Source organism: Chiloscyllium plagiosum, unplaced genomic scaffold, assembly GCF_037043375.1.
Source record: "Chiloscyllium plagiosum isolate Xiang-an unplaced genomic scaffold, Cpla_swu_hap1 HiC_scaffold_9, whole genome shotgun sequence".
Lineage (NCBI taxonomy): Eukaryota > Metazoa > Chordata > Chondrichthyes > Orectolobiformes > Hemiscylliidae > Chiloscyllium > Chiloscyllium plagiosum.
Window position 1 is genome coordinate 70,289,000 of NW_028270147.1, and position 121,896 is coordinate 70,410,895.

At 41.8% G+C, this 121,896-nt stretch overlaps 1 protein-coding gene across 3 annotated transcripts; it reads left to right on the top strand.

Annotated features, from left to right (window-relative positions):
- Window positions 1–38,716: 38,716 nt before the first annotated feature.
- Window positions 38,717–121,525, top strand: LOC122554489 (KN motif and ankyrin repeat domain-containing protein 4-like). Of its 3 annotated transcripts, none has more exons than XM_043699598.2 (10): window positions 38,717–38,837; window positions 90,953–91,043; window positions 94,037–96,256; window positions 100,711–100,822; window positions 100,938–101,144; window positions 103,725–103,812; window positions 106,418–106,637; window positions 109,834–109,976; window positions 111,487–111,687; window positions 117,967–121,525. In XM_043699598.2, the coding sequence occupies exons 2-10, from the start codon at window positions 91,010–91,012 to the stop codon at window positions 118,057–118,059; spliced, it is 3,318 nt and encodes a 1,105-aa protein (XP_043555533.2). In that variant the 5' UTR covers window positions 38,717–38,837; window positions 90,953–91,009; the 3' UTR covers window positions 118,060–121,525. The 3 variants fall into 3 exon arrangements, with proteins under 3 accessions (XP_043555533.2, XP_043555530.2, XP_043555531.2); XM_043699595.2 differs by lacking the exon at window positions 38,717–38,837 and adding an exon at window positions 39,616–39,778; XM_043699596.2 differs by lacking the exon at window positions 38,717–38,837 and adding an exon at window positions 87,424–87,574.
- The last annotated feature ends 371 nt before the right edge of the window (window positions 121,526–121,896 follow it).

Sequence of the window (121,896 nt, forward strand, 5' to 3'; positions counted from 1 at the left end):
AGCTCAAGGGAGCAGCAAGTACAGGCAGCTCGAGGGGTGGCAAGTACAGGCAGCTCAAGGCGGAGGTGAGAATAGGCAGCTCGAGGGGCAGCAAGTACAGGCAGCTTGAGGGGGCATTGAGAACAGGCAGCTCGAGGGAGCAGCAAGTACAGGCAGCTCAAAGGGTCGGTGAGAACAGGCAGTTCAAGGGGCAGCAAACACAGGCAGCTCAAGGAGGACAGTGAGTACAGGCAGCTCAAGGGAGCAGCAAGTACAGGCAGCTCAAGGGGGAGGTGAGTACTGGCAGCTCAAGGGAGCGGCAAGTACAGGTAGCTCAAGGGGACAGTGAGTACAGACAGCTCAAGGGAGCAGCAAGTACAGGTAGCTCGAGGGGATGATGAAAACAGGCAGCTCAAGGGAGTAGCAAGTACAGGCAGCTCAAGGGGATGGTGAGTACAGGCAACTCAAGGGAGCAGCAAGTACAGGCAGCTCGAGGGAGCAGCAAGTACAGGCCTCTCGAGGAGTGGCAAGTACAGGCAGCTCCAGGGGACGGTGAGAACGGACAGCTCAAGGGAAGCAAGTATAGGCAGTTCGAAGGGCAGTAAGCGCAGGCAGCTCAAGGGGATGGTGAGTACAGGCAGATCAAGGAAGCAGCAAGTACAGGCAGCATAAGGGGGTGGTGAGAACAGGCAGCTCGAGGGAGCAGCAAGTACAGGCAATTCGAGGGGCAGTAAGTACAGGCAGCTCGAGGGGACAGTGAGAACAGGAAGCTCAAGAGAGCAACATGTACAGGGAGCTCAAGAGGGCGGTGAGTACAGGCAGCTCAAGGAAGCAGCAAGTACAGCCGGTTCGGGGGGGGGGGGGGGAGTACAGGCAGCTCAAGGGGACGGTGGGTACAGGCAGCTCAAGGGAGCAGCAAGTACAGGGAGCAGAAAGTACAGGCAGCTCGAGGGGCGGCAAGTACAGGCAACTCAAGGGGACGGTGAGTACAGGCAGCTCAAGGGAGCAGCAAGTACAGGCAGCTCAAGAGAGCAGCAAGTACAGGCAGTTCGAGGGGGCTGTGAGTACAGGCAGCTTGAGGGAGGAGCAAGTACAGGCAGCTCGAGGGGGAGGCAAGAACAGGCAGCTCCAGGGATGGTCAGAACAGGCAGCTCGAGGAGGCAGCAAGTACAGGCAGCTCAAGGGGATGGTGAGAACAGACAGCTCGAGGGGGCAGCAAGTACAGGCAGCTCAAGTGGGCGGTGAGTATAGGAAGCTCATGGGGTTGGTAAGAACAGGCAGTTCAAGGGTCAGAAAGCACAGACAGCTCGAGGGGGCGGTGAGAACAGGCAGCTTAAGAGAGCAGCAAGTACAGGCAGCTCAATGGGACGGTGAATGTAGGCAGCTCGAGGGGCGGCAAGTACAGGCAGCTTGAGGGGGCGGTGAGAACAGGCAGCTCGAGGGAGCAGCAAGTACAGGCAGCTCAGGGGGGGGGGCGATGTGTACAGGTAGCTCGAGGGAGTGGCAAGTACAGGCAGCTCAAGAGAGTGGTGAGAACAGGCAGCCTGAGGTCTCCCAGCATCTCTGGCGATGCCAAGTAGGGGGGAGATTGAGCGCATTGCAGTAGAGGAGCCCAGCACAGAGGAGATCAAACCCTTGTGGGGATTGCAAGGCCAGCTTGGCTAAGCACTTAAGCAGGACTGTAATGATTAGATTAGATTCCCTACAGTGTGGAAACAGGCCCTTCAACCCAACAAGTCCATACCAACCCTCCAAAGAGTAACCCACCCAGTCCCATTTCCCTCTGACTAATGCAGCTAACACTACGGGCAATTTAGCATGGCCAATTCACCTGACCTGCACATCTTTGGATTGTGGGAGGAAACTGGAGCACCCAGAGGAAACCCACACAGACAGTTGCCCGAGGTTGGAATCAAACCTGGGACCCTGGTGCTGTGAGGCAGCAGTGCTAACCACTGAGCCATCGTGCCATCCAATTTCTTTTTTTCTACTTTGTACCCAATATTTTGTACCTATGTACCATTGTACCTAAGATGGCGCCAGGAACGGATTCTTTGTACACTTTTCACTGTGCTCCTGTATCCCTGTACTTGAGTTAAGGTGAGAATAAACCTAATTCCAATTCTACTTCTAATTCGAGAACTGGTACAATGGATGTTCCATCCATTGCACAAAAAGATAAGATTAGCTCGAATCCACATAGGTTCCCTTAAGTCTTTTCCATAAGCAAGTGAGTGGAATCGGAAAAGACATTTCTCAATGTGAGGACAGGTTGAGCCTGGCAGAGGAGGGAAGTGATCACTGGGATCTGTCTGGGCCTCCATTCAAAGAAGAGGAGGAGAATCCTCAGAGTGCCCCCTGATTGTTGGAGGTGTTGAAAGGTTGAACATTAATAATGAAAAGAAGATTGGTAAGGCCAGGGAACTCTTAAGGTGTTGAATGAGATTACAGACATGGATAAAAAGCAGGAGAAAAAGCTAGATAGAATGAAATAATTTCCTTGCAGATAATATTAATTACTATAGTTCAATGAACAGAGTTCTACCTTTCAGAGACTAAATGCCAATGCTCAGATACCTCCTCCTACCTGCAATGACCCACGACTGAATAATCAACCATTGTTTCCAAAGCTGATATCATCTCCCTTAGAGGTCTTCCCTCCATAGTCTTCATCTTACCGTCATAACCCCAACTTTTCTTGCAGTTCTAAGATTCACAAACCATGTTGCACCGATGAATCAAACATTTCAGTCACTGAACTGATTGTTCTGCTAATGCCATGAGTCAGTTTGTTGTATTTTAGACAACCTGTTCCTTAATACGGTTGTGTTTTCAAAGAACACTATTGCCATTATACAGAATAGTTAATATTACAGAAGGTTCTATGGCAAAACATATTGCACTCAGTAAAGACTAGTTCAATTGACGTTCATACAAAGTTCAAAAGTCCTGTTAGGACCTTATGCAAAAATATTGCTGAAGGACAAAATAAATCTATAGACTTCCCCTGTGTCTATCAGTCCTTCCATTATCTCCTTGAATATTGTGCTCTTCAGTCTGATCCCATTCCCACTGAGATTCACTTGCACAACATTATAACTCCCTTTATTCAGTTCCATTGCCGTTTCTCCTTCTACACCTTACCTGATGATCCCATGGTCTTTCTCACCATTAATATTCAAATGCAACCCTTTCTTGTCCTTATGACTGTTTCTCTCTTCTCTGCATCCCAGTTGCTCCCACCATCAAATGCCCCCCACAGACACACCCTTTACGTTGCATTCCTTCACTTTCCAACCAGCCCACTATTTTGTCCACTCTTTCTGTTAGTTCCCTTTTATGTTAAGGCACTGTTGCCTGCCCTGGTTAGGTTTGCTGGAGACAGCCAGTGTGGCTGCAGTCTGCCTTTGGCCCTGACAGTACTAATATTTAACAACATGAAGACAGATTGCAAATCATTGAGATTTTTCATGAGCTGGTTGACGAGGACCTTCACCCCTCGTACTGTGTTTGTGCAAATGTGAAAGTCATAGTCTTACCAGACCATTGATTTCTCTCTCACTAGACAGCGATGACTTTTGGTGCTTTAACTTGAGGGGCATCGCACTAGATGTGAGGAGAGAAGTTGAGAAGGAGACTCCTTCATGGTAATGTCAGCCAGTGTGGGAATTGAACTCACCAGCTATCTAGCTAACTGAACTAACCAACCCCAGCACCAAAATAGCTCAGTTTTGAAACAGCCAAGTACCCAAAGAAGTTTGATCTCGCTGGAGCTTGGAGGAAGAAGTCTATCCCAGGTACACAACTTGTGTATGTAGTTGGGTTTGTTTTTCACATTTTTCCCATTTTTGGCTAAAATAATTGTGCCCGTGAACATGAACTGGGGTGTTAATAAATATTCATAACTTGCAAAACAGGCCTCCTGCCCAAACTTTTAGAAGTTCCATATGAATGCAAAAAATTCCATTTCACGCCTTTACCAATTTTAGAACACAGTTTTCATAAACAAACCTGTTGAAGTTGGAATCCATGCAAAGCATGTAATGATGCAAAATACTTCATCCTTTGGCAGATAAGGCCATAAGATATAGCAGCAGAATAAGGCCATTTGGCCCATTGAGACAACTCTGCCATTCGATCGTGACCAATATGTTTCTCAATCCCATTCTCCTGCCTTCTCCCTGTAACCTTTGATCCTCTTACTTAACAAAAAACCCAACTATCTCTGTCTTAAAGATACTCAATAATTTGGCTTGCCCAGCCTTCTGCAAGGTTTTCAGACTACATTTTTGAACTAATTCAGTTGTAGCCTGGTTATGGGTCTTATTTGTTCCCCATTTGTATCTCTTTCTTCAATTGTCACTTTATGAGAATATGGTTAGCTATTTTTACATCCGATACTTCCTGAGCTTTGAAGTTTGGTGTGGACGTGTACTATTGAACCACACCTGTCTAGTACTGATCCATATCTGCTTCTCTGTGGACGTGATATCTGAAAAGGCTTCCTTTCATCAATGAGCAAGCCTGATATTCTGAAATCAACAGATAATTACAGTGTGTGTAAGTTCTGCTGGTGGTTTAGTCACAATTTCTCACCTAAATCTGTTTACCACACCAAAGGGTCAACTGAACTTAAGACAGGAGCCCTGCAGGTGCAATCACTCCAGATCTTAGCAATGGGTCTTTTTACATTCCAGGCCTCATTCTCACCAGCCCCAGCCCTCAGCCCTCAGCTTCCTTCCATGACCCTGGCAGGTAGTAGCAACCAGCCAGTGAACAGGGCAGTGGAAGTTCCCATCATGGACCAGAAGAAATGGTCTTCAACACCTGACCAAACACGTAGGATGGGGATTTGAGATGACTTCACAGTCAAGGGAGGGAGATAAACTCTGAAAGAAGGAGACCCAAGCAAAAAAGTGTTCAGCCTCTTGACATTTCTGTATCTTATTGAAACTGAACTAGCTGTGACTTTGGACCCAGATCAGATTTTGTCATGTAACCCAGAAACCCAATCAGAAACACATGCTGCACCACTGGCTGATCACTCTGCCTTGAAAGAACCAGGCCAGAAGTTACCTTGGCCTGTAACATTGAAATTCACTTCCACTTGGAAGAGTATTGGCACTCCTGATAGTGACGCTGGCTTCAGGAGCCCATCAGCACATTGTAACTGTTGCCATGGATCAGAGTCAGCCGTGGCTGGAAGAGTTTTAGATTAAAGATCTACTCCAAAGACTTGAGTACATTCAGCTGACAGTGCAGTATTAAATGAATAAGGCACACTGTTGCCTGCTGTCTTTTGGGTGCCATACCCTGTTTGCTGTCTTTTGTAGCCTTAAAACATCCAGATTCAGAATTTCCCAGAAATTCAGACAGTACACCTTGGAATCTTACATTTTTCTGATGGGATTTATACGGAGGAGGGGATGAGAGGGAAGGAGAGGAATCGAGAAGAAGTGGGAGGTGAGAGGAGATGTGTTTAAAACTGGAACACGCTTCATCACCAGAGGAGAAAGACACCCATCTACTGGTAGCTTGCTGCAAGTATTATCTAATACCAGTGTTGACTCAGTTAAAAATCACACAACACCAGGTTATAGTCCAACAGGTTTAAATGGAAGCACACTGGCTTTTGGAGCGATGCTCCTTCATCACAACCACCTGATGAAGGCGCGTCGCTCCGAAAGCTAGTATGCTTCCAATTAAACCTGTTGGACTATAATCTGGTGTTGTGTGAATTTTAACTTTGTACACCCCAGTCCAACACCGGCACAAATCATCTGTGTTAACTCAGTTGGCAAAGCTCTCACCTCTCATATACAGAGGAATCTCAATTATCTGAATATCAATTATCCGAAGAAGATCTCAACGACCCACAAAAACGTTACATCAAAGAGGTAAGTGCATTCAATTTACCTGTACTGAAGAACAGCTGGCAAAAACAAACAAACACAAGCAGCTCAAGCATCAGCGACTGGATATTTTTTAGGTTAGGGTTAGTTACACAGCCCTTTGCAAAAGTAAGTGTTTTATTGTACAGGGTATTCCCGTCATTTTACCGGGCCATTCCGTGAAATAAAACAGCCAAGGAAGTAAACGCATGCACGAGGCAGTGCTATCATGACACTGAGTTCCCAGAAACTGACAAATGCTCTTGCAATCGTAGAAGCTGCGCTGGACCTTGTTTAAGGGCCTCCCTTGTTTAAGGTAAAAGCAATTATCCAAATAATCAATTATCCAAATGAAATAGTACTCGCCCACCTCATTCAGATAATCGAGGTTCCTCTGCACTGTAGAAGGTTGTAGGTTTGAATCCTACTCCATGCACACTATCAAGGCTGGTGCTCCTGTGTAGTACTGACAGAGATGCTGGCTTTCAGATAAAATCTCAAACCAAGGGCCTGTATACTCACTCTTCAAAAATTGCTTTCCCAAATAATATTTATCTATTATTTTTTAAAAATTAATTTGCGGATGTGCATGATGTTGACTGGGCCAGCATTTATTGCCCATCTCTAATTGCCCAGAGGGTAATTAAGAGTCAACCACTTTGCTGTGGGTCTGGGGTCACATGAAGGCTTAGCCAAGTTTGGTCTGATGGCTTATTTCTTTCCCGAAAGGACATCAGTGAACTGGATGGGTTTTATATGGTTACCATTAACCTGGCTTTTTGTCCCAGATTTTTATTGAATTCAACTTTCACTCTTGGTCTTAATGGACGTGAACCCAAATTTCTGGTATATTGGCCTGGAATTCTGGATTACTAATCCAGTGATATTACACAATGCCCCTGTATAGCATGAGGAAAAACAATGTATGCTCATTATCATAATGCTGTTGTTGGAAGCTTGCTATGTAAAAAATTGACTCCTGTGGTGAGGTGAAAAAGGCACTATAAAAATGTACATTTACTTCCATGAGATATGAATGAGGTTGTAGCACTTTACCATTGGAACCACTGAAGAACTGCGACTTGGTGTGTAACCAGCTCCACCACTTTGACTGCAGTCTTGATATCCATTGATATGCCTCTGGTTCAATTCTCCATGAGTTCTCCCCAGGCTGATACAGGGGGCTAGGCCAACACAAGTCCATTTACAACAGTATGGGTTTATTTCATGTCGATCAGTCTCTGCAATAATCCCACTATGCAAAGAATTATGCTGATGCCCATTTTAGGATTGTAGTCAGAGTCGCAGTGTAAAACTGCATCGAATGGAAACCGTGTACATTAATACACAGACTGAAAAAAAATGTATAAGCACTTCACTTGTTTCAACTCCACAAAATAGATGACAGCCAATTCCTGGTTGGTTTCTGGAACAATAGCAGACCAATCAGAGGAATCCTGCCTGGTTTAAAATTGTCAATCATCATCTTGGCAACACCTCTACCAATCAGAATCCACTTTTCAACCAACCAGCTCTCTCCTTTTGTGTAGCATAAATAGTGCTTACCCCTTGAATTGATATTTTTTGTGAATTGCCCTGTTGAAAATGCCTGAGATGAAAAGCTTTGATAGAATGTGTCTGTTTTCAGCAAGAGTCAAGTTCATCAGATTTTCTGAGCTTTACTTTCACTTCAGCCATTAGGTATCTGTATGGGTACTGGTTAGGACAGCTACCTGTTGTTATTATAACTCATGACACCTGAGAAAATAGCCATAGAATGAGAAAATTGTTCATTCGTTTGTGTGACAGACTGGTAAAAGTGCATGGTGTGGGATGATCATTTACCAATGCCCTTAACTATTTAAAGTAAGATATTACTATTTGTAAGGAATAAGAACCCTGGAGCAATCTAGTAATGATGTCACGGAGTTACACATCAGTGGGCCTATATACCACAGTGTGGGTGGAGTTCGAACACTATGGAAGAATCAGACTAGAAGAGATACTGCAATGTGAGACTCTGAATGAAGAATCAAGACTTGAACACTTGAAGAAGGGAAATTAATTATTATCTAATATAAGTCAGTGACTGGTATAGGTTTACTATGTGTGATAGTAATTGCTCTGGAAGTATAATAAATAATGTTACTTTTAAGTTTAAGCTGAAGACAGTTTTTGACTTTGCCCTCTCCTAGACCCATCTATGAAGGATCCATACTCATAGTGTGGCATAAGATGTACAGTAATGGGTGGGATCCAAGGTGGAGTGCACAACCTATAAAAGATGGTGGCTGCTTCTGATTTGTTGCCTTGAACATCGTAGGCATACTGAAAATCAATAAACAAACCTGAGGTGGCCAAACAGGTAGATGAGAGTAAACCGGTTGATGTGGTGTATATGGATTTCAACAAGGCATTCGATAAAGTTCCCCACAGTAGGCTATTGTACAAAATACAGAGGAATGGGATTGTAGGAGGTATAGCAGTTTGGATCAGTAATTGGCTTGCTGAAAGAAGACAGAGGGTGGTGGTTGATGGGAAATGTTCATCCTGGAGTCCATTTACTAGTGGTGTACCGCAAGGGTCAGTGTTGGGTCCATTGCTGTTCGTCATTTTCATAAACGACCTGGATGAGGTTGTAGAAGGGTGGGTTAGTAAATTTGCAGATGACACTAAGGGTCGGTGGAGTTGTGGATAGTGACGAAGGATGTTGTAGGTTACAGAGAGACATAGATAAGCTGCAGAGCTGGGCTGAGAGGTGGCAAACAGAGTTTAATGCGGACAAGTGTGAGGTGATTCACTTTGGTCGGAGTAACTGGAATGCAAAGTACTGGGCTAATGGTAAGATCCTTGATAATGTAGAGATTAATAGAGGGATCGAGTTCCGGAACCATGAGGTTATGCTACAGCTGTACAAGACTCTGGTTCGACCGCACTTGGAGTATTGTGTACAGTCTGGTCACCACATTATAAGAAGGATGTGGAAGCTTTAGAAAGGGTGCAGAGGAGATTTACTTGGATGTTGCCTGGTATGGAGGGAAGGTCTTACGTGGAAAGGCTGAGGGACTTGAGGCTGTTTTCGTTGGAGAGAAGAAGGTTGAGAGGTGACTTAATAGAGACATATAAGATAATCAGAGGGTTAGATAGGGTGGACAGGGAGAGCCTTTTTCCAAGAATGGTGACGGCGAGCACGAGGGGACATAGCTTTAAATTGAGGGGTGATAGATGTAGGACAGATGTCAGAGGTAGTTTCTTTACTCAGAGAGTAGTAAGGGTATGGAATGCTTTGCCTGCAATGGTAGTAGATTCGCCAACTTTAAGTACATTTAAGTCGTTATTGGACAAGCATATGGACGTACATGGAATAGTGTAGGTTAGATGGGCTTCAGATTGGTATGACAGGTCGGCGCAACATCGAGGGCCGAAGGGCCTGTACTGCACTATAATGTTCTATGTTCTATGTTCTATAGATGATCTGGAGAATAGAGGAATTCAGAAACCAGATTATCAACACATCATTGCTACAGCTCTAAGAAAATGGCAGCAACTGAAAAAGACACGAGATGCTGCTCAACAGCTTCAGTGAAGAAAAACAGCTGAAAATAAAATCTTTGAACAAGAATCTCCAGTAGAAGAAACCGTCAGAAATAACTACGTCTCAGTGAAAGTAATAGGGGAGTTGAGTCTAAAAAAAACCAGTAAAAAATAAAAGCCCAGTAGCAGCTAAGAGCACAAATCGACATTGAGTCCCCAAGAAAGCAGATTGTTGTCTGGATACCCAAAGTGGATTCATTGCCTCAGAACGAAGAGACAGAAAAAAACTTAGTTTTACTTACAAGAGCAGGGCAAGGAAGCAAGAGTAATATTTCTAGTGGTGATTTTAGCAGCTACTAAACAAGTTTTTCTACAAGTATCTAAAGGAAAATCAAGAATGATCTTCATGAATTAAAGTCCTCCCTCCCCTTCCTCGACCTTTCTATTTCTATCTCAGGCGACCGAATCAACACGGACATCTACTACAAACCGACCGACTCCCATGGCTACCTGGACTACACCTCCTCCCACCCTGCCCCCTGTAAAAACGCCATCCCATTCTCCCAATTCCTTCGTCTCCGCCGCATCTGCTCCCAGGAGGACCAGTTCCAAAAAAGTACAACCCAGATGGCCTCCTTCTTCAAGGACCGCAATTTCCCCCCCGACGTGGTCGACGATGCCCTCCATCGCATCTCCTCCACTTCCCGCTCCTCCGCCCTTGAGCCCCGCTCCTCCAACCGCCACCAGGACAGAACCCCACTGGTCCTCACCTACCACCCCACCAATCTCCATGTACAGCGTATCATCCGCTGTCATTTCCGCCACCTCCAAACGGACCCCACCACCAAGGATATATTTCCCTCCCCTCCCCTATCAGCGTTCCGTAAAGACCACTCCCTTCGTGACTCCCTCGTCAGATCCACACCCCCCACCAACCCAACCTCCACTCCTGGCACCTTCCCCTGCAACCGCAGGAGGTGCAAGACTTGCGCCCACACCTCCCCCCTCACCTCCCTCCAAGGCCCCAAAGGAAACTTCCATATCCGCCACAAGTTCACCTGCACCTCCACACTTATCATCTATTGCATCCGCTGCACCCGATGTGGCCTCCTCTATATTGGGGAGACAGGCTGCCTACTTGCGGAGCATTTCAGGGAACACCTCTGGGACACCCAGACCAACCAACCCAACCACCCTGTGGCTCAACACTTCAACTCCCCCTCCCACCCCACCAAGGATATGCAGGTCTTTGGGCTCCTCCATCGCCAGACCACAACAACACGACGGTTGGAGGAAGAGCGCCTCATCTTCCGCCGAGGAACCCTCCAACCACAGGGGATGAACTCGAATTTCACCAGTTTCCTCATTTCCCCTCCCCCCACCTTGTCTCAGTCAAATCCATCGAACTCAGCACCGCCTTCCTAACCTGCAATCTTCTTCCTGACCTCTCCGCCCCCCACCCCAGTCTGACCTATCACCCTCACCTTGACCTCTTTCCACCTATCGCATTTCCAACGCCCCTCCCCCAAGTCCCTCCTCCCTACCTTTTATCTTAGCCTCCTGGACACACTTTCCTCATTCCTGAAGAAGGGCTTTTGCCCGAAACGTCGATTCTCCTGCTCCTTGGATGCTGCCTGACCTGCTGCGCTTTTCCAGCAACACATTTTCAGCTCTGATCTCCAGCATCTGCAGACCTCACTTTCTCCTATAAAATGTGAATGACAAGAATCAATTATTATAACTCAGAAGTATCAGTTTGATCAATAAGAAAAAGCTGGTTCAGTTAATATTGAAGTTTTACTTCTTTGAATTAGAATTAAATACCTTAGAAGTAAAGAACGTTATTTCAGAGGTATTTTTGTCCAGGCAAAAGAATAATAGCCATCTTTGATCCAGGAATTGAATCATGGAATCTTATTGAGTTTGGCAATTTTGAGAAAGCTGTTACCCACAGTCCTTTGGAAATTCTTCAGCCTCCAAGGAAAGGGAAAATTTTCAGCTTTGTTCACCTTTATGAAGAGACATTATTCCAAAGGAAAACTGAACTTGACGTTGATAAAACGCATTTAGACTGGCAAAGACTCTAAGTGCTTTCCATTTTAGTACTATAACAACAGTCTTTACAACAATAAAAATTCAACAACTTTTGCCAACACAGTACAGCTAGACAACAAAATAAGTGCCGTGCAAGCACATCACATTCCTAATAATGATCTTACAAATCAAGAAGAGGATCAATTACTTCAAATGTATAACAATAATCAAATAATGCATCAAAATTTATCCAAAGCAATCTTTCAACCAGGAAAATATAACTTTTCAGATCTATTTAACAATTTGGCAAAATGACATGGAAACACAATTCCTAAGATTTCAAATAGCTTCAGCATTGGACACTAAATTAAATGCAGAACAGGTTAGCCCAATTCTCTGCTACCTGGAACAACAGCAGATCATGTGTAACCCAGCAACAGATCAACAGGAAGCAAATTACATTGAGAACCTGTTAGCTTTTGAGCAATATTTTACTTCAAGAACAAAAAAGACACCAGTGAGATCATGCTTCAGTAGTAGATACTCATTCTCAGGAAAATCTGTAGCTAGCTTCACTGATATTCTGTCTTGTCTAAACTACGAACCTATGGAAGCTTGCAACAAAAGTTCATTTTCAACACAATTATTATTTGTAATGTAGATAAACCAGTTGCTGATCTCCTTTAATCAAAAGAAGATCTAGAATTTCTGCAAATGCAAGTTATGCTTTTCTACTTGAGACTATTAAGCAATTAACGTTGTGCAACATATACTGAGTGAATTACATCATTGTGTTTTTCCTACAAATGTGTTCTGTGATGTTTCTATTGACAACCAGTAGATGGCATGTTAGGACCAATAAGTCATTTTAAATACTAGATTTCTGAAGCACGTTTCCACTTCGGGCTCAGTCACACAACAGACTGAGTGTGTTTTTGCCCCCTGCACCTGTGAAATATGCAAAAATGTCGGAGGATGATTGAAGGAATGAAATTGCAGCTCTCAGTCTCCATACTGCTGCCCTTACATTTCCTGAAGTGTAAAAATAACTGCCCTGTGCCCGTAACAGCTTTTGTGAAAAGGGAGGAGGGGGAATTCCCAGCCTATAACATTGGACCACTGCAGACACCTCAATTTTCAGCACACAGTGAAACCTGATATTATAGGCTACACCCATTTCCCTGCCAACTGGAAGGTCAGCCATGTTCCTTGGCAGAAGAGAGTGGGGCTTCTTGATTTTCAGATGTCAGGAGCGAGTAGCTGCACTCACTTCTGCTCACATTGTGCAAACACAATACTCGGCTAAGGCTGCAAGGCTGAAATATCCAGGGAGGGGAAAGGCATGCTGCTCCAGCACTGACTGGGCCTCCAGGGAGGAAATCCAGTTATTACTGACTTCTGTTGGCATTTGGTTCCACTGCCCTAGATCACATTCCATTTTCTCTGCTGTGACCTGTTCACATATAATCTGGACAGTGGATATTTGACTGAAAAAAAAATCAAGATCATAACATGGTTATGGATGAGAGAGGTCATGTCCCCTCGATTTTCAACATCCAAGCAGCTTAGACAGATTACATTGCAGTATCTAATCTTACTTTTAAAAAAATCACCGCAACTGCTCCATCTGTGTTGTGCAAAGGACATTCTCACATAAGTTTTTAAAATGACCTTTTTGCTAACTTAAGTATGTGTTCCCTGGCCCTATCCTATTATTCAGTTTATTATATATTTCTGGTTTGCAATGTAAGCCAAACATGGAGTCTGCAGATTATACTTATAATCCTGTCCTTTCCTAGAATTATCTTTCAGCCTGTTGCTGAAGGGACCATGGCTGAGGAACCAAAGTTAGATCATATCTGATTTCCTCCCCAGGGGGACAGGCCTCAGTTGTTGACTCAAAGCTCCTCCATGTAACTACACATGATCAAGGTAACTGATGACCTCACTGCAGACCAGAGTGATTGTAACAGGGTCAGCCACATGGGCCTCATAGAACATGAATTCCCTGATTGATGCTGTTAACTTGGTTCAATCAGGGAGCCCTGGCTGACAGATATCAACAGGAGTGCCCAACATCCTGTTCACTCTGAGAGCTGCCTCTGAGGGAGCTGCACCAGTGTCATATGATGCACATGTAAATAAAGGGTGACTTTGTGGACCCTGTGGACTTACTTCAGTGGCAATGAGAGAAAAACAATACACTTCTGAAGATATTCACTCTCAGGAGTCGTCTTTGAGTTAGGGCAAGCATTTCTGGCACCATGCCATTATTTAGGAAGCTTGACTTGTTTGATCCTGCCATCAAAGACTGAGCCCGGCAATTTTTTTTCCCGGCAAATGATATTGGGGCAACAAATGCAACAAATAATTCTTCCGATAGCTTGTGCACCCGCAGCTTTTTCAGTTATTAGGAGCCTAATATTTCCTGAGGCACCAGATACAATAACCTTTCAAGAGTTAATAGATTTAGTGAAGGAAAATTATGACCCCAACCCTCCTTTAATTCTGAGATGCTATCAGTTTTACTCGGCAATTTGAGACCTCGGGGAATCCACCTCAAGATTTTTTACAAGGCTAAGATGACTCTCAGAGGCATGTGACTTTGCTTTAACTCTCAATAAGATGCTGAGAGACCATTTGGTATGTGTGATTAATGATGTAACCATGGAAACGTGCCTACTAGCTGAAGCCCAACTGGACTTCAAAACAGGCACTCCAACTGGCTTTACCATTGGGAAATGCAGCAGGTGGAGCATATAGGTTACGAAGTATGCCAATGGAAGTGCCAGTCCAACTGAGCTTAGAGGACACCACTTGAGTGAAGGCAACTGCATAGCCTCCCTTAAATACTATCTTGAACAAAGGTGTCTCGGTCAGCCCACAGCAAAACCCCAAATCAAAGCCAAGCCTTGGCCAAATGGTTAACATTTTCTTCAGAATCTGGACCAGCAAGCCAGCATGCAGACTTGAGACAGCAAAAGAGTCCCACTAGACTTAAATTGTGTCAGAGAACTCCTAGCCCAGTATTCAGGAGAGTGTACACCTTGAAACTCCACCTACGGCTGGCTTGGGACAGTTAAATTGCTGAGCAACATCCAAATCAAAACCAATCAAAACAAATGTTTGGTCAAATGGCCACCCAGTTCTAATATAGGTTGATACAAGCATGGTTGTATCAGTGATTGCAGGACAAGTCTTTGACAAAAATTACCTCCAGCAGCTCTTTTTTATTTCAAAATATACTTTATTCATAAAAAATATATGTACAAACAAAATTACTAAAGCGGTTCAGTTCTATGCCGTAGCATACGAAGAAAACAAACATTTGAGTTTGATTCTATATTGGAATGAGTATTACGTAGATTTACAAGGATGATAGCTGAACTTAAGGGGTTAAATTATGAGGAGAGTTTATACACATAAGGCCTGTCTTCTCTGGAGTTTAGATGTTTATGGGGTGATCTGAATGAAATCTTCACGTTAGTAACAGGAAAAGACAAACTGGACATAGATAAACTATTCTTGGAGATTCTAATAATAGGGAGCATAGTTTAAGAATTAGGACTAGACTGTTCAGGAGAGATGTCTATACACAAAGGGTAGTAGATGTTTGGAACTCTCTTCCAGAAATGGCAGTTGAGGCTTCATCAGTTGCTGTTTTAAATCTGAGATAAATAAGTTTTTGTTAAACAAAGATATTGAGGGATATTGGCCAAAGGCAGGTATAGATATTTTTTGGTCAACCAGCTCAGACATTTTGTGATACACCTCTGGAGCAGCTGGGACTTGAACCTGGACCTTTTAGCTCAGGTAGGGAGCACATGACCTTATGGAGGTTAGGTTACAGATCGGCAATGGCCTCTTTAAATGATGGAACAGGCTTGAGGGGCTGAATGGCCAAATCCTGTTCCTATGTTCCACCAGTTGGTCTAAAACTGAATATCATCCAGATCTTGTTGCATTTGAACATGGGCTGCTTCAGGATTTGCAAATGGTGCTGAACATTGTACAATCATCAGTGAACATCTCCACTTCTGACCTTATGATGGAGGGAAGGTCATTGGTTAGGCAGTTGAAATAGTTAGGCCTAGGACATTACCCTGAGGAACTCCTACAGAGATGTCTTGGAGCTGAGATGACTGACCTCCAATAACCACTCAGTCAAATGTGACCTTGATGTAAAGGGCTGTCCCTCTCACCTCACCTCAGGAATTCTGTTCTTTTGTCCATGTTTGAACCAAGGCTGTAATGTGGTCAGAAGCTGAGTGGTCCTGGAGGAACCCAAACTGGGCATCACTGAGCAGGTTATTGCTGAGCAGGTGTGCTAGATAGTATTGTTGATGACACTGTTGATCAATAATAGATTGGGCAACCATTCACATTACTGGATAGATGCCCGAGTTGTAGCTGTACTGAAACAGCTTGGCAAGGAATGCCATAAGTTCTGCAGTGTTAATGCCGGAATGTATTCAGGACCCATATCCTTTGCAGTATCCAGTGCCTCCAACATTTCTGGATATCACGTGGAGTGAATTGAATGACTCAAGACTGGAATCTGTGATGCAAGAGACCTCAGCTGGAGGCCATGATGGATCGCCACTGGGCACTTCCAGCTGAAGATTGCTGCGAATGTTTCAGCCTTTAATTTGGAAATTATGCTATGCTCTCCCATCATTGAGGATGGGAATATTTGTGCAGCCTCCTCCTCCATTGAGTTGTTTAGTTATCCATCACCATTCACTACTGCATGTGACAGAACTGTATAGAGCTTAGATCTGATCTGTCGGTTGTGAAATTGTTTAGTTCTGTGTATCACTTGCTGCTGATGCCACACCAATTGACACACCAGTAGTCCTTTTTTGTCACTTCATCAGTTTGACTCTTCATTTTCAGGTAAGTCATTTTGAATAAAGCAATTTTAGTTCCACTCCTGTGTTGTAATAGTGAAGCTGTAATATTTCAAAACTGAAAAGTTCTCAGCAGTTAGATTTAGTTCACCAGCACAATTTTCATCTTTGTGCATGATCTTCTTGGAGAAATCCCTCAAGGGAGCAATATAACTTCCAACATAATTGACAAAAACCCTGTTGTGTATATTGCAATTGTCCATTTTTTTGTAGTGTTCCTAATACTATCTTTAATTATCTTCGGCTTTCATATAATTGTCACCTTAATATAAAAAGGTATAATTATCAAAATAGTGATTCATTTCTCTATGGACACCTCTATTTAGCTATTTAGGTTTCTCTTTGCCCTGAATTCCTTTTTCCAAGGGATATCACAAGGATTCCTTGTCCTTCAGCTATGATTGAAAAATAATCAATTCCCCATCTATTTCATGCCACTCATCTCCCAACTTACCCTAATCATTCCTCATTAATGAAAATGTAACACATTGCAATTAGGTATTATTATTATTTTATCAACAGTATTAGGTTGCCTGAACAACTGAAATCCAACCCACTATGTTCCCAGCTAAGACTGCCAATTTAACCCATTCCAAGAACTGCCTCTAGGTTTCCTGTTTGAATGTAACTCAATAAGATTATTCATTACTTTTCCGTTGCTGGATGGGAACCTAACCTTCTTAACTTCATTTGCAGTACCATTGGAAGCAGAACATCAATGGAATTTCACAATGTTATTACAGAAGAATTATTACAACTGTCAAAAAAGTTAAAGCTGACCTGCATTGTCTTCCTATATTAAACCTTTTTTAACCAGTGCTGTTTGAAATATGTTTTTAAAATTTCATCACGCTCATCGTCAGCAATCACCTGCTAATGAGAATGCATGTCCACTGAGGAAATTCCATGTCACTGGCTGTGGGTTCTGTGAGTCATTGTGTAGCTGATGAGCTTGATCCGAGAGCCATATTTCCCACTACATATTTGACAGGTGTTTCCAGTAGGTGGGAGTGGTCCTTGGCCTCAAGATCGTTGGAATTCCTTTCTCCGGTTTCTTTTCTGTGTTCCTCTTGCTAATGGGTGTTCTCAAAGAACTATGCCCCTCCATATAGGAATTTCTTCCAAGACAGTTTCTTCTGAGTAAGGCTGTCCCATGCATTGACAGCTGTGTTGCATTTCTTGAAGGATGCCTTCATTGGGTCTTTGAAACACTTCCTTTGTCCTCCTTTTGTTCAAGTGCTTTCCTTGAGCTGGGCAAAGGTGATTTGCTTTGGCTCAGGCATCCTAAGGATGTGGCCAGGCCAGTGGAGTTGCTTTCGGATGACCATAGCCTCAATGCTGGTGCTGGTAGCTGCTTCAAGGACGCTGATGTTAGCCCACCTGTCCTCCCAGCTGATGCAGAGACTCCATCTCAAACAAAGTTGATGGTACTTCTCAAGAGTCTTGAGGTGGTGTCCATACGTAGTCCAAATATTGGAGTCATATAGAAGAACTGGAAGGATGAAGGCCTTCTACAGAAGGATCCTGTTATCAGCAAGAGAGTTGGTCGGTTCATTTGGTTGGACAGTTCTTTTATGAAGCAGAATGACACTGACAGCATCGGTTCAATTCCCACGCCAGCAGAGGTTACCGTGAATGACTCTCCTTCTTAACCACTCCCCTGCCTGAGGCCTTGTGACCCTCAGGTTACACCACCACCATCTCTCCAATATTTTCCCCAATATTTTGATCGTTCTAAACTGTGCCTTAGATGAGGTCAACTGTACTGACAGAGGTTTATCCCTCTCTTTTTCTTTAAACAGGAGGTTTAAAGAAAGGTTTGCAATTCTGTGGTTGTCTGGCACCAGCTCTGTATCTCGGGGTGAATTTGTGCAAGCTCATAGTGCTTGGCACTGCATATGGAAATAAATGTGCTGCTTGTCTATTTAGACATAAATGGATCTGTTGAGGGAGTGTTAATAAGTGCTTTGGGCTGTTGAACACACCTCATAAAATTGTGCAATCAAGTACATTTGCAGAAGGAGTATAATGAAGAATGAAGCTATTCTTCCTCACCTACACAATATACAGTGCAGGAAATATATGGCTGACCGGTTTGTGTCTAGACTACACACAAACAATTTTACACATTTGGAATGGTGGCCTTCTTTTCCCTCTCAAGTATGATTCTTGCCATTGGTACAGACACAGTCATCTGGTATCTCAACCAAAGTGACTCCTCTATATGAATGTTCCAAACTAGTGAGGATCACTAGGTTAACTATCAGCAATGGGCGCAATTATTGCTGAGTCACCCAAAGTCTCACAGGAACCCAGCAAGGGTTCAATTACATCCGGAAATACGAACTCTTAGTCCAGACACAATGAGGCCACTGAGCCTTGAAACTGTGGAAAGAATTTGTTTTGTTTTTGAAAAGTCATCAGTATTTTCAGAGAATTGGCTAACTGGCAGAAGGCATAGAATAAGGATAAAGGGGTCTTTTTCAGGATGACGGCCAGTGACTAGTGATGTTCTGCAGGGATTAGAGTTGGGACTCCAAACTTTCGTGTTATACATTAACAATCTGGATAGAGGGACTGAGGGCATTGCTGCTAAGTTTGCAGATGACACAAAGATAGGTGGAGGGACAGGTAGTGTTGAGGAACCAGAAAGGCTGCAGAAGGACTTGAATAAGCTAGGAGAGTGGGTTAAAAAGTGGCAGATGGAAGACAATGTGAGAAAGTGTGAGGTTATACATTTTGATAGGAAGAATAGATTATTTTCTAAATGGGGAAAAGCTTTGGAAATCTGAAATACAGAGGGACTTGTGAATCCTAGTTTAGGAATCTCTTAAGGTTAACATGCAGGTTCAGTTGGTAGTTAGGAAGACAGATGCAATGTTTGCATTCATTTTGAAAGGGCTAGAATATAAGTGCAGGGATGTATTGATGAGGCTGTACAAAGCTCGAGTCAGACAGCATTTAGAATATTCTGAGCAATTTTGGGGCCCATAACTGAGGAAGGATATGCTGGAGTTGGAGGGAGACCAGAGGAGGTTTTCAAGAATGGTACTGTGGGTGAAAGGCTTTTCATACTGTCATAGAGTTCTTCAGCACAGAGACAGGCCCATTGGCCCAAACTGGTCCATGCTGATCAAAATGTCCGTCCATGTTAACCCCATTTTCCTGCACTTGTCCCATATCATTCTAATCCTTTCCTATCCATGTATTTGTCCAAATGCCTTTTAAATGTTGTTGATGTACCAGTCTCAACCACTTCCTCTAGCATCTCATTCCATATGCGTAGCAACCTCTGTGTAAAAAAGTTGCTCTTCAGGTTCCCTTTTACTCTTTCCCTTGAACCTAAACTGATGTTCTCTAATCCTTGATTCCCCCTACTGTGGGAAAAAGACTGAATGCATTCATCTCTATCCATGCCTCTCATGATCTTATACACCTCTATACATTCTCCCCTCAGTCTCCTACACTCTAAAGAAAAAAGTCCTAGCTTGTCCAACCTCTCCCTATATCTCAGACTGTTGGGTCCAGATGACACCCTTGTAAATTTTTTCTGCACTCTTTCCAGATTAGTAACATCTTTCCTATAGCAAGGTGACCAAAATTGAACTCAATAGTCCAAAAGTGGCCTCACCAACATTCTGTACAACTGTAACATAACTTTCCAACTTCTATACTCAATCACCTGACTGATGAAGGCCTGTGTGCCAAAAGCCTTCTTCATTGCCCTGTCTACCTGTGACTCCACTTTCAGAGAACTGTGAACCTGAACTCCAAGATCCCTCTGTTTCTTAAGACCCTACCATTCACCATGAAATTCATACCTTGATTCAACTTTCCATTTATCTATATTAAACTCCATTTGCTATTTCTCAGCCCATTTCCCCAGCTGATTAAAGTCCTGCTGCAATTTCTGATAACCTTCCTCACTGTCCACGATATTAGTGGAAAGGATTAGAATGATATGGGACAAGTGCAGGAAAATGGGGTTAGCATGGATGGACATTTTAGTGTCATCAGCAAGTTTACCAATTATGCCTTGTACATTCTCATCCAAATCATTAATATAAATAACAAACAGCAATGGGCCGAGCACCAACACCTTAGGCACTCCACTATTCACAGGCCTCCAGTCCAACAAGCACCCTTCCTCTATTACCCTCTGTTTCCTACCGTCAAGTCAATTGTGTATCCCCAGGACTCCATGTGATCTAAACTTCCAGAGCAGCCTACCATGTGGAACCTTATTGAAGGCCTTACTGAAATCCATATAGCCTATACCTACTGCCCTGCCCTCATCAACCTTCCTGGTCACTTCATCAAAGAACTCTAACACACTTGTGAGGCATGATCTCCCACACACAAAGCCATGCTGACTACTTCTAAAAACCATGTCTTTCCAATTGCATGTGTATCTCATCCCTCAGAATCTTCTCAAGTAACTTACCTCCCATGGATGTTAGGTTACTGGTCTATAGTTCCCAGGCTTTTCTTTGCAGCCCTTCTTGAATAGGGGCACAACATTCGCTATCCTCCAGTCTTCTGGGACCTCACCCATGGCTATCGACGATGCAAAAATATCAGCCAGGGTCCCCACAATTTCTTCTCTAGCCTCTAGCAGTGTTCATGGATATATCTTGTCAGGACCAGGAGATTTATCCACCTTCATACATTTTAATACATCCAACACCTTGTCCATAGTGATATGCATTGATATTACCACTAACTTTCCCAAGTTCCCAAGTTTTCATTGAGGAGAAATATCCATGGAGGACCTCACCCATCTCCTGAGGTTCTACACATATGTATCCACTTTGGTCCTTGAAGGGCCCTATTCTCTCTCTCTAGTTATTCTTTTTCCTTTAAAATACACTTTCCCTTCATACACTCATATGAGCTACTTTATGAGGTACTGTCATATGAAGAACAGTTGAGGACTCTGGGTCTATGCTTGATGGAATCTAGTTGGATGAGGGGGGACCTCATTGAAACTTACAGAATACTGAGAGGCCTGAACAGAGTAGATATGGAGAATATGTTTCTCTAGTAGGAGAGACTAGATTTACATTCAGATTTTTTACATTTAGATTTTATTGTCATGTGTACTCAAGTACTAAAGTGCAGGAGTACAGTGTGTAATGTCTCCACATAAGGAACCAATTTAGATACAAGGATCTAGGTACAGAACCTTAAGAACAAGGTAGAAAGAAAGAATAAGGTTAAAAGTAAACGTTACAGTAATGCTTAGTATTAACTAGAAAAATAAAGAAATAAAGCTAAAAGTCAAACATTATAGTCTTTCGAAAGTGCTTAGCCACACTGGGTCCACACTTCCCAGAGCAGTTCAATCTCCTCCTCTTTGCTATGTTTTCCCTACACAGTCCATTCCAGGAGTGCCCATCCCAGGCCTACCATGCTGCGAACAAAGCAACTATCGCTCCTGGCTGCCCAGCATTTACTGCTTGTCCCTAGTTGCCCTTGAGAAGGTGGTGGTGAGCTGCCCTTGTCCTTCTAGATGGAAGTGTTCGTGAGTTTAGAAGGTGCCATCTAAGGATCTTTGGTGAATTTCTGCAGTGCATCTTGTAGATAGTATACACTGCTGTTACTGAGTGTCAATGGTGGAGGGAGTGGATTTTTGTGGTTACAGTGCCATTCAGGTGGTCTGCTTTGTCCTGGATGGTGTCAAATTTCTTAAATGTTATTGGGGCTGCATATGTTCAGGCAAGTGAGGAATATTCCATCACACTCCTGACTTGTGCCTGTAGATGATGGGACAGTCTGAAGGTGACTGACCCGCTTTTATAGGCACTGTGTTTATGTGATAAGTCCAATTGAGTTTCTGGTCAATGGTAACCCCCAAAGATGTTGATAGTGGGACATTCAGCACCATTGAACATCAAGGGGCAAAGGTTAGATTGTCTCTTATTGGTGATGGTCATAGCCTGGCATTTGTGTGATGTGAATATTACTTGCCACTTGTCAGCCCAAGCCTGGATTTTGTCCAAGTTTTGTTGCATTTGAACATTGACTGTTTCAGTATCTGAGGAGTCATGGGGGATACAACCATCGACAAACATCCCCACTTCTGACCTTATGATGGAGGGAAAGTCATTGATGAAGCAGCTGAAGATGGTTGGGTCTAGGATACTACCCTGAGGAATTCCTGCAGAGATATTCTAGAGCTGAGATGACTGACTGCCAACAACCACAATCATCTTCCTATGTGCTAGATTGCAACTAGTGGAGAGATTGCCCCCAGTACTCACTGATTCCATTTTTGCTAGGGCTTCTTGGTGTCACACTCTGTCAAATGCAGCCTTGATTTCAAGCACTGTCACTCTCACCTCACCTCACCTCTGGAATTCGGCTCTTTTGTCCATGTTTGAACGAAGGCTGTAATGAGGTCAGGAGCTGAGTGGCCCTGGCAGAACTCAAACTGGGCATCACTGAGCAGGATGTTGCTGAACAGGTGCTGTTGGATAGCACTGTTGATGATTCCTTCCATCATTTTACTGATGATCAAGAGTAGACTGATGGGGCGGTAATTGGCTGGGTTGGATTTGTCCTGCTTTTTGTGTACAGGACATACCCGGGCAATTTTCCACATTGTCGGGTAGATGCCAGTGTTGTAACTGTACTGGAAGAGCTTGGCTTGGGGAGCAGTATGTTCTGGAGCACAAGTCTCCAGTACTATCCCTAGAATGTAGTCATGCCCCATATCCCTTGCAGTATCTAGAATCTTCAACCATTTTTTAATATCAGATGGGGTGAATTGAATTTTCTGAAGACTGCTATCTGTGATTGCTGCGAATGCTTCAGCTTTATCTTTTGCACTGATGTGTTGTGGTCTTCTATCACTGAGGATGGAAATGTTTGTCAAGTGGCCTCAGTGATATTACAACGAGGCAATCACTTCCCCAGAACTGAGATAAGGCAGAATGTCTTCAGCCAGAGGGTGATGAATCTGTGGAACTCATTATCACATATGGCTATGGAAGCCAAGTCATTGAATGTTTGAAGACCAATTATAGACAGGTACTTATTAGTAAGGGGATGAGGTTATGGACCAAAGGCAGGAGAATGGGGTTGAAAAACATACCATCATGATCGAATAGCACAGCATACTTGATGGCCCAAATGGCCTTATTCTGCTCCTACATCTTATGGCCGGATGGTGCATTGCTGCTATGCATTTTGTAATGGTACATACCATTGTCCGGTGTGTCAATGGTGGAAAGGGTGAATGCAGTAAGTAGTGGATATGGTGCCAATCAAATGGGCTGCTTTTGCCCAGATGGTGTTAAGTTTCTTGAGTGTTGTTGGAGCTGAACCCGTCAAGGTAAGTGGAGAGTATTCCATAACACTCTTGACTTATGAATAGTGGACACACTTTGGAATCAGGAGGTAAGTTACTTGTTGCAGAATTTCTAGCCTCTGACCAACTCTTTTAGACACAAGATTTATACAGCTAGTCCAGTTCAGTTCCTGGTCAATAGTAACCTCCCAGGATGTTGATAGTGAGTGATTCAGTGAAAGTAATGCCATTGAATATCAAGGGGTCATGGTTAGATTCTCTCTGATTTGATATAGTTGTTGACTGACACTTGTGTGACTTGAATGTTACTTATCACTAGTCAGCCAATCCCAGACATTGGTGAAGTCTGCTCCATTCAGCTCATCAAGTGCAGCCCGCCATTCAATGAGAAGGTGGCTGATCTATCATCTCCAACTCCACTTTCCTGCCTGTTCCCCATAGCCCTTGATTCCCTTATTGATTAAAAATCTGCCGATCTCAACCTTGAATATATTTAATGACCCAGCCTCTACAGACTTCTGCAGTAAAGAATTCCACAGATTCACTCCATATGTGTGAGATAGCAATGAGGTGGCAATATCTTGAGAGTTGAGATCCAAAATAGCTGAGTTGGCATTCAATCAGCGTTGCACTGCATTATTCCAGTGACCTCTCATTGCACATGTTTGCCTTCATCAATATGGCAAGCAATGTATTCGTTCCAAATAATGCGCACATATATGTTGCTTACCCGATTTCAGACTCTGGTCAGCACTTACTATGTGCTTCCTTTGAATGGATTAAAAGGCACAATATTCTCCCAGTTCTTCATCCTGCTCTAAATATACCTTTCAGAAAATCTTTCAAAAGAAAACCCTCTGTCATTTGGAATATGCACATACATCCGTTTTAACATGAGAGTTGGTTCGAAAACCAGTTTTAATCTCCTTAAGACATTCAAATCTATCATCACAGTTAGCAATTTTAATTACCCTAGTTTTGTTTAAAAAGGAATTAGATTTTTCATCACTGAGGTTATATCATGATATATTCCACAATTCATTCTTAGAAGGGATTGAGCAATGATTCAAGTTCTTGTAAATTGAACTGCAGGACTTCACTCTAACCTATAATCCCTGAACAAAGAAATTCAAAAGATATAATTTGGCTATTTAAGTAAGATCCCAATGGTAAAAGATACAGGTACAACATTAACAAACTCCAAACCAGTCTAAAGGTTAGAACAATTAATTATTATTCCCATACAGAATAGTAGGTGCAATCATTTGCCAACAAACAGGCAGTTTTTTAAAATGAGTTGAATAAATATCTTGTTTTAAACCAGATTATTAAGATTAAAAGGATAAACCCAATAATTAATTCCTGCACAATCAGATATGGAATAATCAGTTCTGTCTTATTGAAACAGAATGTAATCTATGGAAAGCCAGATTTATATGCTCCAGTTTCTAATGTTAGCTTGATATCTTGGTGTAATTCCCTTGAATCTCTTTAGACATTAGAAGACATTTATCTCCTGTAATTTTTACCTGTTGTTGAATTAATCTGTCAGATACATTGTAATCCATGTTATATGACCCATAAATGGAGCAAGCAAACGTTTTCTGTTTTATATAGAAGTGCCTATATCAAACCATCTGAAAACCCAGATAGAGTTCAGTGTAACAGGATTCTGGTTGCAAAAATCCTATGTGAATTTAGTCTACCTGTGAATGCTGGGATACGGCCTCTGCAGACCCCTGCCCCTGACCCCACTGGTGTTTTGAGGGCTCACGGTAAGAATTCTAGATGAAATTACTGTGTCAGGAAACCACTTTAAATACCTTTCTTTCTAGGAAGAGAAATTACTACTCCAACACATTTCAGGTATGAGGCCATGACTCTGGTCTTAAGTCATGCAACTGGGCTCCAGGTGTATCTTTTGGTCAGAAACAGCTAATGACAGCTAACATCTCTAGAGCAATGCAGCACCAGCTCCTAATGAAGGCCTGGCAGTTACAACTCCCAATTTAGGGAGATCTGATTTTTTTGTTACACTTCACTACACTAGGTAGATGCACCATGCCTACAATTCAATCCCTGAAATGTTGCCTTTTGACAAGGAATTAGCCATGCTCTATGACTTTTCCTGATGAATTTATGGTTAGATTTTGCTGGTATAGCTGACGACCTTAAGGCCAATGAGTTTAGAATGTGTTTTTGAAGCTTTCACATTATGCTCCCTGATAACAATGAAATTCACACAACTGCACTCTCCATGTGATACAAGTAAAACAAGAAAATAATTTTAATCTTGAATTCCCTCTGAGTGGTTTTTGAAGCAGAGAATAAGGATGAGATTTTAAATCAAACAAAATTGACCCATTGCCACAGTTAAATTACAACCATTAGGATTTCCTGTTGCCAGTTCTTTATCCTTACTTACATACCAAAGCTGTGTATTTTAACACGTTGATCAGAATGTTTAATATCCATATGAAGACGTGTCAGAAAGTATTGCAAAGTTTAGTAGCTATATAAACCAAGTGTCAGACTAACCCAAAAAGTCCTGTTATGTCTGCTGCCAGGGTGACAATTTTATTAAAGAAACAAGTTCTGACAGAAACCTAACTTGCCCTCATTATTTCAGAGTGGCTGCTGTGTTAAGCCACAGGATCCTCAAGGGTAAGGTTGCCCCAGTAACTGGACTTAGGAACTGAAAAGAGTGTCAGACAAAAGCAAGAATGCTATTAACATCCTGTGATAAATACATTCCTTAATGACAGGAAAATCAAACACCATCCTGTCCCAGTGCTTATCCAACAGTATTGTTAAAAATCTGCTTTCTGATAAATTGAGCTCTGATCCTCGGTTTGTGTTAGCTTTCTGTAGCTAGGTATTGGAATAATAACAGTGTCTCTTCGTGAGCTAGTGCAATGAGCCAAATGCAACTGTGGTCTATTAAAAATTTAAGGCATTACAAATGGATTGGTTTCCTCCAATTAGTGGTAAACATGTTCTGAGTCAGCCATGGGTTTTCTCACATTGAGCCCTACAGGCAAAAATGTTAACGGTATAGGGTTTAGCTGTGTGGGCTGAATATGGGGGCTGCCCATTTCTATTCCACTTATATGTTCAGCCTTCTGTTTTTTTTATCTAAAAGAAGATGTTACCTTTAGAATCTTATTTTCATTACATTTTTCTCTGTTGATTGAAAGGGCTGACTCCTGCTAGCTGCAGTCCCACAGGTACTGGCAACCTGATCTTTCACAGGCGTGGCTAGTGTTTCGGGATATCACACAGCCTTCAATTCCGCCCTCACACAACGTTCAGACAGTTGATTTTCCCAGATAGGTGACACTGGATAGCGATTAGGAACTCAAAACTGCCAGACTGGGAATCTGTGTCAAATTGCTTTGACTTTCCGTACCTACATTCTGAGTGGGTTGAAATCCTAATTACATGCATATGCTTGGTTTTCAGAAATCTTCTCTGTTTATGGTAAAGTGACAGACATTCAGTGGTTAGGGATCTGTGTATGGTGATCAATAAAATATCATGGACTGATACAGAAAATAATCAAGAATGCAAATGGAATGCTGATCTTTATAAAGGAAGGGTTAGACTAAAAGGAGGTAGACATCATTCTGCATCTGTAAGGAGGCCTTGTTGGACCACTCCTGGAGAACTGTGAGCAGGTTGTGTATCATACCTTAACAAGGATGTGTGGGCCTTGGAAAGAGTACAGTATAGATTTACTTGGGGTAAGGATTTCCCTTTGGAGATGGGAAATCAGAGACAGGTCTGTTTTGTGTCAGAAACCCATCTCTGATGGGAAGCTGTCTGTTTAGATTTTCCTGAGCTGAGCTCTTAATTGAGGTGGGGAATGATTGTTGTTCCATTAAAGTTGGGGAGGGGGGTCAAGAATGGTTACAAAGACTGTCACTGGTTGCATCACTGAGGCTGCTGTTTGTTCCAAGGGGGAGAGTTTGTGCCATAACCTGCCACAGGGATTCCTGACAGCACAGAGGAAAATGAGGCCTGCAACCCATTGAGTCAGGTCCTTTTCCCAAAAGGTGGCAGAAGAAGGTAATTTCATCATGCAGTAGTCACACCTCTCTACTTACTGTTAATTCCTTCTGTCTCAGGATATTGCAGGGACCAGCTGGTCACTCCAGAAACTACATCCTGTGCCTTTTGAGTCTGTGATGCCCCATCAACTGCAATCCTGATGTTCAGCATCTATAAATAGAATATCAGTCATTTGGACAATGCACCAACGCACAGGTTCCTGTGAAATGCAACAAAGGTGTGCATTTGCTGAGGACATAACTGTCTATGACCTTCTGCTTAGAGATTTGCAGTCTCCTTCAGCACTGGTTCTCACCGGGACTTTATCCCATGCTCAGGATAGCATCTTGTCCTTTGTGTCTCTCAGCCACCTTCTTAGCTTTGCTCTGCAGGCTGCTGCTCCAACTCTCCAGCGACATCCAGGGGTTTCTGAGGGTACACCACTCACTTCCAACTGCATCCTTCCTAGTGCTCAAAATAACTAAACAATGCCAGGAGGGTGATGATCCTCTGACAAATTTCTTATTCCTCCCCTTACCTGTAAAGGAACTTTAGCTACAAATCAGGTAAGATCTTTAAACTTTAAACTTAAAACTCTGTCTTGCCTCCCCAACACGAACCTCACCTCCGCGCAGCCACCATAACAGACAGACAGCTGCCATTCTCCAGCTCCCTCTCTAAAAATTGAAAAGCTTCCTGGAAATAGACTTTGAATGAGTAATCGGAATGGGTGGGTTCCAGTGCATACTCCCTTTACCCTCTCATCCTGCCTGAGAAAAATGGGGTGGGCAGTAACAAGGGTGGAACTTTAGCCTACATTGCGGACATTTATCTAACTGGCCCTTTTCTCGTATGGTCAGGTCTGAGGAAGTCCGGTCCCTTTATTCCATGTATTAAATTACAAGGAGTTATTGGACAAACCAGAATTGTATCGTCTGAAATGTAGTAAGTTAGAGGGTGGTGTGATCAAGGGAAAGTGACAGGCTTTCCAGCTCAGCTGGTTGGCAAGTCTTGGGTTATGGAGCATAGTCTAAGGTTTAGATTCCACATTTCAGGAATGACATTAGGAAACAGTTCACAGGGTCGAAGTTTGGAACACTGTTCTGCACACTGCAATTGATGTCAGGTTACTTGTTAATTTTAACTCTTAAGAATAACAACAATCTATCAAAGATGATAAGGGATATGGAACAGAAGCAGGTTTATGGAAATGTCGCAGGTCGGACATGTTTTAATTGACTGAATGTGGAACTGGGTGAAAGGACTAAGTGGCCTACTCCTGTTTCTGTAAATAACTGGGCACACACTGATTTGACTTTTGAAAAGCAGGTGAAAGAGTCAATATTGCAACAGGTTAATGAAGCTAACAGGAACTGGATTGAGGAAGCCATTGCCTTCATTGCACTGCCTGTGGGCCAGCGAGAGTGAGTAATAGAGTCACAGAGATGTACACCATGGAAACAGACCCTTCGGTCCAACCCGTCCAGGCCGACCAGACATCCCAACCCAATCTAGTCCCATCTGCCAGCACCTGACCCATAGCCCTCCAAACCTTTCCTATTCATATAACCATCCAGATGCATTTTAAATTTTGCAATTGTACCAGCCTGAGTTGTATTTGCCAAGCCCAACAAATAATTGAAACCACAGAGTCAGGTGACCATTGCTTGTTTCCTTTGCACCCTCCACACCCAGCTGTATCTAGATTCTTCCTATGATGATCATTTCTCTTCCCCATCCATTGCAATTTGTGAGACTGACTTGACATCCATGCAGTTTTTCTGTTACTTTTAAATCTGCTGCAACATTTTCAAAGAACTCTATTGTTCTCAACCCCTATTGTCTTTCTGAGTACAATATGAAGCCTTACGTTCATTGGATATTTGGAAAATGTGCAATGGATGTCTAGCTTCTCATCATAAAATTAAACATGACAAGACCAAATGTTACATGGGACAAATTTACATGAGAAAGGTGTGCAACCTATATTTCTCTGGTAAGTACTTGGAGAAAATAATCATTCAGGATATATGTCCTTTGTGTTCAGCCTCAACTTTTCATCCATCTTTAATCTCTAGCCATGTACAGTCTATTGCAACACTGAAGGAATCTTTTGTTGTTATGTTTAGGCACAGCAGTTATGCCTAAACCCAGATCTTCAATTCCTCTTTTGATTGCACTTTTAACATGTTAATGTATTTTCTTATAATAACTGCAGTGAGTCCCTTCTTGCTTCCTAAATGCTTACACAGACATTTTTCCTAATCTATTTTATATCATGTTTATGTTCAAAACTTTATTTCAGTGGTATTTTCTTCCATTCGCCTCATCCTACATTTAAAGGTGTTTCAATTGTTTTCCGCTGAGATGTTGTTGAACAATCCTTCATAATTTTTTGACATTAACTCTCTTCTTGTTTGGTAAGATTTAGGCAACATCTAAACTCGGGTGGTCTGCACTGAGTTAAAAATTGTACTCCCGCTTATCCAGCCATCCTTTGAACTATCTGAATTTTGGCCTGATGCCAAACGAAGGAATGTTTCAGAGAGTCGTTGTTTAGACCCAGCGAGCAGATTAACGGAGTGAAGAGAATCTTGGATTTCAAATGATAACATTTTCACATTTAAACCTAAAACCAGAAGTTTCCAACAATGACAAATGTCTTTCGTTCTTTTAATCCTAAGGGGAGATTCAAACGTTTGCTGATAGTTTTCCAGCTCTTCTCTGTGTTTGGACAAAGGTCTAGTTTTATTATTTTTCTGCATCTGCTGTCAACAGCTTTCCCCCAGAGGCCTGTAAAGTCTGCTTGACAATTTTGTTTTTTTGTCAGTCTCTCTAATGTGGATTTATGGCAGCATAAAGCATAGGTGGCTATGGGAGATTATGATCTATACAATAACTTTGAAAAGCATTCTAGCATCATCTCATTTTCGGTGGCACCTTGTTAATCAGGTGTTGTTGCTATCAACCCTTGTTCAGTTTAGAAATGATTTTCAGATCTAATCATCCAAGTATGGTGGAATACATTTAGAAAAGTTATTTAGCTTGATAAGCGCATTTTTCTGTTACATGGGGAATCAAAAACTTTGATCTAACTACTCAGCTCCTTGTTGCCTCCTGAACAGATGTTAAAAAAAAGAACAAACTTGTATTTTCTAGTCTTCTGGAAAAAAAAGGATTTTGTTTCTTTATTCTCCCTTTCCCAATTCTCACAGTACACCCTTGCTATGTATTATGAGCATCTATTTTGACGACCCACATGTTGCAGCAGTGTAACCTTCAGTTTGGGAAGTGGAATTTTTATATGTAACATAACTGAAAACACCTGGTTTGAGAAGATGACAAACAGACATCAAGCAAATCCAACTCAGTGGGTGGCCAACCTGTTTTTTTTTATATGATTCCAGAACCACAGAAATGTGGTCGAATCTCAACTGCCCTCTGGGCATTAAGGAATGGGCAATGAATGTTGACCCAGTCAGCAACACCCTCATCCTGTGACTGAACTTAAAAAAAGGTCAAAGTGGGAAGGAAGAAAATCTCACACAATGAGTTTGCTGTTTGCTGCTGTTCTTCTGTTTGCTGAGCTTCTAAGTGAAGGTAAGAAGCCTCCAAAGGGTCAATAAGAGGTTTAACTGATTCATTTAGTTTCCCTGGAACCAAAGGAAGGTTTGGGGATTGGAAGTAATTAAAACTCTATCTAGAACAACCCAGAGGTGACACTTTACAATGGAGATAGATTGAAGCATGCTTTAATTTTAGTTTGGGTTGGCCCCAATGTGATTTCTCACAAGGCCAGGCAGTTGAGGGTCTGGGTCCAGTGCAGCATTGAGACAGGCAGAAAGAAAATCTGCTTGGAGTTTTCAGCCAGAAGAAGATTATCAGAAACCAGGGATATTTTCTGTTTGATGTTATTGAGGAAGACTGCAGTGAGATCCATGCTCAAACTCCAGAGTCCACGATCTGGAGGGAGGCATTGAAGGAGAGTTGAAAAGTTTGTCAAGTTGGATGCTTGTAGATGAACCTCAACGAAATCTCACAGTTCAGGGAATAGCATAATTACAGAGGCAAAAATTACACTGAACTCCTGTGGGCTGTGGCACACCTTATCCCAGGAGAGATGAAGGGATATTCAAGGTCCTTTATGTTTAGAGGAACTCTTGTTGGAAATGAAAATAGACTGGGAACAGATAAAGTTTTTGGCTTTAAAGAATAAATGGATTCAAAACAACAGTGTTAAGAATACAGCCCAGTTCATCACACAAATCAGTCTTCCATCCATTGACTCCATCTATACTTCCTGCTCCCTTGGGAAAGCAGCCAACATAATTGAAGGCCCTTCCCACCCTGTATATCGTTTCTTCCATCCTCTTCCATCGGGCAGAAGATACAAAAGTTTGAAAACAAGTACCAATAGATTTAATTACAGCTTCTTCCCCGTTGTCATCAGACTCTCATCTATTCGAGTTGATCCTTCTCTGCAGCTGTAACCCTATATTCTGCTTTCTGTTCTATTTCCCTGATGCACATATGTAAGGTCTGATTTGCCTTTTTAGCACGCAGAGCAATACCTGTCACTGTATCTCAGTAAATGTGACAACAATAAATAAAATCAAACATTTAAAAACACTTGCTTTATTTAATTCTTACACAGTGAAAGATTTTCTTTATCATGTTAAATCTTGCAGTCCAGTTAACAATTGGGAGTTTTAATTTCTGTTTAAAAGTTGCAGTTTCCATCAAGATCTTAATACATTCAACATCACAAGACAAGAAGACATACAATTGTACAGCAGGTCATTTGGAAATGCATGAAATGGTTCTTAATCCCTCTCAAATCTTTTACTGTGTCTGTACTTCACCAGTTTTTGCACCATCACGTGGCAATGAATAGAGATTAGTAGGCACAGTATTGTACCCAGCATGGATGCTGTGCCATATCCTGGGGACCCTATACTCTGAAGCAAAGGTCTTTGCCGACTCATTCTGTCCTTGAAGTAAGCTAAAACATCATAATCTTCAGATTTAGTATACAGTTCCCAGTACCTTAAAATACTAAATACCAAGCAACCACACAGGTCAACTTTGGCAACTTCTGCAATTTTCTTTGAAAAGAGAATTGTGATGGTCTTCAGCCAGCATGCTTCACATTTCAAACTATTTTCAACATCCTACTAACCCATTTTTTGAATAACCTTTCACAATAGCTGGTTTGTTGTGAAGAAATCTTGAAATGTTGAGGTCCATTTTGCAAATAAAGAGTAGTTGTTACAACGTTTGCAGAATGGTGCATTATGAATAAGTCTTCCATTTAATCAACCATAGAACAAGGAAAATGTGACATAATTTTATGCAAATCTAAATATTTACAAGACCAATGCTAGGTTAAATAGGTGCATTTATGTGACTTACTTATTTGCTAATGGTATCTCCCACATGAAGAAATGTTAAACACAGTCTCCACCTCCTGTGGGAAACTTAGCTGTTGGATGGAAACACACTTGGTTTAAGAGAAAGTTACTTTTGTAAATATCCGCCTATTAGACAATATATTTTTTTTATTTTGAGCATTCTTAACACTGCTTTTATTTGATATTACTTTTTCCTTGCCCCTTCAGGCTTATTTTTGTCTTGTAAATTCTAAAGATGTGAATCTTGTAGAATCACACTGTAAAATTAATGATAAATTGTAAAAAAATCACATTGTCCACTATTCATATTCTTGTGAAACTAATTTTCCATTTACATAACATTTCAACCAGATATCTGTTGAAGTACTTTAAATCCCAAGACATGGGTGTTTTTTTTAAACTAAAAATGTTTTTTTTTAAACAACATCAGCAGGCTTCAAATTCACAGAATATACAATTGGGATTGCAGCATCTGCGTTTGTTTTAGTGGTAACAATAGGACTTGTTTACATATTGTAAATGTGATTTTCTCCAAAATAAATTTGGTGCAACTGCAGGAATATTATTCAGGCAACCTCCTGCCTGAGCCCAAAAAGAGCAGGCTGATGTTATTGCAGTTGTTGTGATGCCAAATCTTATCATAGTTTAAACAGTGGATCCCTTGACCCTGGAGAAAGTGAGGACTGCAGATGCTGGAGATCAGAGCTTAAAAATGTGTTACTGGAAAAGCGCAGCAGGTCAGGCAGCATCCAAGGAGCAGGAGAATCAACGTTTCGGGCATAAGGCTTATGCCCAAAACATCGATTCTCCTGCTCCTTGGATGCTGCCTGACCTGCTGCGCTTTTCCAGCAACACATTTTTAATCCCTTGAGCCTGCTCCACAATTCAACAAGATCACAAATGATGTGATTACTCCGTATTCCCGCTTCCCCTGAATAATTCCTCACACCCTTGATTATCAAGCATCGAGCTCTACCATAAAAATATTCAAAGACTGCTTCTACTATCTTTTGAAGCAGAGAGTTCCAAAGAGTCATGAGTTACTGTGAGAAAACAAGATCTCTTCATAACCATCTTAAATATTTTGGAATAGACGTCAGACTTTCCTATCCTGATTATGCTATTCTGATCAGGACCACAACATCAGCAGGCTTCAAACTCACAGAATATGCAATGGGGATTGCAGCCTCTGCACGTGTGTTGAGGAGGTGAACCACATTGCATTGCAGAGCATTTCAATAGTATTTGGTATCCAATTCGACTTGATTCTGGAACTCTCACAGGACATGGTTTTGAGGTGGAATGGATAGATTGTGATACACAATACTGCAGTTGCATGGGAAGGTTTGGCTGGGCCAGGGTGACTTTTTCTGACTGTTACTGTTAGATCACAAATGATGATCTAACATCAGCTCACATCAGAAGTTATCATCTCTTTATGAGATCTCTAAGTATATGTGTCAAAAATGAGAAAATCAGAGAATGGTAATTTCTATTACATTGGGTCATTCTGCACTGACCTCTGCCTCATCTACCCCGATCCCCTCTCCAGACAGATACCAAGTTGTTCCGCTATTGGACCACCAACATAATGTGTAATTATCATCATTGTTTTCCTAGTCTGGACTTGGTTTGCTCCTACCTCATCAGTGCTTGTTTCAAGAATCAGATTGCAAAATTATCACAGGATTACTGCTGAAAACTGTAAAATCTTCCATTGAAGGTAGACTGTTCTAAGTTTCACCAGATCATACCATGGTTTCATAAGTCCCATTACTAGATGAAATATATAAAACATCGACAATTGGTCAATTGTCTGATCAGTTCTGTGATTAAAAAGTACATTTACCAATTTTCTTTATCGGTTGAGAGTTGAACTTTTTCAAAACTTTACAAACATCCTTGGAGAAATCAGAATCATTCAAATGCAGCAAAATGAGTTCTTGCGTGTTTTCCAGAAATCTCTGCTGATATGTAAATCTGATCTACAACACAGACCAGGTTGGCTTATCAGTAATGTTTATCAATACATCTCAAATTAGATAAACGTGTGTATCATTTTGTAAATGTTGTATGAGGTAGTGGTTTTAAAAGAGCAAAAATGTTGAATTTGCATTAAACCCCACCTAATCTGATGGTGTCACACAGTCTTTGGTGGACAATCTGGCACAAAGTCCTGATGGGTGCATGTCTGGCTCCTGACAGGCTTGAGTAATTGTGCCTAACTAGTCATTTTAACGTGTACCTATTGCTATCATACAGTAAACTTGTTATGTAAGAGGAGCACATTTTCCCATTAAGAATGCATAGTCAAAATAAATAATATTCTCTACCACTGCTGATTACACTGGCCATTATATTCATCAGGGAAAGGAGATTTGTTATTAGCAGTCTAGCCCTAATGCAAGCTGCCTGTATGGTGACCCAGAGCCCAATATCACATGGTATTCAGTGGTTTTCACAGGTGCTAAAAGACCTTAAGGCCACAACAATGGAGAGAATCCATTCCACACAGGAGAAAAATATTATTGAAGACAAGGAAGTTTATCACTTTAAATATATTGCAGATTTAAGAAGGTACAAACAGTCAGTCAGCAGCTGAAATGTGTAAACTGACCAGCAGTTAACAGCATTATTGGGAACAGCAACAGGGCCAGAACAGCACTCCAAAAAAAACCCTTTACCTTCGACCTGGTAAGAGCTACAGGAAAAAAAAAACAGCATGGGCTGGAAAGAGCATGAAATCTAGCTACACCGGGTAGTGGTCAGAGGATGAGATTTTGGGAGTGAGCAGTGACCCTAGGAGTGAATTTAGAAATCCTTGTCATAACGGAAGATTAATTTTGCGAAACAGTGCAAAAGAGCAGGCTGAAAGGAAAAAAGGGAAAGCGAGTAATTACACTTCAAAATGAACATCATTACCATTGTCGGTATTCTCTGTGAGGTTTATGATGAGGTTTGAGGAACCTGATAGAACAAGGATCTTCCCAGCCTGTGAACACTGTGGTCATTAGCGAGAAAGTTGGGAGAGTCACATGAGCTGGCCAGTGAGGAGCTTCCTGCCATCAAGAACAAAGAATCCATTTTCTAACCAACTGTCGAACAGTGAGGCGAGACTCTCATTAATGAGTGGCCAAAGGGCTGCACACAATGGCTCAGTGTTTAGCTCTGCTCCTCACAGCCTGAGGGACCTGGGTTCAATTCCAGCCAGGGTGACTGTGTGGAGTTTACATGTTCTCACCTTGTCTGTGTGGGTTTCCTCTGGGTGCTCTGGTTTCTTCCCAAAGTCCAAAGGTGTGCAGGTTAATAGCCCTGTTAAATTACCCTGTGGTGCCGAGGGATGTGCAGGCTAAGTGGATTGGCCATGGGAAATGTGGGGATACAAGGATAGGGTGGAGTCTGGACGGGATGCACTTTGAAGTGTCAGTATTAACATGATGGGCCAAATGGCCTCTAGCTGCCAATTTGAATGTATTAGCATTTTCATTCTTACCTCATCTCACATTATGGATATGCAGTTTTCCTTTTTACAGCCTCTGGATAGAAACTGGTCACAATTCCTAAACACAAGTAAAACTGTAGCCCACAGCTTGCTCACCGACATCTCAGGACTACAACTGCATACAGCCCCCATTCAGCAGGACCTCCATGATGCATTGGCAAAGCAAGCTGTCAGTTACCCTCACCAATCATAATGAAGCCTCATGCTATACCTTGACACTGTGTGTCATGAAGGCATCACAAGGATATCAATGTCAAGCCTCAGTAGGGAGCTCTGAGTATGGAACTATTGCAAATGTACTTAGCACAACAGTTGCCTTCATATTATGGAGATATTGACCTCAACTAGGAGTTCAATTCTGATAGTTCCCCTACCTCCCCGAAATGGCATTCTTGCATTTCACTAATTATGTCCTTGCATATTTGCAGTTCAATTTGTGAATGTGACAGCTTTGTAATGTTGGCTACATTGATAGTGATGGAACTTGTTTCAGAAATGTCAAGCTCAGGTAGTGTTTAAGTCACCACTGATGACGTTTGGTTAGCTGACATGGTGGCAATTAGTGCAAACAAGACAATGGCCAGGATTGTTTGAGATTATAATTTATCATGTATATTCTTGGGCAATGAATGAGCTGCCAGTGAAGAGCAATTTGATCCCAGATGGATGACATTACTGAATCAATAGATGCGTGATTAACACAATTATTCCCAGCATGGACTCAGATTCAAACAATACTATCCACCCCCAAAACAAAGAAGTAACTTAGTCCACCCACACTGCTTAAATGACAGCTATTTTGTGTCATTACTGCGCTGTTGATTTTGCATCATAGCTGGCAAGGTTTCAAGTGAGTGATTGACGGTCTCCACACGACGATTATTCGCCATCCTTCATATTCCCTTTTGTGTTCCTATCTCTGTTTCAGCCTCCCTCCATTTACATTTATCCTCCTAAGTAACCATTGATATCCTCAATTTTCCACCAGAGTTTATGGATTAGAGCATTGCTATACCCTATTGAACATACTGCCATCCCAAGTAGAGACCGGTGATAGTAACTTGTGAAAACCCCACTTCCCAGAACTCTCCATCCCCTCCTGTGCTGTATGAAATCTGACCCTTCTATTTTGAATTGTCCCTTTTCACTATAGTCATTCCCTCAGTGATCCAGTCCAAACTTTGAAGTTCCCACTTTCCCCAGGATTTCCCTGAAAGCTAGTGCTTCCAAATAAATCTGTTGGAGTATAACCTGGTGTTGTGTGATCTTTAACTTTGTACACCCCAGGATTCCATGTCCTTCCCCTGTGAAACCCCTGACATTAATGTGCAAACCCCAAGACTATCCATTCCCCATCCCCTGGACTGATCTGAGCATGGTCTAGCCCAAGAATAATGTCTCAACTGTAGTCCCTGGTCTCATTGCATTTGAGCTGCATGACTGACTATGGCCCAATATCTTGATTGCACAATCAATGGCTCCAGGACTCAGATAGGACTAATTGCCTGGCTGACTATGGCCAACATTACTGTAATTGAACATACCCCTGACTGACTGTGGAGGTAACCTCTGCAAAGGACTGCTCCCCTTTGCCTTTCAGGCAGGGTCATTTGGTGAATCACATGCAGTGTGGTTACCACGTAGGCTGCTGGCACATGCTGGAGGTGTGATATTGATGAAGCACAGTGAAATGTGCTGACTTGTCCACCCCCTTAACTGTTCAGTTCTCTGAACCATACCAAGCTGCCTGCCTCTCCCCTGCACAAGAAGACAATGTAAACCACAGAGGCTGAAAATCTCCAAGTAAGCTCAAAGTAAGTGGAATCCCAAAAGTCAGCTAAAAGCCATGAGATATTTATATGCATGAGATGCATACGTGTGCTGCGTACAAAGTAACCTGGCAGAAGCTTGTAAGTCGTAGGTGTCCTTGAGCAACAAAGTGAAGTGCTGAAGTGCAATCAGAGTTGGATCGAGAGCAGAAATGATGATGTAATGAGGCTGGTGGCTTGCTGATGTTATTCTTTATGTACGGGGAGTGGAGAAGGATGTTGCCCATGGAGCAGATAGTATTGTTGCGGTGAAGGCAGAATTGAATTGGGACAAGCAATTGGCGAGCTGCCACAGCCAGGTTGCAACTCTGACTGTATTCTGGGAATTGTCACTTTCTAGTTTCTTCGGGAAGGGAAAGAGAATTAGAAATGGCACATAAATAAGGTGAGTGGGGCTAATATGAGAAACTTATGCATGGAAATAAAGTTGTCCCTACTTAATAGTCAGATTCTGAAGTTGCAGTTTAAGGCTTGAGGGGAAAATTAGGCAAAATTTATCAACACTAAGATGTTTTTCATTCTCACCATATTTTCCCAACTCTCTTGCCATTGCCCACATCGCTCGAGTGAGTGGAAAATTTCACTCTCTGTATCAATTAGTTTGGCAATGCGATTCCAGCAATGGATCTGGGCCAATCCACCTTCACTACTAATGGGTAAGATAGCAGGTATATCCAGGTTTATCAGTTACATATCCAAAGGAACACTGTCCAAGGGCATATAATCAATTGAGTCCAATGTTTTACAATTTGAACAAAGGCACAGCTAATGTTTGGTGGGATTTTAAAAGAATTATTCAAGAATAATTGAGTTTGCCAGTGAAACAGCACTCTTTCCTGTAGGTTCCAAGCCCACACACAGCTTTCAAAACATGTAGACAAACCCAAAGAGAATGCCATTTGTTTTTGCAGCTGGCAGACTAAAGTGATTGTCCACTGCAGTAAGTTAGATACAATTTGATATTTTAGTGAAGTTTGGCAATGGAGCTTAGGTACTTAATCAATATCCTTAAACAAAGAGTAACTGGCATCTCAATAGTTAAAGAACTAGTGCTCCATGATGAATGCTAAAACAGGCGTGGTGTGTCTTTACTCATCGGGGGTGTGTTCATATGACCATTTTTCACAGTGCAAAAACTTTCAAACTAACTTATTCTGTTGACTTTGGCATATTTTGAACTATCCCCTTATGGAATGACATCCTACAGTCTGATGGTATCAGTAGAATAATTTAAAGTGCACTGTTTGGATTAAGAGCATATTACTTTTGGAACTTGCACTGAACTAACTTTTCTAATATAAGAGATATTTGTTGAAACTTTTAAAGGTAAGGAAAAATAATATTCTGTCGTTGTTATGTATTGAGTTTGCGATACATTTGATTACAGCTTTGGTGGAATGTGAAATGTATTTTTATGGAACATTAATGATCCCTTCCTTGCAGCAAGTTGAGAAACAGCTGAATGCTGTATGTATTTTATATACACAAAATGTTGAGCCATTACTTATGACAATCGTTTTTCAAATATCGCAAAGCAATGTCCCACAAATGTGGCTGTTAACTGTAATTCTAGAACTTGTATCTGAGTTATACACAAATTCTAACTTTGTTTGAAGCAGAGCTCAGCTATAGACGTGACTAATTAATTTGAATTGAAGGCAAATTCTTCTATTTTTATGAGAACATATAGTTGAAAAACTCATTGTATTAGCAAGTGTAGAAAACTATAATCTTTAGGAAATAAGTCTCTGTATGTCAAGGACTATAACCCGATATACAACGTGGCTACGTTGGAGGAAGTCCAAGCTAACACCACTTTGTTGCGAAGAACTGATTATAAACAGCTCAATCGAGACAGATTGCATTAAATACAAATAATGGATTGTTTCTGCTGCAGTGCGAAATGCAAATTAATTCCCACATTAAGGTTGAAGAAACCCACTCAAATCTTAGATACAAATTTCAGAGTTTCTAAACCCACACTGCATCACATATGGTGTTTGCATCTAGGCTGAATGTTTCTGGTTGTGTTTATCTGTGAGAGGGCTGAGAACTGGACTGCAGGAAATATAAGCGTCTTTTTATTTCAATGCTGAGAAGCGAGCATCTGTTAGCTGATTTCATGTGTTTATGATGTAAAATCCACTTTCCACAAACTGGCATCAAGTCATTGATTCTGGAATCGTGGAGGCTGTATTTTAATAAAAAGGAATATCATAGAAGTAACTTTATTTGACTGTGAATAAAGAAAAGGCGTTCTCCATTTTTAACAAAAGTTATCAGGTATGGAATAGAACAGAAAATGCTTGAAATACTTAGCAGATCAGACAGCATCTGAGGTGAGAGAAACTGAGTTAAATATTTCAGATCAATGACCTTTCATCAGAATGTCATCAATCTGAAATGTCAATTTTATTTCGCTGTCCACTGATGGTATAGGGTCTTCTGAACATTTCCAGCATGTTTAGTTTTTACTTCAGATTTCCAACATCATTTGTTATTGTTTAGGGGGAAATACATTTATTGTTGAGCCCTCCCCACCAAGCCCCACAAACAAAGCAATACTGAAAAAAGGGAGAAATGGCTTACTTCAACTTTCATTTTCAGTCTCAGAGAGAGTTTCTACAAAGCTGCAGCTCACTTCAGCTGTGTCAGTAACAGAGCATCAGATTGAGACTCCAGAGCGATCACAGAGATCCACAGCCAGACAAGATGCCGGTTAAGAAGCAATCAAACCATAGCAGTAACTAATGAACACTTGCTTTTTCACAGTCAATGTAGGACTCAATCCTATTTGCTGACTTATGGATTTCCCAAGGAGCATTCATATACCTCTTGTGTAGGAGCCTGGGATGATGGTCTGATGTTGCAAACTACAACTTTCCTCAAGTACTACCATCCCTAGCAATGTGAACAGTGAAAATTAATATTATCTTCTATTTGCATGCCCAGCAAATAATTCAATTGCAATCAATATAGATAGTTTGCCGTGCTCACAATATATAGGAGCTAACTAATATTAGGAATAGGGGTAGGCCATTCAGTTCCTCAAGCATGTTTTATAGTTCAATTAGTTCTTTGTTAAACTATATCCGAAGATCATTCATCCACCTTTGATGCACATCTCTTTCCAACTTTACCAAACTAATAATTCAATTTCAATTTTAAAGTTTTCAAATGATCGAGACCTTTGAGAAAGTTTCAGATTTCCATGACCCTTATGCCATCACAGGAAAATAAATACAAGATCAGTGTCGTACCAGCTAAAAATTAAACATCAATATTTATTTATTGAACTTAATACAAGAAGCATGAGTTGAGGTAATATGAATTTATGTAATATTGTCCATATAGCACTCACCATCTGAATGTCATGGAGATGGAGTGCTAAGTACGTTCACTCGACTGAAACCAGGAATCAGGGGAGGCTCAGAATCTACAAGAATGGAAGGGGATCTGATCGAAATGGAGAGTTTTAACAGAGTTAGATAAACTTTAGCAGGGAAGATGTTTCCGCTGGGTAAATAGTCTAGAATGGGATAGGCCATTTTGGACTGAGATGAAGGAACATTTCTTCACTCAGAGGGTGGTCAACCTGTGTCATTTGTCAATATAGAAGGCTGTGGAGGTCATCTCACTGAGCATATTAAAGAAGGAGATTGTTAAATTCTTAGGTATTAATGGCATCGAGGGATATGGAGAGAAAGCAGGAATATGGCATTGAGTTAGAGCATAAGCCATGATCATATTGTTATGGACCAGGTCAGACCCCTTCAACACATTTCAAGAAGGTAGCCCAGACCCTGATGTTTCTAGTTGTTTTGAGCAGGTGTTAGTTGGATATTCCAGGAGTGATGCAGCTGGTCAAAACCCCTTATGTTTTAAGAACAGAATTCATTTACAGGTTACCGAATGAAACACAATACAGAATAACAACCTATCTGAAAACCTAACCGATTGTCCCAACTTAATGATGCTGTTCCAAATTCCTGCAACAATCCTCATAAACACCCCTTGGCAAAAAATGTAAAATAAAACACAGGGTCTCACAGGGGAGAGAGAGATGGCAGAGAGATTCAGCATGGAACACCTTCTTCCATGTAGCTGTTACTTTTGGATTCTCAGCTAACACCTGACCAGCAGCTCTGAGTGGCTTGACTGCTAAAACCAAAACCAAACCAGAGAAAACTGAGCTTGGCGAAGTGGCCACTCCCCTTTCATTGTATAAGTGCTTTTTAAAACTTAAAATCTTCTTCAAGTAGATAAACGCAGACAAAACAGAACCTCTGTCTTTACGATAGCTCTGAAAAAAACCCAAGGACAACCTAACCTTGTTAAAGGAGCAGCATCATCACAATATTGAATGGTGGAGCAGTCTCAAAAGATCGAATTGTCTACCCTTGTTCCTAATTTCTATGTTTCAGTTTTGACTTCAGCTACTGATCACTACTAATACCAAAATAATCAGAAAGCAGGAGTTGTCTTGTTCATTTCAAAAATATTTTTTCCAAACTTGCTCTTCTAGCTCCTTGCTTGGCAAGTGAATATTGACCTTCGGTCTGATGACTCTGAACTGCTCCCACTGGTGGATCGCTATAATTGGCAAAGATCCAGTCCTCTTAACTTTCCATAAAAGTAATAAAGATGTAGATTACACTAAAATGAATGCAATGTTATCACCATGAAGCACAATATGGTGTCTTTGTAACATACAGACGGGAAATACACTAGGGCTGTTGGTTTGTTTTCTTAGCGGCAGTCTCCTGTGCACTCCAACATATTGTGCACAATTTTACAACCCGCCATCTCCATTGAACACAAGACTGAAGGAGAACCAACTAATTAGTGAACAGATCAAGTTTTTACTGCAAATAAGACAAGCATCGGATCCATTTAACCCTTGAATAAAAAAAAACAGAATCATAGCAGGCCAGTAAGTCTGCACTTTCATCGCAGCCCATGAGCTGAAAGAATAACAAGAGCAGAGATTGTTCAGTTCAGTAATTAGCTAGTTTATGCAAAGTGGAAAGGTTCCATGTTGCCCCCGGTCTTGCTCAGATAGCTGATCTCAGAGTGGGCAGCTAGAAGGATGTTATTACCACAGCAGCCTCGAAACTGGGGAAAGAAAAATCATCCTTCGCTGGGAATTTGTCCCACAGAGATGTTGTGGAGCAGCTCGAAGCAGCTGTGAATAGCCTGCTCACATTGACAGCCTGGCTAGCTTGTCAGGCATGTCTATCCAGAGGAATGGGTTATCACACTGTAAACCAAACACAGAATCAATGTCAGGCGAAGGCAGAGGAAAAGGCAATCTTTGGAGACAAAATAAAGCTTTTTTTTGTGCACAATATGTTTACACGTTATGGCACATTATGTCCAGAATGTATTGCTTTAAATGAAATTAGTGACAGCCCTTATTATTATCATTCCCTGTTAAATCTGTTAAATGGCATCATGGGGTGTCAGATTTCTTTCAGTAATTCACTTGTGGAATACTCCTAATAATGCATTAAAATAAGAGCTGATAGATCCAAGTCCCTCATTATTACTTATTTTTATAATCCCACCAACTAGGGATGAAGAAAAGAGCACTGAAGAAGTCAACGCAAATCTAGGCAATTGTATTTTAAAAGAAAAACTTCAAACTGATGCAAATAGTGTTTGTAAGAAGAAAAGTTTTGTGTCTACAGAGATTTTGAGTTTTATTACTGAAATGTACTGGTCTCACTTTTTTTAAGGAGAGAGGTTGTGAACAGGATTTTGCCTGTGAGTTTCTGAACTCCGTAGTCAGGCTGAAGTCTGGGTCAGAAACCTGTATTACGTGGGATACAGGCACTTGTTTGATTTTCCCTGGGTCTTCTAATTGATGGCTAGGCTGCAGGTTTGCAACCCTGTTTTTGAACTCCCAAAACGAGATGGCCAATCAAAGGCCTTTAGCTGCAAAACAACATAGAGTCATAGAGATGTACGACATGGAAACAGACGCTTCAGTCCAACTCGTCCACACCGACCAAATATTCAGCATTACTCTAGCCCCATTTGACAGCATTTGGTCCATATTCCTCTCAACCCTTCCCATTCATATATCCAATCTTTTAAATATTGTAATTGTAATCACCACCATCACTTCCTCTGGCAGCTCATTCCATACACGTATCACCCTCTGCGTGAAAAAGTTGCCCCTTCGGTCCCTTTTCAATCTTTCCCCTCTCACCCTAAACCTCTGCCCTCTAGTTTTCGATTTCCCTACCTTGGGGAAAAGATTTTCACTATTCATCCTATCTACACCCCTCATGATTTTATAAACCTGTATAAGGTCACCCCTCAGCCTCCGACATTCTAGGGAAAATAGCCGCAGTGTATTCAGCGTCTCTTTTTAGCTCAAACCCTCCAACCATGGCAACATCATCGTAAATCTTTTATGAACCCTGGAGTTTCACAACATCAGATGAAATAGAAGGTAAGTAAGGAATAGGGTTCTTCTCAACTCTAAAACAGAGGGTATGCTTTTCAGCCAGGTCACCACTGTGGGAGATTGATGGGAGTTCACTCCTGTACAGGGCACCACCCAGGCAGACAAGGCCTCAAGATCTGTCCTGGGCATTCCCATATCTGGACAGGCAGCCCTATTGTCACTACCCACCCCCACCATGTTGCCCTCTGCAAAAATGGCCCAAGGTGAGCTGGAGTCAGTGAACCAATCCTGGACCCAGTGAGGCCGCAAAATCAAACCATGTGATCTCATTCAACTATAAAAGCAAACATTCCTGGAAAATATTGGTCTGCATCTGGAAACAAACAATGATTTACAGTTTTGGGTGTAACCCTTTTTCTCTGGGATAAAACTGGGATCTTAATGGAAAATATTCCATAAGTGAACCATTCAACCTAATTTATGTTAAGCATTGCTTTTAATTTTTTTAAAAAATTGCCCAGTTTATGAGCAACAATTTAATAAGGATTTTGTTTTGAAGAGGTCTCCAAGAGGTATCCATTACTGTTTACAGTAAAGGCACTAAACTCTTGGCATTTCATCTGTGATATCTTTGGAGACAGATGGTTTGAATTCCCTACTGGTTAGAAAAGCCCCAGAGTAGCGCAGTAGAAAATGCCTTCTGGAATAAAAGTCAGCAGGATTCAAATTATAACATTCCAGTTTGCATCTCCTTCCTTTATCGTCTGTTCTGTCTGACTGCTGTAATGACAGCTTGATAGTATGCTGCAGTCTCATAACAAAGTGGATAGACTGTGCCATTTTGGCTAAGTGACAAAAATGGTTCAGGGCTGAGATATTCTGCAGTGGGGGACAAGGGAGACAAGGCATTTAAATCTTTCTCCATACTTTTCTGGTTAGAGGAATTTGGTGAACTATAATCCCACTACAACACTGTAAAAAGAATAGCAGCACACAGTGTTAGCTCTCACATTATAATTATCTTGATAAAGTGTCTTTTATGCTACAGATTCAATTCCACTTCCATATTATTCCCAACTGTTGTTCGATCTGCAAAATTCATCTGTCTTTGCTAATTAGCTCTCCAATCCTGTTTCTGTATATGGTAAACAAAACTTTGAAGGAACATTTCATTAATTTAATTGTGGTACTGCAGATTATTTTCTTAATTTATGATTATAAATCAGGAATATTCCAGGTTTGATCCCTGGTCTGTGCTGCATTACCCACATTTCAAACCTATCTGCCAGGCCATGACCGATGAGCTGAGGAGTTACATCCCCAAGGCATTTACCAGCTGATGAGTCACAGTCTTTACTTCTCCACTAAACAGATGGCAAGGTCATTTCCCAAAACTGTCAATGGTCCCTTTTAGAATTTGTTTGTAGGATCCCAATGATGCCACAAGGACCAGAATGAAGAGTCAGGGCAATGAATTTCATGCCGGCTGGCAGTCAAAAAAGACCTAAAAAAGTAAGTTGCCAAGTATTTTTTTCTCTCTTCCGTCAGTGTTGGGATGAGTACCTGCTATGGCTCCACACAATAAGGCTTTGGCCTCTTCTGCCATGATCTCACCCCTTCTGACCATAGGGGAAGCCTGCCAACTGACCTCAGGGTGAAAGTGAGGACTGCAGATGCTGGAGATCAGAGAGGTGCTGGAAAAGCACAGCAGGTCAGGCAGTATCCGAGGAACAGGAAAATCGATGTTTCAGGCAAAAGCCCTTCATCAGGAATGAGGCAGGGAGCCTCCGGGGTGGAGAGATATGTCGGGGGGGGGGGGGGGGGGGGGGGTGAAGCTGGGGAGAAGGTAGCTAACCTCAGGGATCTACTTGCTTGGCAGATGATCCACCATGTAGGATTGCACAACTTCCAGTCTGAGATAGTTGCAAGGTTGGTTGGTGACTTTTAAATGAGACCCAGAAAAGGCAAATTTTGAATTGACATTGAAACTGCCCCATCCCTCCATCTCAGATTTCAATAGAGTGCTATTGCTGGCCTTCTGTGACCTATTGATATGGTTTCTGTTCCAGTGACTCCTTATGAATCTAAATCTGTTTGAGATTTTCCAGGTGGTGGTATCCAGGGGACCTAATAAAACCTTCCTCAACTTGAACTAACTACCCATTAACTCGATTCTCTGTCTTTTATATCGGTGGGTTATTTTTCGGAGGGTCAGCATGGACTTGTTGGGCCAAATGGCCTGTTTCCACACTTTAGGGATTCTATGATGACCTCTATGATATCCTAAACAATCGGTGAGCAAGGTCAATAATTTTCCAGGAATTTGTGGGACATTATGGAAAGCCATCTGGAAGTCCGTCTAAATTCCATCCACAGACATTCCTCAATTTATGATTTCAGTTACTGCTCCAAAATGTAGAAATGACATGTTTCTTTGAATCAGTTCAATTTACAGGAAGTGCTCAATCTCTCTCCCTTCAATTATACTTTTTCGATAATTTCCCCACACCAGATTTTGGATTAATAGATTCTCAGCTGTGGATGTATCATGGCCTCAAGTCCTAGCTTTACTCATGCATTTCTTGAATAATGGGGTAACATTTGCAATTTTCCAATTCTAAAGGAGAATTTTTGACACCAGATCCCTCAGAGGATTATGGCTGAAACACCTACAAATTCCTTCTCTATTTCCTTTAAAACCATCAGATAGAAGTAATCAGTTCCTGGGGATTTGTCAGTGCTGCTATTTTCTTCATGCTGTTTTCTTCATGCTGTTTTCTTACCTATATTAACATGACTGAGTTCCAGTTCATGATTCATTAACAATGCCCTGGAATATCAGGAATATTTTCACTTCTGTTACCATGAAGACTTGAAACAAAGCAATTGTTCAGGAAGTTTTTCATAACCCTATCCTCGGCTGCAGTAAAACTCCCATTCTATCTTAAAGCCCTCCATTCTCCTAAATAACTTTTCTCATCCAATGCAAATTCAATTGAGGAATTTACATGCCTTCATGTGGGTTACATTTGAGAGAAAAGAAGATCTTCTAGCATCCATTTGCAATTTTGGACAGAATATGGGATAAAGCTTGTTTGATAAAGTATCTTTCTTTCAACTCAACACTTGAACCTTCATCTGACAATATTAAACTGACAATAATCGTTGCTCTTTTGAACTTGTCTTTCTTCTAAACCTCAAACACACTTTTCTATACACTCTTCCTCCTTTTTGGATTCCACCATTGTTTCATTAACAAGACTCACTGCATCATCTCCTAAACAATTTTAAACACACCAACGCTCCCTTTTTATCGAGTACTGCGGTATGTCAATATTTGATGGCAAAAATGCAAACACTCTAATGACGCCCTGAGATTTTATAAAATACTATCAGACAAATCTGCTGTATGTTCAGAGAGCATGGTCAGTCTGTCCTGCTGTAATTTTGGATGTTAGGACAGACATAGCAAAAACTAAACAGTTAATTAGAGGAAACACATTTAAGTATGAAGTATCTGAAGCAAAGTCAAATAATCAGAAACAGATCTAATTAGATTTGAAGTTAATTTCATATTAGCTGTAATTTCAGTGCTGAATACGGCTCATTAAACAAAGTGATTGGGCTCATTTATGGGCTCATTATTGTAGGAACAGATTACAAAAGGAATGTTGAAGACTATAAGCACACAGTCGGCAGATGGGTTTAAGCAAAACAATCCTTGCTTAACAGTCCGTGTTTATCGCATGTTTGTCAAGTTGATACTGCACATTAAGAATTCCGATACATTGAGGCCATGAAGCAACCACAGCTGAATTACTCTCCTTCCTTCAGCTTCAAAACAATTCTAAATTCTTTCAACTTCCTGTGCTTAAAAAAGTTGCCTCTTTATTGGGTAATCCATGTTCGCAGCTGCACCACTGTAAACCATCCACATTTTGATGGCTTTAGCCCAAAGTCAGTGTTTCCACTACTGGAGTTTAAAATCATCATGGAGTCTGATCCAAGCTGTTATGATCTCACAACCTTCAATAAACAATTCTGCCCCCCTTTAGTACATGGTTTAAATACTCACTGCTCACAATTTGAGTTGGTTAACAAGGTAAACTGAAGTGTGGATATGCTTTTGGATGTGTCTGTTGTGACTGTAGAAAGTGGTATAGTTCAGGAGTTAAATCCATATCAGCCAAAAACAATTTATCAGCTTTGAAGCTATAGGAAAAGCTGCAAGTTATATTAAAATTCAGCTGTGTAGAATTTGCAATCGTTGTCCACAGCTGGTACACATTTGTTGGTTCTATTGATTTTATACCTGACTCCACTGTCAGAAGTGAAGAAGATCACCCATCTATCAATCTTCTTGACCTCTCCATGGTAACTCAAAGACAAAGAGAAATTCCAGGTATATTCGCCTGTCAATGTTTGTTGAGATTTTGCTTGTTATGTTGACTGGCAAGGGAATTATTTGCAGCAATCATGTTTTTTGATGTGTGTCAGAATAGGTGGACAATAATGTTTTGGTGAGGTTTGGGCATTTCTGGGAAAACCAGTACATGTTGCCCATCCCTAAATACCCTTGAGAAAGTGGTGATCTCCTATCTTACTGAATCATTACGTTCATCTGGTGTAGGTAACCAACTGTGCTGTTTGGCAAAGAATTCAAGGGTTTCATGTCAGTGGCTATGATGGAATGGTGAATTTATCTAAGTCAGGATGGTTTATAAGTTTATGGGTGGTCCCATGCATTTGCTGGCTATGTCCTTCTAGGCAATAGAAGTCACTGGCTTGGAAGATGCTGTCAAAGGAACTTTGCATTGTACAATGCATCTTGTATACTATACACATTGCTGCCACTTTGTGTCAATGGTAGAAGGAATGAATGTTTAATTTGGTGGTATCTTTTTTGTTGTCTGGATGGTGTGGAGCTTTTTGAGTGTTGTTGGAGTTACACTTATCCAGGCATCTGGGGAGTATTCCATCACACTCCTGACTTGTAGCTGATGGGCAAAATTAGGGGAATTCAGGGAACTTGCCACATAATTCAAATCTCTTACTAGCTTTTGTGGTCACAAACAATACTTATATGTCTGGTCCAGTTCAGTTTCTGGTCAATAGTAACCTCCAGGATATTAATAGCATCAGTTTGGGCAGCCAGCAATCTGCACAAGTCAGTGGGAGCAGTTGGTGCAACTGATAGACCCACATTCAAGGTGAAACATGTGGGACTGATAGGTACTTGTGAGACCGATAGACACCACACTCGGGGTGAAACACATGGGACCAACAGGTACCACACTCCGGGTACAACACGTGGGACTGATAGATACCACACTCAGGGTGAAACAGAGCAACACCTGCACCAGCCCTAATCTGTCACAGAGCTGATCCTGCTTGGAAAGTGATACTTTGGGCAGCAGAGTGGCTCAGTGGTCAGCACTGCTCCCTCACAACGCCATAGGCCCGGGTTCAAATCCTGCTTTGGGCAGTTGTCTCTTTGGAGTTTGTACGTTCTCCCCGTGTCTGTGTGGGCTTCCTCCGAGTGCTCTGGTTTCCTCCCACAATCCAAAAGTGTGCTGTTCAGGTGAATTGGCCATACTAATTAAATAGGAGAAAGTGAGGACTGCAGATGCTGGAGATCAGAACTGAAAATGTGTTGCTGGAAAAGCGCAGCAGGTCAGGCAGCATCCAGGAATTCCTGAAGAAGGGCTCAGGCCCAAAATGTCGATTCTCCTGCTCCTTGGATGCTGCTGACCTGCTGCGCTTTTCCAGCAACACATTTTCAGCTCATACTAATTAGATGTTAGTCAGGGTAAATATAGCGTACGGTCTGGGTGGGTTACACTTTGGAGGGTTGGTGTGGACATGTTGGGCTGAAGGGCCTGTTCCCATTCTGTACAGAATTGAATCTAATCTATGGTCCCTATCTCTCATTTGGACATTCAGTGGGAGAGGAGAAAATAAGAGTCCCTCCAGATACATACACACATTCACTCTTTTCATTAAGAAACACTCTATTCCTTTCAACTATTGTCCATTTATCCTGTCTGTCATCCTGGCTTTAGCAACAGTGCCTTTTGTCACCTAAATCCATTACATTGGCAAGTTGGGCTGCACATCCTCTCATTCCCTTCATACTCCTGCAATTAAGGGCTTGAGACCTTTTCTGAAGTATTAATGGTGCTTTATAAATTTGTATTGTCATTTTTGTTTGCATGCATTCTTCAGTACAAATGAAAGAATTTGCTATCCCCTATATTATAAAACCTAAATCCAACTGCTGATATTTGGGCTTTCTTAGGGGCTGTGTCAGGCTTTCTTCATTGAAGCAATTAGTCAGTTTTCCCTGGTGTTTAAATTAGTATCCTTTCCTAGGCATATTGAACTTTGTTCCTCAGTAACTCCCCCCTTTCCCTTCCTCTTATAGTTCAAAGGCAGCTTTAGATTGGCTAAAACCTGCTGCTGAAGTTGTCCGCTTATCTTTTGCAACTTTTTGAAGGTCAGCAGCATTGACTTTTATTTAATATACTTAATAATTGAAAAGCAGTTACCGAAATACTAACCTTGGGCAGAATGCTTTCAGCCTGATGGAAATAGGTTTAGCATCTGTGGTTGGTAAATCCAGGACTGGATTAGAATTCAGGCCGGGTGACCACAGAAGGCCTGAGGACAAGGCCCAAAGACCAGAATATGACCTGATTTTCCCCTGAGGTAGAGCAGGGTGGAGGAATGGAGTGGAGCAGGCTGGAAGCCAGAGCAGCGTGACCCCAATGTAAATAAACCATCACCGCTTCATATGTGCAGATATACAGAGGTGAATGCACAATGAAAACCTCTAAATAAAACATATATCTTTCAATCAGCCTATCTGAAGTTTGAAATACTTTCAAAGGAAAACAAGTTACAATTAATTAGCATGTATGAAAATTTTTAATGTACAGAACAATTATACAGATCAGTACTTGCCAAATAGAACCAGCAAGACACCTGCAAAAAAAATTAAAACATTTTCTTTTGATATTCTTGAACAGTAAAGTCACAGGTCACGCCCTCCAATGATAAACAACAAGCTTTCTCACGTTCCCTACATCGATTAGGGCAGACAGCTTTCCTTCAAACATTGTTGTCCACAGCTCATTTGTGATGTTTTTCAGATGCAAAGTTGACCTTTCTCCTAAGGAATTTGTTATCATTAGTCTCAAAAAAGAGCTGCAATATTGCTCTTACATTAGGGAAAACCAACCGAATCTCATCTTGGATGCTGACTGGATGTAGGTCCAAGTGGCATAAGTGCCCTTTATCTGAATAATTTTCTTTGATGTAAGCTTCGAAGTGCTTTATTTTTACAACTCAGTTAACAACAACATTCTGGATCAATGGTGCTGGAAGAGCACAGCAGTTCAGGCAGCATCCGACGAGCAGCAAAATCGACGTTTCGGGCAAAAGCCCTTCATCAGGAATAAAGGCAGAGAGCCTGAAGTGTGGAAAGATAAGCTAGAGGAGGGTGGGGGTGGGGAGAAAGTAGCATAGAGTACAATGGGTGAGTGGGAGAGGAGATGAAGGTGATAGGTCAGGGAGGAGAGGGTGGAGTGGATATGTGGAAAAGGAGCTAGGCAGGTCGGACAAGTACAGACAGGTCAAGGGGACAGTGTGGAGCTGGAAGTTTGAAACTAGGATGAGGTGGGGGAAGGGGAAATGAGGAAGCTGTTGAAGTCCACATTGATGCCCTGGGGTTGAAGTGTTCCAAGGCGGAAGATGAGGCGTTCTTCCTCCAAGCGTCTGGTGGTGAGGGAGCGGCGGTGAAGGAGGCCCAGGACCTCCATGTCCTCAGCAGAGTGGGAGGGGGAGTTGAAATGTTGGGCCACGGGGCGGTTTGGTTGATTGGTGCGGGTGTCTCGGAGATATTCCCTAAAGCGCTCTGCTAGGAGGCGTCCAGTCTCCCCAATGTAGAGGAGACTGCATCGGGAGCAACGGATACAATAAATGATATTAGTGGATGTGCAGGTAAAACTTTGATGGATGTGGAAGGCTCCTTTAGGGCCTTGGATAGAGGTGAGGGAGGAGGTGTGGGCACAGGTTTTACAGTTCCTGCGGTGGCAGGGGAAAGTGCCAGGATGGGAGGGTGGGTCGTAGGGGGGCTTGGACCTGACCAGGTAGTCACAGAGGGAACGGTCTTTGCGGAAGGCAGAAAGGGGTGGGGAGGGAAATATATCCCTGGTGGTGGGGTCTTTTTGGAGGTGGCGGAAATGTCGGCGGATGATTTGGTTTATGCGGAGGTTTGTAGGGTGGAAGGTGAGCACCAGGGGCATTCTGTCCTTGTTACGGTTGGAGGGGTGCGTTCTGAGGGCGGAGGTGCGGGATGTGGACGAGATGCGTTGAAGGGCATCTTTAACCATGTGGGAAGGGAAATTGCGGTCTCTAAAGTAGGAGGCCATCTGGTGTGTTCTATGGTGGAACTGGTCCTCCTGGGAGCACATACGGCGGAGGCGGAGGAATTGGGAATACGGGATGGCATTTTTGCAAGAGATAGGGTGGGAAGAGGTGTACAACATTGTCAGGGTAACCTTTTTACCAAGAACTTTTACAAGTCCCTGCAGCTATTTATCCAAGACATCTAAATTAACCAAAAACAATTTTTTTTGGCATCATGGGAACAGGAGCAGGCCATTCAGCCCATCAAAGCTGCCCTGCAGTTCTAAATCATAGCTGATTACCTCCTCAATGCTACTTTCTCACGTTGTTCCCACATCCCTTAATATCACTAGTCTCCAGAAACCTGTCAGTTTTTTTTCTTGAACCTGCTCAATGATTGAGCCTCTATAGTTTCCTAGAGTAAAGAATCCTAAAGACTCAACATCCTCAAAGTGAAGCAATTTCACCTCATCCCAGTCTTAAATAATCTGCCTCTTATTCTGAGATTATGGGTTTTTTATTTTCATATATGCTGAGATTTCTTTTAAGGTGGTTTCAGCATCCATCATAGGAACAAAGGATTTCACTTGGAAGTTGTCTCTTGGAGATGGCATTTGGTGCATCACCATCAATGACTTCTTTTTTCCCAATTCTTTTCCGTTTATTCACACTCTTGTAGTTTACATCAGTTGGGTTTTCTTTTGCTTTGAGTTCAATCTTCTACATTTACAATTTGAAGAAAAAACATAATCCACATACTTCAATGTTACATACATTTCCCTGGTGTCAATAGAAATGAGGGCTTTTCACACATCATTAGATTTTATTTTGAAAATAATTTTGTTTTGAAGGAAATTGCTTAGGTATCAAAACTACATTTGCATTTATTATTGTCTTGAAAGAGCGATATAAGGCACTTTTATTTAGCAATAGAAGCATCCAACTGGATCATGTGACTGTGAGGTCAAGAGAAAAGGGCAGAATCGCAGAGGTGTTTTCAACTCCATTTGTAATGTTGCAGTTCCTCAGTTTGAGACACAGGAGCCTGTGAGTCCAAACGCTGCACTTCTTCAATGGAGCCTCGGAATAGATTTGTTGGGCTGAAGGGCCTGTTTCCATGCTGTAGGGATTTTATTCTATAAAATCAAAGCTTTCTGATATGTCCAAGTAGGACTGTTCTATATAACAATTGTGTAGTCATATAGGAGTATTATTGTCATATCAGAATGAAAAAATTCTATTTCAGTAAGTTTTTTCCCTGTCTTCTTTAGTTTTCAATCAGTTATGTGAAACTTTAAATTTTAGTGGTCATTTTCCTCATAGTTAGAGGGTCCCTCACAATGTGGTGCCCTGAACTGTATCTTACTTAGCTTATGCCTCAGTATGGTATTGCTGCTTTCCAAGGCAGGCTGGCTGGAAAACTAGGGTTCATAAATTAAAATAAAACAATCTCTAGCTCTCACTATTCACAGACCCTTACTTATTGTCACCCCACACACTCTGCATGCTCCCTCAAAAACAACTCATGTCTCCTAATGCCCTCCAATCTATTACCAGTGGCTCCTCATACCCCCATGCCACATTATGCCCTTCTATCCATCCTCCATAATCCATCAGTCTCCAAATCACTATGCACCTCTCTCAATCCCCTACGGTCCCTCATAACCCATATGCCAACTTAATGCCAACTCATGCTAACCCATAGTTCCATCCACAACGCTCTCTCTTTCATCTACTATATTAACCTAACTAGTACCCATGCACACAACAAAAGAAAAGTAAAATATTATCTCTTTAAACAGATCATTTATCACAGACAATACTCAAGTAAGAACTCTTATTCATTAAATATGTTTCAACGATTCTTGTCAGGTTTGACACTTATAGAATAATAGAGTCAAACTACACGGAAACAGACCCTTCAGTTCAACGAGTCTGCACTAACCAGACACTTTCATCTGACTTAGTCCCATTTGCCAGCATATGGTTCATATCCCTCTAAACCCTTCCTATTCATATACCCATCCAGATGTCTTTTAAATGTTGTAATTCCACCACTAATTCTGGCAGCTCATTCCATACACACACTGACCACAGCATGAAAAAGTTGCCCTTTTAAATCTTTTCCCTCTCATGTTAAACCTATGCCCACTAGTTTTGGACTCTCCAAACCTAGGAGAAAAACCTTTGCTATTCCCCTCATCCATGGCCGTCATGAATTTGTAATTCTCCTAAAGGTCACCCTTCAGCCTCCGATGCTCCAAAGAAAGAGGCCCCAACCTCTTTAGCCTCTCCCTATAGTTCCAGTCCTGGCAACGTCCTTGCAAATCTTCTTTGCACCCTCTCAAGTTTAACATCATCATTCCTATAGAACGATGACCAGAATTGTATGCAGTACTCCAAAAGTGGCCTCACCAATTTCCTATACAGCCGTAACATGACATCCCAAATCCTATACTCAATGTTCTAACCAATGAAGGTACATATGCCAAAAGCCTTCTTCAGCACCCTGTCTACCTGTGACTTCATGTTCATGGAAATATGTACCCCGAAGACTCTTTGTTCAGCAACACTCCCCAGGGCCTAAAATTAACTGTATTAATCCTGCCCTGTGTTATGGACTAGGCCAGACCACTCAAAATATTCTTAAGCGGGCAGCCCAGACCATAATTTTGCAATTTGTTTTGGGTAAGTGTACAGTGAAAATTATCCAATGTAAGTTAGCTAGGTTGACTACCAGGTTTTAAAACTGATAAAAATTTATTCACAAAATTTTGGAATGCAACACAAAGAATAGAATAAAGAACACCTATAGAACTCACTTGACTTAATTATGCTGTTCTGAATATACACAACAATCCCAATAAGCAAACCCCTTTAAACACAGTAAAAATGAAGCAAAGGCTTACAAGTTGAAGTTAGAAGGGCAGAAGGAGAGAGAGCCTAGCAGCTTGTTTCCACACAGCTCCACAGGTGAACCCCTAACTAAAGTTATGAACTGAACTGCTCAGCTAGAGAAATGGCCCTTGACTTATACAGGTTACTTCAAAAAACATAAAAGCTTTGGCGTAAAGTCTCACCTAACTACATATGAACAAAAAGGCCTCTCAAGACTCTTTTATCTTTGTACCAAACCCAGCCGTTTTGGAGCCCAGAGTGTTTCGCAATCGCTCTGAAGAAAACCAAGGATACAGTATCTTTGAGAAAAGGAACAGTTTTAGAAAAAAGGACCAGCTTTGTGACACCTGGTTTGCCTTACTAAAATACAACATCCTCCATTTATCTAAATTAACTCCATCTGCCACTCCTTAGTCTATTGGTCCAACTGATCAAGGTCCTATTGTACTCCAGGATAATCTTCTTTACTGTCCATGGTACCACCTCTTTTGGTGTCATCTGCAAACTCACTAACCAACCTATATTCACAAATAAATCTTTATATAAGTTATGAAAAGCAGTGGACCCAATACTGATCTTTGTAATAAACCACTTGTCACAGGCATCCAGTCCAAAAACAATTATCTACCACCATCCAATTGCCTAGCTCCCCCTGGATCTCATGTGATTTAATCTTACTAACTAACTTACTCACCACCATGCAGAACCTCATCAAACACTTTGTGAAGTCCACAAAGACAATGTGCTCCGCTCTGTCTTTATCAATCTTCTTCAAAACATTCAATTTTGTTAATGAGACACGATTTCCCACACACACAGCCATGTTGACTATCCCTAATCAGTCCTTGTCTTTCTAAATACATGTAAATCCTGTCCCTCAAAATCCCCTCCAACAACTTAATCATCCACTCACATCAGGCTCACTGGTCTACAGTTCCCTAGCTTTTCTTTACAGCCTTTCTAACATAATGGTACTACATTGGCCAATCTCCAGTCTTCTGGCACCTCAGCCATGGCTGTCAATGATACAAATATCTCAGAAGGGGCCCAGCAATCTCTTCCCTAGCTTCCCATGAAGTTCTGGGGAACATCTGATCAGGTCATGGTGATTTATCTACCTTTATTCATTTTAAGACTCCCAGCACCTTCTTTTTGATAATACAAACTCTTCAAGATGTTAATATTTATTTTCCCAAGATCCCTATCTTCCAAATGCTTCTCCGCGATAAATACTGACGCAAAATGTTCATTTAATAGCTCACCCTTCTCATGTAGTTCCACACACAGACGGCCTCTTTGACAGCTAGACAATTCCAAAGGGTTTATGCAGCTTTAGACACAACCTTCTGTATTAATAACAATCCAAAAATATACCTGATGGCCAATCCACCCCCAACTCCCCAGGTATCTGATCCCCTTAAAGGTGTCCCAGGATTGTGCCCCTACTGGTACATTACCTCTCCAAACAGATATCCTGCCTATCCAAACAAGTCCATAAAGTTCAAATCTGATCTTAGCTAGACCAGAGTGCACCAGATGCCAAAATCCCTCTGCAATGATGGTAGCTGGTTAGTTCAATGGCCAGCTGCCTTCCTAAAAGCCTCATGCTGGTATGAGAATGGGAGGTGTCCCATTGGATATGGACTTTGTAATTTCAGGCCACTTCTGCACTAACTGCCGTGGCAAGAACTTGGGCCAGGAAGTGTACATGGGTTTACACGCGATCATGTTTATGCTGTTCACCCCACCCCCACCAAGAGTTTCTCAATTCTCTTGGCAGATGGTCCCACGGGTGTCTTCCTGTCCTTGAGGAATATCACCTCACCTTGAACTCTCAAATCTCTTAGCAGAATCTCCCAGTATGAATAAAAAACATAGAAAGTACCCTTTCCAAGTTTTCCCTCCATTGGTTGCTGCAGCCTCAAAAGTCCTAGCATTGCTGAGTGTTTGTGACCCATGCCAACTTCTATTTGATTAAACATCCCTCCTTAGACAGAATGGATGTAACCCTCCACTTGCCTTAGGTGATAGGTTACAGTGCTCACTGATCTGGGATGCTAATGCTGTGGCTTAGTTTAAAAAAAAAACAAAGGACATTGCATGATTTAATTAATTGGGTTACCAGCCCAAAATAGTCACCACCACTCTGACATGGTCCATAGGAAACAGGTTCCTTCCAGTAATTCACTGGGGCAGCAGCTGGGAGTAGAAAACTCCAGTTTATAGAGAAAAGGAAGTAGACTGATTTTACTTGTACCATGTCAGAGGACAAAAAGACTTTCATTCAGTCTGCAATCTGAGTTCAATTCCCGGCCAACTGGAGATAAAAGGCCCATGGAATAAACCACTACAGCATAAATATTGAATCTATTTACAAATTAATGGACGGATGTGCAGGCAGATTATTCCCGCAGGTTAAGAAAGGAAATAGTTTGCTCACTGAACTACTGATTTTCTGTACAAAAGACAATTCACATGCACCCTTCCGATCTGGCAGCATTTACGGTCATAGTGACACTGTTCAGGTTGATGACCTTTCCTCAGCAGTAATACTGTTGCTCTCTGCGTAGAGGTTATCTGACCTGCTGAGAATATTTTTATTTTATTCAGACTGGTCAGGAGGGCCACTCAGTGGCAAATGAAGTTGAATTCAGATAAATGTGAAGTGATGCACTTGGTCAGGACAGACAGGACAAGGCAATATATGATAGGGCACTGGGAAGCACTGAGGATCAGAGGCACCTTGGTGTGTTTGCCCACCAGTCCCTTCAGATAGTGGGACAGATGGGTGAAAAGCTTAGAAAGTCGTATGGCACAATGGCCTTTACTAACTGAGGTACAGCAGCTGAGAACAGGAAAATGATGCTGGAACTGTAGACAATGTTGGTTAGGATTCAGCTACAGCATTGTGCACTGTTCTGGAATCCACATTATAGGAGGGATGTGAAAGCGCTGCAGAGGGTGCAGGGGAGGGTGCGGGATGTTACCTGGGCTGGAGAGTTTTAATTATGGACAGGCTGGGATTATGTTCTTTGGAGCAGATGAGATTGAGGGAACATGACTGGGAGGGTGGCGGGAATCTGGAACTCTCTGCCTGTAAAGATGGTAGAGGCAGAAACCCTCATAACATTTAGGAAGTCCTTAGATGGGCACGTGCAATGCCAAGGTGTACAAGGCTATGGCCAATTGGTGGAAAATGGAATTTCAATAGTTAGATTGTTGTTTGTGCCTGGCATGGATGTGATGAGCCAAAGGGCCTTTTTCTGTTTCCCAGAATATCTATGATTCTATATTTCTATTTCAGATTTTCAGCATGCCAAGTATTGTTTCTATACACTTCTCTATCCACTCTCTCTGCTCATTTCCTTTCCTGATAGTAATGATTCCATGTTTGCATGTCATCTACTGGGTGTAAGCAAAGTCAACAGGGAGAACTAGCCATTTGGATACAGAACTGGCTCAAAGATAGAAGACGGAGGGTCGTGGTGGAGGGTTGTTTTTCAGACTGGAGGTATGTGACCAGTGGAGTGCCGCAAGGATTGATGCTGGGTCAACTATTTTTTGTCATTTATATAAATGATTTGGATATGAGCATAAGAGGTATAGTTAGTAAGTTTACGAATGACACCAAAATTGTGGACAGCGAAAAAGGTTACCTCAGATTACAATGGGAACTTGATCAGATGGGCTAATGGGCTGAGAAGTGGCAGATGGAGTTTAATTTAGATAAATGCAAGGTGCTGCATTTTGGGAAAGCAAATCTTAGCAGGACTTATACACTTAATGGTAAGGTCTGAGGGAGTGTTGCTGGACAAAGAGACCTTGGAGTGCAGGTTCATAGCTCCTTGAAAGTGGAGTCGCAGGTAGATAGGATAGTGAAGAAGGCGTTTGGTATCATTTTCTTTATTGGTCAGAGTATTGACTATAGAATTTGGGAGGTCATGTTGTGGCTGTACAGGACATTGGTTAGGCCACTTTTGGAATATTGCTTGCAATTCTGGTCTCCTATTGGAAGGATGTTGTGAAACTTTTGAAAGGGTTCAGAAAAGATTTACAAGGATGTTTCCAGGGCTGGAGGATTTGAGCTATAGGGAGAGGTTGAATAGGCTAGGGCTGTTTTCCCTGGCGCATTGGAGGCTGAGGTGTGACCTTATAGAGGTTTACAAAATCATGAGGGGCATGAATAGGATAAACAGACAAAGTCTCTTCCCTGGGATCGAGGAGTCCAGAACTAGAGGGCATAATTTTAGGGTGAGAGGGGAAAGATATAAAAGAGAACAAAGGGACAACATTTTCACACAGAGGGTGGTACGTGTATGGAATGAGCTGCTAGAGGATGTAGTGGAGGCTGGTACAATTGCAACATTTAAGAGGCATTTGGATGGGTATATGAATAGGAAGAGTTTGGAGGGATATGGGCCGGGGGCTGGCAGGTGGGACTAGATTGGGTTGGGATATCTGGTCGGCATGGACTGGTTGGACCGAAGGGTCTGTTTCCATGCTGTACATCTCTATGACTCTATGACTCTAAAGCAGTTGAATTTCATATGTTGACCATGAATATCAGTGGGACCATGGAAGAGAGAGGAGATAGCAAACATTACAGTAAGTTTACATAGTCTTCATCTTGATCTACCTCTGTGTGGTGGGCTTTTACTTATTTTTATCTGATGTAGCAATACTTACGATAGTTCCTTTACACATATATTACAGTCACAGGCATTTGCATCATAAACTTGCATCATAAATATATCCTTCATTCTAGCTGTGAGACATATTACAACTTTATTCTTTTTTAAAAAGAAAAACAAACAAATCCAAAATAGATGTACATAATTGTACATAGGCATGTGTGTCAATTCAAGAACTATACAAACCAATAATGACAGGTTTAACAAGGTTAGCAATTCAAATATCAATGTCATGCTTTGGAGGTTTGACAATTCCTCTTGATCCAATGATCATATATCTGTCTGAAGAGGTACACGTTGTTCTCAGTTGCTCTTGCTTGAACTAGCTCTTGCATTGCTGCTACTCAATATTGGCACACAGTTATTGGAGTTTCCTTCTCACTTTCTTACCTTGACCTGACCTGGTCTCTGTTCCTTTGCAATGTACCACCATGATCAGCAATAATGTTATATGATCTTGGCTGGCTGCATATTCTAGAAATATTTGCTTGTATCCAAATATTTGTGACTGGATTCCTGACTCTCTCTCTCTCTCTCTCTCTCTCTCTCTGTGCCCAGTGTACAGTTGTGGCAGTTTTAAAGAATACTCAAAGACCAGCTTAAGGTTTAAATTCACTTGAGGATCGTCAGACTTCAACTCAGTTCATGCAGACAGAACCCTCAAGAAACTTTTGACAAGTTTGTCACAACATGTCACAGTTAAGGGCATGGATGTAATTTCTCTGACAAAGAATTCTGAGAGAAACTAATCAAATTAGTAGTCACCTCAACACCAGTGAAAGCTTATAGGAAGGATCTCCTTGGCAAAGGAAAGGCCCTACCATTAACACGTTGCTTGAAGATGGACACCAGCATGAAATGACAATGGCAAGCCAATGATAATTACTTGCTTTAGGGGCAGCCAACGCTATTGCTGCAGTCAGAAAAGTTCAACTAAAATAAGATAATCTGTAACAGATGCAGTTTGTAGTGGAATAGACCATATGTGACTCACTTGAATCAGCTGGGTAGTGGGGTGATGGTAACTTTCAGTCACATGTGGTCTGTTCCACTATAGTGGGTGTGGTTTGAATCTCAGTCTTATACCAAGATCTGTGCCCTGTCACTGCTGGACCGTTACTATTTATGAGGTAGAAGATTGTGGGATGCCAAGTTGACCTTGCATATTGGCACAACATTATGATTATGTCTATGCACAGAATTAGTGATCCATTATCTGCTGTGAGGCAGTCTGTACCATGGAATGCCACTTGCTGAGGTACACCTTTCAGGACGCAGAGTGATAATATATTGGCACTAGCTCTGGTCTCAATTTTAGCTTTTAACCTGTCATTTGCCTTTTCAGGACAGATAATGGGAATGATCGGAAAAGCTTCAGGTGCCACAGATGGGAAGACATTGACAGTTCTTAGAATGGGTTCCATGGTTGGGAGGTTTACCTTGATGTAAATCCTGTACTCTTTCTCTGACCCTCACTACAATCTGATGCAGCAATGACACATTAAGTCTATTTAAAATGAGAATTGGAGGAAGTGTAGCATAACCTGTTAATAGGGACAGAATAAGACACCCTATTAATTGGAAAAGTGTCAGAAGCTATTAATGGGTAAAGTGTAGGGTACCCTGTTAATTAGGACAGTATTAGATGCTGACAAGGTAAAGGGCCCTGATATGTTTGGAGCATTATTTATTATGTAATTTCAAGGTAAAGCTTCACATCAAATGCTTCTCTATAACTTTCATTTACTGAAAACTCAAAGGGAGAAATATCAGTTAATTAGATTATGTCTGTACCTGTACTCATCGGAGCAGCATGGAGAAAGGTTCTAATTCTGATTTTTAAAAATTCCTACACAGGTTGTGGGCATTGCTGGCTAGGCAGCATTTATTGCCCAGAGGGCAGTTAAGTATCAACCACATTGCTGTGGGTCTGGAGTCACATGTAGGCCAGACCAGGTAAGGATGGCAGTTTCCTTCCCTGAAGAGCATCGGTGAGCCAGATGAGTTTTTCCAGACAGTTGACAGTGGATTCTTAATTCTAGATTTTTATTGAATTCAATCTCAACCATCTGCAGTGGCAGGATTCAAACCTGGGTCCCTCAGGCATCACTGGGGTCTCCAGATAATACCACTCAGCCACTACCTCCCATTAATGTAAGAAGTTCAGTTACAGGCTTTTATCAATGGAGATAGGTCAATTATTAAGCCCTGCTTGAAGAGGATTGCTGATTTCTTCTCTGCCTAATATTGAAAGTCCCTGCTTTCCTGTTACCTCTAAAGCTCCCAAATGAACAAGCATGGCCAGTCTCAGCCAAGGTCACTACATCAAACTGCTCTCAATTTTAACAAGATTTTATCTCTGGTTGGAGGTGCTCCTGGCACTCTGACTACATGAACTTATTTATAACAATTGGCTCCTCTAAAATGAACTACCTTTGCTTGCAGTTTCACTCTACAAGTTGTGGTATATGTAGCAACACAGCATTCAAGAGAGTTCAAGAATACACATTTAGAGACAAACCCAGTCTCCCTTGTGTATCATTATAATTTATCATGTTGTAAATACTCACAACATGGTTCCCTCTGACAGTGGACTACATTAACAATTTGTTTTATCTGTTGTTTTAGATTATCAAGTGTTTGTGGTACTGTGTATTGATTTAATTAATGAATTTTGTGCCATTTCTAATTTCATACTTGTAACTTTATGGAAATGTTGCTAATTGCTTTCACCCACCACATTGTGTACTGCTCTTTGTGAAATTTGGAGAGTGCGATGAGATGGGTCATTGAATACATGAAATGCTCCACTTGAGAACAGAACTCCCACAGTCCACCGCAATATCAGCATAGTATGAATGCAATTTTCACCTTCAGATCAAGGGGCCAACAAAACTAATGTGTGATTGTGAGCTGAGATAGCTTGCATGCCTGTAAACAGGCCGAGAAACTGACAGGAAGCACTGAAAGGCCATGAAGTTCTCTGCCCATCTGCATCCATTTCTAATGAGGAACTCGGTGCATTTGTAAATTCAGGAAGAGTATTCTTCCATCTGATTTGAATAGATGGCTGCGGTTTAAACCCTGAAAGTCCAGTGACACCTTGTTCAACAGGCCATTCCAAGTGTGTGAACCTGGAGAGATTCTGGCCAATTGTGATACAGTTGCCAACCCAGCCAAAATTACTCCAATCTACTTTTACTTCTCAGCCTGGTTCACTGAAAACAGTGATTGAGAATGACAAACCTGACAGAAATGATTTGGATATGAACATAGGAGGTATGGTTAGTAAGTTTGCAGATGTCACCAAAATTGGAAATCTAGTGGACTGCAAAGAAGGTTACCTCCGATTACAACAGGATCTTGATCAGTTGAATCAATGGGTCAAGGTGTGGCAGATGGAGTTTAATTTAGATCAATGCGAGCTGCTGCAATTTGGGAAGGGAAATTAGGGCAGGACTTGTATACTTAAATAGTAAGGTCTTGGGAAGTGTTGCTGAACAAAGAGACCTTGGAGTGAAGGTTCATAGTTCCTTGAAAGTGGAGTCACAGGTAGACAGGATAGTGAAGAAGGCGTTTGGTAAGCTTACCTTTATTGGTCAGTGCATTGAGTATAAGAGTTGGGAGGTCATGTTGTAGCTGTACAGGACATTAGTTAGGCCACTTTTGAAATAGTGCATGCAATTCTGTTCTCCCCTGCTATAGGAAGTATGAATTGAATTTATTGTCACATGTACCAAGGCACAGTGAAAAGCTTTGTCTTGTGAGCAATACAGGCAGATCACAGAGTTAAGTAGCATAGATAGTAAATAATAGGTAAAAAGCACAAAAACAAAAACACAGGTTTGAGTCCATTCAGTATTCTAACAGTAGGGTAAAACTGTTGCAAAACTGTCTGGAAAGTGTGTTCAGGCTTTTGTACTTTCTCCTTGATGGTAGAGGTTGTGGAAAAACATTGCCAGGGTAGGTGGATCTTTGAGAATGCTGACAGCCTTTCCTTGACAGCAGGCCTGGTAGATGGATTCTAGAGATGGGAGGTTAGCCTTTGTGATTGTCCGGGCCGAGTTCACCAATGTCTGTAACCGTCTCCGATCTTGAATGGTACAGTTGATGGCGCACCTATAAAAGTTGGCAAGGGTATTTGTCTTCATGGCAAATTTCCTCAGCTGCCTGGAGGAAGAAGAGATGTTTTTGGGCCTTTGTAACCAATGTGTCCACATGAAGAGTCCAAGAAAGCTTGTTGTGGATGACTACTCCCAGGAGCTTGACATTCTCCACTCATTCCACCTCTGTGCAGGGGGCTTGAGTAACATCCCACAGAAAGTCAATAATGAGTTCCTTGGTTTTGCTGGCATTGAGAGCTAGGTTGTTCTCAATGCACCATTTTTCCAGGTCTTTCACCCTGCCGTCTGTATTGTCACCATCTGAGATTCGACCAACTATGGTGGTGTCATCAGTGATCTTGTAAATTACATTAGTCTGGTGTTTGACGATGCAGTCGTGGGTACACAGTGAGTACGCACACCTGGGGGGCTCCAGTGTTGAGTGTTATTGACAATGAAATATTGTCCCCAATCTTCAGTGACTGTGGCCTGTGGGTCAGGGAACTGAGGATCCAGTTGCAGAGAGTCGGGCTTAGTCCGAGATCACTAAGTTTAGTAATCAGTCTTGAGTAGATATGTAGTGAAACTTGAAAGGGTTCAGAAAAGACTTACAAGGATGTTGCCAGGTTTGGAAGGTTTGAACAACAGGGAGAGGCTGAATAGTCTGTGACTATTTCCCTGGAGGGTCCGAAGCTGAGTGATGACCTTACAGATATTTATAAAATTATGAGGGTCATGAATAGGGTGAACAGACAACGTTTTTCTGGTGTGGGTGAGTCAAAAACTAGAGGACATTGGTTTAAGGTGAGAGGGGAAGGTTTAAAAGAGATCTAAGGGGCAACTTTTTCACGCAGAGGATGGTGTGTGTGTGAAATGAGCTGCCAGAGGAAGTGATGGATGCTAGTACAATTACAGGCATCTGAATGTGTATATGAATAGTAAGGGTTTAGAGGGATACAGACCAAATGATGGCAAATGGGACTAGATTCATTTAGGATGTCTGGTTGGCATGGCCGAGTAGGACAGAAGGGTCTGTTTCTGTATATCTCCATGATTCTATTTCTAACATTCCTCTGGCCCCTGGATCATTCTAAAACAGAGGCATTGAAACTAATCACTGAACTGTACATGGCCAAGATTAAGTGCTGCATGCACTCAGTGGGGAGGCTGGGATACTCAGGGGTGACTGGCTCTCCCATAGAGAGAAAGCTCACTAGATCAGGCTCCCAATCAGCCAGCTGGGAGCTAACCTGATGAATCACAAGCATTGATCCTGAAGTTCCATCCAGCTGGAAGCTACCAACCAACCAGAAAATTGTTGTCAGCTTCTTAGACCCTAGAGATGGTCACAGATTCTTGTGGGGGTCAAGGAGAGGAGAAGATAAAGGAGGACAGAGGTAAGAGGAAGAAGTCCACTTCAATGGTCACCTCTTGACCCTCTCACCCCTGGCCCTGACTGGGCCATATTGATGTACCCCTTGCCCCCATAATGCTGCAGACAAGTAGCCCTGATTTCCCAATCAGGAAAGCAGCCATCTTTCTCACACTCCTGCAAGATAAGTAATTAGGCCAGTGATGATTTGAAGCCCTTTGATAGTCATTACTTGACCATCAAGGGCCTTAATTGACGGTGAGTTGAGAAAGTCACCCATGGAACAGCACTCAATTACTGAGCTGGTGAGATGAGGAGCAAATACCTCTCCAGGGCTAACTTGCTCAATTTTCTACCCTTCTCGACATTTTTCTCACCACTTTAAGGGAGGGGGAAACTCTAGTTAATCAGTTAAATTAACACAGACCAACGGTCAAACTTAGGTCCTGACCATGTCTGAGTACCCCACGGTTCAGTGCATTGAGCTAACAAGAGAATATCTTTTCTCAGTAATTTATCAGATAAATTCTATAATTGAAAAATGAGTTAATACCTGATTAAGTAAGCCTTAGTGATAATGCTATAACAGTAAAATGTAATCCCAGTAGGATTCTTCCTTTTCCTTTCCTGTCTCAGAGTAAAGTATCAGCTTGAGATTGTACAGTTCTATGATAAGTGGTGATTTTTTAATCTCTACACTTGAATATATTCTTTTCAAAATAAAAGCTTCATATTTTCTGCTTTCATATTAGATGGTTAATTTGGATATCTCCTATTGTTTATTAAACATAGTATTGGCTGTTGGACTACTGAGCATTGTAGATCAGGGAAGTGCCACATTTGATCATTCCTAGACCTTACTGGGGAAATGATTGGTTGTACAATTGGTCTCAGAATTCCCAAACCAGGAATAAATAATCCAATGGGTGCCCATGAAAAGGTGAGGATGAGGAAGGGGTAGATAATGTCAATTGTTTTATGAGCTCTTAGTGCAGAAATTGATATGTATTACTTACAAATCATTTGTATTAGATGATTAAAGTATGCCCTTCTCAAGACCATTTTTTGAATCAACAGTGATGCCCAGTACCCATGAAGAAATATAAACAAAGGAAGTTAATTAGGAATTAGCCCAAAGAAGGGAAATATGCAAGCAATGTTCAACATTGAAAAAAAATCAACCAACAGTCCCACTCTTTGATCACTCACCGCCAACACCCATCAGTATATCCCTGTGTATGATTACAGCCATCTAGTAGTTGTGCAATCAATAAACTGGGGGTTGTCAGTTCAATGCCTACATTGGCAAGTTTGGAAATGAATTCAGTCAGCACCAACCACCATAAAAGGTTCCATTGGTTACTTATATCCCTGATGTGATGGAAGCCTGTACCAAAGCTAGTCCAGCAACGCACAATTGACTCTTAACATCATCTGAAGAAGTATATCAAGCCACATTTGTAAAATATTCACACTAAGATGGTGGCCCTTAACACGCTTTTCAGAGCAGTTCAGGTTGAGTAATGAAGGTGGCCATACCTGAACCATGTTATTCCACAAACAAGTTAAAAATGTAACAAAGGAGGATGGAGACTCAGCTGAATTACAGCAATTACTGAACTGTAGTAACTCATTGTCCATAAAGAATTTTGAGACATGCTGAGGTCATGAAAGGCATTACGTAATTCCAAGTCTGAATTTGCATGGTCAAATAGATGAACAACATTCACTGTCAAAATGTACTTGTCAATATGCTCATCTGCACACGGTCTGAATGAGCTTACACCACATGTGGACCAATCCCACAATGGGAAGAAGGAGAAGAAAATTGGACAAAGTGATAACAGCTTGAAAAACATTTTCACAGATTGTAAAGTAGTTCCCTTGTGAATATTTTGGACAGACAAATCATTTGTATTAGATGATTCCAGTAATGTTTAGGGACCAGCCATTTGACAAATAATTCTGAGTAAAGTACAACATTTCCCATGTCCCATCTTATAAAAAGAATACTGCATGTATAAACAAATGTTCTCTCTGGAGGAGTATCTCAACTTAGTCAGCATGTTACAGCTTCCAAGGCTTAAAATAAGTTCAATAAGTCATCATCAAATAGTAATATGTACAATAGTTTTACTCAATTTTCAATGAAAATGTTAGTACATTTTGACTGGCTGTGTTTTTGGTTTGATTTTATTTGGTTTTCAGTGTGCATTTATTTTGTCCGTTAAGCTTGAATTTCTCTCAAATGAAGTCCTGAAGTTCAGTTCAACACTCTGCTGGGCTACTTGCGACATGACTATTGTAGATTCCTGGGCTAAAACAAAATCAAGCAGGTCTCCAGCTCCTAAATGATATCAACATCTGGCAACTGCTGTGAAGTGTGCATGTGTGGATATTGTATGATCACAGGCTTCATCTTACTTGTGTTTGTCTGGTTAGTAATCATTGACTGTTAAAGAGGAATCTGAACACCTCATTTTAACCAATAGAACCTGACAACAGGGTTTCACCATTTTTTAAAGCATAAACATTATATAAAATAATTGAATAAATCAAGCACTATAGCTTAAAATGGTTTATACAATATTTGTTATGCATTCAAGCTTATTTCCTAATTCCTTCAAAAATTTTCTTTTTAAGACACATCAATTTTACAGTTATTTACATCTGTAGGGACCATCTATAACTATGCCATAATCCTCTGGAGAATTCTTGTCAGTTCCAGTTATTCTCAGAGGCAAAACTTTAATGTACTACCTTTTTGACTATGGATGTGTCAGCTTTCAGTTCTGGTACTGTACTGATATTTCCCAGCTCAGTTGGCTGATTCATTTTTTTTTCTCACAAACCAGTATGGAGGTCCACTTTATTTTCCTCCACTAACTTCAAACTATACTATCTTCCAACTCAGTTCCTTCACAAAATTCAAATTGAAATTAAGCCTCATCAGCTTTCCACATGGTCAATTATGAAATTCAGGCTTTACTCTGCTTACAGTGCAGGCCTAACTAACATTTACTTTGGTTACATTATTTCAGTGAAATGCAAATCATGTGACATCCAAGATGGATTTAATTCTCTCTGCGAAAACACTCAGACAAATTGATATCTAAGAACTACTCAAAGCTCGAGCAATTTCCGTATTGATCCTTATATTGATCAAAGTGATACTTGTTCTTTTTAAATTTATCTTTGATCTGATGAGATAAATGGATTCTGTAAGTTTTATCTCTATCTCCCATAACAAAAACATCTCTCAGAAATCCATTTCCTGCAAGCACTGTGGACATCCTATCTCCCTCTGTTTTGCCAAACAGCCTGTCTGCTGTATTCTTATTTTTTCTAGCTGCTAACTTCTTGCATTAATATGACCTTGATCATTTAAGTGTAATAGGCTCCCAGCATTCTTTAGTTACATTTATCCCATTTTCTCCATTTAAAAGTTAGATTTCTGAAACCAGGAGCTATATTCCAAAGCATTTGAACCATGAACTAGATTTTCTGAACCCAGGTTTTCTCAGACTCAGTATGTAAACAGACACATATGAAAAGTGGCATTCTAAGAAATACTAGATGGTGGTTGGTATCTGGAAACTGGAATCTATGAACAGAGTCTCAGCTTTTATATACAAGGATGATTCTGTCAGGGAGGAATTTCCACAATAGGAAAACTGGAACACGTGTGACTAGTTAACCAGAAGATAGACAGCAGAATTCACATAAACTACACCTGGTACTTTATAATGGCAGTGAAATGTAGATGTGTATTTATAGAGGAAAGTCTGAGTGTATAGTTAAACCCTACCATCAGCTGTAAGGAAGATAGGTTTGTTAGATCCATAAGCATCAAGTTCATTTTTCAACCATCACAAGTTGACAAACTGTGTGCAGAGAAGAGTTTAAAAGTAATTGAATAGGGATGAGAAGATGGTATAATTATGTATAAGTAAAGAATGTTAAACTAAGCACAAAGAGGCATGTTAATAGGTGAACTTGGGAAATTATATGGGATAATCATTTAAATCAGCAGAAAGGTCTAAACACAAAAAGATTGCAAGAAAATATAACCAGGTAATGAGCGAAAATTAAAGTGGAGGCCTTCAGGGAGGACAATTTGTAGAAAGCAGTAAATTAGAACAATTAAAGTCACAGGACAGATTATCATTCAACACAGAATTAGAAAGGAGAAACTGAGCATCAACACACAAGGTTGGAATTCCTCCTTTTTGGAATCTGAGGGAAGTAGAAAGGTGAATATCAAAGATGTGTGATTTTTACTTATTACTCAGGCTGATTAATTGATAAGTTTATTAACAGAAGTGACTTCCGTGAAAATGTTGTTTTCTTATGATGAATTCTTTTTGGTTATTAAGTGATTTTGAGCTTTAAACCTTTATACAGTTATTTATTTAGTTATTCAAATGTAATAATTTTGTGGTATTGACACCTACATTCCTTTGCAAACTCTAATAGAACTTGAAAACTCAATTATGTATTCATATATTATGCAATTACTTGCAGGTAGCAGTGTGATAAGACTCACTAGAGATCTGGGATAAGAAACTGCAACTTATTTTGTGACTATTCTGGCTATGAGTGCCATTATAGCTCCATTTGTCGAGTGTGCATGCACGTTTGGGCAAATTGTGCCTGATGGGATGATAGTAAATGTGTAAGCATATGAGTGAATGTTCTGTGGAACACACCACAGAACACACCAGATGGCCTCCTTCTTTACAGACTGAAATTTCCCCTCCCTAGTGATTGAAGATGTCCTCCAACACATCTCATCCACGTCCCGCACCTCTGCCCTCGCACCCCAACCCTCCAACAACAACAAGGACAGAACCCCCCGGTCCTCACCTTCCACCCCACCAGCCCCCACATAAATCGCATTATCCGCCAACATTTCCACCACCAACAAACAGACCCCACCACCAGGGATATATTTCCCTCCTCACCCCTATCCACATTCCGCAAATAATGTTCCCTCTGTGACCACCTGGTCAGGTCCATGCCCCCCCAACAACCCACCGTCCCCTCCTGGCACCTTCCCCTGCCACTGCAGGAATTGCAAAACCTGCGCCCACACCTCTTCCCTCACCTCTGCCCAAGACTCCAAAGGAGCCTTCCACATCCATCAAAGTTTCACCTGTACTTCCACACATGTCATTTATTGTATCTGTTGCTCCTGATGTGGTCTCCTTTACATTGGGGAAACTGGACGCTTTCTTGCAGAGCGCTTCAGGGAACATCTCCTGGACACCCACACCAATCAAACCCACCGCCCTGTGGCTGAACATTTCAACTCCCCCTCCCACTCTGCCAAGGACATGCAGGTCCTGGGCCTCCTCCATCACCACTCCCTCACCACCCAATACTGGAGGAAGAACACCTTATCTTCTGCCCTGGAACCCTTCAACCCCAGGGCATCAATGTGGACCTCACCAGTTTCCTCATTTCCCCTCCCCCCACCTTACTCCAGTTCCAACCTTCCAGCTCCAAATATGTGTAGAGTCAAAGTAATAATGAGATGAAATCAACTGCAAATCATGTTTAAGTGATATGATGATCACTTTAAAATGCAATGGTGCAGAGGTTCTTTCTCCTGTTGAAGTTGTGTTCCTCTGAGTAAAGGAGACAGTGAGGTCTGCAGATGCTGGAGATCAGAGTTGAGAGTGTGTCGCTGGAAAAGCACAGCAGGTCAGGCAGAATCAGAGGAGCAGGAAAATCCATGTTTCAGGCCGGAGCATTTCATCAGGAATGAGGCTGGGACCCTCAGGGGTGGAGAGATAAATGACCTGTTCCACCTGTCAATCTTCCTTCCCACCTAAGGCACTCTCATCTGCCTTCCCCTGGCCACACACCCCTCCCATTTATCTCTCCACCCCTGAGGGTCCCAGCCTCATTCCTGATGAAGTGCTCCGGCCTGAAACATGGATTTTCCTGGTCCTCGGATGCTGCCTGATCTGCTGTGCTTTTCCAGCGACACACTCTCAACTCTGATCTCCAGCATTTGTAGACCTCACTGTCTCCTTTACTCAGAGGAACACCACTTCAACAGGAGAAAGAACCTCTGCACCATTGCATTTTAAAGTGATCATCATATCACTTAAACATGATTTGCAGTTGATTTCATCTCATTATTACTTTGACTCTACACATATTTGGTGCTTTATGTAATTGACTAAAATTCCAAAAGTCTACACTATGTCGTGTGGAAGGTGCTGAAGAATTTTTTTAGTTGGGAGCTTCCTCTGAAATTAATGTAGCAAATTAGCATTCCTTATGGAAAACAGCATGACTTAGTATGTGCAGAGGTCACACAGAGCAGGACTCTGTGTTGAAAGAGGATGGAGGATGAGGTGTAGGAAGCTCTTTGCGAGACACCACATTGATAAAAGCTAAGGTAGTGATTCACCAGCTCCAATGTTATTTCAGACATTTGTGCTTCAATCAGGACACTGTCATTGTGATCTCTCTCTCTCATTGCAATCACAACAGCAATCACAAAGCTTGGCAAGGACCAATGTCATCGATGAATGTGATCATTACAGTTGCTTTGTCCTGGGTAGTGTTGAGCTTCCTGAGTGTTAATGGAAATGCACTCATTCAGGTAGTTAGAGAGTATTCCATCACAATCCTGACTTGTGCTTTGTAGATGATGGATGGGCTTTGGGAATTCGGGAGGTGAGTTATTAGCCTCAGATCCAATTCTTGTCGCCATATTTACAAGGTTGCTCAAGTTCAGGTTCAGTTCCACTGTAACTACCAGAGTGTTGCCTATAGGAGATTCTGTGATGGTAGTGTCATTGACTGTTAAAGGGAGATTTTGGGATTCCCATTATCCTCCTGCAGCAACTTCACTGCCTGGCCAGGTTTCACTATGAAATGAGAAAGTCACAAGGTAAAGTTGTGGCATGAAGATGAGGATGGGGATGAGGAATGTAATATTGCAGACTTATCCTCTGCAGCGTGCAAAATAGAACAGTGTAGCATAAGGCAAAGGTGAAACATGAAAGGGGATTAGGGATGAGCTGACCATCATCTGCAATTTTTTTCAACTTTTTCTCAGCCACAGTATATTAGCCTCCATTAATGTAGCACCTGACCATCCCTCCAGCTAGCTCTTGCTGCCTCCAGTTTGGCAAGAGAGAGGGAAGTATGTTAATGAGGGTGGTGCAATCTGTTTTCTTGGTATGGCTTTCATGTTTGAATGGAAGTTGGTATGCTCGGGCTGTGAAACATGTAGTCGCACTAGCCATGGTGAGGTATATTACCATGATCAGGAAAAATGAATGATGGAGTATAAATTCAAAATGGACACTTTTTTACTTTAGAAACATGGAGTTGAGAGGTCAAGTGACCTTTTTCTTCCATGACAATATCCATGAAACCACATGTTCTGGAGCGAATCTTGGTGTCTAGACAAATCATCAAAATGCAAATAGCCTAGCAGGTTTATCTTTGAGAAGCCATTAACATACAACAGATCCTTCCTGTCCTTAATAGCTGTTCCTTTCCAAATAAAGAAACCATTTTGAAAGTACTGCCAGATGTTCTGACTTTGAATTTGAATTCCATGGATTGAGTGATTAAAAACCATATTCTATCACAATGGTGTGTGATTGAGTGAAACTCTGACCTCATTGACAATGGCCTAGTCATCAGAAATCATTTGTGATGACAATGGACAAGAATGCTTACAACCATGCTCATGGTACATTTGTAAACAGCAAGAGAAAAAGACCAGTGAATGAAAAAGACCTGACCAAAGAGCAATCAATAGGCAAGGAATTAAGGTTGGCCTTTACATCTCTACTTGAGGAACAAAAGCAGGTTTTTGCTATTGGGTTTGATTGCACCACAACAGGAGGTGAACAAAAGTAACTCTGACTACAAGCAAGAGACAACAATAAATTCTTCTTCTTAAACCTCCAGCCTCTATTCCTAAGTGAACCAAAAAGGAATCACAGGCCTGCAACCTTTCAAGACTTCATTTCTGGGAAAGGCAATTATGACAAAATGTTTAAGACCTGACTGTAGACCACATTTTGCAATCTAATATCTTCTTGAGATAATGTGCATCTGAGTGTCAATGGGTGTGGTTGTCGATGTGTTGAATCTGTAGATGGTTATGGTGTTGTAGTGGTAATTTTATTGCTGGAACAGCACAGCAGGTCAGGCAGCATCCAGGGAACAGGAGATTCGACGTTTCGGGCACAGGCCCTTCTCCAGGCCTGTGCCCGAAACGCCGAATCTCCTGTTCCCTGGATGCTGCCTGACCTGCTGTGCTGTTCCAGCAATAAAGTTTCAACTTTGATCTCCAGCATCTGCAGTCCTCACTTTCTCCTTGTAGTGGTAATATCAAATTGGACTAACAGCCCAGGCTAATGCTCTGGAATCATAGGCTGCTGTTCTTTCTCTGCACTTTCTCTGTAACTGTAACACTATGTTCTGCTTTCTGCTTTATTAACCTGATGTACTTCCATAAAGTATGATTTGTCCAGATAGTATACAAAGCAATACCATTCACTGTATCTCAGTCAAGGGGACAATAATAAATCAAATCACATGAAGTCAAATCTAGAATATAAAGCATTTCAATAATGATGAAAACTATCAATACTTGTCATAAAACCCCATCTACTTCTCTAATGTTCTTCAGGGAAAGAAATCTCCTATCCTTACTTAGTCTGGCCCACATGTAATCCAGCCTTGTTAACCAGTCAGTTCAATGGCAATTAGGAATGGGGAAATATCCCATGAAATAAGTAAACATTTTTCGTTTTTTTTGAAACTTGAGAAAATCTTTCATTTGTCCACCTTGACGCCTCCAGCACTTGGTATAAAAAAGTGTTAAAACAATTTTCTGTTAAAACATATCTGTCTTCAGATATTTAAGAGGTAGAGAAAGGGGGAAGATGACTGTTTATATCTCCCCAGCCTGTAACAGTATGAATGTGGCGTATGAGCCCTGATTGTTAGTAAGTGAGTGATGGGGTGTAGTAAAACTATACCAATTGAAGATATATTCACTGACCATGGGCACTTATGTCAGGAGATTGAATTCCTTGCAGCACTGCATCCAGGTCCTCGTGGCTTGACTCCCAGTGTTTAAGTCAACAGCTTTCTGGTCCCATTGTCTGCTGATCATGTGTCTGCAGGGCTTCCTGACCCCGTAAGGTACAAGACATCTCTCCTGCTTTCCATCTCCTCCACCAAAACCTTGAATCATTTTTATCCTCTAAGTCCCATTGTCATTCACTTCTAAAGCTCTTTGAATTGTTACAGTTGAGAATCCGATAAGGAAAATTCAACTTTGAACAGCTAGGGAATTCTGCACATGAAAAGAAAACTCTAAATACCTATCAAGCTAAGGATTCAATCACCATTGAAATGAGTGAAGATTAGGAATCTATGTGCTCTATACCTCCAAAATAAATTCTCTCGCTCAGCTGTGTTAGTGAACTGAACAAATTATTTTCTGTTCCGTTGTAAAACAGATTATATCATAGCAAATTGTGAAGGAACAATTTAAAACCAATTATATATCGTTATGTAAAATCTAAAACCGATTGGGAGTGTTTAGAACATGCTTGTGTATTTGTGTAAGTCAACCTTGTGGAAGTTAAGGTGAGAGAGGAAAGATTTAAAAGGATCTGAGGGGTGACTTTTTCAAGCAGAGGGTAGTATGTGAAAGGAATGAGCTGCCAGAGAAAATAGTGGAGACAGGTACAATTACAACATTAAGATTTATTTGGATGAGTATATGAATAGGAAGGGTTAAGAGGGACATAGACCAAATGTTCACAAATGGGACTAGGTCAGATTGGGATGTCTGGTCAATGCAGACAAGTTGGACTGAAGGGTCTGTTTCTGTGCTGTATAACTCTGTGACTCTATATCAGGATGTTACATTTCACTTGTAACTTTGTGTTAATAGACTGTCAATCATTGGGAAACATTTTTCTTGTATGGGTTTACAGATGAACAAAATTATAAGTTGAAGGACAGACTGAGATTTACTGTCTGATGTCTTTAGATACTAGACAAAGATTGTAAAATGTAACACCTCGGCCAAGATTGGGTGTTTCACGATCTGGGTACAAGGGCAGACATCTTCAAGGGTGACTACTGCAGCCAGTGAGAGTTTATCTGCCACTTCAGAGTTAACCAGTCACATCCTTGGTGAACACAAACCTCCATAGTGAAGTCCAGCTCTGCCAAAAGCTGCTGACCAATCAGCGGCCAACATCTTCTATGTCATCGAGATCGCTGCTGGAGACCCAGATGTTAGGGGATTAAAAAGTGAGTAGTTATTTTCTTCTGGGCCTTGGAGGATGGGAGCTAAGGGGAGATGTGTGCACAGAACTTGAATACAGGGAAAAGGAGTGGACATCTCTTTGCCTTCTCCCCATGCCTGATCTCTATTAGCTATATATAGGGGCATTATCTCCCCACAGATAACAACCAGTAAGAAGATTGGCCTGGCTTTCCCGTTGGGAAAACAACCTCTTCTCTCATCTGTCCCCAAAGATGGGTAATCAGGCTGGTGGGGAGCTGAGCCCTTAAGTGTTCTTTAATTGAGCACTCAAGGGCCTTAATGGCAAGTTGAGAAGGTCACCCTGGGATTTCTCATTTAGAACTTAATTGGTGAGGTAGCAAGAAGGCAGTCAGTATTTCCCCAGGACCAACCCACTCAGTTATTGTCTTTCTCCCCACTTTCTCCTCACCATCTTCAGGGAAGAGAATATCATATCATTTGTGTGCAAGGCACTTGATCTTCAGCCCTTACTTAATGTGCATATTGTTCCACAAAATAAAAAGGCAATTTTGGTAGCACAGGAAGCGACAGTAACAATGAAGAGAAAAGCCATCAAAACAAATCTGAACTAACTCCATGTTTAAGTCCTAATCCTTGTCCAAAGCTTTGTTAATGATAGGTTTAAGTAAGTTGTAGCAATCTTAGATCAATTATAGTCCAGGATAATTACAGAATAAAGCTCCCTCTTCTGTCCAAATAATCCATCTTAAAATAATAGGCTCAACAGAACACCCTTCTGCTTTATTTTATCATTTCCCACAATTCCCATGAGCATCCCCGTGGTTGAGTGACATTACTAAATTAGGTGTAGTTTTGTGCATTGAGCCCATTCCAACTGCATTCAGTTTGTTCGCATTGGGTTACAATGGAATCATAGAATAGAATCCCCACAGTGTGCAAGGAGACCATTAGGCCCAAAAGTCTACACTGACCCTCGGAACAGCATCCCATCCATTTACCCTATCCCTGTAACTCTGCATTTCCCATGGCTAAACCACCTAGCTTGCACATCCCTGGACACTGTGGGCAATTTAGCATGGCTAGTCCACCCAACCTGCCCGTTTTGGACTGTGGGAGAAAGGGGGACCATACAGAGGAAACCCACACAGACAGTCACCCCCACATAGACACAGGGACAACTCCACACAGACAGTCACCCAAGGGTGGAATCAAACCCATATCCCTGGTGCTGTGAGGCAGCAGTGCTAACCACTGTGTCTGCCCAAATGTTGATCAGAACAAAATAAGAAAAACTAGCAAGTCCCCAGCCTGGGCTCAATTCGAACAGAGATTTCAAAGTGAGAGTAAACTTTTGAAGTTTTTGTACTGATTGCTGGGTGTCTCCTCACTTATGTAAACTGGAGTCACCGTGAATTAAAGACTGGTTTCTAGGCCATCCATGTATACAACACTGCAAAGAAAAACCACAAAGGGAAAAAGAAAGATTGCTAATACTTTCATGAACAAGACCTAATTTTTTGGGGGGACATATTTAGAGGATAGCTGACATTTAAGTGCTGAAAATTCACACCTTTCCATATATATGACTGCAGGTTCCCTCAGTGAAACATTGATGAAGCACACCGTTACATGTGTTGAATGTTTGAACTGAATTAGCTTTATTGTCACATGAACTGAAATGAGTACAGTGGAAAGTTTACAGTCGCCGCATTACATTGCCATCTGAGGTACAAAAGTACCCAGGTACAGATACTTAGGAATTCTTAGAAAACAAAAAAAAAGAAGAGGGTGGTGTGTGGATGGAATGAGCAGCCAGAGGAAGTGGTGGAGGCTAGTACAATTACAACGTTTAAAAGGCATCTGGATGGGTGTATGAATAAGAAGGGTTTGGAGGGATATGGGCCAAGTATGGGCAAATGGGACTAGATTAATTCAGGATATCGGATCAGCATGGATGAGTTGGACTGAAGAATTTGTTTCCGTGCTGTACAACTCAATGACTCTATAAATAAACAGTCCAGCATTACAGGTCATAGGAATAAATTAGAAAAATGAAGAAGTAAAATGTTCAAAATATCAGACTTTCCAACCCAGTCCATACTGACAACTAGCATTAGGGGAACCATCCACTGCCTTCTGCCACCTCCACCGGACCCACCAACGTAGGTATCATAGAGTCATAGAGATGTACAGCATGGAAACAGACCCTTGGGTCCAACCCGTCCATGCCGACCAGATATCCCAACCCAATTTAGTCCCACCTGCCAGCACCCGGCCCATATCCCTCCAAACCCTTCCTATTCATATACCCATCCAAATGCCTTTTAAATGTTGCAATTGTACCAGCCTCTGCCATATCCTCTGGCAGCTCATTCCATACACGTACCACACACTGCGTGAAAAAGTTGCCCCTTAGGTCTCTTTTATATCTTTCCCCTCTCCCCTAAACCTATGCCCTCTAGTTCTGGACTAAGATTTTGCCTATTTACCCTATCCATGCCCCTCATAATTTTGTAGATCACTATAAGGTCATCCCTCAGCCTCTGACACTCCAGGGAAAACAGTCCCAGCCTGTTCAGCCTCTCCGCGTCACCTCACTTAAGGCGCCATTCCCCCCGCTTCCCCGGGCCCACTTCACAGATGCTGCTGAGAACCCCCCCACTCTCTTCCCCCCCCCCACACCCCCCCTCCCCCACCAAGGATTGCTGGCTCCGCTACCAGGCCAAGCCACCCTGGGCCACGAGTCCTGCTTCAGCGGCAGATGGCACCTTGCTAGTGCCGCCATTTTGCAGAGTCTGCTGCCATTAGCACCACTGTCCCGATCGCTGATGGAGCTTTGCTGCTGCTGCCCCAAATGTCCTTGTTGCTGCTGTCTCCTATCGCCGGGGGAGCTGCCACATCCAGCACTCCGCATGCGGCCCACTCTTGCTGCTGCTGCCAACCCATCATAGAAGAGAAGAAATGAAGTAAAGGAAAATAAAACACAAGAGCAGGAGCAAAAGTAAAACAAAGGAGGAAAGCAGATGGGAGTGAGTAGGCCCTGGGTAGGAGTCTGCATACAATCCTGTTACTGCACCACCATCAATTTAACAAAAAGCAGAACAGTTTCTGCAAACCTACAAGTTGTTGTCTGATTCATTATTTTATAATAATGAGCACTGAGGTAAACTGCATTAAGGTGGTTTGTACTGGCACAACAACCATTGTGTCATCAAGAATATCATATATCTGATCATGCTGCAAACATTTTTCAGCTGCCTTGCTGCCTAATCAGCATGAAGTTAGCCACAAACATCCTCTAATTTAGATGGTGCTATTTTTATTTCTGTGGACCATCCATAGTTTCAAACTCTTGCATAATGCACTTTGGTCCATCTCCACTATTAAGTTTGGTGTATGTTTCAAGGATCTCAATTGTATTTTGAATTGTTGGCACTCATTACCAGTTTTAAAGCTACCTTCACATTTGTAAACTAGAGTCACAGTGAATTATGCACTGGTCTCTAAGCCACTCTGTTTAGCAATCCTGCAAAAACAAATTGAGGTTTAAATAAAAATTGCTAATGTACATGTATTTCAAATGAATCTGTCATGACACACCTCCCAGACAGCTGGGACTTGAGCCCTGTCTTCAAGGCAGATACACTACCACTGTACCATACAAGTTCAGTGTAAATATTCCTGTGGGAAATTTAGCATAGAATGGGAAAATGATATAGGATATTATGACGGGAAAAATGCACGAATCCACACCAGCATAAAAGCATCTCATGTTTTAATCCACCTATTCAGACAGGTTATGTCACATCTGTCATGGAAGGGACTTGAACCAGGATATTTTGACCTAGAGGCAAGGACAGTACCCTCAGTTATGTGCCATAGTTATGTGACTTCTAGCTGCAATGTAGGTGCCATTTGTGCAACTTGAAATGGGTGGATTGAGTGCTGTTGTAGTGCAGTGGTTATGTCTCTACCTCTGATTTAGGAGGCCTGACTTCAAACCCCACATGCCCCAGAGGTATGACATAACATTTCTGAACAGGTTGATTAAAAATAACTGAAATGTATGGACTTGCAGAGCTGTAAAAGAGTCAGCTATTGAATGAAGTCTGCAGTTTTTAATTACTAGGAGAGTTAAATTGGATGTGCATTTTCCATGCCTTGCTGCGGGATCGGTGCTTGGGCCTGAGTGACTAACAATCTATAATTACGTTAAGAATATTGTTAATAATACACATAACTACTGTTTGCTTTTCACACTTATTGAAAATGTACAGTTCTGAGGAAAAGGATCACTAGATCCAAAAGGATAACTCTGAATTCTCTCCACAGATGCTGAGCTTTACCAACAATTTCTATTTTTGTCTCAGACTTTCAGCATCTGCACCATTGGCTTTTAGCAAGGAAAGCATATCCAGCATGGGAAAAGCCGTGCTCTAACTGCAAGAAACTGAATCACTTCACACACACAGGAGCTCAGCAAAAAGCAAAACAACAAGTCTATATAGATGGCTGCCAGAGAAACGTCAGCTGATTTTAATTTTTTTTTATTATTCCAATGAATCAGTCTACACCAGAAAGGCAGACTGATGTTGTCAGGTCAAAAGGTGATAAATGGTTTGACAATGACTGCAGAAGGAGCTCATCAAGTGATCAGCAGTTTTCGATAGAAACTGGCTTAGCAGCATAGTAGCAGTGAAAAGATCTGAGTATCTAAAGGATCTCAATAAAGTTTGAAAATAAATCTCACTACCCCAAGCCAAGAATTGAGGTAATTTTGCCATGTCCTGCTAAGGCAAAGGTCATTCCTGCCCTCAGGATTGTTCCTGGTAAATGAAGGACGTTCCTGCCCTGAGAATTGTTCTTGGTAAGTGAAACTGTATGAAAGCAACGTCTGGACACCTTTTGGGAATTAAAGATGGTGGCACATCCCATTTGGTATTTCCACTGGGTTGGAAGAGTATCAATACCAACAAGGTAGCCAGTGATCTTTCTGGAGTGGAAGCTATTGTGGGTGTCCTGCTAGACAAAGAATGAGAAGACCCAGTAGAAGAAGCCCTCTCAGACCACAATCCGAACCTAGTTTAACTGCTAGAGAAAATGAACTAGCTAAACCTGAAACTGAGCAAGAGAAAGATGTGACTGAAGATGGCTGAAGTCAAGTACATCAGACATGTACAACAATCATTGGATCCTGCCTTTCCAACTGAAAATTCTTCACTGGCCCAGAGCAGCAAGCTGAACATTGGCACTGGGCAGACAATACAGCCATCTGACTCTTGCTGTTTGCTGCAGAGAACATTGTCAATCCCATCATTATATTGTGCAGTTCTACCACTGCATTCGTCCTGACTTACCCCCACCCCTGAATGGCTTCCTGGACCACAATGCTATGGTCAGTCAGTTCAGGCAAACTGCAGCCCTTGGTCTCCTCCAAGCTAGCTGAGAAAATTTCAATACTGTAAGACAATTGCAAAGGCTGAGACTCCTAATTTCCTGCCCTCTGGGTCCTCTTGTGTGTCTCACTTGTACTTGCCTTTGATCACGCCAGTATCCAGAAGTTCCCACATTCTGCAATCACAGAGAATCTCTAATATTGTTAATTAATTGGGAGAGATTAGGAGAACGTTGGAGAAATGCAGTTGTGTCCTTTAGTGTACCAGCTGACTTGCCGGTATGATATAAGCTCTACCTTTGCGTGCAAAGTTATTGAAATCGATCTGTGATAGCCATTAAACACCTCACTTGGAACAGTGTATGCTTGTGACCACAGGACCAATGGAAAGGACGGAGTCAGGAATTGCAACACTCTGGGATTCTGGTGCTCACTGAATCTGCAGAACATCTGCTAGTTATCAACCAACACACTGCTCTGCCAAAAAGGGAAGTTTAAGACTTCTTGGCTGCATCAACACTCAAAGCCCTGGCACCCTGATTTGACTATGTCATTGTTCCTTCTGGAGATTTAAAGATCTCCTCCATTACCAAAACAATGACTAGTGCAAACAGACCACCAGCTCATTTTTTAAAAGATTATTCATTCACAGGGTAAGGGTGCAGTTGGCTAGATCAGTATTTATTGCACATCCCTAATTGCCCAGAGGGCAATTTAACACATTGCTGTGGGTCTGGAATCACATGTAGGCCAGATCAGGTAAGGACGGCAATTTTCTTCCCAAGAGGCTATTAGTGAACCAAATGAGATTTTCCCAGTAAATTGAAGTTAGACTCTTAATTTCAGATTTTTTTTAAAGTAGACTTCAAATTCCACCAATGCAGGATTTGAACCTGGGTCCCTTGGATATTATCTAGCTCTCTGGATTAATAGTCTAATGATCATACCATTAGGCCATCACCTCATCTGTATCTAGTAAGTGCTACCAGAAGTAGCTGAAGATGAAGAAGCAGTTCAGAGACAATCTCAACATTGAGCAGCTTCAAGAGCCCAGCAGACAAGCAAACTTCCAACAATGTCTCCACCAAAATCTCCAAAGAAATTTGTTTTAATGGAGTGGAGGAAATCTGAAAAGAGCTGAAGGCAGCTATCTTCTCACATTGTGAAGAAACCATTGGCTAAAAGTTTGGAAAACAGCAACACAGGTTCAACGAGAATGACCACTTCATCCAAGAACTCCTCAACCAGAAGAGGAAAATTCTCTGTACCTGGAAATATGGCATCACTAGCAAGGCAAAGAGAAGAACTGATCAAACAGCTAAGGCAGAATTACAAAAAAGAACAAGGAAATAAAAAACTAACGGTGGACTGAGAAAGCCAAGGTGCTGAAACTCCATCTGTCAAGCACAACACCCTGGGTTTCTTCATTGCCACCAAGGCAATATATGGACCAAACAGCTTGGCCTCAAACTCGTGCAGTGTATGGATAGAACCCTTTTGAGTGACAGAGAAGTCATCAGCCTCCAATGGAGAAAATGCATCAAAGAACTCCTAAAATCCAGTACAATCATCGAGAACATGTTTGACAAAATTTGTCAATTCTCCATCAAAGATGATCTTGGACTCCCACCTGGTGTGGCAGATGCTGAAACCTCCATTAGAGACATGACAAATGGAAAGGTTGTAGGAGTTCCAGCAGAGATTTGTGGGATCAGAGCTGTCACCTGCCATCTCCATCATCAACAGTTCCAGAAAATCTGGGACAAAGAAGAAATTCCTAGAGATCTCGGGGATGCTGCTATCAACATCATCTTCATGAAAGGAGTCAAAATGGACTGTGGAAACTACTGAGAATCTCCCTAAACTTCATTGTGGGGAAGATCATTGCCCGGATCTTGCTAGGTGCCTCTTCTCAGTCTCGGGAAATCTTTCCTGAAAGTCAGTGTGGCTTCCAACTAAACTGTGGAACTTTTAGACATGATTTCCACTGCTCAGCAACTCCAAGAGAAATGCCAGGAGCAACATCAATTTCTCCACAAAGGCTTCATCGAGTTGACCAAGACTTTTTACTCAGTCAATCAGAAAGTGCTATAGAAGATTCAGTCAAAGGCTGGCGTTCCAGTGAAAACATCAACTTCCATTGCCTTCTCCACAACAAGATGTCAGCAATGGTCTTCGCCAAGAGTAATATGACAGACACCTTTGATGTCAAGACAGGGATCAAGCAGGAAAATGTTATTGCATCTCACACCCTCCCCCACTACCTGTTCTCCATGTTCACCATCACCATTCTTCATCTTGTGAAGAACAAGTTTCCCGGTGGTAGATAAAAACTTTTCAATCTCAATGAATTGAAATCCAAGAGGAAACCTACACTGGCGTTACTGTAGAACTTCAGCATGCAGATCACATTGTCATCTCTGCTCTGTCAGAAGAGAAGCTTCAAGCCTCACTAAATATCTATGTGGAAACATATTGAAGATTTGGTCTCAGTTTCAATGTGAAGAAGACTCAAATCCTTTATCAACCCATCCCAGGTCAAGTTCCAGTTCATCCTCCATTCAGATCAATGGAGAAATCCTCCCAAAAGTGGATGTTTTCCCTATTTGATGAGGTACCTCATCTAAGGCTGACATCCATACAAATATTCAACATCGCATCCAATCTGCATACATCAGCTTCAGACGACAAGGCATAGGAGTTATTGACAATCATGACACGTGTGCTGATACCAAGATCCTTGTGATAAACAATCACCCTTTCAACTCTTCTATATGGCTCCAAAACCTGGTCTAGGTAGATGTCACCTGAAGAACCTGTCATCAATGCTTTTTGAGCTAGATTCTCTGCATCAGCTGGGAGGATAGGTGTACTACCATCAACATCCTTGAAGCAGCTAACAGCACTAACCAAGATCATCTGAAACCAACTCTGCTGGACTGGCCAAATGTTTAGGAAGCCTGAGGTATGACTGACAAATCAAATCTCCTTCACCCAGCTAATGGAAGGAGCTTGAACAAGAGGAGGATAAAAGAAGTTTTTCAAATACTCCTTGAAGACTTCCTCCCAGAGCTGTCAAAGCATGGGAGACCCTGATTTCAATGTGGAGGAAACTCCTGCATAAAGAGATACAATTCTTTTGAGAACATCCTTTGGGATGAGGAAGTATGCAAAAGGAGCCGGAGACAGGAATGCCAACAGTCTCAAGACCAAGGACCACTTCTGGGTCCCAGAAGCATTTGCCAAAGGTGTGGTGGGAGATGTGGCACTAGGATCAGATTCATCAGCCATACAAGGAGCCACAGCACACAGTCAGTGACACTGGAGTATCCTAGGGCAACAATCATAATTGTTAACAAGTGATTGCCAATGACGATGATGACATCTGTACACAAAGGTACTTCGATCATTTTATGACAGCCATTAAACGCAACACTTGGAACAGTGCAAGCTCATGAGCACAAGACCAATGGTTACTCATGGAGTTGGTTAACAGTTAGTAGGTTTAGTACTGTCAATAACACAAAGAATGTGTTGTTACAGAGTCACTGCTCTATGTCCCTGACCAAGAGGTTAGTCCTTTGATCAAAGGCACTGCTAGTCAACATGGTATTTAATTTTAGTTAATTATTTGTTTCCAGTGACAGGTTTGACAAAAAACAGTCATAGTTCAACTTATTTCCTTTCCTCAATGTTTCTGAGCCTCTGATAGGAACCGTTTTTTGGACAGCAGACCCAAGCAGCCTTTCTTAATTTGTGAATCTTAAAAAAAAAAGAATGATCCCAGATGATTTAACCACTGGGGGCCTCCCAGCTCTTACTTCACATGAGGTCAGTACGTGCACTTTCCAGTGTTGGTCAACAGATAGTGATCCAAGTGAAAAAGAGATAGCAGAGCAAGAGATGTTGAAGAACCAAGGGGCATGAATGATCCATCATTTCATATTTTTATGACTGAGATTAATATTTTTTTTGGTTTCTCAGATAATTAAGGGATAGGGAAGAGGGCAGAACGTTGGAGCTGAGGTAGAAGGCCAGCCATGGTTAGGTTATGGTCCTAATTCTTTTGGAGTGTGATGTTTAAAAAATGTAATATTTATATGTAAGTAGGCATGGAAATGAACATAGTCTTATTTAAGTTGGTTTGCAATTTTTTTTTCCCTGGACCCATAACTCCCACTGTCAATAGAGCTAAAATCCAGAATATAGGATATCACCAAAATACCAGGAGAGAAGATGAGATGAATCAAACATAAGACATTGAGTCTGTAAATTGGGGATGAAACCAAGACTGATGACACTTAAAAAAAAAGGACAGTTTTGAGTTCCTGGGAAAAGAATACATCTGAGTAGGAGATGGTACATCACCTTACTTTCAATACAACAAGGAAGGAACAAGGAGGAAATGTGCAAATTTGAGAGAAACAATGAGCATAAGTTTTATCAATAAAATAGACTGACATACAAAACACCACCCACAGTAAGCCTGTTGTAGTTTCCTGCATTTTCATATATATCTGAAATGTATGAGCCCTTGCTGCTGGAGTAGAGGCCGCAAGGCCTCAAACGTCCACCAGATGGCGCTTCCACACTTAACCACTAGCCTCTGACCAATCAGAGATTCCACAGAGGCCAGGTGACCTGCCCATTCCATATTGACTACTTAAGAGGTTTTGCCCACCTAGCTGCCATTTTAAGGCTGGCAAGTTCAGGGAGGGGTCCAAAGTCCACAAGGTAGGCCTGCTCTACACCCCTTGCAGCAAAGAGGGTGCTGGGATACTTCCCTTGTGGCCCCCTTTCTTGATTTAAATATCCACTTACCAAGGCTCACCCCCCCACTGCTTGCTTGGATACTCCCTCCCCTGAAGGCCTTTTGCCCAACCCCAAAGATCTGCCCTCATGCCCCACTGTCCTGTTCTGAGCATGGGCCTCCTGGAGTTAACTTTGCCCTGGGTTCCCAGCACGTGAGTCCAGGGAGTGTGGTTCCACCTGTCGCCCATGTTCCCTGTGGAAGTCAGGCAGCAGATTTGAGGTGAGACTTCCTCTTGAAAGTGTGCTGCAGGTCCTCCCTCTAATGGCTCCATCTATGTTTTTGCTGGTGAGCCAGAAGCCCCATCATACAAAAGATCTTGTGAATTATTTCTGTTGTAGTTTCCGGAGACGTAATCCCTACCATTCACATGGTGCATGCAGCGTTAAAACAGTCATTTCCTTCAGTGAGTTTTGCCTTTGAACCTTTAGCCATGCCAAACTGCCACAAGGTACAGCGGAAACATTAACACTAGAATGAAGACTACACTGACATGAAACACATTGTTGATGGATTGACATGCAAGCAATTTTTTCCTCCATATCAGATCAAGTCTTCATCAGTGCTGTGCCTCCTATCACTCTGTCATTGGCAAGACAACAGTTCCTGGATAACCGCCATATACTGTGTATGCTGGACATCTGCAATGGAAACAGAAAGTGCTGGGAATACTCAGCAGGTCCAGCAGGCTCTGTGAGGCAGGAACAAAGGACAGAAACTTCCCAGCCACTGAACAATGTGGGTATCAGCAGGGAAGTTGGGAAAATAGGGGTAGTATTGGCAGTAAGGAGATTCCCAATGTCAGGAGCAAAACACTCAATTAGCAAGTTTACAATGGGGATGAAAATGGTTATCACCAGCATTCATTACCCATCCTTAATTACCCAGAAGGCATTGAGACTCCACCACATTGTGGGTCTAGAGTCACATGTATGCCAGACCAAATAAAGGTAGTAGTTTCCTTCCCTTAAGGGTATCACTGAATCAGATGGACTTTTCAACATTTGACAATAGTTTCAAAGTCACCACTAGACTTTTTTAATTCCAAGTTTTTATTGAACTCAAATCCCACTATCTGTTATGAGTGGGATTTGAACCAAAGTCCCACAGAATATTATCTGGGTCTCACAGATTACAAGGTCTAGCAATAACACCACTAGGCCATCACATCCCAATTAGCCTACCTTCATGCTGCAGGACCAACCACAACAGCTCCCCAGTCATTGTTCCCGTTCCTCCTGCCATGATAGCTCCACCAATCATAGATTCTGTTACTCATGGAACAGCCAGGACATAAGATAGGGAAGCTGTGATTGGAGGGGCTGCAAGGAGAAAAAGTTGCTGATTGGAGGAACATAAACTCGCAGACTCTGTCTCTCCTGTGTACGGGGGCAACGTTTCTGCCATTGGTCGTGCATGTGATTTATATTTTGCAGACACTTTAAGATCTTTCTGGGACAAATATTCCCACTGTCCCTTTGTGTTTCAAGCACTTCTTTGAATATTTAGGAAATGGATTTTGTTGTCATCACACCCCAAAGCTGCTCAACAAATCCAAAGCAAGCTGTATTGTGTCTTAGGGCATTAACTATTTAGAAATGTATAGTGCTATGTGCAAATTTCAATGTACAGTACCTATATTCAGGCAGAACACATTGGGAGGAAGGGATTTCATTTGATGTTTTGCAAAACATGTCTTTATTTAGTCATAGAATCGTAGTCATAGTCATGTAATGATGCTGCTCTTTTAATAAGGTTATGTTGTCCTTAGGTTTTGCTTTTCCCAGAGCGGTTGTAAAAGCAGTGATTCCAAAAAGTCTGGCTTGGATAGGCCTTAGGGCCAATTTGATTATAACTAACAGATACTGCCTCAGGCAAAGCTTTCAAGTTTAAAAAAAACACTTGCTCAATGAGAAGGGAGTGGCCAGTTCTCCCAGCTCAATTTCTCTCTGATTTGGTTTTTTAAAGCAATCTGGCTGTTCAGAGCTGCTGGACAGTTGTTAGTTTCAAATCCAAAAAAAGCTACATGGACAAGGATGTTCCATGCTGCCAGCTCTCTCTGTCCTGTAAGACCCTGTATTTGATTTTACCTTTTTTATCAAGGGTTGTTTATGGGGATTGTTGCAGGTATTTGGAACAGCATCATTAAATTAGTATTGTCTGTTGGGCTTTCAGATTAGTTAAGTTAATCTATATCTGTTCTCTTTGTGTTTCATTCAGTAATCTTGTAAATAAATTCTGTTTTTTTTAAAAAAAATAGTGGTTGGGCCAGCTGTATCACTGCTGTAATATCCACTCTACACCTGCTTAAAGCAACTAGAAAAGTTAGGGTCCAGGTCACTTTCTTGAAATGTTTTGAGGGGGGTCTGGCCTGGTCCATAACATATGGCACAGAAAAGGCTCTTCAGTCACTTAAGTCTGTGTCAATCAAAAACAACCACTACTCTTCTCCCATTTTCCAGCACTTGTCCTATAGCCTTTATTGTCCTGTCATCACAAGGGCACAACTAAATATGTCTTAAATATTATGAGGGTTTCTGCCTCTACTACCCTTACAGGCAGGGAGTACCTGATTCCCTCCACTCTCTGGATGAAGAAGCTTTTCTTCATATCCCCTCTAAACCTTTTGCCCCTTACCTTAAATCGAAATCTCCTGGTTATTGATCCCTCTTCCAACTAGGAAATATCTTCCTATTTACCCTGTCAATGCCCCTGTTGGTTTTATACATCTCAGTCATGCCCCCTCTCAATCTCCTCTGCTGTAAGGAAAGCAACTCGAGTCTGTCCAATCTCTCTTCATAACTAAAACTCTCCAGCCCAGGCAGCATCCTGGTAAATCTCCCCTGCACCCTGTCTAGTGCTGTCGCATCCCTCCAATAATGTGGATTCCTGAACTATACACAACACTGTAGCTGTGGCCTAAGCAACATTTATACAGTTTCAGTATAACCTCCTTGATTTTAAAATCTACGTCTCAACTAATAAAGACAAATAACCCACATGTCTTCATAACGACATTATCTACTTGTCCTGATATCTTAAGAGACTAGTGGGCATGCACACCAAGGTCCCTCTGATCCTCAGAATGTCACAGAGTCCTCCTTTCACCATATATTCCCTAGCCTTGTTTGACCTGCCAAGTATATAATCTCACACTTATCCAGATTGAATTCTATTTGCCATTAATCAGCCTATCTGACCAGTCTGTCTATATCCTCATGTAATCGAAGGTCACCCTCCTCACTATTTACCACCCCATCAATTTTCGTATCATCCATGAACTTACTGATCAACCCTCTAAATCGTCTATATATGCCACAAACAGCAAAGGCCCCAAGCACTGATCCCTGTGGAACTCCACTGGACACAGGCTTCCAGTTGCAAAACACCCCTCGATATCACCCTCCGCTTCCTGACACTGCCAATTCTGTATCCAATTAGCCCAGTTTCCTTGGAGTTTGTGTGTTTTTACCCTCGCTATCGCTCTCCCACGCAAGACCTTATCACAAACCTTGCTTAAGTCCAAGTAGACTATGTCAAATGCATGTCCTCATCTGCACACCTGGTCACCTCTTTAAAAAATTCAATCAAATTGTCAAATGTGACCATTAATAAAACCATGCTGGCTGTGATTAATCCATGCCTTTCTGAGTGCAGGTTAATGTTGTCCCTCAGCATTGCATCCAGTAGTTTCCCCATCACTGACTTTCACCTTAACTTCTGGCTTTGGCTACCCACAGGCAATTACATCATGCATTGTTATCTCCAAACTTTGTTGAAATTGGAACTCTGAATATAAGTATGACCACAGTGATTTGCTCATGTCAATGTTTTTTTTAAATTGGCATAAATGTTTTTGAAAAGAAATCTATTGTAATTTTGTCAATAAATCTCAAGTTTCTGATTTTGTGTACTAACTGCTTCATCAGTTTAGCTACCAATGGACTTTGTACCTCAAGGCCCAGTGCAGTATCAGGTAGTAGCAAATTGCAACATGTGCAGTGAATCAGTAACATGTACTGTTACTGATGGTACACAAAATATTGAGCAATGTTTGTTTAAGCTAAACATGTAAAATTTAAGCATTTAATGATATTTTTCCATTTCTGTTTGCAGCTCAGTCAGTTTGATTTATCGCTTTATCGTGGTTTGGTTTACTAACAAAGGAATAGAATGTCACAGATACTTCAATCCACACTTCATCCAGGTAGGAACATTACTTCTTAATGAAATTGGTTTCAAGGGCATTGCCCTCTGAGTGGGTAACTGCACCTGTAGTGTTGTACAGATTTGGGGGTGGGAAACATGGCTTGGATCTTTTATTTTGGTACCAACTTCTTTCTTTTCCTTCTCATCTCCTGATGCAGTTGATTGGCGAAGAACTATGAATGTCAATACTCTTTCAGAAACCCAAACAGAGTGAATGTGAACTTTTGGAGCTACATTTAGATCTTACACTCTCCGGGTACTAATCTGGTTTCCATCATTAGTTAGCATTTAGGAACAGAAATCCTCTGAATTTTGTCTCCTCTCTCCCACCTGCCCACCCTAACCCAGTGATACTGAGCATTGCTATCGTCCAGTCAGATTTGTTAGCTCGACACAGGCAGATGTGGGACGTTGATATGTTTAGATCCTAGAAAGTGGTAGACGATTAGGCAACTTATGATACTCTCTTTAAATCGCTCAGAATACCAGGTACTATGGGTGTAAGCTTGTCGGTTAACTTGGACTGAGAGTGCAATTGCACAACACAGAAATTCGACTTTAACTAATGTCTGAATAGAAACTGATCTGAGGGAATGGGTAGTAGCACAATGCTTTGCAGAAACAGTTCATGCTAGATTGGTTAATTTCTTCAAAAATGAAATGGCTGATCGATTGAAGAAAGAGTTTGTGTTGGGATTGTCTCAATTACAGAACGATTATAGTGCAGGAGGTTATTCAGTTCATTCCTGTGTCGGCTCTCTGAGCATTTTAAGTTCAGTCTTTTCCCTGTAATCTTGCACCTTGTTTCAATATAAGTCACTAAATTGCCCTCTTGAATGCTTCAATTAAACCTGCCTGCATCACACTTCCTGGCAGTACAGTCCAGGTCTAAGTACTCTTCGTGTGGAGAAGCTTTCTCCTCACCTCACATTTGCTTCTTGTGCAGAGCACTTTGAAACTGTGCCTTCTGGTTCTCAGTCATTTGCAAGTGGGAATAGTTGATCCTTGTCCACTCTGTCCGGATACCTGGTGATTTTGAAAACTTCTCACCTACTTCCAAGGAAAACAGTCCCAACTTCTCCAATCCTCCCTCATATCTGAAGTGTCTCATTTCTGGAATTATTTTTCTAATAAATCTCTATTCTTCTGTTAAACCTCTTCTGCACTTCCTCTGTGTTCATATCCTTCCTAAAGTGTGGTGCCCAGCACTGTAAACAATAAACCAGCTGGAGTCTAACCAGTGTCCTATAGAGGTCCGGCCTACCCTTCCTGGTTTTATTCTCCGCTCCTATTTACAAAACCTAGAATACTGTATGTTTTACTGATAATTCTTCCAATTTTCCTCCCACCTTTTAAGGTCTCATGAACGTATCCACAAGGTTTCTCTGCTCCTATAGAATACTTCCTCCTATTTTATACTATCTTTCCATCTTCTTCACACAAAAGAGCATCACCTCACACTTCTCCACATTGAACTTCATCTGCCACCTGTCCACTCACTCAACTGATCCATCAATGTTTTTTGAAATTCTACACAGTCTTCCTCACAGTTTACCATTCTCCCAAATTTTCTGTCATCCACAAACTTTGACATTATCCCCTTCAAACCAGAATCCAGGTAATTAATGTGTAGGAAAAGTAAGGGCCCCAATACTGACCCATGGGAAACTACATCACCAACCTCTTTCAGTCCAAAAAATATCCATTAATCATTACTCTCTATTTCCCATCTCTCAGCCAATTTTGTATCCTCTTTGCTACCATCCTTTTTATTCTGTGACCTGTAACTGAGGGTACATTTCATCTGATTTCCATGCCTTCTCAACAGCTTATCCAATACCATCTCCTGATTAATTTTAAAATATTTCCTAATCCACTTGCTCTGAGATGTTATTAGACAGCTCTGGAGAATTTCCTCCTCTATCAATGTCATGGTGTCAATACCTGCCTCACAGGCAAAGGCAGATGTATAGTAATAATTTAACAACTCACTCATGCCTCTTCCCTTAAGTGTAAGTATTGTTTTTGGTCCCGAATTATCCTTGCTCTTTTTATCACCTTTTTCACTATTAGTGTGAATATAGAAGACTTTAGGAGTTCCTTTTACGTTGGGCTTTTTGCAAGATCTATCTCTGATTCTCATTGTTACTATTACAATTCCCTGCTGTACCTTCTGTACTCAGCTTGGTTCTCAACTATATTTACTGCCTGACACCAGCCATCAACACACTTTTTGTTCAGCCATAAGTTCAGTGGTAGAAGGACAGGTCCCTGGAGAAACAGCATAAATATAACTCTACACCATTATTGTGCAAAGCTGATAGAACCACAACAGAAGTTTAGGTTCTGGTATGTCTAAGCAGGACCTAGGCTGAGATAATTTAGACACATAAGGTACAGTTGTATGATAGGGCAGATTGATAGAGATGTTTCAATGTGCTTTTTGGATTTTGTTCATTCCATGATTTATATTCCTGGATGTACATGCTCTCTGCACTGAGTTAATAGTTGACATTGACGAGGGAAGGCAATGTAACTCCTGCAGTTTTCTGTTCCTGATTGCTTTCTGATGATCCAAACCTGAAGTAATTACACATGATTGGGGTCAATTTCCCTCCCTTGCTTTGAATGACTGACCTACCCCTTGAGCTTTTGAACCTAACAATCCAAAACAGTGACAATTTGGAGAAATTTGAATGCAAATTTTAATTTAATGTCAGCTCTCAATAAAGGCAATTATGTATTTTTGAAGTTATTTGAATCTTGTAAATTAAATAGAAGTGTTAATAAATATTAACTCGTGTGATTCACTTTATTAGACTTCTAAAAACAGCAAATGGTTTTAAAGGAGGATACAAATTGTTATATCTGTGTCAGCATCATATAACAGATCTTTGATTAGGATTATACAATTAATGAGCTGGATTTACATGGATGCTTTGTAAAATGCAAATCTTATTATTTAATAGTAATTTTTTTAATGTTTTGAAGCCAACATCAAGTTGTCTGGCATGTGCACCAGTGCAGACAGAAAGAATGAATCCCCATATTCCGTGGAAACTCCTTATGGTTTCCACCTGGATCTAGACTTTCTGAAGTATGTGGATGACATAGAGAAAGGAAATACCATCAGGAAAGTTAAAATACACAAGAAAGCCAAGCAACAAAAATGCAACACATTGCCAAGAAATTTCAGCATGCCCGTTACACAGCTCCTCTCGACTGAATCTCATCCCTGCAGAAACCAGAGGGAGAGGTGGTTGGCACCTCCTTCCTGGGAAAATGCTAATGGATATAAAGTGACTGGCATTCAAAACGTATTCATACGTTCCCCGTGTAACATCGACCCAGTATTATCAGAATGCAACAAGCACGATTACAGATCTGTAAAGACAATATCTGACACCAGGGCACGGTCGAAAGGGAATGAGAAATTTCCAAGTTGGGGGAGACCTCCTTTTCTTCGGGCAGCCAGCGTGCCCACTGATTTCAAGGAACTGAGTTTGGAAGAACAGCAAGGAAACCGTTCCTCATTCCAACAGAAATTGAAGTGCCTGGATAGTGATGTCCTCAGTACATCGGCTGACATAGCTGTCCATGAGAACTCCACCACTGCTGACGCCACATCACAGTCGAAGCTGACACCAACACAGCGCTCTCAGATACAGGAACAATTTAGGATTTCCCAAGATAAATCCAAAAAGGTGGAGGAGCAAGTAAAAAACATTTCTGAACTTAAAAAACAGATACTTATGTTGCAGGAAAAGAATAAACAGCTTCATATTCAAATAAAAAATCAACAAAGCACTGTGCGGAATACAAGTTATAAGTTACAAGAAAAAGCCAATGGCAATATCAACAAAACGGAGTGCATCAATAAAGGAAGTCAAGGCCATTCAGCAATAACAACAATTGGCTCCGAAGGGCAAGTGTTATGTTTAAGTAAAAGTCCATCCTCTGAATTATTTATGCCAAATGCCAGTTTGAAACATGAAAGAATTTCTGACCTGAATTATCGAAATAAATTCGCTTCAACTTTTGCAGTAAGTGAAAACAAGAGCTTTGATCCTATTCCTCACAATGAATTATTTCAGACCTCATCTGCCATAGGAGGTGATGAGCACAGAATGAAGGATGTGGGCATTCAGGTTACTGAAGCGGAGGTGGGTTTGGCACGAGGGGCACACGCTAGCCCAAAGAAACTTGCCATTAATGAACTAAGAACTACTGCCTCCACATTGGGGAAGCAGTTTGAAGGCGGAACTCCTGAAGGAAAGTCTGACTCCCAAGGTGCGACACTTGATGACATCAGGGTTAGCCTCTACCCAAAGACACCACAAGGAGACCAGGCTATGCATTTGGAAAAGCAAGATGAACAACAAGACCAGCCTGAATCCGATATGACAAGTAATCTACGAAGCAACGTTGAGGCTCCTGAACCAAAGCCAAGTGAAGCAAAGGGAAAATACATCGACAGACTTGACCTCCGCCCATTCACTCGGTCAGTGGGCTGTGGAGACTGTACTGTGAACGTAACAATCACAACATTAAAAGAGACACAAACTCTTGGAGTCAACACAGACTGTATCAGTGTCCATGATGCAAACATTATGGCAACAGTTGAAACAAGTGACAAAGCAACAGATGTTACAATCAGGATGTGCAGCAAAGCTGTCGAGACTGAGCATGCACAATCATCGCACTGCACTCATGATATAATTAGTGCGTCTCACAGAGGGAACAAAGAAGTAAAACAGACTCGAGTTGGAGGCGACAAGATAACGAGCAATTCTGACAATCTAAGCAGCAAGCACGGCAGGTCTATTAATAACAGCCAGGATATGATAGAGAGGGATAAAGAACATTTGACTATCGCAGGCAGCCAATGCAGTGAATGTGAGAAAGAATTCAATTGTCAACATTCAGATTCCCAGGATGTGACTTTGGGTACATTCATGCAACCTAAATCCGAGTTAATTTCAACAAATCCTGAAACCGAACAGTGTATTAAAAAAATTGAGGAACTTTTGTGCAAACAGCAATCTTTTTTGGAGCAGAATTATCCTGAGTTGGCAGTGAACTTTAAGAAACTTTGTTCCAGTATTGAGTCTCTCAGCAGTCAACTAATGAACTCTCTTCAACCATTGCCCTCAACCAATGCTGTACTTAACCAATCAGGAGGGAGCTCTCAGAGAAGGGAATGTGAAGCAAGTGAGTTCCCTTAATATATAATGGTACATTTAATATTCAGATATTCTTCAGAGGCAACTGTGTAAGAAAACGATTCTTTGTTATTCCTATTCACTGTCTTTCTTTCTTTAAGGTGATCTAGGTCCATGGGGATACCTGCTGAAATAATCCCATAAGTCAACTGCTTATATTTAGCATGATTGGCCAGCTGCTGAAGGTTACTGGGTTATTTGGCCAGGAGAAGGATCGGAGTTGAGCCTGATCCTCATTATGTATGCCACTCGCAGATATTGTTTTTAGCAAAAATCCCTGTTTACCAATCACTGCTGGGATTTATATGGCTCTCACAGCTCAGGAAAGCTGAGAGTAATTGCCCAATCCTAACGTCTCAGCATTATTTGCTAAATCAGCATCCAGAATGAAAGGCGGCAGAAGACAAAACAGCCAAGAATTGTTGCAAAAGTCTGAGTAAAGTACTGTCAGTCAAGTAAAATAAAAAACAAAATTGTCTGAAAAGGCAATTAACTAATAGCGGGGAAGATTCAAAAATTAAAAGGCTCGCATGTTATTTGGTTGGGTGTGCACAACGTTAAATAAGCTCATTGTTGGATACATTTATCGTAGAATCCTTACAGTGTGAAAAGTGGCCACTTGGCCCATTAAATCTGCACTGATGGTCTGAAGAGCATCCCACCCAGACCCAGCCCCAACCCTCCCTGTAGCTCCACATTTATCACGGTTAATCAACCCAACCGACAGAGCCCTGGACACTATGGGGCAATTTGGCACGGCCAATCCACCTAACCTGCACATCTTTAATCTGTGGGAGGAAACCCATGTCAACCCAAGGAGAACGTATAAACTCCACACACACAGTTGCCCAAGACTAGAATCAAATCCAGGTCCCTGTGAGGCAGCAGTGTTAACCACTGAGCCACCATGCCGGCCCCTTGTTTATTTTTGCAGCTGCACTAAACATTTGTCAGTTTTGTTTGATTTGCACCTTTATCTGTGACTCAACAGTCTGTAAAAGAAAGATGAATTTAGCCTTTAACGTCAATCAAGTTTAATCTGAAGTCGGGGATCACAATTGTGAGGATCCCAGGAAAAATACATTTCTTCCTACAATTTCTTTTTCTGTGCTGGTGCGATTTTTATAAGCCTTAACACAAAGTAAACCTCTTTGGAGGGTTTGTGACCGTTGGGGGAAGTCTATTAAAGTTTCTAGAACATTCTGAAAGGTAAGTTTTAAATATTTTGACACTTTCAAATGAGACAATCAGTTACTTTATTATAAAGGAGATGTGTTTTTGATCCAGTATTTAATTGCAAGAATATACTGTGCAAAGATAATTTGATTTTTACATATAATTGTTGTTATGTATGCTAATAGTTTCCCAGTTGTCAAATGCATTAAGACAGAACAAAATAAGCCCTTACAGCCTCTTCAGTTATGTTTGGTGCTTTGATTTAAATTGATTGGTGACAGCAATTATAAAAAAATTGGCTGTTTTAAATAAAAAGTCCCACTCATTGACTGACACTGTGTTAAGTAAGTGGGCGAAAAGTTGGCAAATGGAGTAATATGTGGGAAAATGTGAAGTTGTTCATTTTGGAAAGGAGAAAAAAGAACAGAATATTATTTAAATGGAGAAAACCTGTAAAAAGCTGCAATGCAAAGGGGTACTTGTGCATAAACAGAAAGCTACCACACAGGTATAGCAGGTAATCAGGAAGGCTAGTGGAAAGTTGACCATTATTTCAACGGGGTTGGAGTATAAGAGTAGGGAAGTCTTTGTGCAACTGTTCAAGGTGCTGGTGAGACCACATCTGGAGTGCTGTGAGTCATTTTGGTTCCTTTATTTAAGGAAAGATAACAACATTTTACTGGAGGCAGTTGAGAGGAGGTTCACTGGGATGATCCGTGGTGTGGAGGGATCATCATTTGAGCAAAGGCTGAGCAGGTTGGGATTCTGGAGGGAGGGGGAGAGCTGAGACATGTGTAGAGGGAGGGACAAGGATGGTGATGGGGTGGAGAGAGTACTGCTAGATGAATGTGGGTAGGTGGAACAGCATCAGAGGGGATCTAAAGGAGGGGAAAAATTTAGGAGATCCACAGTTGCATCCATAGCGTGAGTGTAGGGGACAAAATGGCATTCTTAAGGTATAATATCAATGGTGAAGTTTAAATGTGGTGGGTATCTATTTGTCCACTCTGCCAACATAAGTGGCACCACCTTCTTTATGATATCTCACACTCACTCTATCCCTGCTATTGTACCCAATTCCCACCAGGGTTTGTGGTCTATCCCTCTCACTATTGTCTGCAACCGCCTTCCTCACTCACTCTCACTCACTCCAACTTTCAGTACCACTAAGCCTGCATGCCCTCTATGATATCTGCACCTTCATTCAGGACCTGCACCAATAGTGACAGCTGTGCATCTCCCTTAGACTTTTCTCCCTCTCATTCCAGGAGGAAAGTAGCCCACAATAAAAGGCAGACAAAGTAAAAATGGATGGTGGGCTGCCTGGCATTCAGCTCCTCACCACTATCAGGAGACGGTCCAGTCTCTGACCACCCCAAGAGGCTGACTGACTGCGTCCAAACCTTGGACTGGTATGGGAGGCTACCCTTGACCTCCTGTGCCAGAACCCTTTGGTTGATGGCTATTCCCCCCTTGCCTTGACTGCTGACAACCAAGACACATTTCCTGGCTTTATGCCTGCAGTAAATGTCACAGCAATATAGCTGTAGTCTCAGTCTAATAACAATCTTCAATACAAGGCAAGGTACGAATGCCGAGAGCATTCTGGTAGGCTGAGGTCCTATGAAGCAAGTGGTGAGCTGAAGTCACCAGCTACCTGCTCTGACTCCCATGTCAAATTGTCAGCATCTCGTTTATGAGCCATGATTTGGAGGTACTGGGGTGGACAAAGTCAAGGTCATATGACATCAGGTTATAGTCCAGAAGGTTGATTTGAAATCACAAGCATCCAGAGCACTGCTCTTTCGTCAGGTCAGTTTGTTAGCAGCAGATGGTAAAAAAGGAAAGCTGCATGTTAATGAGAGGTAATATGCAGTAAAAAGGTCGTTAGCAAGCAATAATCCCCTTCATTAGCCAACTCACCACTCTATAGCCAGAATCTTGTCTCAACGTACAAAACTTAATTACAAAATGTGACAAGTTCCTCCTGCCATTGAGAATGGCTTCACTAGATTTCTTGCACAATTCTAGCAGATTTTTTCACCATAGCCCACATCATTCAGATCTCGATAAGATTCAGCCTAACATACACACTTTTTCAAGTGATTTACCTTCTACTGAACACATATTCTGCAATTTTGTCGAGGTTGAACTAACGGAAGGATGTGCAGATTTGATTTAATGAAAAGATTTCTTACTCTCACATTGTTGCTCCCCCAACAGTCCCAGGTACTCAGTGATGCCTGTGGATGTTCAGCATCATAACATTGCACTTCAGCTGAACAATTTTTGTTAATTATTGTTTCTGTTGGTTAAACGTAACAACCTGGAGTATGATACATGGTTAATCAGACAAAGATCTGATATCAAAGTGATTTAAAGCATGGGCTACCTGTCTAAAGGAGTCATCAATGAAGATACTATATTGCTTGTAAGTTATCCCTTGTCCCAGTAATTGTACCTGCAACCTTCAAGCAGCTGTTTTCATCATGCATTTCTTGTACTTAATTAAAGTTTGACCAACCAATGTTCTTACCAATTAAAAAGGTGGCAAAATAATTTTGAGAAATAGAAGGATTACAAGCTATTTACATTTGTGGTACAATATCCTACATCAATTAGCATTGTAACCTTCCACCACAGGCAACAGGATTCAAGTCTCCACTCAAATGCATCGAATTACTTGACAGTACAGAATGGAAACTGACCATTCGGCTCCACCAGTCAATGTTGACTGTCCTCCTCTTCAGCAATAGTGCTGTCTGCTTCCCAAAATTCCCTCTAACCCTTTCCTTTCGCCCACTTTCTGATTAATTAAATGTTGCCAGGTTCTCTGCTTCAATCACATCACAAATTTGATTGGGTCTAAAAGTGATAAATGAAGTAAGGTGAGGGCTAGAGAGAATGGAGGAGGAATGAAGGGTGATACTGGAGAGTAGAACACAGATGTGTGCAAGTTGCTTGCTACTATTTCATGTGAAATTAAGTATTATGTGGACTCATGCTGCTCGACTGAAAATCTTTCGACCAACTTGTTTGCTCACTGAACTAGTTTGCAATTATTGAGTTTGCAGTGACTAAAAACATGGATCATGCCAAACCATAGCAGTCATATTGTGAAACAATGGATTTCAAAACTAATTTCCTATGCAGGAAATATATAGCAGTGATGAAGGTCAAACATTCCTCTTTGAGACTAAAAGAAATGGTCATTATGATCATAAAACATAACCAGATGCACTTCTTTCTCTTTTGTTTAACTTATAGCACTGTTCCAATCTTCAAACCTTAAATCTATTATGAAAAAGGAAGGTGGAAATGTCAAATCGAGGAATCTCCCAGCCAAAAAAAACCTTCAGTTTATTGGTGTAAATGGCGGGTGAGCATCAAATGAAATCTTACAGTCAGTTGAGATCTGTTACATGTTCAAATTTTGTTTTATGTTTGAATGATGGATATTTCCGCCAGTTCTTTTAACAAATATTACATTTCAGCTATGAAAGCACATCAAGTGAAGATTCCAACTCCTCAGAAGGTGCAGACAGTGACTTGGAAAAAGACTATGTCAATACAGGAAATGAAACTCAACATATTGGCAACAAAGCAGAAATGTCCAAGGACACAGAGGGAGCAGAGCATGGTGAAGTTCAGCCAACAAGAATCAATGCTAATGTCAATGTTATGCAGCACTGCAGCAAAAGGTATGTCGCTTGCTGCAACAGTGGATGCGATCTTATAGCTAAAAACAATTAAAAGCAAGAGAGTGTAATTAATAGACCGAACACCAAGAATTCTGTTAGTGTTCCTGGGACATCAAAAGGATCAAGACATTTAGCATCCTCAGCCAAACTGAAAGAGGAAGAAGTCAGAGTGAAATGTCTCCTGCTTGCCAGAAAGATAAAGGATTGAGACAAATGGGAAGGAGTCGGGTTTTAAACTGGAAATTCTGTCTTTAAAAACTAGGGCTAGAACCTGGAAGCTGAATACAGGTACAGATAGTCAGTTTAGACAGTGACAGGTCAGCTAGAAAAAGGGTGTGCACTGAAATCCTGAAAAGTTGTGAAACAACCCGCAAAACTAAAGAAGGCATGCTCCTCATTATTTACTTTCAAGGAGAAAGTAAACATTGGGCTGAATTGTACAGGGAGCGCACTGTTTGTCCTGACAGAAGAAATGTCAGCTGGGACACGTCATACAATAACATGCTGAAACAACACACTGCGGGCTGTTAAGTAAGTGAGAATTTAGCCCCTTCCCAGCATAGACAGTGCCAGAAAATCAGACCAGTAGGCAGCTCCTGCAAGTCTCTACAGTGCCAGAACTCCACAGTGAGCACTGTTAGGACTATAATTACATTCCAGCAATGGTGCCTGGACCCAGCTAAGTGCCAGAGTTTGGACAGGGAAGGCCTTGGGACCCTGGGGTTGGGGTGCAGGTTGGGGGTAGAGAGCTCCCAGTGGACAGTCAGATATTGATGGCCAGCTCCGAAGTGACAAAAGGGAGGAGATGCATAACATGCACACAGGGCATGCCCTAAAGGATGTAACCCATCTTCCTTGCTGCCTTTTAGCCAGTCTGGTTAGAAAAACAGCCCATTCCCTCCCACCTGCCTGCCCACACCAACTGTATAATGGTGCTGGGAGCATAACAGTTGGGTCCACGAGCTTGTTAAAAATGTCAATTGTCATTTATTTTGCCTTTTGCCAATTTTAAAATGGATCTGAAGGATGAGGGCTAGCTACTCCCATTGTATTTTATGTGCGTCCATTGCTGAAAGCATACCATAGAATCCAGCCCATTGAGTGGGGAAAATATGTATTTTTTAAAACAACCATAACTCTGTATGCACACTTGCTCTCAACAAAATAAATTGGAACAATTCACACCAATCTTATTTTGTTAATGTGTTTCCAGCCTGTCTATTTGAAAGATTGGAGCAACACTCGGGGGGCACATGTGAAGAATACAATATCTGGTTCAGATCTCAAGTGGTTGCTCTTGTTTAAATGCTTCAACTATGTGCTCTATGATCTCATTTTGGCTAATATGGGGCTCATGTCTGACCATACAATGTCCAGACCATTAATGGGGTGACTAGTAAATTTGGTTATGGTCCTTATGTGACGCTTTGGAAACTTCACCAGATTTCTCACTTACCCTTTCCCAGTTTACTTTTGACTGAGTAATTCAGCATTTCTGAAACCAGGGCGTTTTTATAAACTGGAAATGGTAAATGCAGTTGTGCCTGTTTCTGAAGATGATTGCTGCTCAAAACAGCCACCTGCTCCTAATTGCAAATTCAGATTTAGCACTGAGCCAGAGCCTCTTGTGGTGCAGTGGAAGTGTTCTTACCTCTGAGCCAGGAGAAACAGGTTTAAGTCCCACTCACTCCAGTGGTTTGAATAACAGTGAGGCTAAACTGCTAGCCAGAGATCGGGTCAGTAATGAACTCAAATACGCAGAACACTACCTGGAAATGGAGACTTTCACAGTGCTCTTTTTGTTTATCCTTGTTCATTGAAGTAGGGCATCATGGATGACATGAAGTCAAAGGTTAAACAGGTTCGGACTCTACTCATTGGAATTTAGAAGAATCTGAGATGTTGTCTGTGAAACATATAGGATTCTTAAGGGGCTTGACTGGGTAAATGCTGAGAGGATGTTTCCACTTGGTGGGAGTCTAGGACCAGAAGACATTGCCTCAGAGTAAAGGGGCGCTAATTTAAGACTGAGATGAGAAGGAATTTCTTCTCTAAGAGGATTGTGAATCTTTGACATAATGAGCTGTGGGAGTAGAATCCTTGTGTATGTTTAAGGCTGAGATAGATAGATTGTTGATCCGTTGGGAAATCAAGGGTTTTAGGGAAAGGTGGACATTAGGAGTGTTGGATCAGCCATGACCTTATTGAATAACGGAGCAGACTTGAGGGGCTGAATGGCTTACTCCTGTTCCTATTTCTTATCAAATCTTCTGACTCCGAATTGGAATTTATAAAAGTGATTTTTTTTTTGTAAATTCTGTTTTGTGATCCAGTATGAAAGAGTCTCCTGCAGGACACTGGCTGATTGTAATAATTGTCATTATAGAAAGCTTTACAAGAAGAAAGACCCCCTTCTAGGTTGTGAATAGTACACTCTGACCTGCACGTTACCCAGTGAGTAACAGGGTAGGAACCTGACTACTGGGTCCATCCAACTTTGACCAACACACCTAATCAACACTGTCAGATCCTGAGCCTAGTCTTGTGTAATTGCTACAATTTAGTTTATTTTTCTAACAGGCACAAATTGAAGTTGGGCCTCATCTCTGCTTGTCTGAACCTGAAGGATCACCTCAATGAACTGGAGGTCACAAATGATAAAGACGTGGTATGGTACTTTCTCCTGTTTTAACTTTAAATGCGAGAATTGATAGTGTACTGAGAGAGTTTGAAGCACAATGTGTTTTTGTTGACTGTTGAGCTTCAGTGTCAGTAAGTTTTTCAGCAGGACTGACTTTAGTGGATCAAAGGATCATGAGTTGTTGTGGTACTCACCTATACAGACTAAAAAGGTAGATGCTTCACTCTGCAGCCTCTGCACTGACCCCTGAAGGATCTTGAATGCCATCAGTTCCTGAAGTGAAATATCTAGAAAAAATATTCATAGTTCCTGATTGCTTCTCAGTCATCCCTGTCGTCGGTGGTGGGCAGGTTGTTGGGTGAATCCTGAGGGACAGGATATACATGTATTTGGAAAGGCAAGGACTGATTATGGATAGTCAACATGGCTTTGTGCGTGGGAAATTATGTCTCACAAACTTGATTGAGTTTTTTGAAGATATAACAATGAGGATTGATGAGGGCAGCGTGGTGGACGAGATCTATATGGACTTCAGTAAGGTGTTCGACAAGGTTCCCCATGGGAGACTGGTTAACAAGGTTAGATCTCATGGAATACAGGGAGAACTAGCCATTTGGTTACTGAACTAATTCAAAGGTAGAAGACAGAGGGTGGTGGTGGAGGGTTGTTTTTCAGACTCGAGGCCTATGACCAGTGGAGTACCACAAAGATTGGTGCTGGGTCCTCTACTTTTCTTCATTTATATAAATGATTTGGATGTGAGCATAAGAGGTATAGTTAGTAAGTTTGCAGATGGCACCAAAATTGAAGGTGTAGTGGACAGCGAAGAAAGTTACCAGTGAAGAATGGGATCTTGATCAGATGGGCCAATGGGCTGAGAAGTGGCAGATAGAGTTTAATTTAGATAAATGCAAGGGGCTGCATTTTGGGAAAGCAAATCTTAGCAGGACTTACACACTTAATAATAAGGTCTTAGGTAGTGTTGCTGAACAAAGAGACCTTGGAGTGCAGATTCCTAGCTCATTGAAAGTAGAGTCGCTGATGTATAGGATACATCTCTATGACTCTGTGACTACATCCCAAAAGGAAGGTGTATAATTTGAGTAAAAGCAGCAATGGACTGAGGAAAGTGTCACCAAATATTGAACAACGTAATTTTTGTTCTGATCAACAGCGTGTTTGTTTGTGTAGTGCTTGTGGTTTTGGCCTAGCAACCACTGATATAGTCTTTAAACACTACGACATGGTAGGTTCCCAAATATAATTCAATAAATCTGACAATTTGTGGTTTAGCACAAGAACAAATTGTAAATGACTGGACTGCGGTAAAAAAAAATCACCTAGTTCCGTACTCTCTTTCAAGGAGTGGGACTTGCTGCAGCTGTCTTGTCTGACACATACGTAATTCCAATCTTCACAACTTGATTCTATCCTGATGTTGAATTTTCTGAGGGTATGGGGTTTCTCACCCCATCGGTTTGCCATGGCATTGCCATCATAACATTCTCGGAAGCAGCCCCCTCTGAATGTACCTTTTAAATAAGAATGTAAGTGGACCCCAAGAAGAGAAGCTCAGTCAGAGTGGACAACCAGCAGGTCGACTGGGAGGAGTAATGGTGCTCGTGGATCTCTTCTGCAAAGGTGAGGGGCCCACACACTGGTCCATGATGTAGAGGGGCAATTCGCCACAGCATTAGGTTTGGCCTCAGTTGTGGATTTTCATCCTAAAGGCTCCTTCATTGGGACATGACACGTCTAGCTTTGCAGGCAACTAACCGCCACTGGGAGACCTGCTCCGAACAGCTGTCCTTTAACACTGGGAATTTGTCTTCACCTTTGGAAAAGGGCCCCTCAGTGCTGCCTTTATACGCTTCATTTGCTGCCCTCCCTGGAAAGGTTTCACTGCATTTGGAAAGCATTGGGAGCCAATCAGACTTCACTCGTCCCTATTTTCCCATTCCCTTGCTTCCAAATGTACTTGCTGGGATAAGGAAAATCCAGACATGAATGTGGTCTGAGGCACTTACCACACCATCACCTTCACTGGGAAACTAAAGATTAACTGCCCTAATACCACCTTACCAAATACTAATGGAAATAACTTACGCTTACTCAGCAAGCCAAACACCATATTTTCAAAGTTTAGTCATTTGTAATATAGACAAACATGATGTCGAATTTATACAAAATGCAGTCCCACAAAGAACAGTGTGATAAACACACTGTTCATTTATTTTCGTTTACGAAGAAGTGTTGACCAAAGGACCAAAATACCTTGTTGTTCTTCAAATGTGGTCATGGAATCACATTGCATCACTTCAGTGGACAGGCAGGACTGTGGTTTACATTCAGGATAAAGGCTGGCATTTCAGGATACTCCCTCAGTTTGGAACTTAAACGTTAGCTCACATCATGCATTCGGGTCACTGCAGTTTGACTTTAAGCTACAACCTTAAAATCCGGAAGTCACAGAGTGATACTGCTGAAACACAAAGCTCGCTTTAAGAAAAGGGAAGAAATTTGGGAAAAGAAAATGATCACAGTTTAACAAAAATCCTCAATGCCTTATAACAAAGAAAATAAAGGTTCCTGTTGTGCAGTTGATGTTTTCATGGCTGTTTTGTTTCTGCAGAGGCAGAATTTAAACACTGTTCAGTGGGAATGGTTCAGGATTTCCAGTCAGAAATCCGCAGCTCCTGAGACTGTTCAAGACTTTCTCCTAGAACTCCAAGAGATGTCACCAGATCTCCTTCACTTCGTTGTAAATGTGGCAGATGAAAATCAGAACACCGCACTCCATTACAGTGTCTCCCACTCCAATTTTCCTGTTGTGAGACTCTTACTGGACACAGGTATTTAAAACTCACTTTTTCAGGATGCTGAAGCTCAGATAATTTACTGACAGAGTACCAAATTAAAAATATGCCCCTGATGTATTAACGGGTGAATGCACAGTTATCAGGACACTAAGTTATGCAAATCAAACTATTTTTCCAGATAGACTTTTGGTGGGTAATAATGAAAAGGGTTCCCATACCTGGGGGATAAGAGGAGTTAAGAAACAAATCAGGATCTAATCAAATGATGGAACAGGCTCAGATGCTGAATGGTCTACTGCTGTCCCTAAGTTGTCATAAGTTCAATCCCTAGGTCTAGAAATGTGCTCCCACTTTGGTCATTATCCAAGAACCACTTGTGTAAATGATGTATATTTGAATGTCAAGTCAGGTGAGATATGATCAGGCAGTGACGTGTCCACTGTAGGTTAGCTGTATTTAGACTCACACTTATAAACTGGTCACTTAAACAGGGCATCAAAGGTTTGCCAGAGCCTATGGAACTGCATCTGGGCAAGATTCCGTCTTTGAGGAAAGAAGAAAGACCTGACCAGTTGATCTATGAAAACAGATTGTAGAGATATACTGCTGAGTGCGAGTCTAATTTATTCAGTGGCCTCTACTTGACTTCTGACAGATGCAACATATCACAAATGTGTTGTGTCTGTAATGGTGGGGATGCATTGTTTTCCTGGACCAACCCACCTGCATCCTCTAGCAGGGACTGTGGGAGGAAACCGGAGCACCCGGAGGAAACCCACGCAGACACGGGGAGAACGTGCAAACTCCACACAGTCAGTCGCCTGAGGCGGGAATTGAACCCGGATCTCTGGCGCTGCGAGGCAGCAGTGCTAACCACTGTGCCACCGTGCCGCCCATAAATGAAATGTAACATAGGAGTGAGCTGCTCCTTGCATTGAGTCTATGTTCAGTCTACTTGTTTGATCAATGGAATAGACAATTACAGTATTTCAGATTGCTGTGTCTGGGTGTGGAAGGTCGGGGGGGGGCGTGGGGAATTGGGGTGCTGGGGGGAGTAGGCAGTGTGATCTTGCGGGGTTACACTTCAGCTATCAATCACCAAGTGGCAGAGTATTCCAGCTGGTCACCTCATCCAGCTTATGGGAGATTGGTGTAGTTGAAATCTTAGACTCATATCTTACCTCTGCCAAACTGTAGGCAACAACTATATACCATTATTATTGATGAAGGGCAGGGAGCAAGGCAAGGTAACTGTCCATATTATTCTGGTGAAGCTTAGAGGAACACTCCTTCTTCTTCTCATGATTGCACTGATAACTTTATGCATAAGCATTTTGATGTTGTCTGCTTTGTTATTCCACCTGAGAATGGGTAGAGAGTGTAAGACACTACCTTTTCCATCAAGGTTGCCATTTAGATGTCCCATGTCTACCATCTGGTCACAATGTGCAGAAGACCTCTTTGAAGATAGTGGCAGTTGGAGCATTGTCTGTTAAACCATTTTTGAGCCACTATATCCATGTTTCTGCTGGGAAGCTCAGGTTAAAATGTACCCTGGTTAAGAAGACATTATCAATAAGAGAGGAGGAAGTTAAGCAAGATGTCAAGGAGTCTTTTTTCCATTTCCAAATGACTTCTCACCTGCTCAAAGATGTTAATGCATGCTCCAAACCAGGCTCCCTGCTCTGAGTAGTTATCCTTTAAACAGGAGCTGGCACATCAACAGGCTGCTTGTACATGGAAGTAAAACTTATTTGTTCCTGTTTTAATCCACACATGAACAGATACTGGCAAGTTTCGTTGGATTGTGATCAGCAACAGGCTGATTGACTTATTCTTATCAACTCCCAAGGCAGTTATCCTTACTGCTGCAATTAGTTCTCACTTCCGCCAACTCCAAACAGACCCCCCACCAAGAACATCTTCCCCTTCCCACCCCTCTCACCCTTCCGCATTCCCTCCCACAGTCCTTGGTTCATGCCACCCTCACCACCAAACCCCCAGGTACCTTCCCCTGCAACCTGAAAACATGCAAACCTGCTGGTCCACCACCTCCCTCATCTCCATCCAGGGCCCCAAACAGTCCTTCCAGGTGAGACATAGGTTCACCTGCCTCTCTTCCAACCTAGTTTACTGCATCAGGTGCTCCCATTGTGATTTCCTCTACATCAGGGAGACCAAATGTAAACTTAGGGAATGGTTCACCGAGCATCGCAGCCAGGTCTGCAGGGGCCAACTGGACCTCCCAGTCACCGCCCATTTCAATTCTCCCAACCACTCCCTTTCCGACATGACCATCCTTGGCCTCCTATATTGCCAAAGCAAACCACAGCACCTATTGGAGGAACAACACTTTATCTTCCACCTGGGCATCCTACAGCCCGGAACACTCAATATTGAATTCTCCAATTTCAAATAACCTCCCTTCCCATCCCCCAATTTCCTTTCCAGCCCCTTCCCCTCCCTGCCACTGCTCCCTGCCACCAACCAGATTAGTTCCTCCCATTGACCAACCAGGTCGTACCGACTAATTGTCTTCACCTATCCCCACTTCCCCACCCTGCCCCGCCTCCTCCTTTATCTGCAGCTCCGCCCCCACACCCACCTCCAGCCCTGAAGAACAGTTACACCCAAAAATTCGACTTCTGCACCTCCTGATGCTGCCTGGCTTGCTGTGTTCTTCCAGCCTCCTGCCTGTCTACTTAGTTCAGTAAAGGCAGGAAAGAGACAGTGGGCGGCACGGTGGCACAGTGGTTAGCACTGCTGCCTCACAGCGCCTGAGACCCGGGTTCAATTCCCGCCTCAGGCGACCCACTGTGTGGAGTTTGCACGTTCTCCCCGTGTCTGCGTGGGTTTTCTCCGGGTGCTCCGGTTTCCTCCCACAGTCCAAAGATGTGCAGGTCAGGTGAATTGGCCATGCTAAATTGTCCGTAGTGTTAGGTAAGGGGTAAATGTAGGGGTATGGGTGGGTTATGCTTCGGCGGGTCGGTGTGGACTTGTTGGGCCGAAGGGCCTGTTTCCACACTGTAATGTAATCTAATCTAACATCTTTCTGCTTTCTATGTTCCAGTTACCATGTAATGCATTTCTCCACCTTCAGGAAACAAGACAACCAAATTGACGTAACTCTACTCATTTGAATTCTATAAAGGTGGTGATAAAGAGGAATTTGCTTAGCTTGCTCTCTGTATGTCTTATTCTTCTTACATGGATTATTATTGCTGATTAGGTGTCTGCAATGTGGACCATCAGAACAGGGCAGGATATACTGCGACCATGTTAGCTTCACTGGCTTCTGCTGAAACAGCTGAAGAGTTGGCGGTGGTCAGGAAGCTTCTGCATTTGGGAAATGTCAATATCCAAGCTACTCAGGTATTGATCGGGATGGACTAATCTTTATACATTGTTCACACCACTGACTCCTGCTTTATCCCTTGTTTATTTTTCAAAGTCAGAAAGAATAATTTAGAATGTAACATATTGAATCTATGACAGGGACCTTGATAGCGAAAGTAAAGCAAATGACGTATTAGGATGTACTGAACAGTCAGTTGAGCTAAATAGTGAAGCACTCCTACAACTTTGTAAAGTATTGAACACAACCCCTACTCTTGTAATATCGTGTTACAAGTCTGATCACCACAATACAAAACGTTAGGGCAGCAATAGAAAGGCACAAAAGAGTGGAAACAGAAGGATTTGAGAGGTTTGAGGGATTGGTTTTAAGGATTAATTATATAGGAAACTGTGATATGTTTTGAGAGGAAACTTAAGTGAACATACGCATTAAATGTTAAAACTTCAAAAGAATAGAGGAGTCGAGTGCCCTTCGGGTTCAAATGCAGTGACGTTTAGTCATTTTGCAGCAAGTGGCTCACACTGGACTTCCCAAATTGGATAACCTCTTGAATCCTTCACCAGCAGCCGTGTGGCATACATTAGGAGTGTGGTAGATGACACATTACTTGGCTGGATGGGTGCAATTACAATAACAACTTAAGAAATTTATTTAGAGCAACACTATCACCTTCAAATTCACTGCTAAGTACCAAGTTTATTTTGATGTTCCTTCACATCACTGGACAAAATCTTGGAATTCCCAATGTCACAGCATCTGGGGCTGCAGTAGTTCACAGTATTAACCATTGCTCACTACATTGTGAACTTGACCCCAGGTGGAAAGACAAAACTGGTGTGTGAGATCATGCTTACATCAAGTGGGCAGCTTGTGGGCTGCAAACCAGGCCAGGATTTCCTGAATCCAGAGGAAGATTTGGCCCCAGAATCTGGTCAGCCAAACTAATGAGGGCTTACAGTAAATGAAAGACTAAAAAATGCTGCTAACTACTGGGTGAGAACAGAATTGTTTCTGGATCCATGATTTGGCTTTCATATCAAGCGGCAAATTTACAAACATCCAAAAAATAAACTGAATAGACCAGTTTCTGCATCAAATCTGTTCCCCATTCTAGCCAACTGGTGCCTCATGACCATAGAGTAGCTTGAATCTTGTCATCGCCACCACCAATATGTAATCTCCTGAGAGAGACAAGGAATATCTGAGTGAGACCCAGAGTTCATACAGAAAAATATATTCCAGAAAATTAATTTCTGATCTCTTAAGATGATCAGTACCAATCCAGGACACAAAGATGAGCCAAGTAGTTTTCAAAACATCACAGAATAACAATTTCTCCCAGCCGTATGTGGTGCTTGGTCCTTGCCATCATTCATGACCCCAGGGTTTGGACCATATTACCTTCAGCTGGACCTTGGCAGTCAAGCCTTCACTTCAGTACAACATAATCATTTAAATGTATAACCAAAATGGCCATTGATAAACTTTAACATCGAGAGATGACAGTTTCCTTCCCTTTAACAGGCTGGTCAGACAGCTTTGATGCTAGCTGTCAGTCATGGAAGGAACGATATGGTTACAGCTCTCCTGTCTTGCGGGGCTGATATTAATATCCAGGATGACGATGGATCCACTGCACTCATGTGTGCATGTGAGCAAGGAAATGTGGAGATGGTTAAGCTGCTGTTGGCTCAGCCTGAGTGTAACATTGCATTAACTGATAAAGTGAGTACAGTGCCATCTCGTTTCAGCTGTGTTCTTCTTTCCATTCTCTTCCTTCTCCTATTCCTCCCTTTCTCCACGTATTTATTTCTTCCTCATCCTTTATCCATTATTTTACTGTTTGTTTTCCCTTCTTCATTCATTAATGTACCTCCATGTGTACAATTTTCACCCCTCTCAATCTAATGGTTCATACACTAAAGCGAGAGCAGAAAGTGCAGGATAAATCCAGTATTTGTGAGGGAGAAACCGGGTTAAGATTCCAGGTCATTGTTTCAACAACGTGACTGTTCTTTGGAACCACGTCAGATGCGATCATACCTGCTGAGATTTTTTTCCAGCATTTTCTATTTTTGTTTCAGATTTTTTGCATCTGTGGTATTCTGCTAATTCACTCAAGCTGCATTGTCATTTTCTTCAGGAGTTCATAGAAAGGCAATAGGTTCTTCTTTGGTTTATCTTTGGCTGTTTATCTGTTTATTATGTTACCCTTAATAAATCCTCAACTGAAACTTCATTATTGGCTAAGGAGAAACTGGGCAATTTGTTTCACACATCACAACTCTCAGGCTTTATAAATCCCATCTTGTATAATTATGGATAACTTCTAATAACAAGCTCAAACAGGACACAAGAGGAGGCTTAGCATTTGATTGCTGAATCTTCACTCACCTCTCGCCTTTTTTTTATTACCACTTGTAAAGTTTGCCATGTTAACAATAATTCGATGCACTTCTCTTCCCTCCACCCACACTATGTTCAAATCACATGGCGCTGTGATTCCGGGACCTCAAAATTATGGAATGCTTGACACCTGTTTCTCTTAGCTATTATTTTCACAATAGAATTTTCAACCTTTCAAAATACAACCTTATCATTAGTCAATCATAATTCCTTATTTACCTTGTCCTTTTATAAATCACAGAATACAGCTCCCTGTGTCGTGCTTACCTTCTGCAACAGCAGCTCACTCAGTGCCACTCCCCTGTCCTGTCCCCATAGCCCTGCATATTTTTCTCTGCAGATATTCAGACATTTCCTTGATGGAAGTCATGACAATCTCTGCCTCTATCACACTCTCAAGTCATGTGTTTTAGATCTTAACCCCTTACTACATAAAAACATTTTCCTCATGTTGTCATTGCTTCTTTAGCCAATCACCTTTACTCAGTGTCCTCTAGTTTTTGATCCAACCAATCCCCATGCTGTATATACTGGATCCTGGCCCTCATAGCCATGAACAACCCAACGTTCTCTCAACGTTCTCTTCTCTCTGGAGAACAGATCCAGATTCTCCAATATATCCAAGTAATTCGTCCCTAACCCCAGATAAATCATGTCTGTGCCCTCTGGGAACTTCACATACTTCCTCAGTGTCCAGAATTGGACACAATACAGAGGAACCTTGATTATCCAAATATCAATTATCCGAGTTTCGGATTATCCGAAGAAGATCTCAAAGTCCCGACTGAAACATTACATCAAAGAGGTGTTAGCAACACTGGTCGCATCTTTTGTTTACAATGATTAAAAGTGAATTCGGCTTACTGAACTGCTGCCAAGAACTGTCCTGGACATTGATGGGAGCCCAGGCACCATCTCCAAATGACTGATCTCCTGTACTTTCTCTCTCACCCCACACTTTCCCTGGAGTTCTACACAGGGGTCTACCCTATACCCCCCTTCCCCAGATAATCTTTCCAACATTGTCCTGTAGAGAGCAAAGGGGGAGCTTGTCAAAACGTTGCAGTAAAAAGGGGTGTGGGGTGTATGTGTGGGGTGTGTGTGGTGTGTTATTTTGAGACAACCCCTAAAGGCAGCAGCAGTCTTGTTGCTGGTGTCCAGTCCAACTGCCCTGCGGGGGTGAGGGGGTGGCGGGTGGGGCAGATGGGAGTTTGGGTGGGTGGTGGGGGCGGGCATGGGTCGGGGCAGACGGGGGCACTGTGCTGCTGTCTAGTCTCCTGAATGGGAATGGACTTGGCAAGTGCTCGCTGTGTCAATCCCATTGAACTGGATGGGGTGGGGGTGTGGAGTGCGGGTTTGGACAGGCTTCAACAATAATGCAGGTCCATTACACACAAGTGTGTCTCTGCTCAGAAACAAACTCTGAGACAGAGAGAGGGAGCAAGGCAGGCAGAGCGAGGAAAAAGGAAACTTCAGAAAACTCTGAGCCCCAGACTAGAGGCATTGAATCAATTAACTGAATAATCAATTATCCAAACGAAATACTGCCTGCCCATCTTGTTCGGATAATTGAGTTTCCTCTATATTTCAATTGATATTGAAGCAATCTTCTGTAAAGGTTCACTGTAAGTTTCTCACTTTTGTATCATTGTCTTTGTGTATGAAGCCCCAGAATCTATATCCTTTATTCATGCACCTTTACCCAGAACGCTCTTCACCTGCATCCCTTTTTAAAACTACATGGTGATGTGATGGCTCAGTTGTGCAGAGAGGCAGCAGGAAGTCTCTGAAAGCATCAGTCATCAGGATTTCAACAGTTAGACAAACAAGTGGTCTTCTGTATAACCATAAACAAGAATTTCTATCCTTACCCATTGATAACTGAAACTTTATGATACAACAAGCACTGTGCCCCATGTCATTCAGTATTGGTCCATTTGAATCAGCTCATTCTCCAGAACCAGACCCAGCAATGTCTCCTTTCTCATCAGGAAGCAAATGCACTGATCAGGAAAATTCTCCTGAACACCGTGCAGAAACTCTTCCTTTCCCCCCCCTCTGCCCTTTGTACCGATACTATCCATAACTGATTTTCCTGTCTGCACCCATTTCACTGATAACAAGGAGGCAAAAGTACTAGCCCGGATTCACATCCTCAGCCATTGAAAGATCTGTCTGTTTTCTTAGTTATAGAATCCCCTATTGCTATTTTTTAAATCTTTCCTTGCTCGTCACCCTCTCCCCAGCCATTAAGCTGTGCCGCCTGGATACACTATCACTCTGACCACTGTTTGGAACTGACAAACTATTGGAGAATATGCTACAGCATGGAAACTTCTTCCCTATCTGCTTCACTGTCACTCTGGCATGCTGGTCACCCATTCAGCTTCTGACTGCAAACACTTAAGCTACAGAGTGACCACAGCCAGGAATGAGCTGTCCACAAATCTGTCCGCCTCATGGGTAAACCATAGCGATGCCAGCTGCTGCTTAAGTGTCAAAGTCCAGATTGGAGAGGCTTCAGCTGATGACATTTGTGTGCATTTGGTTATCTAGAACCCAAGAAATGTGCTAGAATTCCTGCATGGAATAGAATGCACACTCAATAGAAATGAGATGCCCTGCAAACACCTCCTTTATCAGACAATTAACTGACTCAACAGAAATAAACTCAAGACTTAAATAAGATCTCACCAATCAGTTGCTCTTCTTATGCTCACACCACTTAATATTGTACAAAAGTTAAGTTAAATGTTTTTACTTATCTCTAAGAACCTGTTGCTGTAGGGACAATATGCCATCTTCTGCAACTCAAGTATCTGTGTGTATAGAATCAAATTATTTCTGGACCTATGTTTTAAGCTTTTATCATTATTTAACCTGATAAGCTTAATCTCAGAAATGAGGCCTTGTAGAAGGGTTCATGTTATCTGTTTCCTTTCGGGACAGTAATTGGCATTCACACTAACAGGAACAAGGCTCCCCCCACTCCCCTCTCCCCTACCTGTGCTGGTTGCTGTGGCCGATCTCATTCCAAACTCTCGGAACAGAAGTGCTTACAACCTAAAACAGCTTCATCATTTCAAGCTGATCCCTGCAACAGACGGTGTGGGAATTTATAAACCGTTGCAATCATACAAGTGAGCTCCAATGCAGATTCATCCCAGGGAGTGAGTTATCCCAGTGCGGACTCATCCCAGGGAGTGAGTTATCCCAATGCAGACTCATCCCGGGGAGTGAGTTATCCCAGTGCAGACTCATCCCGGGGAGTGAGTTATCCCAGTGCAGACTCATCCTGGGGAGTGAGTATCCCAGTAAGGACTCATCCCAGGGAGTGAGTGGCCCCAGTGCAGATTCATCCCAGGGAGTGAGTTATCCCAGTGCAGACTCATCCCGGGGAGTGAGTTATCCCAGTGCAGACTCATCCCAGGGAGCGAGTATCCCAGTAAGGACTCATCCCAGGGAGTGAGTGGCCCCAGTGCAGATTCATCCCAGGGAGTGAGTTATCCCAGTGCGGACTCATCCCAGGGAGTGAGTTATCCCAGTGCAGACTCATCCCGGGGAGTGAGTATCCCAGTAAGGACTCATCCCAGGGAGTGAGTGGCCCCAGTGCAGATTCATCCCAGGGAGTGAGTTATCCCAGTGCGGACTCATCCCGGGGATTGAGTTATCCCAGTGCAGACTCATCCCGGGGAGTGAGTTATCCCAGTGCAGACTCATCCCGGGTAGTGAGTGGCCCCAGTGCAGACTCATCCCAGGGAGAGAGTTATCCCAGTGTGGACTCATCCCGGGGAGTGAGTTATCCCAGTGCAGACTCCTCCCGGGCAGTGAGTTATCCCAGTGCGGACTCATCCCGGGTAGTGAGTGGCCCCAGTGCAGACTCATCCCAGGGAGTGAGTTATCCCAGTCAGACTCATCCCAGGGAGTGAGTTATCCCAGTGCGGACTCATCCCGGGTAGTGAGTGGCCCCAGTGCAGACTCATCCTGGGGAGTGAGTGTCCCCAGTGCAGACTCATCCCGGGGAGTGAGTTATCCCAGTGTGGACTCATCCCAGGGAGTGAGTTATCCCAGTGTGGACTCATCCCAGGGAGTGAGTTATCCCAGTGCAGACTCATCCCGGGGAGTGAGTTATCCCAGTGTGGACTCATCCCGGGGAGTGAGTTATCCCAGTGTGGACTCATCCCAGGGAGTGAGTTATCCCAGTGCAGACTCATCCCAGGGAGTGAGTTATCCCAGTGTGGACTCATCCCAGGGAGTGAGTTATCCCAGTGCAGACTCATCCCGGGGAGTGAGTTATCCCAGTGTGGACTCATCCCAGGGAGTGAGTTATCCCAGTGCAGACTCATCCCGGGGAGTGAGTTATCCCAGTGTGGACTCATCCCAGGGAGTGAGTTATCCCAGTGCAGACTCATCCCGGGGGAGTGAGTGGCCCCAGCGCGGACTCATCCCGGGGGAGTGAGTGGCCCCAGCGCGGATTCATCCCAGGGAGTGAGTTATCCCAGTGCAGACTCATCCCGGGGGAGTGAGTGGCCCCAGTGCAGACTCATCCCGGGGGAGTGAGTGGCCCCAGCGCGGATTCATCCCGGGGGAGTGAGTTATCCCAGTGCAGACTCATCCCGGGGAGTGTTATCACAGTGCGGACTTATGCTCTCCTGAGTTTTTGATTTTTGAGATAAAGTAGAAAGAACTTAATCTGCTTCAATACACAGACTTTTAAATACTTGATAATAAGTCTCCAGTATTTTGATACCCAAATCAAAAGAGCTGCTCCATTAGAAGTGTTGGTTTTATGAGCACAAAACATCACTAAAATAAATATATTCAAATGTTATTTTCATTTCATGAAGCTTGCTGATTAATTTTGAATATATTAAATTGATTGATTGGAAATGAGGTTTTTTTATTGTGTTTATTCTTCATAGACATCAATTTGATACTTTTAGTTTATTATATCAATGGTAACATATTAATTGCCAACTGAAAGATTATTTCAAAGGAGTATTATTGTGATTGCTACTGACTATGTCTAAAGTAATTATAGGGATTGTTTCAAGCATCTCTGAGAGCTCTATGGTGGTTGTCAGTGACCTACAATAGTAAGTGTACTTATGGTTTTGACCTGGGGTTCAGAGGAGCCATTCACCTCCTGCCTCATTGTGACCCTTGGCAGACTTGCAATGTCACATGCTTTGTGAGCAGATTGAAAATAAGTCCCTTTTATTTGAACTTTGTCAGGAAGACAAAGGACTGCTGTCGGGAAGGAGGGTGATGTCAATTTACATGAACCAAATGTGAAAATGCAATTAAAATGGAGCTATCTGACAGAACTACTGGCCCCAGTTTTATTTTCCTATTCTTCTTTTGAGAATAAACTTCACCTCTACTTCATCATTTCCCACAATCGTGTGGGGTGAAGTGAAATGTTTCACATGCAGAGAGTGTTAGGCGCAGACTTCATCGCATCTGATTGGAGCATTCTGTGATTGGGCTTTGAACATAACATTGGTAGGGAAGTGCCCTTTGACAAAAGGTCATTGAGGAATATTTGTCATATGCCCAATGTTTCACATTCTGCTTCTGTCTGTTGTTTCCCTGCAGGATGGCAACACTGCTTTGACCATTGCACAGCAAGCTGGGCAGAAGGACACTGTTGTACTGCTGAGCACCCATATGGATTGTGGCATGTCATAGAGTCATACAGCACGGAACCAGACCCTTCGATCCAACCAGTGCACGCCGACCACGTTTGGAAACTAAACTAGTCCCATCTGCCTGTCCTTGGCCCATATCCCTCCAAACGTTTCTTATTCATGTACTCATCCAAATATCTCTTAAATATTGTAACTGTACCCACATCCAGCACTTCCTCTGGAAGTTCATTCTACACACAAATACTCTGTATAAAAAAAAGCCCCTCATGACTTGTTAAGATCTTTCTCCTCTCACCCTAAGAATGTGTCGCCTTGTCTTGAAATCCCCCATCCTAGGGAAAGACACCTGCCATTCAGCTTATCTATATTCCTTATGATTTTATAAACATCTGTAAGGTCACCTCTCAACCACATACGCTCCAATGAAAAAGGTCCCAGTCTATCCAGGGTCTCCTTATAATTCAAACACTCCAATCCCAACAACTTCCTGGTAAATCTCTTCTGAACCCTCTCCAGCTTAGTAATATCCTTCCTATAACAGAGCGACAAGAACTGGACACAGTATACCAGAAGAGGCCTCATCAACGCGTTGTCCCAACTCCTGTACTCAAAGGTCTGAGCAATGAAGGCAGGTCATAAGCACAGTATCTATATGTGATGCAAACTTCAATGAATTATGTACCTAAACACCTCGGTCCCTCCATTCTCCAACACTACCCAAGGGCCTGTTTTTAATTGGGTAAGTCTTTCCTTTGTTTTATCAAAATGCAATACTTCACATTTATCCAAATTAGACTCCATCTGCCACTCTTCAGCCCATTGACCCAATTGGTCAAGATCTCTTTGTAATCTTAGATAACCACCTTCATTGTCCACTATAACAACAATCTCAGTGTCATTTGCAAACTTATTAACTTGTCTGGGGAGAGACTTCAGGGTGCTCTGGTTCTGAAGGATCTCTGTGTTCTCATTCTTGAGTCTCAGAAAACTAGCATGCAAGTACAGCAAATAATAAAGAAAGTGAATGGAATGTTGGCTTTTATAGCTAAAGGAATAAAATATAAATTTATAGCAGTATTGTTGAAACTATACAAGGTATTGGTGAGACCTCACCTAGAGTATTGTGCATAGTTTTGGTCCCCTTATTTGAGGAAAGATGTAATGGCATTGGAGGCAGTTAAGAGAACATTCACTAGATTGATCCCAGAGATGAGAGGTTTGTCATATGAAAAGCAATTGAACAGTTTAGGCCTACAATCTCTGTAATGTATAAGAATGAGGGAAGATCAAATTGAGGTATTCAAGGTGATTACTGGTGTAGATAAAATAGATGTGCAGCAAATGCTTCCTCTTGTCGGGTATTCCAGGATGAGAAATCATACTGTTAGGAAAAGGGGGAGCAAATTTAAAACAGAGTTGAGGAGAAACTACTTCTCCTAAAGGGTTGTGAATCTATGGAATTCACTACCCTAAAGTGCAGTGGATGCCGAGATAGTGAGTAAATTTAAGGAGGAGTTAGACATATTTAATTGGTAATGGGTTGAAGAGATATGAAGAGAAGGTAGGAAAATAGGGGTGAGGAGCATATCAACCAGGATTGAATTGCAGAGCAGACTCAATGGGCCCAATGGCCTAATTCTGCTCCTACATCGTATGAACTTATGAACTAACCATGCTTTCTATATTCTCATCTAAGTCATTTATTTAAATGATGTAAGTGGACCCAGCACCAATCCCTGTAGAACACCACTGGTCACAGACTTTCAATCTGAAAAACAACCCTCCACCATCACTCCCTGTCTCTTGCCATTAAGCCAATTTTGTATCCAATTGGCAAGGCTAACTCTGAATCCTATGTGATCTAATTTTACTAATTAATCTACCATGTGCAACCTTGTCAAAGGCTTTACTAAAGTCCAAGTAAACAATGTCAACCACTCAGCCTTCATCAATCTTCTTGATTACTTCAAAGCTCAACCAAGTTTGTGAGACATGATTTCCCTCACACAAAACCATGCTGACTATCTCGAATCATTCCTTGCCTCTCCAAATGCATATAAATCCTTTCTGTCCAATGACTTACCCACCACTGAAGTCAAACTCACAGGTCTATAGTTCCCAGACTTCACCTTTAATACCTTCTTAAACAAAGACACAACATTAGCTACTGCCCAGTCATTCAGCACCTCACCTATATTTATAGATGATGCAAATATTTTGGCAAGGAGCCCCGCAATTTCCTCCCTGACCTCCTGAGATACACTAGATCATATCCACCTTTGAGATTTATCCACCTTTATACTTCCTACGCTCTCCAGCACTTCCTCTTCTGTAATGTGAACTGTTTTCAAAACATCAATATTTATTTCCCTGAGTTCTCTAGCTTCCATTTCTTTCTCCACAGTAAAAGACTGATGTGAAATATTTGTTTAAAATCTCTCACATCTCCTAAAGTTCAACACAAAGACAACCTCTTTGATCTTTAAGAGATCCTATTCTCTCTCTAGTTGCTGTCTTGCTCTTAATGTACTCTTTGGACTATCCTTAACCTTATTTGGTTATCTCATATCCTTTCTTTGCCTTCCTGATCTCCCTCTTAAGATTGCCCCTACATTCATTATATTGTTCAAGAGATTCATTTGGACTTAGTTGTCTATATCTCATATATGATTATCCTATTTTCTAATTTACATTCTATGCAGCCCCTCTTATTTCTTCACAATAAGAAGCAAACAGTTTCAGGACATTTATTTTTGATCTGGTGGCAATGAACACTTCACATCTCTGAATTGCATATTTGAAAACTCTGACAACCTTTACAACTAATTGAGTTATTCTAATTATTTTAGTTTAGGCTTTAGTTTATCCTCTTCAACCAGCTATTTACAAGCTGCATTTATATGTGATAATCCACCTTGAATTGCTCCCCCATCAGAACTTCCCATCTTCATAAAAGTAGATGACTGTTCCAAATATACTGCTTAGAAGCTTGTTATTGGAATAATTCTGTAAAGATTTTGCTCTACAATCAACACTAAATTCTGAGATGCATATATGTTACGAATTTATGTTGTGTGATAATCTCTGAATGCCCTAATATTTAAGATATATAAAGAGTGATGAATCATATAATATGGAATTAAATTGTGCTAATCCCATTTCAGTTCTGATGAAACTATTCAAGCCCAACACTTACTGTAAAATAAAGGATAAATACAGGCTGTTAATAGTTAGTATTCTTCATTAAGAATATTCATACATTTGCAATCTCTTCAAGTTCATATATATTACAAAGTTTTATTGGAAAGCAGAAGAATTTATCGGTGAGCATGCACTGTTATTTAGCTAAAATGTAATGGATTCAACAATTACTATAATGCCAAAACACTTGCCATTTTCATCTCATCTCCTAAACAGAATTTTATTCATTTGTAATATTACTTATTAAAATTCAGTGTCTTCGTTAACATGTATCGCTATCTAACATTAAATCTTGTCTACCACTACTACAATTTTGAATATTCATTGTTGTGTACATTTTTATATACATCCTCACACTGGTAATCAATAATTCAGGTGGAATAAACATGAGACTGTTGGCATTCACAGCTTATCGGAGAATCTAGCTAAAGGGAATGTGTCAGGAATCTAACAGCAAATGGTCACACTATTCAATAAATATTTTTAGACATCACAATAGTCTATTTTCAGTTGATTTGGGTGGAAAGCTATAGTATGATCTAATTAAATGAGAGAAAGGCTTTTTGCCTACATGCGGCCCTGGGAGACATCTTTCTCTCTGTTTCTGTCAATATAAAATCCTGCGACACAAGGTTAAAAAACAATTGTGCAACCGGTACAAGAAGATTTGACCAGT

What these genes read in the sequence shown, in the direction of transcription:
- LOC122554489 (XM_043699598.2), top strand. Translation starts at nt 91,010, where the DNA reads ATGTCACAGATACTTCAATCCACACTTCATCCAG. An exon ending in GAGAAGGGAATGTGAAGCAA is followed by an intron (nt 96,257 to 100,710) that starts GTGAGTTCCCTT and finishes TTTAACTTATAG; the next exon opens with CACTGTTCCAATCTTCAAAC. An exon ending in TCAATATCCAAGCTACTCAG is followed by an intron (nt 109,977 to 111,486) that starts GTATTGATCGGG and finishes TCCCTTTAACAG; the next exon opens with GCTGGTCAGACAGCTTTGAT.